The sequence below is a fragment of the Pelobates fuscus genome, chromosome 6 (genome assembly GCF_036172605.1).
Source record: "Pelobates fuscus isolate aPelFus1 chromosome 6, aPelFus1.pri, whole genome shotgun sequence".
NCBI classification, from domain to species: Eukaryota; Metazoa; Chordata; class Amphibia; order Anura; family Pelobatidae; genus Pelobates; species Pelobates fuscus.
In genome coordinates this window covers 51,716,069-51,860,247 of record NC_086322.1, presented here as the reverse complement: position 1 = coordinate 51,860,247, position 144,179 = coordinate 51,716,069, and the positions used below count along the sequence as shown (strand labels likewise).

At 42.6% G+C, this 144,179-nt stretch overlaps 1 protein-coding gene across 3 annotated transcripts; it reads right to left on the bottom strand.

Moving 5' to 3' along the window:
• Positions 1-35,455: 35,455 nt before the first annotated feature.
• FAM193A (family with sequence similarity 193 member A) lies at positions 35,456-142,947 on the bottom strand. 3 transcript variants are annotated; one of them, XM_063457685.1, is made up of 23 exons: positions 142,526-142,947; positions 109,364-109,429; positions 98,705-98,950; positions 79,579-79,748; positions 66,290-66,457; positions 65,744-65,972; positions 65,485-65,609; positions 62,880-63,027; positions 61,727-61,804; positions 58,652-58,764; positions 57,875-58,117; positions 56,107-56,260; positions 55,836-56,021; positions 54,543-54,794; positions 53,700-53,898; positions 51,706-51,978; positions 50,567-50,849; positions 49,492-49,678; positions 49,020-49,250; positions 48,341-48,490; positions 40,969-41,782; positions 38,748-38,829; positions 35,456-36,322 (listed from the first exon to the last, which is right to left on the bottom strand). In XM_063457685.1, the coding sequence occupies exons 1-23, from the start codon at positions 142,712-142,714 to the stop codon at positions 36,229-36,231; spliced, it is 4,680 nt and encodes a 1,559-aa protein (XP_063313755.1). In that variant the 5' UTR covers positions 142,715-142,947; the 3' UTR covers positions 35,456-36,228. The 3 variants fall into 3 exon arrangements, with proteins under 3 accessions (XP_063313755.1, XP_063313757.1, XP_063313756.1); XM_063457687.1 differs by lacking the exon at positions 48,341-48,490; XM_063457686.1 differs by lacking the exon at positions 61,727-61,804.
• Between the last annotated feature and the right edge of the window lie 1,232 nt (positions 142,948-144,179).

Below are 144,179 nucleotides of genomic sequence, written 5' to 3'. Positions count from 1 at the left end.
AATAAATGATCAATTATTCAAGAAAAGTCAGAAACTAAAAAAAAAGTATATATTCGGGTCTTTTTTTTTACCAATATTTTGCAGATTCTTATTGAAATGTTATTTCTTTAAAAGATAACCAAATATCTTTAAAATAGGTTATATTTTTCTAATTTTGCTTAAAGTGATACAGTCCCTTCAACAGATGTCAGAAATGTAACAGCTCCTGATTCCCTCTTTCCAAAAAAAGGCAAACACTATCGCAGTATTTACTGGGTGAAAAAAGTGGTGGAGATGAATAAGGGGTTAATTTACATTAATAGCTTTGTTGCTTATGAGTGAGCACCATAAGATGTGAAACGCGTAAGGCATGTTATTTTGGGTGGGTTTTTTTTTCAATCGTTTTTCATCATCTCCCTTTAGTCTATGACTATGTTTTGGTGATATATGGAATTTGAATGTCACTGTCTTAATTTTAACATGGTCTGAATAAAATAGACATTTTAATTATAGCTGCTGCATATTAGATATGTGGATCTGAACATTTAAACCATGTTGTTTTGTGACAAGATTCATTGCCGAGCTGAAGTTCCATCCTACGGCAAGGCTAACAGACTATGTCTATATTAATTATCCGTGTACTAACTTACACAATGTGCTGGTGTGTTTTCCATGACATGACAGATTAAAAGAAAAAGATTTGTAGTGAGATTTTATAAAATAAATGAATTGATTTCTACACGCCAGGGCTAAGTTTTCACTCACCAAAGGCTAGTGGACAGTGAATATTTTGAGCCCTAAGTGCTAAGATATATATTTGAGATATCTGGGACTCATTTGGCTCAGTGCAGTTTCAGTTTGTTTGATAATTATTTGATGGCAAAATCAGTTTGTCTGAAAAATAAAATTGTGTTGGTCGATTCAAGATTTGTCTACGTGGTGTTTCGGTGCAGACAAATTTCATTCAGGCAACCGTTTTGGAGAAATGCTTTGGAAAAACCACAGTGGTGTGAAAATAGGTGAATAAGTGTGCTGCAAAATTAATATAAATTTGATGTCTATATTTTGCAGAACGCTCATAGGCCCATTTTCATCCATCGTTCATTTTGTTACATGGTTTGTCAATAAAGCGTTTTGGAGTTGTTGAATTTTGCAGAACCGAATGGTTTGAAACCAATTGCTCAAGTCTACTAATTAATGAAGTGAATATTAGAGAAATGTTCCCATCCAAAGTGAACAAAAATTTAGCTAATTGGAAGCAACTGAATAATTTACTCTACCAAATTCATCACATAATGAATAAGCCTCTTTATTTCTATGTTTCCCTGTTGCAGGCAGAGCGATGGGTACAGGAAGTGATAGATGTAGGACAGTAGGAGGTACAGGTGTCAGTATGCGCATAAAGAGGAGAGGAGATGAGAGACTAGGTCATAGTGTTCCCTACTCAGCCTCAGGGAAATCACACATAGCATGTTGAGGTAAAGTGTGTGCTGTGTCATGGCAGAGCCAAATAACATCCCTCAGTAAGACTATCATGTGTACAGGCATACCCTAATTCAGGACAAAATTGACCTCCCTGTCCTCTGTGAAGGTCTCGATGGTCACTTCTACATCAGTTGAATTCAATCCCCTTATTATATTTGCAGAAGGAACAGAGTTTCCACTCTTCTTACTAAGAAGGTGGACTTTAAATTTGCAGAGAGACAAATGGTAAAGGGCCCTTTACCTTTATTTTTTTCCTATATAGCTTTTAAACCCCAATTGCTCAGGCCACAGTGGGCATTTAAAGGGCAGCTCCATTCTCCACAGAGCTAGGAGCGATTAAAATGTATCTTTATGGGGCGAAGCATGACAGCCATGTGAGGTCGAAGCACAGAGTTACAGCTCCTTGGGTTCTAAGATTCTCAGCTCTGTCTGCTCTTTGGGATGGGTTTCCAGTCGTATACAAGCCAATTTCTAAAAGGGGACATATTAGTGGTGACATAGAAATCGTGAAAGCTACGTTTATATGTTGATTAACCCTGCTTCTTGGAAGTCTACTGGCTGAACATATTATGAGGCCTGGCATGCACCCTTGAAGGGACAGGAGAATGATCTCTTGAACTGGGACTTTCTAAGCCTTGATTGCGTTATAACTGTGCGCTGCCCCCCTTTGTACCGGTTATCCCGGTCTCCAACAAAATAAAAAGATTTCTAGTGAGTTCTCATATCAATACCATCAAGGTAGTATTCCTATGTATTACCTGCCTCTGGGTGCTTACTATCATGATGGTTGGTGCTGGCGTGGAGATCACAAAAAAAAAAGCACATTCGTTTGTGCTTGCCCTCGAGTCCAAATTCTTCCAGCCCTCCTCTGCTGGAAGGACAGCACCAGGCTGCACGTCGAACACTCTACTTGGCAATAATCAGGAGAATTGAAGGGACATTATCAGGAGAATAATATATACGGATAGAACACACTATCATACATATTTAGACACTTTAGGATCAAACTTGTATGTGGTTTAGATAAGTAAGAGCGGGATAATGTGAATTACTTAACAAATGGGAAAGACTAGCGATGCTGAGGATACTTGTATTTTCAAGACTTGACCTGTACAGCACTGTGACACGAATGAGTTGCATTCTAGAGAAATATGTGGACATACAGGATACGCATGAAGAAGATAGTTTGACGAGAGAGAAAAACCTGAGGCAGACAGAGTGGGGCTGACAATACAGACGTGACACTGACAGATAGGGACAGCAGAGGGACATTTCCCGTCTGACACTGTGACAGCAGAAAATGCATGACACAGGCGGATAAACAGTGACAGCAGCAAGGTACATCAAACAGGAAAAGTCACAGGAAGCAAAGAGAGTGATAGCATGGGGCACATGAGACACAATGACACAGAAGGCCACTGCAAGCAATGCACAGGACACACATACTTACATGCAGACAATGTAATTCTGGGTGGGAGAATGCCGAGGGCTTCCCACACTTATCCTGTCTGATCCCTTCCCAATATCTCCCACTCCCAACATTTGTAATCTGTATCCATATTGCTACTTCCTCTATATGTGACATATCAGCTGTTAAGAGAAATATATACATAGAGTTCCATGGAATGTTGTTGTCCTTTGTAAATTCAATAACTTACTGTAATTATTCTTTAGTCTAACATGGTTTATCCTCTAACTACTACAACCTACTATGTCACCACTCAATGACTGTATCGAAATGTTATTTTCAATCATTTTATAATTTGTTATTCTATGTAAAGCACAAAGGGAGCTTGTTGTTTAAAAACCGTAAACAACCCGCACACAGGCCAAACGCCAACCCCCCCCCACACAAAACACACGCATACATACCACACCTAAAGATAGAAACCATACCCGATGAACCCACAACCTCCCAGAGAAACATTGACTAAATAAAGACCCCTAATCGGGCGCGCATAAACAATAAAACACAACACCCACACTCTCACCCAACACCCTACAACTCGTACAATGGCCATGAGCTATCGCCAACATAGCTTGAGGGCAGAAACTATCCTGAAAATACCCAGGACAATCCAATCCCCTCACCCCCTAAAAAGACGACTCCAAAGAGGAACCAAAAGTCAATTCTCCCATCCCCATCCCCACTCCCCCCAACACTCAACTGATACAAACCCAACACCCCAGACTACATCATGCATTGCCACTGGAACGCAATGACAACACACTCACCTAGGGGAGACTCCTACACCTTCGGAAAAGACGAATCGCATACCAAAGATCCCACGGGGACACTACCCACCACAACTCATTCAACTAGTATTTGAAACAAAATGATTGTTGTCTGCATACCCCCATTGTTAAAGCAACAGTTGAAAAAGTCAACTATCACAAGATTTATACCCCCTCCCTATCCTTCATTCTGTACCCCATGATTACCGTTGACAACATCTGAAAATAAAGAATTTGTAAAAAAAAAAAAAAAAAAGCGCCAGCAAATTGCGCAGCGCTGTACAACAGGTGGGACTAACAAGCCATTTGTTGCAACAAGACAAGTTTGACATACTGGAACGGGAGGTACTGAGGGTCCTGCTAAAGGATACAACATAAACAGATTAATAAATGAATTAGGTATAGGAGTGTACACAAATTTAAATATTTGAATTACATGCACATCTTTTTCAAACATTTTTTTCTAACATTTTTTAAGGTTGTGATATATTTATATCTAAAGATGTACTGTGATTGTTATTGTTTATCAATTTGCTAGCTATAAATAGAGTTGGGGTTCTTTTTACTAACTGGTTTTATTTTTTTAATTTTTTTTTTATATGGTATACACAATTTGACTATGTGTATGGGACTGCAAAAAGGTGCACGTGCTATATTTGTGCTGATCTATGAGATGACAGCAGAATGCCCACAATATCACAGGGGGATGTTAACGCATCCCGCTGCACTACGTAGCTCAGTGAGAGTAAGTTATGCAATAGTATTTAATTGTTTGAGGAAGTGAGGAACTGACACTTTCACAGAATAAACTGCTCTGCTTTAAATATTCGAACGAGGGCATGAAATACTAAAATAGAAGTGGAAAAAATATTCATATTTAGAAGTTGTGACAAATCATATAGTTATTTATAAAAAAATAAATAAAAAGGTCACATACCCTGCTTATGGGTATTTGCAAGTAATCCAATGGCTTTTTCTGGGAATGCACCTTAGTAAAAATGTTGCCAAAATGTATTTAACAAATGCCCACGTACATCTAGCCATAAACCAATATTAACTGCTGTCATGTGCAAGAGACTGGTACAAATACACAAACACACACACTTACACACATACAAACAATCTGTTACACGTATACACACACACATTGTCGCACATTTATTCCACCAGCCTCTAGTTATTATCCCTGTGATCTCTAATGTTTGGAGCGTTGCCATGGTTATCTGCAGCAATACTCTAAACACCAGATCTCAGGGGAGCCATGCTGGTCCTGGCCTGGGTGGGCGGCATTTTGCCATTTATTACTGTTAATTCCGAGTCTACTGTTCTGAACAGGCACAGAATAAGGGACTTGGGGCTAACAGTAATAAATGCCACATTTTTAAACCCTGAGCTTTTTGGGGCTCAATCCTGGGTTGGTCCCTGTGTACAGAAACATTTCTCCCCTAATGACGTCCCTGAGGCTGCTTTTGTATTCCCTTTGCAGAAAAATCAAAGACCTAGAGCAAAGGGGAAGGTAAATTAAGGAAGGTAGATTTTATACCTGGGTGTAAAACAAGATTCCCTTCTTCCCCTCCAAACCTCTGCCATTCCTTAAATTTAAATAGTGCCTTGGAGTGATTTATTTGGTTTTATTAGATAGCTAAACCAGAAATAGTTTGCCCATATCATGTCGACTGTGTCATGTGTGTGTGTATTTAAATAGAGAGAGAGAGATCCTACACACGTACACACACGTACACACACGTACACACACGTACACACACGTACACACACGTACACACACGTTTGTTCGCCAAACATTAAATTATAATGATTTGTAAAAATGAAGGCTAAATAGCCATGCTGTGACTATAACAAACGTGGAGAAGTCTTTGCATATCATAAGAAAAATCTCTCTACATTGATATTTCATGAGTAAATTTCTTAATGTTAATAAGACTTTTTTTGTTTGTTTTTTTAATCTGTCAACGTCGGGGCAGTTTGCTGTTTCAGAAAAGCATCTTTCTGACCTTAACAAAGAATGTCACTTGTAATGCAATGACTCAAAAGGGCTCTGCTACTCCTACTGCAATTATTGGATAAGGTGACTAGACTAATTTTGGCAGTCACCCTGGTGTAATTACTCAATGCAGCATTCCCCCTTTCACAGGTCAGTCTGTGTAGTAAACTAACCAACCACGTGGTGCAGCCTCCTCATCTTACAGACATTTCAACAAGTCAGGCTGGGGAAGCTTGACAAACCAACGAGCGGAACATATGAATACCAGACACATTTTTTTTAAAGGCCATTGCCTCATTCATTAAATGATCTACATATTTTACTGGCCTGATGATCTCTGATATTCTTCTAAAAGTTCAAGATGTGTAAATGTTCCAGTTATTCTGTTTACAAAGAAAATGTTTAAAAGCAGGAGTTTCCATATCAAAGACATTTGCACAAAATGTCTTAAATCTTTGAAAATGAGCTCATTGTTTTTCCTTCTCGGTAGTTTTGGGGGGGGGATTGTCTGGTGCGGAGGGATATGATTTCATGCATTGAATAGTCAGTCTGTTCTATAATAGCTATCATTCATATTAAATGTATACAGAAAAAAGAATACAATTTAATAATGAGGCACATTAGGAACTAAAAGTGTAATCAATATATATTCTTAAGGTTGTCCAAGATACACTGATTCCCTCATGTTGGAAAATGTGTGATCTTGGGGTGCCATTCATTCTAGACTTGGTACCTTATTTAAAAGATAGATCAGTGATTTTATAGTGTCTGTTGTTAACAGTTAAACAGGTCAGGAGCTTCCGTTAGCTCTTGTGAACTAAGTGCTGCAGGGCAGGGCCAGCTCATTGTCAGTGTCAGCTGATTTCTCCAAGCCAATTATTATTTTAAGGATTATAGTGCCATCAAATATTCAGAGCTTTACAATTATAGAAAGGGGGATATTTAGAGGTGAAGAAGTCCCTCTCAAGACGAGCTTGCAATCTAAGAGAGCTCTGCACAGTTGGGATTAGCTCAGACAGACAGCTTCCGACTCTCTGGCTAAGGTAGTGGAGAAGGTAATGGCACCCAGCAGCATTTACAATAGGGGAGAGCCAAGGCACTCCCTGCACTATAATTACTACAGTGTGGTATAGTGGTTATGGTGGTTGGAGTGTTCCTTTAAGAGAATGCATACATCAATAACCTCCTACCAATAGAGCATACATTATGGAGATACATATAAAAGCAATGCACACTGAACATGTTCACAAACAATGCCGATGATGTGTATATTTGTCATGCTATGTCTATGGAATTCAGACAGACCGTTGAGTAACAAATATATCATTGAACATTGATTCTTTTAATTTATTTATTGATGGCCAAACTGGCTTAACCTCGAACAGGATACATTTATAAAAGTACTGTAATTATTAAAACCTGGAGGCCGAACCAAGAAAAAGAACAAACTGGTTTGTAAGAAAGATGGTGGTCCTTCATAATTATTATTAGAATTATTGGTATTTATGTAGCGTCAACTAATTCCCCAGCACTTTACAAAATTATGAAAGGGGGGAAATTTACAATAAATGAGACAATTACACAGGAACAATAGGTAGATGAGTCGCATCTATGATAATGATGCATGGCTTAATTGTATCCATGAAAATACTTTGCTTTGCCAATTATGTAAGTTCAAGTTCAAGTGGACACAATAAGTCAAGCGTTCAAATAGGGCAACTAATGGAATAAAACCTCTTGCTAACCTTCTAGAATGATTTCCCATGACAGTTATTTTCAACCCTGTCCTAAGTGACCACCACTGGGCCAGCTTGTCAGTATACTAATGCTGCCACCGGAAAATACTTAATGGTTTGTCTTGAGGATTGGGTTGGGAACCACTGTCCCGGGTCAATGCAATGCACTCAGTAAGGAATAGCACATAGTTAAAGATGCCATTGGCAGACAATCAACATATAGAATTGGTAAGAGAAACAGTCTGCTTTGAATGTGAGTCATTGCAGGAACAGAGTATAGGGATACCCTTTTCTGAGTCAGTAAATTTTCTCTAATGCATTTTTTAATGGTTTATCAGCTGCACCCTGGAGTGCTCCAGAGTTTAACTTAATAATACGTTCACTGCTGCAAGCAATTTATAGCAGACTCCTAGGGTAAATTCAGACACAAGCATGTACCAATGTATACTCACTCCTGAGCTATTTGTCAAGGTGAAGCCTATGAGTCACATCCCCTGTATTAAGAATTTCACAGAATACTCACCACGGGGACCATGGGGACTACAGAACATTAACAATCACACAATTGAGCGGTCACCAACTAAACAATGCTTTTTACCTCATTTTAGGTCAATAAGTAAACATGGGCAGATAATATTTCATGTGTGCCTCTCACTGCACGTCAGATTGTTCGCCTGATGAATAGACCTATTGATTACGATTAAAAGTAAACAGAAACCTACATGACTGATTTTCTTGGCATCCGGGAGACAAAGTGGGGCTATGTACCAATGTGGGCTGGTGACATTTAAAGATGGTGTGGCAATTACAGGATTTGTCTATTTAACACCATAAACCAGTGGTTTCCAAATCTGTCCCTCAAGGCACGCTACCAGGCCAGGATTTAGGGATTACCCAGTTGTGTCAAGGTGTTTGTTTATTTTATTTCTTTTCTAAAAACACCTTACACACAATGGAGTAATCCCTAAATCCTGGACTGGTAGGCATGCCTTGAGGACAGATTTGGAAACCACTGACGTAAACCAACAGATACAAGTATTTGGGCAACAACAGCCACTTTAAAAAGAGGACGACTCTATCCCCTGTTGCAGTTGCCCAAGGACAGACAAAGACAACAGGACAATACAGGTCTGTGTTTTGGGGTTTTCATAATCTGACTGTCCCATGGAAAGCTTGTGTGGAGAGTCTACGAGCAAAAAAAATAAAAATAAAATAAAATAAATAAATAAATAAAAGGGGGTGCTTTTTTAGTTTTCGTTTTATATATCCCAAAATACTAACATCATTGATTGCTCAGCCTCACGGCAGCAGCATCAGCTGTGGAAATAACCACGACATTATTTAGGCCATACCGTGCCAATAATTTTTATGTATTTATTTTTAAATGCTGCTCCACCTGCAGGGCCGTCATCAGGGGGTGACAACCATAACGGTTGTCACGGGCCCGGCGGCCCTGGGGGGCCCGGCCGCCCGGGCCCCACCTGTAGCACGCGCTAATAGGGCCCATCGGGTGGCCCACTCACTTAGGGCCACTCGATGGGCCCTGTATCTTAAGGGGCCCGGTCAGCGCTGCGGCCGTGCAATAGCACGACCGGGCCCCTTTAAAAAAAATCTCAGCCGCAAAGTACTGCTGGGAGGAAGTGGCCGTCACTTCCTCCCAGGTCCCTCCCCTCAGCGCCGCGCGGGAGGGAAGAAAGACAACCGCCGCTGGAGCCACGCTGACTCCCATCAGCCACAGCCTTACACCTGCAAAAAAAGGTAAGAAAAATTAGCTGTATTTGTGTATGTTAGTATGTATCTATGTCAGAATGTATCTATGTCTGTGTGTATGTCAGAATGTCTATGTCAGAATGTCTGTGTGTATGTCAGAATGTCTGTATGTATGTCAGTATGTCTGTATGTATGTCAGAATGTCTGTGTGTATGTCAGTATGTCTGTGTGTATGTCAGACTGTCTGTGTGTATGTCAGTATGTCTGTGTGTATGTCAGAATGTCTGTGTATGTCAGAATGTCTGTGTATGTCAGAATGTCTGTGTGTATGTCAGAATGTCTGTGTGTATGTCAGAATGTCTGTGTATGTCAGAATGTCTGTGTATGTCAGTATGTCTGTGTGTATGTCAGTATGTCTGTGTGTATGTCAGTATGTCAGAATGTCTGTATGTATGTCAGAATGTCTGTGTGTATGTCAGAATGTCTGTGTATGTCTGTATGTATGTCAGTATGTCTGTATGTATGTCAGAATGTCTGTGTATGTCAGTATGTCTGTGTGTATGTCAGTATGTCTGTGTGTATGTATGCCAGTATGAATGAATGTATGTCTGTGTGTATGTATGTATGTATGTATGTAATGTCGGTGTATGCATGTGTGTCTGTATGTATGTTAGTATGTGTCTATCTGTCACTATGTATGCCTGTGTGTCTGTATATGTGTGTATGTCTCAGTATGTGTGTGTCAGTACGTATGCCTATATGTGTGTATTTCTGTTTCAGTATGTATCTTTGTGTGTGTGTGTCTGTGTCCTTTTGTATCAGTGTGTGTTTTTGTGTCTGTGTGTGTGTGTATTCCTGTGGGCGGGATTTGGAGGCGGACCCTGTGGGTGGGATTGAAGGCCCTATCCACCTGTCCCTATAGACCAGCCTCCACCGATCTGCACATATGTAGAAAATGGTTTCCAGAAGAAATAGGTACCTGTGCACCCCATGAGCCAAAACAGAAAAATACAGCTTATTTGCAGTTTCCAATTTTGTTAAACTGGACCCATGCTGCACCATTTTTAGAGGAGTGTTTATCCGTCTCTCCATCCTCTGTTCTGCATGACCACGTCTTGGTCGTATCTCTTTCTCCTATGCTGGTCACACTATGCACCATAAGAACCCACAGCACACGGTATTGGTTGCAGTGGTTATGTTCCCAGAAGTCTACAGGTTGCGTCCTTTTTGGCCACCTTGATCAGTAAGTATACACATTATCAACATTTAACAGCAATGATTGGCTAGGAGCGTGAATTTGAGAAATTACTTCCAACATAATGACTTTCTGAAGCTCCCAAACACTTTCACTTTGCAATAAAACTTCTAAGAGGACAGGAAGATAACAACCTGACCAATCTAAGCCCATGCTTGTATATTCCTTTGGTCATGAAATGTATGTAAATATTATTGGATATATACTGGATTTATAACTTCCATATTTACCGCTTCAGTGATGGTATAATAGGTTGCCTAGACTTATCAGCCACATTTAGAATTAATGCGATATTTTGATTGGCTGACTTGGGTTTACAGTCAATCAGAATACTGTCAGAATTCAAAACACAGTTAATAATCAGCAACTCCACAAATGCTAATACTCCAAATATTTGCCTCCTGTCTGGGGCAAAATACAAACATCCTGGGGCAGCATAACTGCAAATGCAAGTAAATAGTCGTTACAATTCACGGATCAGCCACAATATTAAAACCAGTGACAGGTGAAGTGAACAACATGGATTACCGTATATACTCGTGTATAAGTCGAGTGCAGTTTTTTGACCAACAATTGTGAAATATGCTGTGACTCGTGGATAAGTGGAGGGTAAAACTTGGGGCTATGAAATTCTGTGATTTTTATAATTTTGTCAGATTTTACCTAGGTAAAGATCCTGGAACAACCAAACATGTCAGTCCCTGTGTGTCTCTCTCCCCCCTCTGCCTCTTCCCCCTCATCTTTGTCTCCCCACTCAGTCGCTTTCTTCCCCCTTTCTCCCCCGTGTCTCTCTCTTCCCCTCTGTCTCTGTCTCCCCCCTCCCATTGTGTCTCTCTATTTCCACTCTCTTTCTCCCCCTCCATCTCTCCCCCCCATGTCTCTCTCTTGCCCCCTCTGGTTTTCTCCTCCCTTCCACTTGTGTTTATTTCTCCCCTTCACCCCCACAGAGGCTGACCTTTTCTGACAGTCTGTCCGATACCACAGGAAGACTGAGGGAGGGGGCAGAGCTGACTATCATGCTCCCTCGCGGTTCCCACAATTCCCAGCATAGCCACATCATAGAGTAATCTATGCTATCAAGTGGCTGTGTTGGGAATTGTGGGAACCGCAAGGGAGCATGATAGCCAGCTCTGTCCCCTCCCTCAGTCCTCCTGTGGTATCGGACAGCTGCATGGCTGTCAGTATTGGTGAGTGTGCCGCCAGACCGGGTAGGCGGCCACCCGGCCCGACGGCACCTCCATGCATTACATGAGATACGGCCGCCGGGTAACTATGGAACATGGCCGGCCCCCTCAGAGTATGCCACTGGACCGGCCACCCGCGATATTACTGAAGCTGGCCACAGGGCTCCCTCTCTATAGGAGGGAAGAATTAGAGTACTGCGCAGCCCCCTGGGAATTCAATTGAAACTTGCACTGACCTGTGTATAAGTCGACCAAGTGTTTTTACATGAAATGTACAAATAACATTTCTCAACTTATACACGAGTATATACGGTATATCGTTACAATGGCACCTGTCAAGGGGTGATATATTGGGCAGCAAGTGATTCATGTGTTGAAAGCAGCAAAAATGGGCAAGTGAAAAGATCTGAGTGACTTTGACAAGAGCCAAATAGTGGTGGCTTGACTAGACGGCTGGGTCAGAGCATCTCCAAAACGGCAAGTCTTTTGGGGTGTTCTCGGTATGCAGTGGTTAGTACCTACCAAAAGCGGTACAAGGAAGGACAACCAGTGAACATGTGTCAGAATCATGGGCGCCCAAGGTTCATTGAGAAATGTGGGGGTGAAGGCTAGCCTGTTTGGTCCTATCAGATAGCCTGGCCATGATAGAATGGCTTTAGAACACAGTGCGTCGCAGTTTGCTGCATATGAGGCTATGTAGCTGCAGAATGGTTAGAGTGCCAATGATGACACCAGTTCACCATCGAAAGCGCCTTCAATGGGGATGTAAGCATCAGAACTGGATCAAGGAGCCTGGTCTAATGAATCACATTTTCTTTTAGATCAGTTGGATGGCTGGATGCACATGCATCGTTTACAGCAGGATAAACTATGGGAAGAAGGCAGGCTGGTGGAGGTACTGTTATGCTCGGGCAAAATTTTGTTGAGAAACCACCTGACCTTGACATGTACCACCTACCTAGAGATTGTTGCAGCCCATACTCCCCTTTACTTTGAATTCCTGACAATTCTTACTTTAGTAAATGATCCTTCCTATACCACATTTCTTACCTCTGCCCCATTATGTTCACTACAGCTATCCATTCTTATCCCGAACCACTTCTGTCCATGTCTTACAGCACCCCAAGAGAGACGCATGACCCGAGGTTCTGATTAGGATTACCCAAAGCAATCTTTCAAGTGTTCTATAAATATGACATTTAAGGAACATATGACAATACTTCTAAAAAGAGAAAGAGAAAGTAATACTTTACTGCAAAACAGGGCAAAACAGGATACAGATAGATACGATAAAGTTTCATGCGATACTAGGGCAAGAGTTCCGCTGTGTTAAATAAATATTATTATAAATGTGAACACTAAATGTTCATATGATTTTTTTTGTTTTCGGGAGTTTTCCAGCTACTAAAAAAAGAACAGACGTCTGATTTCTTGAAAACAAAAAATATCACCAAAGACGTCATCTTCCATTGTCCACTTGTCATGGCCTTGTTTGGAAAACGAGTTGGGAAAATTATTATGCATTTAGATTGTTAAAGTGGATCGCTCTTCTTCTGACACTTAATATAAGGGTCAGTGCCACTTGTTCAGTTAATATTTATTCTACAAATATATTAGACATATTAAAGGAGACAGGTACAACCATAAAAATTCTGCAAAGTGCAGTGTATATGACTATATGTTGCATCCACTGGGCATAGATGGTGTACTCGCTCTATTACATGGGAAGGCGACCTTCGGCACTCCAGATGGTGTGGACTACATCTACCCTGATGCTCTATCAGCATTATGGCTGTAAGAAGATTATGGGAAGTGTAGTCCAGAACATCTGGAGTGCCAAAGGTTGAATACCAATGCTCTAGTATTATAAGGAGTTTTGGCAAGCCTAGTAAAGTCCATAACCCCATTGTTTGCATGGGCTCATGATACATTTGAATTGCATATCAGGTCCTAACAGATGGTGGGTTAGGATCCAGAGCCTTGCTTAGATTATTTGATAACTTCGATATTATAGATCTTTGGCTCAAAATTAAAAAAGATCTTTGACCAGTTGGACTGGCTTTATATAAAAAAGAACTCTCTAACATCTGAGAATATGTACTGATAGATACACTATATATTTGACCAAAGGCTAGAATAAATTAACTGAGCTTTCACATCATAATAACTGGAAGGGAAGGATGTCCCATAATGACTGCTGCCGTTTGCGTTGACCTAGGCACCATTACTGGAGACCAAATGGTCTTACAGACTACCAACATGGAGACAGCCCTACACAAAGCTACTACATATAAGGCTAGATGTTTTTGTTTTGGTTTGTTTGTTTAGAAGTGCTGCCAATCTCATTGACAATTATTTTTTCCCAATTTAAGTGTTAGTAAGCTAAAGTAAAGTTAGTTAATGTTAGTTAAACATGGAGATAGCAGAAAATGTTAATGCTGTGGTCTCTTCTCTTGCCGTTCCCCTTGTTCCTTTCACTTGGTGCTTATGTAGCGGAATGGGCTTCACCACAATACCTTCCTTTTGCTAAGGGCTGTCCACCCACCCTATTTGTTACTGTATTTCAGCTACTTGCCCTGTTGTTTACATGAGGAAACAAGTAACAATATAATATTAACTCTCGTTCGTCTGACAACTATCTTACACCATATTGTTCGACAAACGAACAAACTACCGACAACCAGGCCACCCTGGAGAGGAGCGTGGCATCAGTTGACCTCACTAACTGTGTTCACTCTGCTTTAATTGCCAACCGCACGAACTAACTGGGTGTTCCCGCCATAGGCCTGGATGGCCGTCGTTCAGCATACGAACACGTGGCGGCGGCCATCTTAACATACAAATTGCACCAGCAGTGTTTGGTCGCCGAGTGTCTGGAACCCAAATCGGACACGTGACGGCATGAACACAGCAGAGACTTCCATCCTCGCATAAGTTCGTGTGAACTCAAGGGAACAGAGCGGCGTTCGGTAAAAAGAACCATACGAACTGAGGAAATTAAACGAACGAAGACATGAAACATTCTGTTGTATATTTTCATGTATTTCAACCTCCCAAACGGAGACCGACATACACCCAAAACTCATGGAACTATTCTCGGCTTACACCTCGTGTGCGGTCGGTAAAACTAAGACATCCATAAAACTTTCGAACACCTGAACCGATCTGGGTGATTTTGCAGTATGTTGCTCCCCCAGATTTAGGGCTATCAGGGGATGTTAGAATTGTGCATATGAGGCTATGCTTCCAGAAAAGTATGGAAATTGTGATTTTTCTGTTTTGGGATAATTGAGTTGATACAGTAATTAACTAAATTATCCCCTGAGCAGAGGGAGGGATTGTATGCAGTGTATGGGAGTGTTTTGTGACTTAACTCTGTTTTTACTGGTTGATGTATATTTTTTATCAGTGCCCCACAAGGTCCACCTTTGGGGCAAAACCTGCATAAAAGGCCAGCCTGGCCATTAAAGGATCAGTTCTGCTCCTAATACGGAGTGTCGTCCCATTATTGGAAAGGGTGATGGGATATTCATGTAGCATCTTGTTTTTATGCCTGTTGTCTTGAAGTTTCCGGTTTGTTCCTGAGTAGCTGTTGGAGTAACCAGCGGAGAAGAAGCCCTGCTACCACTGCTCTCCGCTACAGATTATATGACAGTGGTAAGGATGCCTTCTGAAATATCCATGATTTACCATAAAACCAAATTCTTTCTTTCTCTGTTAAATATCTTGAGGGAAGGCATGAAATTGGTCCTTCCCACACATCTCATGGTTTGGTAGAGGTAACTGACAAAACAACTCTTCTTCCAAGAATACTCAATCTCTTCATAAACGATTCCCATCACATTGACCAAGTCTTACTTTGCATCCTTGAATATGAGGACAAGCCGATCCCATATATAGGGAATAAACCATATAGACAGATTCCTTTTAATGCCTTAAGTCTGGAGGTTAAATAACAAAAAAATAAAAAAGTAAATTAAATAAATGAGCTGTCCGGTGGCTGGGCTGCTTTGGGGACAGGCACATGGTGTTACAGTGGTGAATGTTGCTTTGTGACTGGGGTGCAGGGCTGGACTGCCTAACAGAGGAGGGAACTGGGAAGATAATTGGCAGATACCGCACTCTGTCTTGGTTGCCTGAATATCAGGGGTGGAGGGGGAGTTGGGGAGCCATGGAGGTGGATCCACTGCCAATGCGGTGACTGCTTGCAGGACCGGTCCAAGACATTTTGCTGCCAACCTCCCGCACCACACCCACATCCATTATGTTAGTTTAAGTAAAAATGTATAAACAGGAATGCAATCTTAAATGATACTGCAAGCGCTTCACTTCCTCTAATGCTGCGATATATATATATATATATATATATATATATATTTTTTATTTAAATAAAAAAAAAGGGGGGGGGGGTGTCGGTTGCGCCCCACCAGGCCCCTGCTGAGTGGGTGGCCCTAGGTGCATAGGCCACCCGATGGGTATCCTTAGCATGCGGGTCCCGATGCAGCCTCACTGGCGGAAGTTCCACCACTGGCTGTAGTGCTGTACACCGTCCCGGATCATGCCATGACTCACACTGTTAATAAAGACCTGTGCATTCCCAGAAAAAGTCCTCTACCAAGACCTACGCCCTCACTTTATGATTAATTGTAATATTGTAGCAAAGCTAACGATTTGCACACCCTTCCTCTGCCATAGCCCACCTGGGTTCGCTATCAGTGCCTTCCTTTTCTGTGAGACAGGCTGTGCTGCAGCTAATGCTAGGGGCAGGGCTTAGTCTGTGAAGCCTCCAATGATGCTGCGAGGGGTTGAAACTTCAGGAGTAGCTGCCCAATCGTGTGGTGGAGGGGTGGGCTTGCAAGAGACATCTGCACTGCATGGACCTACTACCAACACTGGTATACCCAGGAGATGGACTGAGCCGCTGAGGGGCCTCAAAATGCCACCCCTATCAAAGTTCCCATGCACCGGCCAGCTCTGCCAGCATGCATTGAGGGAGCACCCCGCCAGCCACACTATGCTTTGTCCCCCGTAATGGTGGCAGACAGGGCTGTAACATGATGTGTCACTGATCCCACCCGCACCTCCCATAGAGCTTATTGTGATAGGCGCCTTACGTGTGAATTGGTGCCTGACCTAATTAGATTCACAGTATGGAGGGAGTCGGCCAAGGAGAGTACAGAGAGGCAGATTGGCATTGGGAACCTCATGTTACCGTGGTACCTGCAGCCACAATAGAGGCTGGGGACTGACAATTAGCGGTCCTGGGGAGCTGTAATTGAGCAGTGAGACTACAGGGGCATGGCCTATACAACAAAACTGCGCCATTAAGTTCAATTTGTTTTGCTGATTGTAGTGTCGCTTTAAAGTGAAGACCCTGTTGGCACATCTATATCCATACCTCCCAACACTGAGATATATGTAATTGGGACTGGCGAGCAGGCCTTATAAGGTCATCACTGGCAACACGCACTATATGCATGTCTGCCCAGGAAGTGGGCATGCTGGCCACTGAAAAAGGAGTGCCAGCTTCTGACTGGTCCCCCACTTGAAGGAACATGCAGAGAGTGACCCTGAAGCACTCTGCATGGTCCTAGGCTCCACTGCACTAACAACGCTCTCACGCTGTGCTGCCTGAGGGCATTTCCTTGGTGGTTCCTGGATGTCGGCCATCAGGAAACTGAAATCTGGGCAGCAGGACAGGACCCTGAAAGCAGGCCTATTGGGAGTCCTGTACATCTACATGCAAGCTCCATATCCTCACCGTATTGTTCCTGATACATTCAGACTGAAGAGTGAATAGGGATACAAATCTTTCTAAAACAGGCCAAACCATTTCAGACAGACATTGCTCACAACTCCCTCTTGGTCACCGAATAAAAAAAATAAAAAAATATAAAATTTACTTTAAAATTATTTCTTTAACCCCTTAATGACCAAACTTCTGGAATAAAATGGAATCATGACATGTCACACATGTCATGTGTCCTTAAGGGGTTAAACAACCACATTTTCACACTCATTGTGAAATAATTAATATTGCAGCATACCTTGATACGACATTGTTCATCATTATCACATTGCGCAATCAACAAACATTTAGTAGTGGCGTAAAGGTTATTTGTACCGCTGTATCAGTGCTGTTACATCATTCACACTTTTAATGGTAATGTGGCAGATTCTAAGATCTCAGGGGGAATGGGCAGATTCTAAGATCTCAGGGGGAATGGGCAGATTCTAAGATCTCACGGGGAATGGGACGATTCTAAGATCCTTTACTGGTGAAACTTTGAACTCACACAATTGCACAAGGATGACAGTTCATTTTTAGTATACTCAGTATGAGGTAACTGTAATTCTTTGCTTGTTCACCTGAAACACTGAGAATCTGCCCATTCCCTCTGAGATCTTCGAATCTGCCCATTCCCTCTGAGATCTTCGAATCTGCCCATTCCCTCTGAGATCTTCGAATCTGCCCATTCCCTCTGAGATCTTCGAATCTGCCCATTCCCTCTGAGATCTTCGAATCTGCCCATTCCCTCTGAGATCTTCGAATCTGCCCATTCCCTCTGAGATCTTCGAATCTGCCCATTCCCTCTGAGATCTTCGAATCTGCCCATTCCCTCTGAGATCTTCGAATCTGCCCATTCCCTCTGAGATCTTCGAATCTGCCCATTCCCTCTGAGATCTTCGAATCTGCCCATTCCCTCTGAGATCTTCGAATCTGCCCATTCCCTCTGAGATCTTCGAATCTGCCCATTCCCTCTGAGATCTTCGAATCTGCCCATTCCCTCTGAGATCTTCGAATCTGCCCATTCCCTCTGAGATCTTCGAATCTGCCCATTCCCTCTGAGATCTTCGAATCTGCCCATTCCCTCTGAGATCTTCGAATCTGCCCATTCCCTCTGAGATCTTCGAATCTGCCCATTCCCTCTGAGATCTTCGAATCTGCCCATTCCCTCTGAGATCTTCGAATCTGCCCATTCCCTCTGAGATCTTCGAATCTGCCCATTCCCTCTGAGATCTTCGAATCTGCCCATTCCCTCTGAGATCTTCGAATCTGCCCATTCCCTCTGAGATCTTCGAATCTGCCCATTCCCTCTGAGATCTTCGAATCTGCCCATTCCCTCTGAGATCTTCGAATCTGCCCATTCCCTCTGAGATCTTCGAATCTGCCCATTCCCTCTGAGATCTTCGAATCTGCCCATTCCCTCTGAGATCTTCGAATCTGCCCATTCCCTCTGAGATCTTCGAATCTGCCCATTCCCTCTGAGATCTTCGAATCTGCCCATTCCCTCTGAGATCTTCGAATCTGCCCATTCCCTCTGAGATCTTCGAATCTGCCCATTCCCTCTGAGATCTTCGAATCTGCCCATTCCCTCTGAGATCTTCGAATCTGCCCATTCCCTCTGAGATCTTCGAATCTGCCCATTCCCTCTGAGATCTTCGAATCTGCCCATTCCCTCTGAGATCTTCGAATCTGCCCATTCCCTCTGAGATCTTCGAATCTGCCCATTCCCTCTGAGATCTTCGAATCTGCCCATTCCCTCTGAGATCTTCGAATCTGCCCATTCCCTCTGAGATCTTCGAATCTGCCCATTCCCTCTGAGATCTTCGAATCTGCCCATTCCCTCTGAGATCTTCGAATCTGCCCATTCCCTCTGAGATCTTCGAATCTGCCCATTCCCTCTGAGATCTTCGAATCTGCCCATTCCCTCTGAGATCTTAGAATCTGCCCATTCCCTCTGAGATCTTAGAATCTGCCCATTCCCTCTGAGATCTTAGAATCTGCCCATTCCCTCTGAGATCTTCGAATCTGCCCATTCCCTCTGAGATCTTCGAATCTGCCCATTCCCTCTGAGATCTTAGAATCTGCCCATTCCCTCTGAGATCTTAGAATCTGCCCATTCCCTCTGAGATCTTAGAATCTGCCCATTCCCTCTGAGATCTTAGAATCTGCCCATTCCCTCTGAGATCTTAGAATCTGCCCATTCTAAGGTCTCGGGGGGAATGGGCAGATTCTAAGGTCTCGGGGGGAATGGGCAGATTCTAAGGTCTCGGGGGGAATGGGCAGATTCTAAGGTCTCGGGGGGAATGGGCAGATTCTAAGATCTCAGAGGGAATGGGCAGATTCTAAGGTCTCGGGGGGAATGGGCAGATTCTAAGGTCTCGGGGGGAATGGGCAGATTCTAAGGTCTCGGGGGGAATGGGCAGATTCTAAGGTCTCGGGGGGAATGGGCAGATTCTAAGGTCTCGGGGGGAATGGGCAGATTCTAAGGTCTCGGGGGGAATGGGCAGATTCTAAGGTCTCGGGGGGAATGGGCAGATTCTAAGGTCTCGGGGGGAATGGGCAGATTCTAAGGTCTCAGCGGGAATGGGCAGATTCTAAGGTCTCAGCGGGAATGGGCAGATTCTAAGGTCTCAGGGGGAATGGGCAGATTCTAAGGTCTCAGCGGGAATGGGCAGATTCTAAGGTCTCAGGGGGAATGGGCAGATTCTAAGGTCTCAGGGGGAATGGGCAGATTCTAAGGTCTCAGGGGGAATGGGCAGATTCTAAGGTCTCAGGGGGAATGGGCAGATTCTAAGGTCTCAGGGGGAATGGGCAGCTTCTAAGGTCTCAGGGGGAATGGGCAGCTTCTAAGGTCTCAGGGGGAATGGGCAGCTTCTAAGGTCTCAGGGGGAATGGGCAGCTTCTAAGGTCTCAGGGGGAATGGGCAGCTTCTAAGGTCTCAGGGGGAATGGGCAGATTCTAAGGTCTCAGGGGGAATGGGCAGATTCTAAGGTCTCAGGGGGAATGGGCAGATTCTAAGGTCTCAGGGGGAATGGGCAGCTTCTAAGGTCTCAGGGGGAATGGGCAGCTTCTAAGGTCTCAGGGGGAATGGGCAGCTTCTAAGGTCTCAGGGGGAATGGGCAGATTCTAAGGTCTCAGGGGGAATGGGCAGATTCTAAGGTCTCAGGGGGAATGGGCAGATTCTAAGGTCTCAGGGGGAATGGGCAGATTCTAAGGTCTCAGGGGGAATGGGCAGATTCTAAGGTCTCAGGGGGAATGGGCAGATTCTAAGGTCTCAGGGGGAATGGGCAGATTCTAAGGTCTCAGGGGGAATGGGCAGATTCTAAGGTCTCAGGGGGAATGGGCAGATTCTAAGATCTCAGAGGGAATGGGCAGATTCTAAGATCTCAGGGGGAATGGGCAGATTCTAAGGTCTCAGGGGGAATGGGCAGATTCTAAGGTCTCAGGGGGAATGGGCAGATTCTAAGATCTCAGAGGGAATGGGCAGATTCTAAGATCTCAGGGGGAATGGGCAGATTCTAAGGTCTCAGGGGGAATGGGCAGATTCTAAGATCTCAGGGGGAATGGGCAGATTCTAAGATCTCAGGGGGAATGGGCAGATTCTAAGGTCTCAGGGGGAATGGGCAGATTCTAAGATCTCAGAGGGAATGGGCAGATTCTCAGTGTTTTAGGTGAACAAAGAATTACAGTTACCTCATACGGAGTATACTAAAAATGACCTGTCATCCTTGTGCAATTGTGTGAGTTCAAAGTTTCACCAGGTGACTACTCTAATGACAGGAAATCTAAACCACACACTCATTTATAATGAAATTAGCATTTACCACATATGCACACGGCAATATAATATCTCCTTACATATCTTTATGTGAGCAATTGGTCTCACAGTAAGCACATGATGTGAAAGCGGTTTAGAAGGATTTTCACCTGCAGTCTCACTTGGCAGTATAGCTAAAGCTTTATTTCTCTTTTTCTAAAAATATAATTAACAATCTACGCTTTCTTTCATATGCAATGCATTATGATTTACTTTTCATTTTGGCTCCATACTACCAACATGTATGTTTTCATCCACCTAACTCCTGTGGTGTTTGTTTATTTTTTTGAAACCATCTGCTTTTGACTGGGAATTAAAATTCCTTATGTACACAATCGGATGTGCACTAATGCAGGGCCTGACACATTTTTTTTTAATCTAGGAGCCAGGTAAAAAAGTTAGGAGCCATTTGTTTGTTATTTTAAACTAGCGAAGTTTAATTTACAACGAGAAATACACAATTCTTAGAGACCCTAAAGTCACCAGAACCACTGCAGTTTAATGTAGTTATTCTGGTGCGTATAGCCTGTGCCTGTTGCATTTTTAATGTAAACGCTGCATTTTCAGAGTGTTTACATTGCCGCCTAGTAACACCTCTAGTGACAGTCACTTAAACGGCCACTAGAGAGTTCTGTGTCAGTGCTGCACAGTGTGCAGCACCTTTGTTCAGCATCTCCATGGAGGCGCTGAATGTTACCCATAGAGAACATGCGCAATATCCTCCCAATGCTTTCCTATTGGAAAAGCATTGGCTTAGCTGAGATCATAAAGATAGTTGATCTCCACTATAGAGGCAGAACAAGCCACGGCAAAACCAGCATGGCGTGCGGAAAAAAGGTGTGTAAAAACACCTCTTTCGTAATCAGACGGGGGCAGGTACCTAAACAGGCACACACTTATAGAAACATAGAATGTGACGGCAGATAAGAACCATTCGGCCCATCTAGTCTGCCCAATTTTCTAAATGCTTTCATTAGTCCCTGGCCTTATCTTATAGTTAGGATAGCCTTGTGCCTATCCCACGCATGCTTAAACTCCTTTACTGTGTTAACCTCTACCACTTCAGCTGGAAGGTTATTCCATGCATCCACTACCCTCTCAGCAAACTAATACTTCCTGATAGTATTTTTAAACCTTTGTCCCTCTAATTTAAGACTATGTCCTCTTGTTGTGGTAGTTTTTCTTCTTTTAAATAGTCTCCTCCTTTTTGTGTTGATTCCCTTTATGTATTTAAATGTTTCTATCATATCCCCCCCCCCGTCTGTCTCGTCTTTCCTCCAAGCAATACATGTTAAGATCCTTTAACCTTTCCTGGTAAGTTTTATCCTGCAATCCATGAACCAGTTTAGTAGCCCTTCTCTGAACTCTCTCTAAGGTATCAATATCCTTCTGAAGATAGGGTCTCCAGTACTGCGTACAATACTCCTAGTGAGGTCTCACCAGTGTTCTGTTCAATGGCATGAGCACTTCCCTCTTTCTACTGCTAATACCTCTCCCTATACAACCAAGCATTCTGCTAGCATTTCCTGCTGCTCTATTACATTGTCTGCCTACCTTTAAGTCATCAGAAATAATCACGCCTAAATCCCTTTCCTCAGATGTTGAGGTTAGGACTCTATCAAATATTCTGTACTCTGCCCTTGGGTTTTTAAATCCAAGATGCATTATCTTGCACTTATCCACATTAAATGTCAGTTGCCACAACTCTGACCATTTTTCTAGTTTACCTAAATCATTAGCCATTTGGCTTATCCCTCCTGGAACATCAACCCTGTTACATATCTTAGTATCATCATCAAAAAGACATACCTTACCATCAAGACCTTCTGCAATATCACTAATAAAAATATTAAAGAGAATGGGTCCAAGTACAGATCCCTGAGGTACCCCACTGGTGACAAGCCCAAGCTTCGAATATACTCCATTGACTACAACCCTGTTTCCTGTCACTCAGCCACTGCCGTACCCATTCAACAATATTGGAATCCAAACTTAAATATTGCAGTTTATTGATAAGCCTTCTATGTGCAACAGTGTCAAAAGCCTTACTGAAATCTAGGTAAGCAATGTCTACTGCACCACCCTGATCTATAATTTTAGTTACCCAATCAAAAAAATCAATAAGATTAGTTTGGCATGATCTCCCTAAGTAAAACCATGTTGTCTCTGATCTTGAAATCCATGTGTTTTTAGATGTTCAACAATCCTATCCTTTAACATGGTTTCCATCACTTTCCCTACTACTGAAGCAAGGCTTACTGGCCTATAGTTGCCCGACTTCTCCCTATTACCTTTCTTGTGAATGGGCACAACATTCGCCAACTTCCAATCTTCTGGGACTTCCGTTAACAATGATTGGTTAAATAAATCTGTTAATGGTTTTGCTAGTACACCACTAAGCTCTTTTAATAGCTTTAGGTGTATTCCATCAGGTCCCATTGACTTGTCTTTACTTTTGACAGTTGAAATAGAACCTCTTCCTCTGTAAACTCACGTGTAATAAATGACTCATTTATCCTTTTTCTTAACTGAGGTCCCTTTCCTTAATTTTCATCTGTAAATACCGAACAAAAATATGCATTGAGGCAGTCAGCTAGACCTTTATCCTCTTCTACATACCTTCCTTCTTTTTTTTTTTTTTTTTAATTCTTTATTTTTGCAGTGCATATCAGGTAAACAGACGCATGTGAGGTACCCCAACGGCAATCCTCATGCGTTATTCAGACAGTATTTAACAATGGGGTATTTGAGTATACATGCACTTTTTTTATATATATATATATATATATTGGAACCAGTAATAGTGTTAGTTTGATAAGACACGTTGAGTTAGCAATACACAATTGTTCTTACAAGCTAGGTACATGCTATAACTACAGCTGGTCTTGTAAACTGCTTAGTAGCGACAATAGCTTACAGTTAATACGCATTTTGATGTCAGATGTCCTCGCTTTCTATATAGTTGTCCACCCCAGACCCGCTGTGTGTCGGCAGGATGAAAGTCCATGGCTGTGTATCTAGTTGCGTGGCAGAGCGATGGCAGGGTGGCTGAGCAATTGTTTCCCCGCAATGTACTAGTGATTCAGTCCCGTGTCTGCCTCAGGTGGTGAGATATCTCTGTCGCTGTCGGCTTCTGCACGGCCGTCGCCTGTCGGTGAGGGTCGTCTTACATAAGGTCGTCGCCTGGGCTCCGTCTCCCACCGTGATTTTATCTTCCGTGGTTGTGCTTACGTGTTACTTGTTTCTCCGCCACGGTTCCGCTGGTCCTCGGGTGTATCTTAGCAGAAACTTGCCCATCTCTCTGCCTCTCGTGTCATCCCCCAGACAGTGCGCGGCATATGTGTCCGCCTTCTTTCACGCTTGGGTGGCTCACCATGCGGTCTCCGCCATCTTAATTGCGGCCTCCGCTTTTCAGGGAAGCTCGGTCTCAGCCAGGTGTGCTGGTTTTCCTGCATGATGGCAGGCCCAGGGTAGGGGCCGGGATCACCCCCGCCGGCCCAGAGGGGGGGGGGGGAACAGGGCCGGACCCCCTTAGTCCCACGCTACACTCTCACCTCTGGCCGGGCAGGATAGCTGGGTAGCGGCCGTCTACCCCGCTCACCGCCCAAGTGGTCTCCATCTTGGGTGACAGAGGGTGCCCCTCCGAGGGACTAAAACTTTTCGGCAAGCCTCTCCTCTGAGCCAGGGTGGATGCTTGCACCTGGTCGCCGTTGTCGGTCGTTGTCAGGTAAGGATAAGGTCGGGTTTTTTGGTAAAACTGGAACATTTTGCAGGAGCTGCACCATAGTGCGACCGCTCAGCGTGGCGGCCCGGCCCGGCCCCCCTCCTTTTGTTTTTAATCTAACTAATCCTTGTTTTACTTTTCTTTTCTCATTTATGTATCTAAAAAAAGTTCTGTCCCCCTAGTTTTAATACATCCTAGCAAAACCTCTAAACTGCTCACTGAGAACATTTGTTCCCTTTTGAGAAAGATGCAAACCATCTTTTTTGTACGCATCCGCCTGTCATTCTGAGTGTTATGCACAGGCAGAACTTCAGAGAATGACAGTGTGGAAGCAACCTGCCATATATCATTGGCAAAAAACACTAAAAACTTCCTTAACCTCTGAAACCTTATTGCAAGCCAAGTCATTTGTCCCTAGATGGACAAGTACATCCAATTTGCCTTCCTGCTTTGCTCGCTTAACAATATAACAGATACGTCTGTCTCTGTGAGCAGTAGCTCCGGGAAGACACCTCACAAGACCACCATTGTCCATCTCCACACCTCTTATGATGGAATCCCCCAACAACTGCTTTCTATCAGGCCTCACCAAAGCCTCAGTGCCTCTCCACACCACCACTAGCCTCAGTGCCTCTCTCCACGCCACCACTAGCCTCTGTGCCTCTCTCCACAACACCACTAGCCTCAGTGCCTCTCTCCACAACACCACTAGCCTCAGTGCCTCTCTCCACAACACCACTAGCCTCAGTGCCTCTCTCCACAACACCACTAGCCTCAGTGCCTCTCTCCACAACACCACTAGCCTCAGTGCCTCTCTCCACAGTTCCTCCTTTCTTTTTTATTCTTTGTTTCTATGTTCGCATTACGCATTGGGCATATAAATGTGATATAAGTAAACTGCCAATGACCAAAATGGCGGCTACGGAAAAACGGAAGTGACGTTGCGGTAAGCGCGATACGTCACTTCCGCAATTACGAACATGTACAACACATGACGAACACACCTCTCCTTCCATTGGTAGATTCGGGAGGCGACAAGCACCAATGGGAAAGACGTTTGGGCTACTTAAACCGGCGGGATTTTTCGAGCAGGATACCGATTGAAAAAGCCTTTCTACAAGGCGAAACGCGTCTCGGACGAGGACTCACCATATTCTATGGGACTTTTTATTTTATATTTTATGTAAGTGTTTTACTATAATAAATTTTATATTGTCTACATGAGCCTACGTCCTGCATCTAATTTCCTGCTTAACAAAGAAGAGCAGTGCCCTCTTAAAGGCACAATATCCATCACACTGAGAGCCCAGTTTGTATTGGCTCTCTAAAAGGTGAGCAAGTACTTGTATTTGTTTTTCTGACATATTGGGTGAGGATAATACACTAGGACTTTGGTCCATTGTTCCCTTTCTCTCCCTTTCTCTGAGGACCACCATTCAGCCATTGAAGAAGCTTGGTATTTGCTTTAAAATACCTCAGCGTTTATGACCTGAGCCTATCTTTGCCTGGCTCTATACCATGTGAGTTTGTTATATATACAGCTCTTTGTAAAGAACATCCAGTCCAGATATACTGCACCATTGTTCCCATTTTATATTTTTCCCTTTAGATTTTCTCAATTGGCATATCCCTTTATTTAAGGGTGAGTTTAGTCCATTTAATTAGCGCTCCACTGGGTTCTGTTTGTTGTGACCCTTCTGTCTCACCTTCATTACCCCACTTTTTTGCATGCTATTGTGTTAAGGTTTGGAGGTACCTACACGTGTGTGAGCTGCTTAGCAGAACCAGGTTCTTCACTACATTATATTTGAAGCGCCTAAAAGCACGGTTTATTTGTTATTTCTTCTCTCCACAACACCACTAGCTTCAGTGCCTCTCTCCACAACACCATTACACTCTGAAAGTGCAGAAAATGAATTATGTAGAGCAACAGACTGTGCAATATGCCTTTTATCCACAACTCTAAGTCTACCAGATCCTACAGTAATCCATCTGCCATTCCTAGTATGTCTCTGCGGCAGTGGCTTTGCAGCAGTTCCAGCCTGAGTTTGTTTACCAGATAATTTACAAATCTCAGACTTCAAAAATACAATCTCCTGCCGCAAGATAGAGAACTGTCTACAGATTAGACAACAACCAAACCTCCAAAAAGTGGAACGTGAAACAAATGCATAGCAACTATTACATTGAATCAAGTCTGCCATTCAGATGAGGTGAATAATTTAAATCAAACGAATCTTAACTTTTTATTTATCCTCCTGAATACCTCAGATAACCTACAGGTTATCTCCAGAATATCTCCAACCACACACTTAGAAGCAACACTCTCCAGAATATCTCCAACCACACACTTAGAAGCAACACTTAGATGAAGCAACCCAGCTATATTAGCCAAGCTAATGACAACAACCCTTAAATAACTCCTAAAATCACCACCCACTAGGAATGTTTAACACCTGGGTAGGCCTCTGCTTATTTGCAAACAATAGCTCTGACAAAGACCCACACACACAAATCGACATTTTTCATTTTAATCCACCCAGCCTCTGTACCTTTGGGATAGCGGAGTAGATCTTTCCCTGGGGTCCAATGGGGCTGCTCCCTCTTCTTGTGCGAGAGGGAGCAGTAATCTTCCTGCAGCTCCTCTTTGCTCCCTCTAGTGATGTCATATTCCGGCTCCCGGTATAATTAACCAGTGCGCAAGGGAGCAGAGAGGAGCTGCTCCCTCGTGCGCTGCCCCAGCATGCCGCCTCCATTCTCCCTGAGCCCGGCCGCCTCCATGATCCCCAGGACGGCCGCCCAACTCCATTGTTACTAAATCTGGCCGCTGCAATTCCCAGGTGCCAGTGTAAAATTTCTAGTCGCCATGGCAACCTGGGATTTGTCGAGCCCTGCACTAATGAGTTGTATCAAATTATTTAACACTCAAGGACGCAAATTTTAATTTAGTTATTTTTCAGTGATATATAGATGATATATTAGTAAAAATAACATTTTATTCATTTGCATGCTTTCAAAGTACAAAATAAAAAAATCAAATCAGAATAAAAACAGAAAAGTCACTATATATTTCTTCCCAGGCTAGGTTTTCAAGGACAGTTCCCCTAATTCTAATCAATAGGACAGGGGAAAAAAAAAAAAAAAAGAATACATCTAGACAGAAGGGACTGTCTATATGTAAATCCCGAAGTCTTGCTGAGAAGGTGTCACTATCATGGAATCATAGCCAGAAGAAAAAACACCTATATAAAGTAAACTGACATCAAATCAAGTGGCAAGATGGTCCCTTGAACAAGTTCCATTCTGCGCCATTATATGCTCCAGATAAAAACCACTGGGAGGATTGTTTTCTTTGGGGCTATATCTACTAAATAGTAAACTATTCTTTGAGTGTTCCATTAACTATTATTTAAATAGTAATTACATCTTATATAAATTAATCATTTCTTCCAACCCACCACTAAGTGACGCCCATTCCAAGCAATACTGACCAATTCCAGCGGTAGGCATTCATTACAAAACAACTTCAAGGCAAACCTCTTCGGTGAGTTGGACTTTAACAATTCACCCTGCTGCTTTCAGATACAAATATTTTTAAGTAAACCTATAAATGAATATACCCAAAACATGGCACACATTCCAGCACTGTAGCTACCAACTCTTACAACTTTATGCAATACAAAAGCTGATAAAAACACATTAGCCCTGCATTCAAACGGCAGCATAGTCTACCCCATTGTACCAAACCAAACCAAAATTAACTGTGCATTATTTGAAATAGAAAAATGTTACTACTCTATGTTATGTATTAAAATTAAACTGTAATGAAACTAAATACTTGTAACAGAATGTCAGAAAAATCCTTAGATTCATTTAGTTGCTACAGGATTAAAATAGTTAATGAAATTTACTTTGGTTTTCCCCCGTCTGGCACAGACAGGTTGGGAGAACTTCTCCTGCTTCTGGGAAATCTGCATATTTAGTCTAAAACTTAGAAGGTGTAGCTCCAAAGGTATACGGTTACATTCCGGTTGCATTTAAGGATTTTCAAAAAAAAAAAAAAAATTTAGAAAAGCCTGTGATAGCTTGCGGAGAAACACTCACTCATTCTATGGATGTTTCTTTTTCTATGTAATAACGTTCTAAGAAAAGACACATTCACTAAAAAACAATGCAGAATTCACCAGTTAACATTTTATAACAATGTCTTAAACACACACACACAAAAAATCTGCTGAGCGCAAAGGACATTCCAAACACCTGGAGGGAAAATGTCAAAAAAGGTGTATTGAGCACAAAGGGCAAACCTAAAGATTTTCTACATATCATAGAAACTGAAATACTCGAACATTTGGGTTGCCACAATCAGTCATAATGAATCATAAAAATCTTCCAAATTCCAAACACTTATTTTGAGCATTAAAGGTGTAAAACCTTTTGAACCTTTATGTGCCCCTCCTATACAGCTCTCAGAAAGAGGTTACGGATGACCAAAATAAATCAGAGACCTGCTTTCCAATCATTAAAAAAAATGCAATCTATGGCTTTTCACTAGAGTAAGAAGCATACAGTTCAAGAAATAAAACACTGGTTGCACATGCAAGTGGCATCATGTGAATGGGACATCCTATACCTATTTATTGTATCCCTGAACGCTATGAAAGCAAGCGATTGGCTGAAAGACCTCAGCTACTAGTTCCTTATCTCAGCAAATGTCAGCAGCCACTGGGGACGAAAAGAAAGGAGCTTGGCCTGGGTCCTGGACAGACTTTGCAGTATGTGTGCTACAAGCTCTTCCAGGATTATTTACGAAAGTTGTAAAGAATGGTCAGGAAATCAAGGTGACTTTACACTAGTAGGCCACAACACAGAACATTTTCCAAATTGGCTTCCGCAATATTTTCAGTTTGGCTATTTTGGCATACATGGCTCCATTTATATAGTACAGAAACAAGGCATGCAGGAATTGACACGCCGCGTGCCATAACATTACAACTTATTATGACAGATGGGGTACTAGGCTAATAGGGTCAAGTCCCCTTGATTTTGTATCTCTTTAACGGTGAGGAAAAATTCTGGTACTGTTCAAACTTACAACAAACTAACACAAGGAAGGAGAGTTAATTTTGTGATGCTTAAAGGACCACCATAGCTCAATGAAGTGGTCTGGGTGCCAGGTCCCTCTAGTTTTAACCCTGCAGCTGAGTTTTAACCCCTTCACATCAGCGAGAGGGGGGCCCTATGACCCTATAGTGCCAGGAAAACGAGTTTGTTTTCCTGGCACTATAGTGGTCCTTTAATAGGTTAAGAGAGATTAGTCACATCGTCCTATACCCCTCTCCCTAAATGCAAACTTCATTATGACATCCCAAAAGCCTGCATTCTCTTGTAGTCAAATTGATAATTCTGGAATGCTCCCAAAGCCTCCTTTTACCACAACCACTCTAATAAGTTGTGCTGGTTATGATACTTGGAAAGTCCACTTAATGGTAAAAGTATGATAAAGGACATACGATTCATTCTTGTCGTAATCAAATTTTTGGTTGTTGTGTAAAAGATTTATCCTTACTATCCTTACTATAAACGTTATTACTCTTTTACAGTGGTCACATGACTTTTGTTGTTCATGCATGGTTTTAAAGTAGCCCTATGCTGCCACCTAATGTTCAGTGAAAAAACATTAAATAAATTAACATCACCTATCAATAGGAAAGATGAAGCAACTTTAAATACAGGATTTATATATATATATATATATATATATATATATATATATATATATATATATATATATATATATATATATATATATATATATTTTAATGCTTAAAAATGCAATAAAACAGTCAACTACTCTAGATCAGAATGTTATTTAGGGTTACAAAACCCGTCTAGCTGCAATGACACTTTGTAACCTATTAAAGGAGTTTGACAATAGCCGATGAGCTGATTTTTTTTTGGAATGTATAGATAACTTCATGACATATCAATAGCCATTGGCTTTGATGTTATACATAATATTTTTAGATAAACATTTAATATGAGTTCATATTTTGAGAAAATATATTTTATATATGAAATTTGATATTTTAATATTTAGATTTTTTTTTTTTTTAAAGCATATCACAAAAATATTAAACTTCGGTCCATATAAATAATTCACAATAAATGCAATTAATTTTAGTTACAATAAAATTAATTCTATTTACCCGTGAGAAATGCCTTTTACTGGTTGAGGAAAGGAGAGCGATATAAGAAGGGTTCATGTACTTAACATAGCCTCAATACATTCAATAACTATTAGATCATTAATGGTGGGGGGGTAAAGCAAATACGAGTGATAGGAAATTTAAGATGTGCGGTCACTTGTTTTTCATAAAGATAGGGAATATTTAAGAAAAAGTAAAATAAAAAAACCTTAGTGTTAGTTTCTTTGATGTTAAGATATGAATGGGGTTCACTTTGTCTCTTGGAAGGCCAGATTTAAGGCAATGGGTGGAGTTGCAAGACAACATACAGGCAGATATATAATCTTGGGGTTATTTGTAAAGACTGGTGTATCATTCAAGCTTTTTTTTTTATTTTTTATTTTTTTTAAGTCTGTTGGAGAAACGTTTGACCAAAATTCAATTTTTCTGAGCTCTGATTCTTATTCAATTTTCCAACCATGCCATGGTGATTATATAACAAATCAAATAGCACATGTGTGGCTACACTATATTGGACTTATTGGTGGTAGCCATCCATAAGTGGATACGCTACTGCAATGATGAAAAGACAGAGATTAAAGTAATCTATGAAAAGGAAAGGTGAGATTTCAGCCCATCTATAACTTCCCTGGGGGAGTTACTTTTGTTATCTAAAGCGTTTAATTCATTTACAATATCGTAGAATACATTGTTTTGGTTCACTAATATAATAGAAAACATTGTTTTAAGGCAGGGGTAGGCAACCTACGGCACTCAAGGTGTCTTTGCACAGCACTCAAGGCTGCTAGAGCCAAACAGGCTCTTGCTATCAGGAGTCCAGTAAAATTTCAGATATCTGCTAATACGAAGAGGTGGTTAAGGACAATCCTCAATTTATGCATTGCAGCACATAGAGGAAGTGATCTCAGATCACTTCCTCCTGGCACTTGTGAATAGGAATCCACACCGTAGTAGAGCAACATGAAGCTGCTGTTGCAGCTCCTGTCCTTGACCTGTACCTGGCCAGCCTGGTCCCCACTGGAACCCAGGGAAGCCACCCACAGTGCTAGATATACACATAAATGCAGAATAACCCTGCCCTCATACAAATAATAACAGCCCACACACAAACATACACGCAATCCCCACAAACGCAACACCACTAACAATCCACATACATGCACACAACCACACACGCAACCTCACGTGCAACACCCCAAACATAAACACACTACCAAAGACACAATGTGACATATCCATCCACACACAATTCCACAAGCAGCCCTCATACACAGCCCACATTCATATGTATCATACACAATACCATAAACTACTAATGAACATATACAATATAATAGCTCATATACGCACAAATACAACAATACAAAGGAATTACAGTAAAAATAACAAGCAGAATACGGCAACATGCACACCTCAATTTAAAAAAAATAGGGGTCAGCACGCTACGGGACATCACAATCCTATATCGGCACAGTGCTGCTAAAAGGTTGCCTACCCCTGTTTTAAGGTATAAGTCAGCCACTTTTGTTTCAAGTTATCACAAGTAATTTGATCCTTCGATCCATTGTATAACTTCCTATAAGTATGTTCGAGTTGTCTTACATTCTGTTACATTGTACCGTCATCCAACAAGTGAAGTTATCTGCTGTATGTAACCCTGTGTAACAGCCGGCTGCGCTACAGAAATAAACCCATCTTCACAGAAAAAGCAAGCCATGTCAATTATTTCTATAAACGTCACCTGAAATACTATTCCCATGACAATGAAGCTGTGTTGGCACCTTGAAAACATGTTATACTAATAAAATACCAAGTCTGAAAACATGCAGAATGCATGTGTAATGTATGTTGGCTGACTATAAATGTGTACACTTAATGTGTGCAGTTATAGTGAATCTACATAAGTGGGAGCAGAGCCAATTTGTAATGTGGGCAAGATAACTTTTTGTTCTGCATGTGAACGCAGGTCAATGTGTGGTCAATAATAATATGGTAAATCTGATGATCAAAAATGCATGTTGGGGCTTTTGTGTTAGTGTGATTCATAAGTTAGATTATAGCCGTTTGTTTGGGTTCTCTAAGTTACCCTACATTTGATCCTTTATGTAAGGACTTTTCCATCCTAGTTTGCTCCTAGGGGGTTCATACCCTATTTTAGGGATTTTCAATTTATATTGTCTCCCGTGTAGCCACTGTTCTGGCACGTTTTTATTAATATTTTTCTCCGTTTCTTCCAACCTTTTTGCTCTCATGTTTCAAATGGTGTATTAAAAACCTGAGAGTGACTTTCGGTAGGGAACTTCTATTTCGCCCCTATTCATTCATTATCTTTATTAAAGGGACAATAGATTCACCAGAACAACTACAGCTTAATGTAGTTGTTCTGGTGAGTATAATAGTTCCCTCAGGCATTTTCATGTCAACACTGCCTTTTCATAGAAAAAGCAGTGTTTACATTGCCCCTAGGGACACCTCCAATTGGCCACTCAGATGGCCACTGGAAGGGCTTCCTGGCTCAGGGCTGCACAGTAAATAGCCCTGCTGTTCAGAGTCCCCACGCTCTGCATGGAGACACTGAATTTTCCTCAGAGATTCATTGATTCAATCTCTATGAGGAGGTCCTGATTGGTCAAAACTTAATTTTAGCCAATCCAAATGGATAAGCTAAAAATCGGCCATTTCAATTAGGTCACAAAGGAGGCGTTTTGAACTTTTATAGGGGGGCAAGCCACGTTAAAGGACCACTCTAGGCACCCAGACGACTTCAGCTTAATGAAGTGGTCTGGGTGCCAGGTACCTCTAGGATTAACCCTTTTTTTTATAAACATAGCAGTTTCAGAGAAACTGCTATGTTTATAATGAGGGTTAATCCAGCCTCCAAATCCTCTAGTGGCTGTCTCACTGACAGCCGCTAGAGGCGCTTGCGTGCTTCTCACTGTGAAAATCACAGTGAGAGCACGCAAGCGTCCATAGGAAAGCATTGTAAATGCTTTCCTATGCGACCGGCTGAATGCGAGCGCGGCTCCTGCCGCGCATGCGCATTCAGCCGATGACGTCGCGATCAAGATGGAGAGGAGGAGGAAAGCTCCCCGCCCGGCGCTGGAAAAAGAGGTAAGTTTAACCCCTTCCCCTCTCCAGAGCCCGGCGGGAGGGGGTCCCTGAGGGTGGGGGCACCCTCAGGGTACTCTAGTGCCAGGAAAACGAGTATGTTTTCCTGGCACTAGAGTGGTCCTTTAATGGTGGGTTAAACACTATAGGGTCAGTAATACATGTGTGTGTTCCTGACCCTATAGCAATCCTGTAACAATATTCTGAGAACCTGGTTATTTGGTATTTAGAGAGCTTGCATTCACATTTTTTTTATTTTTGTGTTATATACTTTTAGTCCCCTGCAACATAGGATTTTAACATATATCAGTGGTTCCCAATCCAGTCCTCAAATACCCCCTAACAATTCACTATTTAGGAATTACCCAGATGTGTCTAAATTGTTTTAAAAAAAACAAAAAACAAAAAAAACTATAGACAACAGGGTAATCCCTAAATCCTGTACTGGTAGGGGTTACTTGAGGGCTGGGTTGGGAACCCCTGACATACTTATTTGGCGCCATCTACAGTCTTCCATCAGGTAATACAACAGCCTATATATTCTTTTTAGACCTTTCTCTAGGCAGGATTTGGATTTAATTGTGGTGATTAAAATCTGTGGGAAATTTGAAATGAACAATTTTCTCGATAGGGGTGTGTGGGTGTACACACACACACACACACACACACACATATATATATATATAAATTGAGCTACAGATTGTAGTATAAAAATGCAACGGTAAAGGACAGTGTGTTTGTATTGAGCACTTAGTCAGAATGAATATTCTAAGTCTAAGAAAAATCAAAACAATAACCAAAATTGTAATTCAGGATCCTCTCTTCCCCAACAGTGGGTCACAGAACTGCTTCTAAAGTGCAACATAAATAGAAGCCTTGCTGTACATACAACCCTAAATGGATTACAGTAAATATTCTTAAACTGTAGCCTTAGTTGTGCTGAGATTACCAAGGTTCCCATGCCTTACAATAAAGCACAGTGGTTAGAAAGTATCTACAGTACGTCTAGTACCTGGGCAAACCTTTGTAGGACAGGTTTGATTCCCAGCAGAGCCAATCCACCTTTTCATGCCTCAGGGTTTGAGGAATAACACCGAAACCCCAGAACATGCCAAAAAAACACCTGTTTAAATAGTTTTATGCATTAAAACAGCGCTCTATAAATTAAGAAAATACCACTGTAAAATAATTCAAAGACAAAAAAAACAGTCCTTCTGCCATACTAATGTATTCCATCTTTCAAAAAGAAAGACATGATTTTAATATTACTTAACAATATGTTAAAAAAGTAGCCACTTGGGCATCAGTGTTAATACAATTATACACTCTATAACAGATTGATAGTGTGAGTATTTTTTTCCTTTTTCAATTTTTTTTTCCTTTTACTTTCTCATTCTGCAAGTATTCTTACACAAGCTGGCTACAAGTCTGGAGAGAAAAAAAAAAATCAAAAACACAAATAAGCGTATCTTGTACACTTCTTTTAAACAGTAGATTGTGAGAACTTGGGAAATGTTTGTCTACTATGAGTTTTGTTTTTACTTTTCCGTGAGGTTTAAAGAGTCTGGAACAGATGAGCACATTGATGTCTGTTGCTTTGCCAGTAGTCAATATAATAAAATATAGCATACTGCAGAAGTGACGGGGGCCACTGTCAATGATGCAAACAGCTTTTTTGTTGCCTCCACCAAACCCAAGGAACCAGTCTTAAGTCTGAGGCCAAGGCAATAAGGAGAGAGCGTATTGCTACAACCAAAGTCTTCACACACAGACTACAAGCACACAAGCTAACAAATTCAGGTAGAAAGTGGCATTTCGTTTTTCAGATCAGCGAGAATTATCAGGCCGGAAAGGGGGGGGGGTTTCAGTGCAGATCCACACAGCACTGGGAAGAAGGCAAGGCAGCACTGGCTCAAGGCCGAATAAGCGCTCAGACAGCAGGGCATAAATCAGTGGGATTGGTTCCGGCAGGGATTCCCCATTAACAAGGTGAAAGTCAGTGTGCGGCATAGGTCGTTTTCTTCAAGCTGAAGTTAGACCAGTTGATTGAAAGCCTTTGCCGTGTTTGTCTGGCAGAGTCTAAGCAGAACCTGGAGAAATAATTAGAACAATTTATTAGATAAAGATATAAAGTAGACAGAAAAGCAGCATTATAGACTTTATGGAACCAGCTTGCACATGCGTAAAAAAAACATTTTAACAAAAAAAGCAAGACCTGCGCTCGCATTAGGACTTCACCCATCGGGGTTTCAGGTGACGCTGGGTGTCCTAGCGATCAGGAAGTCCCTTTAGTGGCTGTCTGGCAGACAGCCACAAGAGGTTGAGTTAACCCTCCAAGGTTATTACTGCAGTTTATCAAACACTGCAATAATTACAATTGCATGGTTAACAGGCCTAGGACACTGTACCCAGGTTAAAGGGACAATATAGGCACCCAGAACACTTTAATGAGTTGAAGTGTTCTGGGTGCCTATAGTGTCTCTTTAATCATTATCAACTCCTGTCCTTTTCACCTGGCAGGGCTGTCATCCTAGAGAAAGCATGCAGAAACAGAGAAATGAAACAATCTTTATTTCTCCTCTTCATTTGCAGTATTTACCCTGAACAGGTCATAAAAAATGTAACTCAAGTTAGAGGTGATTTTCAAAGTTTTATACAACAGTGTAAATATCAGAGAAGTTGCAGTACATATGTGTATTCTTCAGTGGAACAGACACACACAGGGCCGTCTTTAATATTGATTGGACCCTGGGCAGGTATTTGCTTGGGGCCCCTTGACCTAGCCCTTCCTAGCATGCAATCACGCCATCAACGCACACACAAATATTTAAAAAAAAACAAAAAACACACACTTAGTGTGTGCATTTTGTCTCAGTAAAAAATGAGAGGGCTAACACACATACAGATGCAAACACTGACATACATAGAGATGCACACATACACGGGTACAGACATACATAGAGATGCACACATACACGGGTACAGACATACATACATAGAGAGATGCACAGATAAACACAGATACACACAGATACACACACAGATAAACACAGATACACACACAGACACATATACAGATACACAGATACACACTGACACACATGCAAATACACAGAATGACACAGTGACCCACGCAGACAGTGACAGACACATACAGATACAAAGACACGCAGACAGTGACAGACACATACAGATACAAAGACACGCAGACAGTGACAGACACATACAGATACAAAGACACGCAGACAGTGACAGACACATACAGATACAAAGACACGCAGACAGTGACAGACACATACAGATACAAAGACACGCAGACAGTGACAGACATACAGATACAAAGAAACGCAGACAGTGACAGACATACAGATACAAAGACACGCAGACAGTGACAGACATACAGATACAAAGACACGCAGACACACACACACACACACACGCAGGCAGGCAGACACACACACACGCAGGCAGACACACACACACGCAGGCAGACACACACACACGCAGGCAGACACACACACACACGCAGGCAGACACACACACACGCAGGCAGACACACACGCAGGCAGGCAGACACACAGACACACACGCAGGCAGGCAGACACACACGCAGGCAGGCAGACACACACGCAGGCAGGCAGACACACACGCAGGCAGGCAGACACACACGCAGGCAGGCAGACACACACGCAGGCAGGCAGACACACACGCAGGCAGGCAGACACACACGCAGGCAGGCAGACACACACGCAGGCAGGCAGACACACACACACGCAGGCAGGCAGACACACACACACGCAGGCAGGCAGACACACACACACGCAGGCAGGCAGACACACACACACGCAGGCAGGCAGACACACACACACGCAGGCAGGCAGACACACACACACGCAGGCAGGCAGACACACACACACGCAGGCAGGCAGACACACACACACGCAGGCAGGCAGACACACACGCAGGCAGACACACACGCAGGCAGGCAGACACACAGACACACACGCAGGCAGGCAGACACACACGCAGGCAGGCAGACACACACGCAGGCAGGCAGACACACACACACGCAGGCAGGCAGACACACACGCAGGCAGGCAGACACACACGCAGGCAGGCAGACACACACGCAGGCAGGCAGACACACACGCAGGCAGGCAGACACACACGCAGGCAGGCACATTTCTTTTTGTGTTTCCTACCTTTGGAGTGCAGGAGGCTGGCTCAGGCTGATGGGAGTCAGAGCTCCCACTGACTCCCTCCTTTTCTTCTCCTCCCACGCAGCGCTCAGTGAATGCTGGGAGGAAGTGACCATCTGTCACTTCCTCCCAGCATTCTGACATCATCACAGGGGCCCGGTCGTGCTCTCAAAGCAGTTGGGCCCCTGAATATCCATTGCGTGGCCCTTAGGGGGCCCAAACCTAAGACGGACTGACGGCCCAGGGCAGCTGCCCCTTTTGCCCCGTGTTAAAGACGGCCCTGATATCAGTGCAAATTGACAGTTTAAAATTTTACCTTTTAAAGTGTTCCACCTCTCTCTCGGTCTCATCCATTTCCACGCTGTCCAGATCAATATCTTTAGGAAGAAATACATCATCTGTAAAATGAAATGATCAGTTAGGACCACAGTTTACTTTTCCAAAACTACAAAATAAAAATGATTTTAAAGTAGAATCTTCACACTGGTTTGTAACACTAAAACAGGAAAAAAACAACAAATCTCCCCCCCTCCCACCCCCAATGTGTAACAATAAAACCCATCCATTTGTTCATTTTACAAGCACAATGCATAGACAAAATGTACCGTATATACTCGAGTATAAGCCGACCCGAATATAAGCCGAGGCCCCTAATTTTACCCCAAAAAACTGGGAAAACTTATTGACTCGAGTATAAGACTAGGGTGGGAAATGCAGCAGCTACTGGTAAATTTCTAAATAAAATTAGATCCTAAAAAAATTATATTAATTGAATATTTATTTACAGTGTGTGTATATAATTAATGCAGTGTGTGTATGAGTGCAGTGTGTGTGTGTATGAGTGCAGTGTGTGTGTGTATGAGTGCAGTGTGTGTGTGTATGAGTGCAGTGTGTGTGTATGAGTGCAGTGTGTGTGTATATGAGTGCAGTGTGTGTGTATATGAGTGCAGTGTGTGTGTATATGAGTGCAGTGTGTGTGTATATGAGTGCAGTGTGTGTGTATATGAGTGCAGTGTGTGTATGAGTGCAGTGTGTGTATGAGTGCAGTGTGTGTATGAGTGCAGTGCGTGTATGAGTGCAGTGCGTGTGTGTATATATTAATTGAATATTTATTTCCAGTGTGTGTATATAATGAATGCAGTGTGTGTGTATGAGTGCAGTGTGTGTGAGTGTGTGTGTGTGAGTGCAGTGTGTGTGTGTGAGTGCAGTGTGTGTGTGTGTGTGTGAGTGCAGTGTGTGTGTGAGTGCAGTGTGTGTATATGAATGGTGTGTGAGTGCAGTGTGTGTGAGTGCAGTGTGTGTATATGAATGAAGTGTGAGTGTGTGTGATGCAGTGTGTGTGAGTGCAGTGTGTGTTTGTGTATGTGTTGGTGGGGGTGGGCATTTCATATATTATTAATTATTATTGTTTTAATTTTTTTATATTATTTTTTTATATTATTATTTATTATTTTATTATTTTTTTTGTAATTTTTTTTATATTATTATTTTTTTAATTTTTTTATATTATTATTTTTTTATATTATTATTTAATTATTATTATTATTATTATTTTTTATTATATTTAAAAAAAAAAATCGTCCCCCTCCCTGCTTGATACATGGCAGGGAGGGGGGCTCCTTCCCTGGTGGTCCAGTGTCATTGGTAGTTCAGTGGGGGGAAGAGGGGGGCTGGCAGAGCTGTACTTACCTTTCCTGCAGCTCCTGTCAGCTCTCTCCTCCTCCGCGCGGTCTGTGCAGCTCCCTCTGTCAGCTCCCAGTGTAAGTCTCGCGAGAGCCGCGGCTCTCGTGAGATTTACACTGGGAGCTGACCGAGGTGCTGAACGGACGGCGCGGAAGAGGAGAGAGCTGACAGGAGCTGCAGGAAAGGTAAGTACAGCTCTGCCAGCACCCCTCTCCCCCCAGTCTGTATTATGGCAATGCAAATTGCCATAATACAGACTCTGACTCGAGTATAAGCCGAGTTCCGGTTTTTCAGCACAAAAAATGTGCTGAAAAACTCGGCTAATACTCGAGTATATACGGTAAATGTCAAACGCTAGGTACAGATTATCCTTACATAGATACAAATTTCAGCTACAAGGCAGCGATATAGGAAAGTACGATTTTTATATAGAAATAGTAGACATAAGTGAGAAAGGCATTTGTCACAAAATAGTTAACCGACTGTACTAAGAGTAAACGGAGTAGTCAGACATACGTGTATATACTACTAATGCTTCAGCTACACTAACAATGCACCCCAACTAGTTTGGTAAAAATTAGTCTGCAAGAAAAGCAAAATACTTTGAGTCCCATAGGAAAGATGCCTCGCTTACCCTAGTGCTAGTTTAATAAAGCAAAGGGTGCATTTAATGGCTAAGCGGCTTTCTCTGGCAAAAAACAAAAAACAAAAAAACAAACAAATGTTATGTAAACCCTGACAATCTAAAATTAAGACTCATTGTGACCAATCCTATAAGCACACAGATGCTGGTACATCTTGCTTATGTATGTTATGAGCTGCAAGGTTATGGGAAAATAGTTGAGAAATCTTACCAATTGAGTTATTGACTTTTTCGCCTTTCTTCTTTTTGTTTTTCTTGTTTTTCCCCTTTGGTTGGGGTGACTCTGCACTGGTCAGCTTGTTGTTGGGTGGCTGCTCACTGACTGCCTGGGGTTCGTTTGCTGCAGGAGGTTTGTCCTCCTTGACATGGTTAAGTGTCTTCTTATTGTTACCATTCATTTTCTTATCGTCCTTCTGTTCAACAACAGGTGCCACTTCCACCGCTTTGACTTTGGCTTCGTTTTGGTTCCTTGTTTTTGGTTGGACTTCGTTGAGCTTGGGAGCCTCAGCTTTTTTCACTTGTTCAAGGATTGGTTTGGGGATTTGCGGCTTGGGCTGCTTCTGCTTGACACCATTTTCCTTGTGATGGACTAAGTCTAAAAGCAGAGAGAGTTCTTGCTGCTTCATCTTCATCTCTTTTTCAAGCTTTAGGTCTCTCATGATTTCAGAGTATGGTGGCTTGTTGATGGCCTCTAGTAACGGCTCTATTTTATGACACTGTCTCCCAAGAAACTGGGCAGGTAACGTATCCTTTATCTCCGATGGGTCTAAAGTTCCATTAGGTATCACCTCGGAGGAGTTATGTGCAGATTCCTTATTGGAAATAGAATTGCAAGTCAATCGTTCAATCTTATGTGAGTCTCTGCTGGATCTCTCCCTTCTCTTTTTCTTGTGAGCCTGGCACTCCTGGTGACGCAGTATCTCTTGCTTTAGTCTCTCCTCTTCTTCCCTTTGCCTCTGCTCTTCCAGCATTTGGAGCTCTTCCCTCTCTCTGGCTTCCGCTTCCTGTCGGGCCTTTTCCTCTAGCTGCACAAGACAAATACAGTTTTGTAACTCGACATGAAAGACATGACATTATGTATCTACGCAAAAAAATTCACTTTTTTAAACCCAATTTGAAATTATGTTGACACACTGTATAAATGTGCTGAGTGTATGGTGAGTGCTTACACATTTAAAATTAGATAAATGAAACTGAAAATATGACTTCGTAGAAACCAGAGCAAAACAAAAACACTAAAAAGTTACACATTGAGACCAAAAAAGTTGACAGATTTAGTTTCATCCATCCTGCTAAGGAAATGATGCTGTAGAAAGAACAAAACGTCCTTCCTGTACCTGTTTTCTGGGATTCCAGTGTTGGAATGTGTACATAGAGGGGTCAAAAATTCGGAAATGTGTACAAACATTTGCCAAGTGCCAAGTGATGACAGAAAAGCTATTAAAGAAAACCGCAATTTAAACACATCGTTTGATATGGAAATAACTTGACATGTAATTTGCATCTACCACAGATTAGTATTCCCTTAAAACTTTCCTTTTTTAGCAAGTCAAATGTTTTATTGACTAAATGAGTTTTTGCTAACAGTTTAGGAAGTTCTTAATTTAAGAGCTCCAATTATAATGGTTGGCGGTATTTTAGAGTTTGGCAACTCAGGGCAATTGTCAATGTATTGTGCACAGAAAATCAGTTAGTAGACCAATCACACCGGATCTGATCTACTGATACTGACTGGATTTAAAACTTGAATGCATGCCGTCAGAAAAGTCTGAGTAGTATGCAAATACAGCACAAATGCTACTTTGAACTCTAAAGGGCTGGTCACTGTAATGGAATTTGCCAAAGTGTCAAACCACCTGGCTAGTGAAAGGGAATCATTTATAACAATCTTTAAAATGTAACAAAGGAAAAGTAAATGCAGCCAGACAGCGAGAGATCCAAGTCCACACTGATGCAATAAATCCATTTGGATATTTTTCTAGAGTTGCAGCTTCATTTTTCTCCTTGGCAACAAAGAAAGGGCATACTCTATTCGAAGTGTGAGACAGGAAGTGGAAATATTGTGTTTAATAATATAACAGTTTAGGACAAAATGCTTATGTGGACTACAGTATAAAAATGGTTGTCCTTGGTTTTGTTTCATGGGAACACTTCTAGAAAATTAAAGAGATGCTAAACAATCTCACTTGAATAAAATGTTTACTCGACTGTTGTATTTGAAACAAATTGCATAAAAAGCAGGAAACACCTATAAACATGTTTCCAGTCAAACTATATAGTTTCCTTTTGTACAGAAAGATAGTAGTCTACAAAGCTCAAAAAGGAAGAGAGGTTCTATCTAGGAACCAGTATGTAAGGAGTAACATAAGAATGTAGAGCTAAATAAGGGAGAGGATACGGCAAGGTGTTCCAACAACAAAAATTAAAACAGGTGAAAAGAGGAAGAATTTAGTATTGGCATATGTGTGATGTTTAACATAGTATATTCTATTATACCTTGCTTCGTCTTTTCTTTTCACCTGTTTTAATTTTTGTTGTTGGAACACTTTGCCGTATCCTCTCCCTTATTTAGCTCTACATTCTTATGTTACGCCTTACATACTGGTCCCTAAATGGAACCTCTCTTCCTTTTTGTTATATCTAACTATGGTTAGGCCCTTTCAGTTTGGAGTACACCTCTCAGGGACCTTATCCACTTATACTTGTCCTAGTCTACAAAGCTCACCTGCGCCTCTCTCAATGTTGCAGTATATTTCTCACTGTGCTTTCTAAACTGATATGATCTGCAGGGGCGGACTGACCGGTCGGGCACTTCGGACATGGTCCGAGGGCCCGGCCGGGAGGGGGGCCCGCCATCAGGGGGCCCGGCCGCCCCTTTAAATGCTGCAGCCGCCTGAGCGCTCTCCTAAGGGCGCTCAGGCGGCTGCAGCTTCTCACCTCCCCTCCCCTCCCCTGTAGCGTAGCCGAGCGGCTTTCCGGTCCGCGGTGCCCGGCCGGAGTGATAGGAAGGTGCACACTGTGCACCTCCCTGTCAGTCCGGCCGGGTACAGGAAACAGAAACTCCTGTTCCGCGCGGAACAGAAGTTTCTGTTTCCTGTACCCGGCCGGACTGACAGGAAGGTGCACAGTGTGCACTTTCCTATCACTCCGGCCGGGCACCGCGGACCGGAAAGCCGCTCGGCTACGCTACAGGGGAGGGGGGGTTAAAAGAGAGAGGGAGGGGGGGGGTTAAGAGAGGGAGGGGGGGGGTTAAAAGAGAGGGAGGGGGGGGTTAAAAGAGAGAGGGAGGGGGGGGGTTAAAAGAGAGAGGGAGGGGGGGGGTTAAAAGAGAGAGGGGGGGGTTAAAAGAGAGAGGGAGGGGGTTGGGTAAAAGAGAGAGGGGGGGTTAAAAGAGAGAGGGGGGTTAAAAGAGAGAGGGGGTTAAAAGAGAGAGGGGGGTTAAAAGAGAGAGGGGGTTAAAAGAGAGAGGGGGGGTTAAAAGAGAGAGGGGGGGTTAAAAGAGAGAGGGGGGTTAAAAGAGAGAGGGGGGTTAAAAGAGAGAGGGGGGGTTAAAAGAGAGAGGGGGGGTTAAAAGAGAGAGGGGGGTTAAAAGAGAGAGGGGGGTTAAAAGAGAGAGGGAGGGGGGGGTTAAAAGAGAGAGGGAGGGGGGTTAAAAGAGAGAGGAAGGGGGGGTTAAAAGAGAGAGGGAGGGGGGTTAAAAGAGAGGGGGGTTAAAAGAGAGAGGGAGGGGGGTTAAAAGAGAGGGGGTTAAAAGAGAGAGGGAGGGTTAAAAGAGAGGGGGGGTTAAAAGAGAGAGGGGGGTAAAAGAGAGGGGGGGTAAAAGAGAGAGGGGGGGTAAAAGAGAGAGGGGGGGTTAAAAGAGAGAGGGAGGGGGGTAAAAGAGAGAGGGGGGGGTTAAAAGAGAGAGGGGGGGTTAAAAGAGAGAGGGGGGGTAAAAGAGAGAGGGGGGGTTAAAAGAGAGAGGGAGGGGGGGTTAAAAGAGAGAGGGAGGGGGGGTTAAAAGAGAGAGGGAGGGGGGGTTAAAAGAGAGAGAGGGGGCGTTAGAGAGAGGGGGGGGTTAAAAGAGAGAGGGGGGGTTAAAAGAGAGAGGGAGGGGGGGTTAAAAGAGAGAGGGAGGGGGGGTTAAAAGAGAGAGGGAGGGGGGGTTAAAAGAGAGAGGGAGGGGGTTAAAAGAGAGGGAGGGGGGTTAAAAGAGAGAGGGAGGGTGGATTAAAAGAGGGAGGGGGGGTTAAAAGAGAGAGGGAGGGGGGGTTAAAAGAGAGAGGGAGGGGGGTTAAAAGAGAGGGAGGGGTAAAAGAGAGAGAGGGGGCGTTAAAAGAGAGAGAGGGGGCGTTAAAAGAGAGAGGGAGGGGGGGTTAAAAGAGAGAGGGAGGGGGGGTTAAAAGAGAGAGGGGGGGTTAAAAGAGAGAGGGGGGTTAAAAGAGAGAGGGGGGGTTAAAAGAGAGAGGGGGTTAAAAGAGAGAGGGAGGGTTAAAAGAGAGGGGGGTAAAAAGAGAGAGGGAGGGGGGGGTAAAAAGAGAGAGGGAGGGGGGTAAGAAGAGAGGGATAGGGGGTAAGGAGAGGGAGGAGGTAAGAGGAGGGAGGGGGGTATGAAGAGAGGGAGGGAGGGTAAAAAGAGGGGGAGGGGGGTAAGAAGAGAGGGAGGGGGTAAGAAGAGAGAGGGAGGGGGTAAGAGGAGGGGGGTAAGAAGAGAGAGGGAGGGGGTAAGAGGAGGGAGGGGGGGTAAGAAGAGAGGGAGGGGGGGTAAAAAGAGGGGGAGGGGGTTAAGAAGAGAGGGGGGAGTAAGAAGGGAGGGGGGAGTAAGAAGGGGTAAGAAGAGGGGGAGGGGGGAGTAAGAGGAGGGCAATTGCCCCCTTCCCTGTCATACACTGCCCACCCATACACACACAGCCCCCCATACTAACATTGCCACACACATACACAGCCCCCTCGTACACACATTGCCCCACACACCCTACACATTCACACACTACACCCCCTCACACACACTGATCCTTTCACACACACTGAACCTTTCACACACACTGAACCTTTCACACACACTGAACCTTTCACACACACACTGCACCCCTTACACATTGCACCACTGCTCCTATACCCTACTACAGCCTCATATCCCAGCAGACCCCAGGTAAGTTGTCAAACTGTTCTTAAACGGTTTGACTACTTACTCTAGGAGGGGGGCCCGGCCCTCCTGGCACCATAACGACTACACAGAGCAGTAGTGGTTATTGTGCATGGATTATTTCTTTAAATAATCTACGAGTGCCCCAGTAGCCAGCCCACAGGCCGGCCAGCCAGCCAGCCAGCCCACAGGCTGGCCAGTAGCCAGCCAGCCAGGCCACCAGTTAGGCTTAAAGCCAGCAAGCCACAGCCTGCCAGCCAGCAAGCCACAGCCAGCAAGCCACAGCCTGCCAGCAAGCCCACAGCCTGCCAGCAAGCCCACAGCCTGCCAGCCGCAGCCAGTAAGCCCGCAGCCAGTAAGCCCACAGCCTTCCAGCAAGCCCACAGACTGCCAGCCAGCAACAGTAATTAAGGTAACAGGAGCCAACTTGGCCTAGGTATCAGCGAGCTATGTTGTGTTGCTATATTGTGAATAGGAACCAGAGTGTTGGAGAGACCCCCCTCCAGGCCCCATTAGACTCCATTGTAGTCTCTAATGGGACCTGGAGGAAATTCTTTCTAACACACTCTCTAAAGGACACTGAGATAGCCTCTGCTAGAATTCTCCCCCCCCCCCCCCTCCATGGCCCATTAGCCCTCAATTGAAGTCTCTACTGGGGCCGGGAGGCGACTGTTTCCAGCAGGGACACTGAGATGGCCTCTATTAGAAAGACCCCCTTCCAAGCCTATTAGACTCCATTGTAGTCTCTAATAGGGCCTGGAGGGTATTCTTTCTAACACACTCTCTAAAGGACACTGAGATAGCCTCTGCTAGAAAGACCCCCCTCCATGGCCCATTAGCCCTCAATTGTAGTCTCTACTGGGGCCTTGAAGGGATTATTGCACTTTTGTTCCTTGTGTCTAAAGATTGTGTAGGGTGTGGCTGGAGGCGGTGCATGGAGGCGGGACATGGGTGGCGCTTGCTGCGGAGTATGGGTGGGGCCTGTAAGGGGGCCCTTGATTTATTTTGCCCGGGGGCCCTGAGGGTTCTCAGTCCGCCCCTGATGATCTGTAATAACTGGGCTTGGCCAAAAATTCTAAACCCATCACTACCTCAAAGCCTACAGCATAGCATTCCCAAGTTAGGCATTTTATCTTTAGTTCTTAAATACGCTGAAAGGTTTGCACAATGTCTAGGGCAGTGGTTCCAAAACTAGTCCCATGTTTTGTCAGTATCTCCAGTGGAACAAAAAAAGGGGAAAAATAAATCCTGGATTGTTGCTGGGCCATGAGGACTGGTCTGGGAACCACTGAAATAGAGCAACAAAGCCACAATGCACACAACTTTCAGAATTACCCATTAAAGTGAGAACTGTCAGGAATACAAAGTAAAAAAACATGGTTTAGGTCTCTAAAGTTGAACTGGAAAACATCAGAACCTCATCACAGACTTCCCACCCTTAAATGGCACATGTAACCCTTCACCTATGTCCATGTGAAGGAGTCTGCTTGGCTACCTGTCAAAGGAGAAGGAAGGCGTGCATGTAAGGTGACCGCGCAGCTGCTGTATAGAAATTGTAACAACCGGAATGCAGACTCAGATTTGAAAAGTTTAAGATTCTACATATAAAAAGACATATTTGTGTTTTTGCCATGTAGCCCAGCAGCAGTGAGCTTTGCACAATAGAAAGGAGTTTACCTTAATTTTGTATGCATTAAAAAAGATAAATCATTAAAAAATGAAAGGAAAAACATTTTGCAAAGTTCCTGCTGCTTCAGCAAATACAGTGTAATCAATACCAGGAGGCTGACCCCTCAATACCAGAAAGAAGTTCCAACTATAAGGAGCCTCCCATTCCGGAATTTTTTCCCTTCTATCATATAAACCCTAGTCCAGGCATAGGCAACCTTCGGCACTGCAGATGTTTTGGACTACACCTCCCATGATGCTTTACCAGCATTATGTGTGTGGTAGAGCATTATGGGGGATGTAGTCCACAACATCTGGAGTGCCGAAGGTTGCCTATCCCTGCGCCTAGTCTATCAGACAAACAGGAAACACTACAAAGATACCAAAGAGCAAAACGAAAGAGGGTAAACATACACCACCTGGTTTCCAATCCTTGAAGAATGAAAATGAGAAATATATGACTGTTGCAAAACAAACTGGTATTTATACAAACCTAGTGGTGAACTAGTGTTGCCTCATAATCTTAATCCTGAGGTCAAAATGACTATAAAAAAATAAATAAAAAAAATAGCCTAGACTAAAGAGCAGAAACCCTATAAAATTACCCCATGACCTCAAAGGCAAACATACCCCATAAAAAGGATAACATACTGAAGTACATGATACTCCTAAAACATTTGGACAGATGATGCTGCACTTGTGTGTTGTGTGTGTGAGTGTTACAGTATGGTCTGTTTGGTACCTTAAACCTAAAGATGTTTTCCCAGACACTGCTGGCCCAGATGCTAACCTGATGCTTTCCCGGTCGTTCTCCGTCCGGCTCAGCTTCTGCTTTGTCAGTCCGTTCCTCAGCCGTGCTGGTGCAGGTTTCCTGCATGCTCCCCTCTGAGCCGAGCACATGGCTAACATTTATATTGATTGCTGGGCTCGCCCCATAATCCTATGGGGTAGCACATGGGTAATTATAATTGTATAATGGATAAAAAAAAATCTTCATATATATATCGTTAAGATAGAAAAGTTATGCAGAAATAAATAGTAATGGGGTCATTCTATAATTCATACTGTAGAAAACAAATGACCTCACATGGAAGAACTGATTTTTGGACTCAATGAGCCAATCTTGTTCTTCTTCCATGCTGCTCAGGATCCAGCAGCACAGGCACAAAAGGTCTGGCTGACTTACTAATGTAAATACCTAATGATCTATTTAGGTACGTTTAACATGTCTCTATGGGATCATTGGTTAAAGACAGATGGATCAATTTTATATGTTTAATGGCCATAATTGTTAAAGAAAAACAACTATACAGACATGAGGGGTGAAATTTCTATGTATACTAGAAAGGAGTTTGGTTATGTATGCTCTTGTTCCATTTTCTGTGAAACAAAACTTGTATTTGTATCTATGTATATGTGTCTATAGTTTGCCATAGTAGCCTCTCTAATTGAATATTTAGTGTCCTTACCTTTCTTTGTTTGTGCCTTGCCCGTTTTGCTGCTCTGGAGCTGCTCACTGGCTTGGTCTCCGAACTGTTGATGAACTGCACGAGGTCTTCTACTTTCCGATGGTCAACAACACCGTCCCTTTCAGAAAGCTGGTCGGATTTTTTCGGCTGCTCTTCTTTTCTTTTTGTTAACCTTAGGCGCAGTTTTTCTCTCATCTCTGTGTAATTTCTACTAGTTGGCGCAGATGGAGGCTGTAAAAAAAAAAAAAAAAAAAACATAGCAAAAAAAGAGAAAATTTTTAAGTAATGTCTTCAGTGGGATCCATTTAATGCAGATGTTACCCTTATTTGTAAGCAACCTAATAGCTAGAGATACAGCCTCAACAAAACAAAAGAGAAACGGACATCAATTGTGGACTGTTAAAGGTTATCCTATAGCATATTTAAGTGCACTAGGATGTACATTATACTAAATATAATACCATACCCTTACCCCTCCGTGTCCGAAGAACTCGCAGTAACAACAATCGCAATATTTCCCCTCCTTTTGGTTGGTTGAGGTGGATGTACTAGAGCTGTGCTCTGAGCAGCTGTCTTCATCCTGACTTTCCTCCCCATCGTACTGCTGGTGTTCATAAGCGCCATTGTTCTCACATCGATGTCCCTCACAGTCTGGATCACTGAAACATTTAGGCACAATTTAAACATCCGTGTAAACTCATGATGCATCTTCCAAAGTGTGTGTGTGTGTGTGTGTGTGTGTGTATATACACACACACACACACACACACAGTAATCTGTTTATTATACTAATTAACAAACCTGCATAATTTCTGCAAAGAATGCAAAGCACTTGTACCCAAGTTCCATAATGTTTATCCACTTACAAGTGGAAATAGGTAAACAATTACATATCCCACCAGACAGAAAGTTGATGGGATTAGTATTGTTCACCATTAGCATTTGAAAAGATAACTTGACAGAAAAGCTTCAGTTTCATTATTATGTGTTTAAAACTATAGCTAAACTTATTAAACAAACCCTCCCAGGACAAGTGATGCTCGGCATTCAGCATTTGGAGGAGAAGAGCAAAACGTTGCTTTACATCAAGAAAGAGATGTCATGGAGTGCATCATAAACCGCACTTTATGGGAACTAAAGGGCTTTGAGAGAGATGTGAATACTGTGGAATTATCAGTGCTGCTGAACTTCTATTTTGATCACATTTGAGATGCATTCAGTTTTCGAATTTGTGCGTCTCCTACATTTAAGCAAAATTAGAAAGCCTTGAATACATTATAAGGCCTGCAAACACTCAATGGGGCATTGCGATATGAGCACCCTGCACGTTAAAGCCCAGTAATATGCATACACACATAAAAATGGCGCACTTGCAGTATGAATAAGTAACAAATTCAGTGTTTAAGCAAACTTATTTCACACACTTATTTAGCACTGGGCAGGTTTATAGGAGAGGGAAAAAAACAACATCACTATCACAGGCTGTTTCTACAAGTAATTTGCAACAAGTCATCCGCTGGATTATTCAATATGCTTAGTTCACTTACCTGCAGACGCTAGGAGGAGCACTTAGCGAGCTGTCTGTCGTAGACGAAGGAGGTGCAGCTGTAGATGGACAAAAACCTAAGTGTGGATCGACGAACCCTGGGGCGGTGGCAGCTGTTTTGGGGAATGGCTGAGCAGCAATATTTGGGAGGTGGGGAGTGGCAGCTGAAGAGTGTGAACCAGGAGACAGCGAGGGAGGAGTGGTTAAGCTTGTAGGACTGTTTCTTGGTGCAATCGGCGTAGTATTATGTCGGTGGTCCTCTTTGATATTGTGAAATACTTCACCTTAAAGAGAAGATAAAGTATAATGTTCAAAACTACCCACTAAGGAAATAACAGTCAGACAAGGCAAATTATATGCACAGTCCTGAAACTTCTAGTGAAAAGTCAGACTCTGTGCGCATGGATTCATTACGCTAAAGAAACTTGCTACAAATGTGAAAGAAAGGAGTATAATTCTGCTTGCTTTACACAATCCATGACCTTCACATTTTTTACGTGAATATATTAATATAGACATAGACAACTAAAATTGGTGCAACTCCCACCTGTTAAAAAAATAAAATCCATTAGCAAGGTGAGAGACCCAAATAATGAGAATCAAAACGTCTACAGGAAATATCTTCCTAACCACCCTATGAAAATATATATTGTAATTAGAATTCTAGGGATGTCTTCATAAAACAGACTGAATACTACATTGGTAAGTGCAGAATGAATATGCATCTAATAAAATGAAACTCACATGTCACTGCCCAAGCTGGCTTTTCATGAAGATTAAACAGAGCTATACAAAAAGATTGGGGATTGTTCCGATTCACAAGCTCCCAAAATGTACATTATGCAATCTCACGATCTAGTTTACTTGTGTTATGGAAGCAATGCAGATGATCACAGAGCCGAGAACTACCAGCAAACTTCAGACACATTAGGGGACAATTTCACTAGCTCAATGTATGGATTCATTTTTACTAACCCACAGAGGATGATTCTATTTTAGAGGTCTATTTTAAGGACTAGTGGTTACATATGTGCAGCAAATGTCTAGATATATGTTAAAGACCCTTACAGACCAGTAACAAAATCACCAGCTGCCCCTGCACCAAAAAAAAAAAATCAATAAAAAAAAAAAAACACTTGCCTATAGAAGAAGGCCTCTTCGATGACACTTTAAACTGGTTGCTGCTAGACTGGACTGTGGTAGCAGTGCATGAAACGGAGGAAGTAGCAGATGAGGTTGCCATAACAACCTTATTTGCTTCTATAAAGGCATCCTGGAAATTGTAAAGACATTTCTTTTTGGCAGTGTTTTTTTTCTCCTTTACGTCTGGTGCCGGTGTTGGGTCATTGCTAGGTGCTGTGGAAAGTGCTTCAGGTCTGATTTCAGGGAGCGCTGGCCCTAAAATATCACCCCCTAAAGTGTGATAAACAGCAACATTCAATGAGTTGTCCACAGTAAACACAGAGACATAAACTTCATTTACACCCATGGTTAGTTTGCTGCATATGGTACGCCAAGCAAGAATTAGAGTGAGTTTAAAACTTACTCTGTGTACCATGGGTTATATGAGGTAAGCAAAGACCCACAGGGACCAATCACAAAGGGCCATCATTAGCATAAGGTGTTTACATATAATTTCAATACATAGTGCATGGTAATTTCGCTGAGTGATATGCCGTATTCAATACAAAGTAATATACAAATGCTAATTCAATAACATGAGAACCTGTACTCTACCCAATGAATGCAAATTACCATATCCTTAACACTGTAGCAAACAATGCTTGGATGTTAACTTATAGTTGAGCAAGCATACAAATCAGGACAAATAAAAATAAATGGGGGGGGGAATAGGTTGAATTAAAATCAGAATTTTATTTAAATATATTAAGGATAGTTTTCTATTTAAGATACGTGATAGTCCAAATGTTATTCAGCATGAAATGGGGATTAGTTCTGTACCTTTTTTTTTTTTTTTACCTTGTTACTGTAGGGATAACATGCACATATAAAAAACAAAATAAACTAAGTTCAGAAAAAGACCTTAATTCCATTGTTATTCTTCATAACTGTGTGCAAAAAAAATACCAGGTTACTCCAAACACCATGGCAACTTCACTGATTTAAAGTGGTCATGGTGCACAGAGTCTGTCCTTGCAGCTTTTCAATCTAAAACTTCTGGAGATATTTTATATTGCTGTCGAAAGGTGCCACTCAACCTCCAGCAGCGTCATTCTGCCATCATCCAGCTCGGATCAGTGATGTCTCAAGTTGTCTATTGTGGCAGATCAACAAATATGTCATAAGCCAGTTTAAACTAAGTTTTAGTCTGGTTAATATCAATATTGTGCATAATCTTTAATAATTTAATAATTCAGTGGCTGAGCGCATTCAGCTAACACTCTCAGCCAATAAATGATTGTCGGGATTGGCATCTGGGGCATCTCCCAGAGTCCGAGAAGGCTTGGCGTCCTGGTGAGAACCAAGGTAATATGGCAAACAATTGCTATTTAAAAGACATTTTGTTTAACCAATTAACTTAAATTGTGATCATTGACGTTTAAGCACATACATGATTATGTATACAAAATAATTTTAAATAAAATAATTCAAGCTGTTCTCCCAATATGGATGATAAAACTATAATATTGGTGATAGCTCATCTTCAAATAATTTCAATCAATATCTATGTATTTGTAATGGTATATAACAAAATCAGTTCTGAGACGAGAGTTAAACTAATCTGAAAAGTTATTTTAAATATGAACTCTTCATCTGGTTGCAAATATCTAAATTATAACAAGCAAGAAAGAGAAAAAACATTTAAACCGACTAGTGATTTCAATAATGATTTAAAACAAATCCACATCTCTTGAGATGTGTATATTCATTTTGTAATTACAATAAACAATAGTGATTTACAGAGAAGTACTTAAAGCCACTTTTGTTGAAACATTAGATCAAAAACAGAATGCTCCTACAATCAGTCAAAAAATGAATGGCAATTTGGGTTCATGCAACTGTATCGTATGTTATAATAAAGATTTTTAAAAAAGGTCACCCCAAACAAAAAAACAAGCTCTTATTAACACACTGATTTTTGGTTTGAGTAGTCCTTGCCATGCTTCCCTTACCAGCAAGCGGGTCTGGTAAAAAAGTAGCTGGATTCCAGTTCTTGTCATTCATCATTTCTGAACCCCAGAGACTTATAAACTTCGACCGGTTCCATTCTGGAGAATTCCCAAAGCAACTTGGATACATGTGGTCTTGCAAAGAAGCATTAAATACTTGATGCTTGTTTGTGTGGTTTTGAACAGTTGTTGGTGGCAAGGCCTAAAAAAGTATAAAATTGGAGTTCAAGAAAAAACAAAATGGTTAGGTTTTCGAATGGGGGAAAATAAATCTATATTAAAAAAAAAAAAAAAAAAAGTGTGTGTGTATATAACACGCACACATTATAATATCATAATATTAGTATGCCAAAGCCCAATTTAAACAACAAAGATCGAGGCAATGCATGGCTAGTTTAATTTAAAGACAATGTAAACGACTCCAAGCTTAAAAAAGCATTGTAAATTGTTGGTAGTGAAACAAAAGACCTTTAAATTATCATAATGAATCTGTGGAAACTGACAATTATGTGACTTTATACAAAGATCTCCTCCAAATCTCTCTTAAAATAATCTTAACAGGATTAGAAAGTTAACATAGGAATCGCTTTGCAAATTTAATTCAAGCAGAAAGGGAAGCTGGTAGAACTTAAATGTCACTCTGAAAGGTCACACCATAAGCACTACAGTTCATTATTGTGACTTCGGTAGAGAATCTTTCGTAGACATCTTAAACTATGTCTCTACAAAGTCTAACTAGAAACAAGTCTTTCACTAAAGCAGTCACCTACAAGCCTGAGCACATTGACGTAAAAACAGCCCACGTGATTCTAATGAACTTGCTTGCTTAGTTTGCAACGGTCTTACCTTATTGTGTGCAAAGGGAGACGTTGCATAAAGCGTAGGGTGAATGAGTGGTCGAGGCAAGTGGGGGATTGTATGTAAGGGTAAATGTCCATGAATATGAGGATAGAGGTGAAGTGCTGGGTGGGCTGGCTTCTCAGGGTTTATAAAGTGATGTCCAGCAGGTAGACGTCCTCCTACAAGGGCTGATGGGGATAGACCAGAGGCTTCTTGCTTACACACATGACACTCACATGAACTGGGAACGGAATCCCCCTGCAATGTATTAAAAAGATCTTTTTCAAAAGATGTTTTAAGGATTGCTTAATGTTTTTTTTCAGTGACGTTCAGCACAACTTTTTGAGTGCAAGTCAAGTTTTCTATATTACATAGCATTATGGGCTTTTTTCCCCCCTACACTGGTAAGTCGGGTCAACACCCCTCCAAATAATTATGTTTGTTACTTGAATAGGTTATGATGTAAGAAACATGTTGCCCTGGTTTTCTCTCATTATTATACTTAAAGGGACACTATAGTCACCAGAACAACTACAGCTTAATGTTCTGGTGAGTGAAATCATTGTCCTCAGGCATTTTCAAGCAAACACTGCCTTTTCAGATAAAATCCACTGTTCACATTGCCCCTAGGGACACCTCCAGGTGGCCACAGGAGGTGCTTCCTAGGGCAGTGCTGCACAGCCATTCAGCCACTCTGCATGGGGACGCTGAATTCTCCTCATAGAGATGCATCTCTATAAAGAAGTGTTGATTGGCCAAAACGGCGTTTGGCCATGCCCCCATCTCACCTCCTTGCTGATTTTAGCCAATTCAATGCTTTCCCTATAGGGGAAATAAAAATATGGGAAAGAATTAGATTGGCTAAAAATCAGAAATTCTGATATCAAGGAGGTGGATCGGGGCAGGGCATGCGCAGGCAGACCCATGCGGCCCTGGAAAAGGGGTGAGTTTTATTAATTTTTAAGGGGGCTGAGGTTAGGACAAGCCATCTAAATGGTGGGTTTAACACTATAGGGTCAGGAATACGTGTTTGTGTTCCTGACCCGATCGTGTTCCTTTAAGATGCCGCTAAATGACCATCCCCCACACTGCATGACATTACAAGGTGCTTTGTACCCAAGCCATACCATATCTTCAATATAAACATGGATTCCACACATTTGTTAGCAAAGGCAAGAAGCAAATTATATAGTAAATTCCTCGCAAAATGTACTTATTAAATACTACTATTGCCCAATATGAAAGTAAATATTAGGGGATGTCTGATGGGAAAATGAAGTGTGTGCTGAAACATTTTACCTGAGGACTAAGGTAAGATGGAGGCGGACTGTCCATTTTCCCAACCTCTTTTCGAGGTGACCTCTTTCCTAAGTGCATATCTTCTTTTGGGAGATTGTGCTGCTCGCCTCCACTTTCCCCATCAGCTTCTTCATCATCATCATCGGCCTCTGAGGAGCTACTGCTGGTGCTACTCACTGGAGGAGACTGAAAAGTGAGAACCAGGAATATATTATTGCAGACATGGGGACTAGTATGGGGAACGGAGGAACAATATGGAAAAAGACAGTACCTCATCTTTCAAAGCCATGTTCTCCCCACCACCGTTGAGTTCACTGTGAATTCCATTCATGTTGGCTACAACTTCTGCATCATCATAATTATTTAACGGGTAAATATCAGCAAATTTTGCTGATAAAGGGGCAACATCCTCGTCATCACTACCACTGGCAAAAAAAAAAAAGTAAACATATGGTTACAAAATCATTTTGCAAGATGGATTTGAGAAAGGAAGACAAAAGCAGGTGTACAATGTCAAACGAAACTTCCAAAACAAATTACATTTTATTTCCTTCAAAGGGTCAGTCTAAGCACCATAAGCACTTTGCATTACTGAAATGTGCATGGCACTAGGATCACCCTGAGCCCACTCATTTCGGAGAGAGTGGCTTATTGCAGCAGTGATTTGTAATTTAAATGGACGCTATAAAAACAGCCCAGATACTTTGCATCGTTATTTATTGAAGTGAGAACTCAAAGTTAATTCAAGTGCAGACCTAAAAGCATAGCTGTGAATTTTTCTCATTTTGCTATTTTTACCTTAGATTTGAAATTCACTTTCAATTCTCATTTTCTGGCTCTAAAGTAGTTGTGAACTACATCTCCCCTGCCGCCTTGCCAGCATTATGGGAAACAAAGTCCATAACATCTGGAGTGCCAAATTTGCCTACCCCCATTTTAGGCAATAACCATGTTAGTTCTGATTTGCCAGCGTCCGTATTGTCCCTAATGCGTTTGCGCTCACAACTGAGCTTTCCCAACACTAAATCACAGCCTAGCACAATAAATAGCAACATAGGCTATGAAAAAAACTCAGCCACATATATCTGTTTAAAGAACTAATCAAATTAACCTGATTATTGGAACAGCACTTTGAGGACAAATTACCAACCACATGACCGCATGATGGGATTAGTGTCCAGAGACCAGAATCAAACTCTTTGACAAGGAGAGTTTCCTCCAGGTGTGAGTGGTATATGCCCGCAAACCCGCTAAGCAGCGGGAAAGGGAAACTTGGACAAGTTCAGGGATATTTACTAAAGTGAGAATTGGCGGGAATTCAAGCTAAATTTCTTATTTAAGGCACAAATACCTGAACTGGAAAAATTCACGAAGCCGCCCATTATTCCAGTTGGTCTATTATATAAATACTAGTAATAATAATAACAAATGTTTGAATTCTCTTTGGACCGAGTTTGAATCACAGACAATTCTCACTAGTGGATAACCCTACAAGTTTAGTAATCCAGATCTCTAAACTGCTACAGGTGGCGGTGTGTGCACCTAAGTCTAAGTGAGGCGACATGCAGAAATAAGATAGCTGCCACATGCATCATTTAGGCAACTGTATGCACGAAAGAGCCCTTCATTTACTTTTTTGATGCATATAGTTTAAACTATACATTTGCTAGAACATGTTGCATTTCACATTGCTTGTGGATAACTGTTGCGTTGCGAACGTTATTTAACCACAAACATTCCCTAAGGGATTACCAATGGTCCACGTTTGACCGAGAACACTGCAAGAAATGCATGGGGGAATCCACCATTCCTGGCTGCATGTCGGGGGGGGTGTTGCGACAGTGGGACCATTTTTAAGTCCCACTGACCAACTGGTAATATAAGAGAAAAGGAGAGGGGGAAAAAGAATGCATTGAGAAGCATTATTTAAGATGCTAGATATCAACATCAAGATAGTAGATATATGTAGTAGTTTTGCTTCAGTACATTATACATAGATCAATGTTTATTCAAATGATCACTCAATACAAGGTACTCACAACGTGGGTGCAGAGCCATTGTCTGCAAGGATAAGTCTGGGGTGCTGCTGGATTGTGATGGGTGAACTGGAAGCGGACCCTGAACTGGCCGAAGAGATACTAGGAGGGTGTATCTCTGACAGATAATCTGGAGTGGATTCAACTTGTAGTGGTAACGGATTTAAGTGGATATCATCTGTGATTGGTGTGTCCATAATACCACAAGTAAGGATGTGAGAGAGGCTGCAGTCATCGCAAGTACATCTACAATGAAAAATGTGCAAGGTCACCAAAATAGCTCAAGAATTCGTGTATGGAGTCTTTTGCTTTGCATTTTTTTTTTCTTCTAAACATACAGAGAAACACCATAGTGGGTTTCTTACCCCCTTTTGGTGGATTAGGCAGAGAACACCAAAAAATACATTTAAAATAGTCAACCCCTCACTAGCCTATGGGTACCATTAGAAAATCTGCAAGCTTGTGTTCGTAAGACTTTGAAAGCATGCATGTTCACCTCTCAATTACCCATCTCAGAGTAACGCTCATCACAAGAGCAAAATATCATTCATGCAAAAGGAGAAATCACAGATGTCAAGCACAGCAAGGAAGATACTGCAAGAGTTTTGAATACATTGTTTCCAGTTAAGATACTGGCATACGGAGAATTAATTTAATGTTTTATATTTATACAATAACAGGGATGTCAGCACCTTGTTTGTATCTTCAAACCATTACAAAAAATATATAGCTAGTTAGCAATAAAGCATCTTTTTAAAACGTTTTATATGACAAGCTCACCTTCTTCTATAGTTACAGTTTGGACAGTCTGACATACACATACGGGTTGATAACATATGCCTCATTTTGTCAGTAAAGTTGTTTTCCCCAGTCAATGTTTTCTTATTATTTAACTACAAGAAAACAAAATGAAAATGCAAGATTACCATTCAATCACGAAAAAAAACATTAAAAATGAACAGATGCAGAATCCGGTGAATTGCACCATAACAAATCACTTCAATGGGGATTTTAACTCTAAGCTTAGAAAAAGCAGTGTAACTTGTTGGTAGATCGTAAATCCAGGGCTTGCAGTGAAACAAAAGACATTTTAAATTATTACAATGAATCTGTAGAAACTGACCATTCTCACCTGTGTTCCAACAAAGATCCCCAAATCTGCATTGTTTCAGGATCCTCTTAACAGGATTAGAAAATTAACATTGTAATCACTTTGCAAAATTTAGCAAATTTAATTCCATCAGAAGGGGAAGCTAGTAGAACGTGAAGGGATCACGAAGCACCATAAACACCACAGCCTATTGTTTTGTCTATGAGTCACACAGTCTTTGACAGACATACCGCTGTTTATGTCTGAGTGGTTTGACAAAAATGCAAGTCTCTCACAGGAAATAAAACCCTGCGCCCCTATGAATGCCCACCTTAGGCCAGTTACTCTATCCAGCAATAAACCTTGGACAGGCAAATGCAGAAGCCACATACGAATAAACTAGTTCACAGCAAAGGCACTAAATAATCCTGACTTATCAAATTGTACAAAAATAGCTTAAAACAAATAATGAGTCTGGTACCTGATAAGCTACCAACAGAATAATATTTCAGAGAAACATGTAAATATGAAACTGCATTCAAAAGAAAATGGTACATTTACACAGATTAAACAAAACAAATGTAACAGCCCACTCAATTTATAAAATATATATTATAGGCCTCAAATATAAGTAAAAACTGTCATCAATTACCATATTTTTCAGAATGAGTGAGTGAGAGAGGGAGATAGATATTTTTATAAATATATGTATTAATTTAGACACAATCTCTCTCATCAGCCCAGTGCAACCTTCTGTTGGAGTAGGTTTGGGGGAGACTCTACTCTGGGTGCAGGCAGGGTATCCCCCCCACCCCATTCAGGCAGTACCCAGTTAAGTTGTTAAACTACTCACAAACTGAAATCACTGCAGAGGTATCCTCATTTTTATGTCATTTAGAATGACCATGATGGACAAAGACATTTTGTCAAGTATGGACACTGCAGAGAGTTTCCCCTCAATACTCCAACTCTCCCCCTCCCCCTCCAACTCTCCCCCTCCCCCCCCCCTCCCCCCCCTCTTATTAAAGAACCAAAAGTTAAAGTTAATACATTTGTTACTGTATTACTTAGTGGGGAAGATAATGCCTATAACAGTGACTGTGTGACTGACACATTCTTAAATACTGCTACCAATTTAGAGGGGGGGGGGGGGGGGGGGGAATAATGTAAAAGGCCATTTTATTGTACCATGATGGAGGGGTGCCCATTTCTGTATGTCACTCACATTGACTGTAAGTTACAGATAAACATTGGTATGTACAGAGAAGATCACAACAAAATCAATGATATTTTTAATGTTTGTTCTTTCAGTATGCATTACTATGTCAGCAAATAGGTAGGGGGTGAACAAAACACAAAAACAAAAGCTAAATTGGTTTGGAATGGTCTAACACTTCATTCATATTAAATAAACTATATATGTAGGAAAAATAGCAGACCCATTTGGTGTTAAGGTAGACTGGTCAACATAGAAACCAAAAATTACATTAAGCAGCCAAGTATTGGTACTTATTTGATATGTTAAATTTAAACAAATTAAAAAAAATATACAGAAAAAAAAGCCAAACCTGTGGTTGAGACTTATCGTGATGCTTGAACAAAACTTATCTAGATGCCAAAGAAAGAATATATCAGGCCTCAAAATTTCAAGTCCTACGCTATAAAGTTACTCTCCACTGCAAGCCCGGTTGGTGAGTTCCTACCCGCCCGTGGTGAATTTTAACTAGCCAATGGCTAGTGAGCAGGTGGAAATTTTGTGCCCTGAACATATTACAGTATTATCATGCAATAGTATAAACATTCCCACATTTAAAGGTTTACTCCAAGCACCACATAGACCTTTAACCCCTTAAGGACCAAACTTCTGGAATAAAAGGGAATCATGACATGTCACACACGTCATGTGTCCTTAAGGGGTTAAAAGCATATGTTGATTACCCAGCTTATCTGCTTGGAACTCATTTTCCAGAATGCATCTGGACATATCCAGAGTGGCCATGAAAATCAGGAGAGAACTCAAAAGCAAAGGTTGAGGCAAGTGTTATAGACATATAGTTTAATTACCTATGGCATGACAGGTTAGATGAAAATAATTTTAATTACTAGTTTAATAAAATTAAAGAAAAAATGTTCAGCTGGGGAAAAAAGCTGAACTGAAACAGGCATCCTTTATTCTGAATTGGGTTTATGTGTATATATGCTATGTCTGTATAGATAGGACTACATAGTGTCTAGGTAGGCACGTCCTTTTTTGCTTGTTGTGATTAATGTGAAACTTGATGCACAAAAACTACAAGGTCGCTTAGGAACCAAAGTAGCTGCAGGATCAGAGTCCCTGTCCCATACTCCGAAAAGCATCACATTAGCTGTGCATTTTACACTTAAAGATTGGATCATGTTCTAAGGAAACAGACACAGACCCTGAAGAAACGCAGTGCTTAGAAAGATTGTAGACAGGAAGTTAGCCGTTGAAAACCGCATTAAATAAGTTCATTCACAGCAAACATGATCAGAATCAAGTGACCAGTCCAGGCATAATTTGATAGGCAGATGTCCTGCCTGTAATTATCACCACTAGCACAGTGGTTGTGGTTAGTGACAGAAGCAAATAGAAGCATGCCGCAGCCCAGACGCCAGCAAACCAAGCAGTCAATACAAATAGCCGTCTCCCTGTCAATTATACAACAGAACTGATTTCAGAGTGAATTTTACTTGATGAAAGCCAAATCTAAGAGCGCTGCAAATTAAACAGGTTACGGCCTTACTTGTTCTTCAATAAACCGCCTTTGCTTAAAGAACTCCCAATCTTCTTTTAGCATTCTTTGTTTGGTTTTCAATGCCATCTAAAATGAAGTGTAAACCAAAATAAACATGCTTTTTCCTTTCTTCCTTATTTTCAACATCCCCCTTTACCATTCAAGGTAACGTTTTCCACCATTACTGTAACTTTAAACAGAAGAGAGGTAATATTTTCACCTAGAAGGGAATTATTCGCCTGTAACCCAAGGTGCAAACATGCCACAGTGTAAAGGGCTTGTTGAATGGCCAATCTGGTTTTGGTTTTCCACCTCTTCTTAACAGAAAATTTGTTGCATGTGCACATCTTAATTGTACGTTAATTATAAACATTTAATGATCTACTAAATAGGTTACACAATATAAATGAATAATATTCAACTGTCTGTATACCTATTTGGAAATTGCCAGCTCTTGGTTATAATTTAAGCATGTGCAATGCAAGCCCCTTGCCGTATCCCGGTGCTTACACAGCGTATGAATGAAGGGTCTCTCATTCAACCAAACTGCAGCACACGTATAACTTTAGTTTGTTACAAAGACTACCAGCAAATCCCATAAACTCCACTTGATAAAAAGATCAACATAACTTATAGGAAACAAGCTGAACTGAAACAGGCATCTGTGTTTCTGTATATACATGCTACGAATATATAGATATGTCTGGCTCGTGTCTAGGTGGACATTTTTTTTAATGCATATTGTGTCTCTCTTCCCCATGTTGAACTGGCAAACCACTAATCATATCAAAAGGACCTACCCTACAAATGTACCTGACAAAGTACCTAGGGCAAGATAAGCTGTGCATCAACCAAAGAGGTTTAGTGAGGAAGTAGTCTCAGCAATGCAATATAAATAATGTTTAAAAACAAACCAAAAAAAAAAGGGAGGGGGGGAGGAGAGGAAGGGGGAGAGATATATCAAATTAACAAAAATAACCGGAAAGGCTATATACAACGCATTAAAATGATAAACAAAAATATTTAATCATGTTACAAAAAAATATGGCCATGGTGGAAAACCACAAACCTGCTTTGAGGGCACATTTTTGGCATTCTGCTCATTATAGAGGACAGTATTGATCAGTCATTGTTACCACAAAGTGTTTTTTTTGTCACTTACCTGCTCATCTACATAATTATCAATTCTCTTCTGACATTCCAACCATTCTTCAGAAATTTGGCCCATTTCCTGTTCAAGTTGATGATACCTTTGAAGCAAGGTACTATACATATCTTCACTATAGGAGTCATGGGATGCCGTTCCAAGCCTACAAGGCAATTGAAACACTTTAGTCACTTATTTTTCAAACAATCTGCTGACATAAATACTGATTAAAATATTAGTATACGTTCCACTAACAGAAATGTAGTTTTGTTGTGAATTCCATAGTGTGTGTGTGTATATATATATATATATATATATATATCTTGCTTGGTTCAAATGGCGATTAAAACCCTTATCATCTGTAAAGATCTTGCGTTGTTTTGTGAAGATATTTATAACCTGCTTGAAAAGGCTAATCTCTCCCTGCAGTGACATTTGCTGCGGCCTTACATTCTTCAGGAGATCATTTTCCAACAAACTTCCGTCTACAGAACTCAGCATGAAAGCAAGAGAAAATCTCTACATTGTAACAAACCACACAGGTATGTTATAAAGTATTCCATGAAAACCTATCTCTAACTATCAAGCTGAACAGATAATGTAATGGAGGGGAAAAAAAAAACACCAAAAACACACAACTGTACAAACTTAAAGAGGTACTTGATCTAAACAGCTATCCATCCAATCACTACCACTTCACTTCCTCTGACGGTCCTAGTCTTCAATCAGGAAGTCTCAGAACATGCACCAGTAATAGGCTAACCCTCCTAGCATATCAGTATCTCCCCACTTGGAAAAGTGAATCATATAGATAAGGAGTTAAAGAAATGGATAAGCGTTAAAGTGTAACTAGTCAGAAAAATAACGCTAAACAGAACAAAGGATATAATCTTATCTTGACTCACTCACTCACTCTTAATATGCAGGTGGGAAGCACCAGATCTTCCAACATAAATATAAAAAAATATTTATATTTTGTTTATTCACAATTAGAAACAGTCACAAAAGCAGCATTTGTAGACACAGAGAAAGTAGACTGAAAGTCCGCGTGTTAATACTATAAAGGGGCAAACTATTCTATTAGCAGTTACTATTATTCTTCATAGATTGTTAGCTCGTTTGAGCAGGGCTTTCTTCACCTCTTGTCTGTTACATGCTGTATGTTAATTACTTGTCAAATAATCCCATTTTATAAATGTAAAATGCTGCGGAGTATGCTGGTGCTATATAAATACTAATAATATTAAACGGACACTATAGTCACCAGAACTACCAGACTTAAATGGTAAAAAAGGCAGCCAAGGAACACCCCTTCAGACAGCCAATAGATGTGCTTCCATGGGTTAGTGCTGCACAGTGTGCAGCAAGGAAGAGGAGTCAGCACCGGCAGACCCGCGCATCGCTGGAAATAAGGGAAGATTTTTCTATAATTAAGGGGGGCTAGATAGTATATTTTACACAATAGGGTGAGGAATACACGTTTGTGTTCATGACCCCATAGTGTTCCTTTAAAGTGCACTGTGCACTGATCTCTGCTTGGCTTGAAAGGATGTACCAAACTGATTACTTGCACCATCTCGTGATTGTTCATATAGCTGCTCTGCATTCATGAATGCCAAGAAACAGGAAGGTAAAGAATAAGGTGGCTGTATGCTTGCAACTCTGACAGTATATATTTTTACAGAGCACCAACATACATTGCAATGCTGTACTATGGACATATAAAACAAACACGATAAAGCCACAATAAAGAGAAACAAAAAGTGAGAAATACTCATGCTCAACTAAGTTTAATATCTAACTGACATCAAGCGAATATGATACCAATTACTCTCATAAAAGTAAAAAAAAGCACAATACCCATCATTAACAGTCTTAGGTGGAAACAGACTTAAATGAACACATCACTGTACAAATAACAAAGAAAAAAAAAATCCCTATTTAGTAGATATAACCAATTTGAAAACATGCATTTATGCATTATTTTACATTGTGGATATAGCTAAAAACAGCTTTTAAAAACCGATTTCTTGCCTGCAGCCTTTACAAGTCCTCCCTTTCTAACCTCGCCAAGACTTTGTCGCTGTCCAATCACAGACTTCCCAATGCGGCTCAATGAGAAGACTTTGCAAGGTAGGTGCACTGGGAAATTTCTGCCTCTTGAGTTAATTGGAAGTAACAGGACCAGTTGTCTCATTTAACAAGATTTAATTAGAAATGTGCCACTTTCTAGTGAAATCTGCAATTTTATTTTAAATTAGAGGACACATTCTTCACATGCACTTCACGTTTTTGGAATGTTCCTTTAAGTAAGAAAAATCAAATGCAGGGAATTAGAAGACGACGCAAAAGACAGAAACCTGTATTGCAGTTCATGGATAAACTGCGTAATTTAGGAATAAAAGATTTTTGGGAAATACTTGGCATCAAAGGAATCGTAGCCCACACATTTTCTGGCTGGCAGTCACTTAGATTTAGATGATTTAATTACGATATCCATGAGAGATTGAAGAAAACCAAAAGCTCAGCCAAAACGCAGAAAGTGTTACAATTCTCAAAACTCGAAAAAGGGGTTCTTCCCATTAAAATACAATGCAGACCGGCCTCCCCCTTGCCTTACCTTAACTGTGAAACCAGGGCTGGCAAACTGTTCTGTAGCAGCGGTTCAGAAAATACCAGATTCTCAAACAGGTGCTTGTTGTGCAATTCCCAAGTGACCTGGAATTTCTTTAAATGTTCATTTTCCTACAATTTACAAATAAACAAAAAAAAAAGTCAATAAACCACTGCAAGTAAGATATCACTGCCCCGCCAAAAAAAAAAAAGTAATAAATAGAATGCAATAAAACGCAAATTAAGAAGGAAATACATATTCCTACCAGGGTGATGAGAAAAGTGCCAATTGTGCATGCTGCTTGGCATAGAGCACTGTATTCTTCAAGCAGCAAGGAGATGAACTGATGGGCTTGCGGAGGACCCTGTATACTGGAGGTCACCTTAAAACCCAGGGATAAATGCTTGAGCAGGCGAACTTTCATTTCCAGTACATACTCCCGCGCCTGCTGCTCCAAGCGTTGATATAGCTGGTAAGGATCTCTTTCACACAACCTACACGGGCATAAAATATATATATCTCCCACTCTATAAATGTTTACATAAATACACATTCAAAAAATTACACACACAAACGCGAACAAGCAGGGAGAGATATGGGAGGGGGGAGATATAAACCTGGATAATTGTAAGAAGAGTAAGAAAGGAAAACATAATGAAATGGTAAAACATTCAGCAAGTTGGTCACAGTGGCGTGGTTAATACTGGAGTCAAAATGCACTCACTCAAGCACACTCTGATATTAGTTGCATCAGCAAATAAAAGCTACAAAAGAAAGAAAACCACATAAAAATAACTTTGGCAAAGTGTACCTATCAACTAAATCTTTCATTCCATCCTTTTCTGGCACTAGAGATTGGTCCTGGTCATCTGCCAAAGGGGTACCCGCTTGACGGTATATGCAGCGAATCATGTACCGAACATCCGACCAATAGTTTTGGAGCTGCTGGGATTCCCGTTCAGTCTCTGCTGAAATCTCCCTGTGGATAACAAGGGAAAGAAAACAAAACAAATCAAATATGTAACTGTTGAAAATCTGTTATTGGAAACTCTACAAAATGCGTGATCAGGACTATGCAAATGTCTACAGAGGTACGGATATTTAGCTGCATTTCTATGACGAAATGCTGATTGGCACAGCTCAGCATTTTGCACAATAGCCTTCCAATGCTTTCCTACATGAAAGCACTGGATTGGCTGAGATCCTGACTGATGATCTCAGCCACAAAGGTGGAGCCAGGCGGGGTGAAACCGGTGCGGTGTGAGTAAACCATAATCCTGCATTCCAGGACTATAGCGCAAGGAATATTTTTGTGTTCCTGACACGCTAGTGTTCCCTTAAGCAAGATTCATCACATTTTACTGCATGTCTGGCAGACGTGCAATCTCTCATGTGAGATAAAAACACACACCAGTAATACGCTAATATGAATTATATCATTAAAGGAACACAGTAGGCACCCAGACCACTTCAGCTAATTGAAATAGTCTAGGTGCTGTGACCCTTTTGCACTTCGTGCAGCAATCTAAAACATTGCCGTTCCAGAGAACTGTAATGTTTACATTGCAGCTCTAAGTCTGCCCCCAGTGACTGTCTTTTGGTCCGTTATCCGACGCTAGATGTCTTTACAGAGCTCCAGCAGCAGTTTTTCCCCATAGGAAAGCATTAAATAATGCTTTCCTATGGGGAGGTCTAAAGCGCGTGCGCGACCATTGCCGCCCATGAGCATTAGAACTCCCCACTGGCTGACGTCGGCAGGGGAGGAGCGTGGGCGGAGCCAGACCCAGCACCAAGGGACATTGGCACTGGATTCATATATAGTGCCAGGAAAATGGCTGTGTTTTCCAGGCACTATAGGATCCCTTTAAACTTTAATTGCAGAAACTGAACCATATTTTTCTTCATAAGAAGAATAATATTTAATGCATAATATCTACCATACAATAAGTTTATTAAGAGCATGTAAGAATTCAAAAACAGCCAGAACAAAGCGAAAGTAAAAAAATAAAAAAGAAGAAGAGGGACTTCCTGGTTTGAAAGGACCTTTGGTCCGTTATCTGACGCTGGATGTCATTATATGACATCCGGTTAACAAGCATATGTTCTACTCCTTTAAATTATATATTTTTTGGGTAACATGGAACTGATGATGGCTTGTATTGTTTGCCATTTGCTTCGGTACATAAGGAAAGGCATTTGTAAAACAATATGTATTACTGATTTACAAGAGGTATTTATGAGAGTGTTGCTCTATTAAACTTTAAGGCATTTAAACATTTTCTGGCGACCACAATTTTGTTATTTAACATGTATTTTTGTTTTGTTTTTGTATTATAGTGTATGATGTGACCATTGTTTTGTATATATTTTTTATTTGATAAAACTCCAAAAATATATATTCGGGGGGGGGGAAATGTCATCAAGGACACAGACATTTAACAAAACAGGAAATGTACTGGAATAGAAACATTCTGAGCACCCACATCTGAATATTTTAAGGCTTTTCAAGGTGCCTAACACCGTGTTACAGAGTGGAATATACACTTGTCAAAAAAAGATAGGAAAATTAGAGGTCTGGTAAGGTATACAGTGGATATCTTACAGGGAGTCTATTAGGGATCGACCGATATTGTTTTTTTTTGGTTTTTTTTAAAAGCCGATACAGATACCGATAATTTGTGAACTTTCAGGCCGATAACTGATAACTTGCCGATATTCTGTACATTTACCATTTTGAAAAAATAAACTATTTCTAAAGGTAAATGCACAAAATATACATGCCACATGTAGTGGATGCAGTGTGTTTAGACAGGGGAGCTGTGTGTGTAGTGTGTGGGTGTACAGAATGCGCTGTGTGTGTGTGTGTAGTGTGTGGGTGTACAGAATGCGCTGTGTGTGTGTGTGTGTAGTGCGTGGGTGTACAGAATGCGCTGTGTGTGTGTGTGTAGTGCGTGGGTGTACAGAATGCGCTGTGTGTGTGTGTGTGTGTGTAGTGCGTGGGTGTACAGAATGCGCTGTGTGTGTGTGTAGTGCGTGGGTGTACAGAATGCGCTGTGTGTGTAGTGTGTGGGTGTAGAGAATGCGCTGTGTGTGGGTGTAGAGAATGCGCTGTGTGTGTGTGTAGTGTGTGGGTGTAGAGAATGCGCTGTGTGTGTAGTGTGTGGGTGTAGAGAATGCGCTGTGTGTGTGTAGTGTGTGGGTGTAGAGAATGCGCTGTGTGTGTGTAGTGTGTGGGTGTAGAGAATGCGCTGTGTGTGTGTGTAGTGTGTGGGTGTACAGAATGCGCTGTGTGTGTGTAGTGTGTGGGTGTACAGAATGCGCTGTGTGTGTGTAGTGTGTGGGTGTACAGAATGCGCTGTGTGTGTGTAGTGTGTGGGTGTAGAGAATGCGCTGTGTGTGTAGTGTGTGGGTGTAGAGAATGCGCTGTGTGTGTGTAGTGTGTGGGTGTAGAGAATGCGCTGTGTGTGTGTAGTGTGTGGGTGTACAGAATGCGCTGTGTGTGTGTAGTGTGTGGGTGTACAGAATGCGCTGTGTGTGTAGTGTGTGGGTGTACAGAATGCGCTGTGTGTGTAGTGTGTGGGTGTACAGAATGCGCAGTGTGTGTGTGTGTGTGTAGTGCGTGGGTGTACAGAATGCGCTGTGTGTGTAGTGTGTGGGTGTAGAGAATGCGCTGTGTGTGGGTGTAGTGTGTGGGTGTAGAGAATGCGCTGTGTGTGTGTGTAGTGTGTGGGTGTAGAGAATGCGCTGTGTGTGTAGTGTGTGGGTGTAGAGAATGCGCTGTGTGTGTGTAGTGTGTGGGTGTAGAGAATTCGCTCTGTGTGTGTAGTGTGTGGGTGTACAGAATGCGCTGTGTGTGTGTGTGTAGTGTGTGGGTGTACAGAATGCGCTGTGTGTGTGTGTGTAGTGTGTGGGTGTACAGAATGCGCTGTGTGTGTGTGTAGTGTGTGGGTGTACAGAATGCGCTGTGTGTGTGTGTGTAGTGTGTGGGTGTACAGAATGCGCTGTGTGTAGTGTGTGGGTGTACAGAATGCGCTGTGTGTGTGTAGTGTGTGTGTGTGTGTGTGTGTGTAGTGTGTGGGTGTACAGAATGCGGTGTGTGTGTGTGTGTGTAGTGTGTGGGTGTACAGAATGCGCTGTGTGTAGTGTGTGGGTGTACAGAATGTGGTGTGTGTGTAGTGTGTGGGTGTACAGAATGTGGTGTGTGTGTAGTGTGTGGGTGTACAGAATGCGCTGTGTGTGTGTGTAGGTGTACAGAATGCGCTGTGTGTGTGTGTGTGTGTAGTGCGTGGGTGTACAGAATGCGCTGTGTGTGTGTACAGAATGCGCTGTGTGTGTGTGTGTGTGTAGTGCGTGGGTGTACAGAATGCGCTGTGTGTGTAGTGCGTGGGTGTACAGAATGCGCTGTGTGTGTAGTGCGTGGGTGTAGAGAATGCGCTGTGTGTGTAGTGTGTGGGTGTAGAGAATGCGCTGTGTGTGTAGTGTGTGGGTGTAGAGAATGCGCTGTGTGTGTAGTGTGTGGGTGTAGAGAATGCGCTGTGTGTGGGTGTGTGTAGTGTGTGGGTGTAGAGAATGCGCTGTGTGTGTAGTGTGTGGGTGTAGAGAATGCGCTGTGTGGGTGTGTGTAGTGTGTGGGTGTAGAGAATGCGCTGTGTGTGGGTGTGTGTAGTGTGTGGGTGTAGAGAATGCGCTGTGTGTGTGTGTAGTGTGTGGGTGTACAGAATGCGCTGTGTGTGTGTGTAGTGTGTGGGTGTACAGAATGCGCTGTGTGTGTAGTGTGTGGGTGTACAGAATGCGCTGTGTGTGTGTGTGTGTAGTGCGTGGGTGTACAGAATGCGCTGTGTGTGTGTGTAGTGCGTGGGTGTACAGAATGCGCTGTGTGTGTGTGTAGTGCGTGGGTGTACAGAATGCGCTGTGTGTGTGTGTGTGTGTGTGTAGTGCGTGGGTGTACAGAATGCGCTGTGTGTGTGTGTGTGTGTGTGTGTGTAGTGCGTGGGTGTACAGAATGCGCTGTGTGTGTGTGTGTAGTGCGTGGGTGTACAGAATGCGCTGTGTGTGTAGTGCGTGGGTGTACAGAATGCGCTGTGTGTGTGTAGTGCGTGGGTGTACAGAATGCGCTGTGTGTGTGTAGTGCGTGGGTGTAGAGAATGCGCTGTGTGTGGGTGTAGAGAATGCGCTGTGTGTGGGTGTAGAGAATGCGCTGTGTGTGGGTGTAGTGCGTGGGTGTAGAGAATGCGCTGTGTGTGGGTGTAGTGCGTGGGTGTAGAGAATGCGCTGTGTGTGGGTGTAGTGCGTGGGTGTAGAGAATGCGCTGTGTGTGGGTGTAGTGCGTGGGTGTAGAGAATGCGCTGTGTGTGGGTGTAGTGCGTGGGTGTAGAGAATGCGCTGTGTGTGGGTGTAGAGAATGCGCTGTGTGTGGGTGTAGAGAATGCGCTGTGTGTGGGTGTAGAGAATGCGCTGTGTGTGGGTGTAGTGCGTGGGTGTAGAGAATGCGCTGTGTGTGGGTGTAGAGAATGCGCTGTGTGTGGGTGTAGAGAATGCGCTGTGTGTGGGTGTAGAGAATGCGCTGTGTGTGGGTGTAGTGCATGGGTGTAGAGAATGCGCTGTGTGTGGGTGTAGTGCGTGGGTGTAGAGAATGCGCTGTGTGTGGGTGTAGTGCGTGGGTGTAGAGAATGCGCTGTGTGTGGGTGTAGTGCGTGGGTGTAGAGAATGCGCTGTGTGTGGGTGTAGTGCGTGGGTGTAGAGAATGCGCTGTGTGTGGGTGTAGTGCGTGGGTGTAGAGAATGCGCTGTGTGTGTAGTGTGTGGGTGTACAGAATGCGCTGTGTATGTAGTGTGTGGGTGTACAGAATGCGCTGTGTGTGTGTAGTGTGGGTGTACAGAATGCGCTGTGTGTGTGTAGTGTGTGGGTGTACAGAATGCGCTGTGTGTGTAGTGTGTGGGTGTACAGAATGCGCTGTGTGTGTAGTGCGTGGGTGTACAGAATGCGCTGTGTGTGTGTGTAGTGCGTGGGTGTACAGAATGCGCTGTGTGTGTGTGTGTGTGTGTGTGTAGTGCGTGGGTGTACAGAATGCTCTGTGTGTGTAGTGCGTGGGTGTACAGAATGCGCTGTGTGTGTGTAGTGCGTGGGTGTACAGAATGCGCTGTGTGTGTGTGTAGTGCGTGGGTGTACAGAATGCGCTGTGTGTGTGTGTAGTGCGTGGGTGTACAGAATGCGCTGTGTGTGTGTGTAGTGCGTGGGTGTACAGAATGCGCTGTGTGTGTGTGTAGTGCGTGGGTGTACAGAATGCGCTGTGTGTGTGTGTAGTGCGTGGGTGTACAGAATGCGCTGTGTGTGTGTAGTGCGTGGGTGTACAGAATGCGCTGTGTGTGTGTAGTGCGTGGGTGTACAGAATGCGCTGTGTGTGTAGTGCGTGGGTGTACAGAATGCGCTGTGTGTGGGTGTAGTGCGTGGGTGTAGAGAATGCGCTGTGTGTGGGTGTAGTGTGTAGTGTGTGGGTGTAGAGAATGCGCTGTGTGTGGGTGTAGTGTGTAGTGCGTGGGTGTACAGAATGCGCTGTGTGTGTGTAGTGCGTGGGTGTACAGAATGCGCTGTGTGTGTGTAGTGCGTGGGTGTACAGAATGCGCTGTGTGTGTGTAGTGCGTGGGTGTACAGAATGCGCTGTGTGTGTGTGTAGTGCGTGGGTGTACAGAATGCGCTGTGTGTGTAGTGCGTGGGTGTACAGAATGCGCTGTGTGTGTGTAGTGCGTGGGTGTACAGAATGCGCTGTGTGTGTAGTGCGTGGGTGTACAGAATGCGCTGTGTGTGTAGTGCGTGGGTGTACAGAATGCGCTGTGTGTGTGTGTAGTGCGTGGGTGTACAGAATGCGCTGTGTGTGTGTGTAGTGCGTGGGTGTACAGAATGCGCTGTGTGTGTGTGTAGTGCGTGGGTGTACAGAATGCGCTGTGTGTGTGTGTGTAGTGCGTGGGTGTACAGAATGCGCTGTGTGTGTGTAGTGCGTGGGTGTAGAGAATGCGCTGTGTGTGTGTAGTGCGTGGGTGTAGAGAATGCGCTGTGTGTGGGTGTAGAGAATGCGCTGTGTGTGGGTGTAGAGAATGCGCTGTGTGTGGGTGTAGTGCGTGGGTGTAGAGAATGCGCTGTGTGTGGGTGTAGAGAATGCGCTGTGTGTGGGTGTAGAGAATGCGCTGTGTGTGGGTGTAGAGAATGCGCTGTGTGTGGGTGTAGTGCATGGGTGTAGTGCGTGGGTGTAGAGAATGCGCTGTGTGTGGGTGTAGTGCGTGGGTGTAGAGAATGCGCTGTGTGTGGGTGTAGAGAATGCGCTGTGTGTGGGTGTAGTGCGTGGGTGTAGAGAATGCGCTGTGTGTGTAGTGTGTGGGTGTACAGAATGCGCTGTGTATGTAGTGTGTGGGTGTACAGAATGCGCTGTGTGTGTGTAGTGTGGGTGTACAGAATGCGCTGTGTGTGTGTAGTGTGTGGGTGTACAGAATGCGCTGTGTGTGTAGTGTGTGGGTGTACAGAATGCGCTGTGTGTGTAGTGCGTGGGTGTACAGAATGCGCTGTGTGTGTGTGTGTGTAGTGTGTGGGTGTACAGAATGCGCTGTGTGTGTGTGTGTAGTGCGTGGGTGTACAGAATGCGCTGTGTGTGTGTGTGTGTGTAGTGCGTGGGTGTACAGAATGCTCTGTGTGTGTAGTGCGTGGGTGTACAGAATGCGCTGTGTGTGTGTAGTGCGTGGGTGTACAGAATGCGCTGTGTGTGTGTGTAGTGCGTGGGTGTACAGAATGCGCTGTGTGTGTGTGTAGTGCGTGGGTGTACAGAATGCGCTGTGTGTGTGTAGTGCGTGGGTGTACAGAATGCGCTGTGTGTGTGTAGTGCGTGGGTGTACAGAATGCGCTGTGTGTGTAGTGCGTGGGTGTACAGAATGCGCTGTGTGTGTGTAGTGCGCGGGTGTACAGAATGCGCTGTGTGTGTAGTGCGTGGGTGTAGAGAATGCGCTGTGTGTGGGTGTAGTGCGTGGGTGTAGAGAATGCGCTGTGTGTGGGTGTAGTGTGTAGTGCGTGGGTGTACAGAATGCGCTGTGTGTGTGTAGTGTGTAGTGCGTGGGTGTACAGAATGCGCTGTGTGTGTGTAGTGCGTGGGTGTACAGAATGCGCTGTGTGTGTGTGTAGTGCGTGGGTGTACAGAATGCGCTGTGTGTGTGTAGTGCGTGGGTGTACAGAATGCGCTGTGTGTGTGTGTAGTGCGTGGGTGTACAGAATGCGCTGTGTGTGTAGTGCGTGGGTGTACAGAATGCGCTGTGTGTGTAGTGCGTGGGTGTACAGAATGCGCTGTGTGTGTGTAGTGCGTGGGTGTACAGAATGCGCTGTGTGTGTGTAGTGCGTGGGTGTACAGAATGCGCTGTGTGTGTAGTGCGTGGGTGTACAGAATGCGCTGTGTGTGTGTAGTGCGTGGGTGTACAGAATGCGCTGTGTGTGTGTGTAGTGCGTGGGTGTACAGAATGCGCTGTGTGTGTGTAGTGCGTGGGTGTACAGAATGCGCTGTGTGTGTGTGTAGTGCGTGGGTGTACAGAATGCGCTGTGTGTGTGTGTAGTGCGTGGGTGTACAGAATGCGCTGTGTGTGTGTAGTGCGTGGGTGTACAGAATGCGCTGTGTGTGTGTAGTGCGTGGGTGTACAGAATGTGCTGTGTGTGTGTAGTGCGTGGGTGTAGAGAATGCGCTGTGTGTGTGTAGTGCGTGGGTGTCCAGAATGCTCTGTGTGTGTAGTGCGTGGGTGTACAGAATGCTCTGTGTGTGTAGTGCGTGGGTGTACAGAATGCGCTGTGTGTGTAGTGCGTGGGTGTACAGAATGCGCTGTGTGTGTAGTGCGTGGGTGTAGAGAATGCGCTGTGTGTGTAGTGCGTGGGTGTAGAGAATGCGCTGTGTGTGGGTGTAGTGCGTGGGTGTAGAGAATGCGCTGTGTGTGGGTGTAGTGCGTGGGTGTAGAGAATGCGCTGTGTGTAGTGCGTGGGTGTAGAGAATGCGCTGTGTGTAGTGCGTGGGTGTACAGAATGCGCTGTGTGTGTAGTGTGTGGGTGTACAGAATGCGCTGTGTGTAGTGTTTGGGTGTACAGAATGCGCTGTGTGTGTAGTGTGTGGGTGTACAGAATGCGCTGTGTGTGTAGTGTTTGGGTGTACAGAATGCGCTGTGTGTGTAGTGTGTGGGTGTACAGAATGCGCTGTGTGTGTGTGGGTGTACAGAATGCGCTGTGTGTGTAGGTGTACAGAATGCGCTGTGTGTGTAGGTGTACAGAATGCGCTGTGTGTGTAGGTGTACAGAATGCGCTGTGTGTGTAGGTGTACAGAATGCGCTGTGTGTGTAGGTGTACAGAATGCGCTGTGTGTGTAGTGTGTGGGTGTACAGAATGCGCTGTGTGTAGTGTGTGGGTGTACAGAATGCGCTGTGTGTGTAGTGTGTGGGTGTACAGAATGCAGAGCTTGTGTAGTGTGTGGGTGTACAGAATGCAGAGCGTGTGTAGTGTGTGGGTGTACAGAATGCAGAGCGTGTGTAGTGTGTGGGTGTACAGAATGCAGAGCGTGTGTAGTGTGTGGGTGTACAGAATGCAGAGCGTGTGTAGTGTGTGGGTGTACAGAATGCAGAGCGTGTGTAGTGTGTGGGTGTACAGAATGCAGAGCGTGTGTAGTGTGTGGGTGTACAGAATGCAGAGCGTGTGTAGTGTGTGGGTGTACAGAATGCAGAGCGTGTGTAGTGTGTGGGTGTACAGAATGCAGAGCGTGTGTAGTGTGTGGGTGTACAGAATGCAGAGCGTGTGTAGTGTGTGGGTGTACAGAATGCGCTGTGTGTAGTGTGTGGGTGTACAGAATGCGCTGTGTGTGTAGTGTGTGGGTGTACAGAATGCGCTGTGTGTGTAGTGTGTGGGTGTACAGAATGCAGAGCGTGTGTAGTGTGTGGGTGTACAGAATGCAGAGCGTGTGTAGTGTGTGGGTGTATAGAATGCAGAGCGTGTGTAGTGTGTGGGTGTATAGAATGCAGAGCGTGTGTAGTGTGTGGGTGTATAGAATGCAGAGCGTGTGTAGTGTGTGGGTGTATAGAATGCAGAGCGTGTGTAGTGTGTGGGTGTATAGAATGCAGAGCGTGTGTAGTGTGTGGGTGTATAGAATGCAGAGCGTGTGTAGTGTGTGGGTGTATAGAATGCAGAGCGTGTGTAGTGTGTGGGTGTATAGAATGCAGAGCGTGTGTGTATAGTGTGTATAGAATGCAGAGCGTGTGTGTATAGTGTGTATAGAATGCAGAGCGTGTGTGTATAGTGTGTATAGAATGCAGAGCGTGTGTGTATAGTGTGTATAGAATGCAGTGTGTGTATAGTGTGTAGTGTGTATAGTGGGTATATAATGCAGTGTGTGTATAGTGGGTATATAATGCAGTGTGTGTATAGTGGGTATATAATGCAGTGTGTGTATAGTGGGTATATAATGCAGTGTGTGTATAGTGGGTATATAATGCAGTGTGTGTATAGTGGGTATATAATGCAGTGTGTGTATAGTGGGTATATAATGCAGAGTGTGTGTATAGTGGGTATATAATGCAGAGTGTGTGTAGTTTGTGCATATAATGAATGCAGTGTTTGTATAGTGTGTGCATATAATGAATGCAGTGTGTGTTTGTATAGTATGTGTATATAATGAATGCAGTGTGTGTGTGTATATAATGAATGCAGTGTGTGTTTGTATAGTGTGTGTTTGTGAAGGGATGTAATTTGTGTAAAATGGGCAGGAGGGGAGGCAATTTTTATTTTATTTGTATTTTTAATATTTATAGGTTTTTTTTATCTACAGTGTGTTTTTTTTATTTTAATATTTATGTTTTTATTTTTTGTCCCCCCCTCCCTGTTTGTTACCTGGCCAGGGAATGGGGCTGTGTCATTCCCGGGTGGTCCAGTGGTGTGTACTGAGCAGTGGGGTGGCCGGCAGCAATCTGTTACCTTCCCAGCAGCTCCCCAGTCTAACTCTCGCGGTCTGCTTGCCGCGCGGAGCATTGCCATGGTAACCCGTAGCAACACTCTGCGGCCGTGGGACTCGCAAGATTTGACAGGTGAGCTGCTGGAAAGGTAAGTAACAGCTTGCTGCCGGCCCCTCCAGGACCGCCGGTCTTGTAATGAGCCCGGCGGTCCTGGTATGTATTATCAGCAATATCGGTATCTATATTAGCCGATACTGATATTGCCGAAATTACCAAATATCGGCCGATAATATAGGTAAAACCGATAATCGGTCGATCCCTAGAGTCTATTATAGTGCTGCTAGAGGTCAGAGGAACTAACAATGCACATCCTCTGGCACTGAAAGGGTACAACACTATGGGAATAAAGGAGCAATTAATATGATTAAACCTCTTTATGTCAGAGGTAGACCATTAATCCCCTCACCACCACTAATGCGGAGAGTCGAAAAGGAACACTTCAAAGTGAACATACCACCCACTTTAACCCCCTCAGAGGATTCATTAAACAAACACCCTCTAGATCTATCTTAGCAGCATAGCCCTAAGGCATGCTACAATAGCAGTGGCTTCAACAATGAACAGGCTGTGATGTCTTAGCCAATCCCAGTCCTTTCAAAGGAGTAGGTCATATCCGCCATAGAGAAGTAGGTAAGCATTTATTTATAAAATATTTTACCAGGATGGATACATTGATATTTCTCTCATTTTCAAGTATGTCCTGGGTCCACAAAATATTTGATTGTTACAAGAGGATTAAATATAAAAAAATTAAAAAAAACACAATATACAAGCATGTGAGAAATCAAAGATGCAGCCCTGCCCACATATTATTTATAATGCGCCAACACATGCCATAGCGCTGAAAAGAGTTATAGAAACAGTTCATGCAAGATCCTGGTAAAATTAGTGATCAGTCCTGTATGAACGGATGAATGAGAATGCAGGCGTGTCGCTAAATGCACAATTATTTCTTCATTGATCCAACAAACCTCTACTATTTCCATACAAATACAGTTGTATGCCCACCTACAACTCCCATATAGGTTTTCCAAAATAATCTGTAGAAGATACTCCATTCAATAGGCAATAGTAGTATGCGCTGCGGTTGTTACAGTGCTTACATTGCCACTTTACTCCTAATAACACAGGTCTCTTGTTCTATAATAAATAGGCATTGGTTATATGTTAATAATACATGTTATGCCAGTTTGATAACATGAGAAGTGTGTTCTGGATAACAACCCTGCGAGGGCACTGTCAAACCTTCATTACAGACCCAGGATAAAACTCTGCCCATTACTGCACAACATTGGATATTTTATTTTTAAGTTCTGAAATTGAAAAAATGTCAAAGCTTTATTTAAATTAACAATAAATAATTATATCACATTATCATGACGTGTGTGTGTGTGTGTGTGCAATCACTTTGATTGTGTATCAATGTTGGTTTTTGGAAAATGCATAACATGTCACTGTGCACACAAACAAGAGGTGCGGAAGGCTTGCTCAAAATGAGTTTACAACCTAGAACAGGTCTTGACAAATACAGGGTGACAGAGAAAGGGAACAGCAACCAAGAATTTGCCTATGTGCAGATCAAGGTAAATATCAAGACTTCCCCTTGATTGGCACAAATAGGTTGCAAAGTGGTGGGCATTCAAGGGCAGCAAAGACATCTTTATAGAACACATTATCACACACCATCGTGACAGTGTTGGGAGGAAGTGATGTGCTGTCACATTATGCTTTATTCAAGATGCTCAAGGGAATCAAGGATAGCTGGGAAAACGGTCTCAGCTGAGTGTCTGCAGAGACAGCTTGGCCCCTCCATAGACATTAAAACTAGAGAAAGCTGCATCTCCAGACCGCTCTTTCCCAATTCACTGCCAGAGGAGGTGAGCAGAAGGATGCGGAGACAGAATAAAAACTGCTTTTTTTCCCTCTTTTGTAATGAACACACACAGATTGTTTACGCAAGCACAGACCTACACAGGTCTGTTAGAACATGTACTAATACTTTTGGTCTCCTGCCTTAGGCAAATTCTGTTGGAGCAGAAAAACAAACTATAAATATATTAAAACGCATAACAGTTACAGCATTAATCACATACAGGAATGACCTAACTACAAATGAAAGCCCAAGGAAAAAAAAAAAAATCCACCATGTGACAGAGGAGATTCAGTTAAAAGCAACCTTTAAAATACATTAATTTACATACCAAAGAAGTGATACTAAAAAAAACTTGCGTTATTTAAATATACATAGGAATGTTGCAGTGTGCAGGCAACTGTGTGTTGTATTCTGTACTTGGGCTGATTAATACTATGGCCATTGCTGGAGAGGGAGTTTGTGTGCAGGACATCATTTTGTGTATCTACTTTTGTATTATAAAGCCATGTGACAGAGCTTCCAACCACCCCATGTGTGACATTAAAGGAACACAAACCTGTATTCCTGACCATATAGTGTTAAACCCACCATTTAGGTGGCTTGCCCCCCCTCAAAAGGAATAAAAACACCTTATTTTCAGCACTGCGCATGTCCGCCGGTACTGGCCCCGCCCATGACCCACCTCCTTGATGACATCACAATTGCCTATTTCTAGCCATGGGGAAAGCATTGGATTGGCTAGAATCGGCAAGGAGGCAAGGAATCAATGCATCTCTATGAGGAAAATTCTGCGTCCCCATGCAGAGCGTGGAGACAATGAATGGCAGTGCTGCCTACAGTGCAGCACTACCCCAGGAAGCATCTCCAGTGGCCATCTGATGAGTGGCCACTTGGAGGTGTCCCTAAGGGCAATGTAAACACCGCCTTTTATCTGAAAAAGCAGTGTTTGCATGAAAATGCCTGAAGGGAACTACTATACTCACCAGAACAACTACATTAAGCTGTAGTTGTTCCGGTGACTAGAGTGTCCCTTTAAGTAGGGGTTCATAAGAACACCCCCCTCTGTCTCAGATTTTGTCTTTTAGCGGAGAGCAGCAAGGACAATTGCTTGACTCGGCAGGTGACAATTTAATGGTCATTGGACTAGAAAATCTCCATTTATGTAAATATGCATTGGAATTTGGGACAGGGTTAAATACCACAGAAATGTCTTACCTGCGCTCATTACATGCCTCACAACTGCATGCTACATCAGGAGGGCCGGAATTACTGAGTGCCACTGTAGACGGAACGCTCTGTGCGCCAACAAGCATTCTTCCTCCACCAACTGATTCCTGCTTAGATCCACTGTTTCCAGGTGGCATGTGCAAAAGGAAATCTTGACTCTAAAAACAAAAACATTAAATTAGTTGAGGATCTTACACAAAGAACAAGATAAAGAACACCAGTAAATAGATAAATAACAGTGGTCACTCGAGAGCAATTCAGGATTAAAAAATATAAAATAGCTCATACCACACTTTGCCCTAAAAGTTGCTAGGAGTTCTCATAGTCCCCGTTTAATGAATAATTACCCAACAATAAACCTTTAAAAGAGGACAATCATTAAATACAGTAAAAATATGAAACTAATTATGTGCTTAAATTTTGTATTGCTGTTCCTTAATTCAATAATCTGTTCAGAAAATCAGTAAAAAGCTACACATTTGAATGCATTGCAAACGTAATCAGCTTTAACTGTAAAATATTAGAAAACTACTTTTTTTAAATGTTTGTTTTAAAAAAAAACTCAAATTTGACGTTTAGTGACTAAAATAAAAATTCACAATACAGATAATGCTTTACTTGAACAAAAATATAACACGAGTCGCTTGGTTTGACAGATTCAGCAATACATATGCAGTGTCAGTAATGCTTAAAGTGTTACTCCCAACACCATGACTATCTCAGTATTTTGACGTGGTCATGGTGCCTAGAGTCTGTATATGCAACTTTTCGGAATGAATATCTGAATACACAGAGTTTAACCCCCTTTCCTGCTGGAGGTGTAACTCCAACTCCAGTTGTGTCATAAGGAACTAGAATTCCGTGCTGGCTATTGTCACTTGCATATCATGCAGTTATCATGCAGTGTGTCTCATTCATTGGCTGAGAATGGTCAGCTGATGCTCTCAACAGAAGACGGAAGCGCGCCAGGAGAGCAATAAGGTGGCAGTTTGCCAAGCACTGCTCCCTCGTAGCCTGACAGGGACCCAATTAAATGGGTAAACTGGGCTAGGCTACTACTAGCATAATACTAAGGTTTTCCCAGAGTTGCAAACCAAATTCTTTCATGATGGTCAACAAGACTACTCCCTGAATTTTACTTCATCTGTTCGAGAAAATAACGAATACAAAAAAAAATTAAAAAATAACCTGCAAACGCAAAGGAAGGAAAACTAAAGGATGTGGCCAGTAAGATAAGAATTTTTGAGAACTTAATGTAAAATACATGCTATGTCTCTACTAGACTGTTTACAATGACGTTATACACCTGGATACAGTTACAGATTTTCACTGCATTCGCCACCAAATTTCATGGCACATAGTGCACAAGCTACATGTGGCTCCATTCTGTGGTCTTCAGGTTAGACGTGCTCTGAGTTGTGACAAGCGATAAAACAAGAAGCTAAATATTTGCACAGAATTTTTTTTTAAAAGCAAAAAAAAAATATATATATATATATATATATATATATTTTTTTTTTTTTAATAAGGCAAAATAAAAAAATCAACATGTTGAATAACATCTGCCTCTCGTGTGCATATGGTAAAGATTTTCAGCAATGAAAAGCAGCTAACCCAGACGTTAGAGTGCATGCATTTGAGACACTAATAGCTAACAGGAATTTTCCTTCTATAATATGAATGAATACTTCAAACACCAGAATACAACTCACGGCAGTGTTTATGGTGCCATGCGTGCCCAGTTAGCCCTCACCTTTTTTTTCTTTAAATAAACTCTTCTTAATTGGCAGGGCACTGCTCCCCACCTCCACTACCAACGTCAGAGAACTGGACGTTTATAAGCAGGTTCCATTGGCTCTCCTGATAAGCCAGACAAAGCAACCCAATAACCGTAATGGGAGTTGCTACTTAGGAACTTCTGGTCCTCTGGGGGTTAGTAATGGAGGCAGGGAGCAGCACCCTGCAGACTGCAAGTAAGACTATCAAACTGTTCACAAATGTAGTGGTTTTGGTGTTTGAAGCATTCACTTAAGGATATTCTACAACAATAAGGAATTACCCTGCATTGACTACAGACGCATGTCGTGATTATGGTGCTTGGAGCATTACTTTATGGTTATTCTATCAAAATAAGGAATTAGCCTCCACTGGACAGGGAAGCATAGTTCAAAACTACACAGTAATCACAATTACAATACACATTTAACACAATAGTGCAAACAGGGCATGTAAACACAAATAAAATACAGTTGAGAACACATTTAGTCTGTGGCAAGGAGACTAATCACTGTGAAATCATGACCGCCACTCTAAATAATTCAGCAGCCTTTGCCACCTTAATCAAAATAACATGTCTTAAGTTTACATGTACACACACTGCTTGTGTTGAGATGTATTTGCATGTATATTGTGGTACATTTGTATAATAAATGTGATTGTTCCATTGTGTAGATGTGCACCTCAGTGCAGAGTATTTATGTTCTTTGCTGTGGTAGAAGTCTAAACCCGTGGTTCCCAAATACTATTTGGACCAAGGCATACCTCAAGGGCAGAAACCCCCATCCATATATTCTACTTTCTGTAATATGCAGCTTACAAGATATATACATACCTCTGGCCAAACTAACTTATTCATTAATTTAAAAAAAAAAAAAAAAAAAAAAAAACACAGTTAGGGGTCCATTTAAACTATTAGAGCACTGAAGTCACATGTGAGGCACACTAGAAACCATTCATCTTAATTTTTTTGAGTGGTTTACACCAAGCTACACATTTAAAATGTGATATGATCACCTTTAAAAGAATAAACTGAAAATAACCCTGTACATTAACAAAGCCACTCACAGTGAAGATATCCCCTTCTTCAGGATCCTCTCTCCTCTATGCCGACTATAGTGTTTTAAAGGAACACCAGTCACCTAAATTACTTTAGCTAAATAAAGCAGTTTTAGTGTATGGATCATTCCCCTGCAATTTCACTGCTCAATTCACTGCCATTTAGGAGTTAAATCACTTTGTTTCTGTTTATGCAGCCCTAGCCACACCTCCCCTGGCTATGACTGACAGAGCCTGCATGAATAAAAAAAAACTGGTTTCACTTTCAAACAGATGTAATTTACCTTAAATAATTGTATCTCAATCTCTAAATTGAACTTTAATCACATACAGGAGGCTCTTGCAGGGTCTAGCAAGCTATTAACATAGCAGGGGATAAGAAAATCTTAATTAAACAGAACTTGCAACAAAGAAAGCCTACATAGGGCTCTCTTTACAGGAAGTGTTTATTGAAGGCTGTGCAAGTCACATGCAGGGAGGTGTGACTAGTGTTCATAAACAAAGGGATTTAACTCCAAAATGGCAGAGGATTGAGCAGTGAGGCTGCAGGGGCATGTTCTATACACCAAAACTGCTTCATTAAGCTAAAGTTGTTCAGGTGACTATAGTGTCCCTTTAAAATGCATGGCCAGTGACACTTATCATGCACACAACACACATGGTAGAAACTTCGGATCATCAGGTCACCTAATAGTTCCCAATTATATAAGGCTTCACAAAATCACAATTTAAAATTAAAACAGGTCTACTGCAGTTTAAAAAAAAAAAAAAAAAAAAAAAAAAACTTGTTGCATTTCCCATGTATCCACCTATTTCAAAACAGTTAATGGATGGGATATCATCAATTTTGATGCTTCCCTAACAATTGCAAAAGCCGAATTATTAAGCCTTTAATTGTACAGAAGCTATGTAATTACTCTTGAATTTCATTGATAAATATTTACAATCTCATAAAACATTTCAGAATACTTTTAAAAGATAGCCCAGCTTGTTAAATGCAGACTCTAGTGCCTTTAAAAACCATGGGAGGGTGCCAATACTGATTTGTCACTGATAGTGTCACCCCAAGATCTTTGGTCTACACAGCCAATTCCAAAACTGTGGTCTGATATAAAAGCATTGGCTGCTCGGAGCAAGTTTTGACAAATGTATTCAAATTAGAACAATATTGTGCACATGAATTAATCTGGTGCCAGTCAAGGACACCTTTATTTACAGTTCCATACTAAAGAGTGTTTAAAGAATAAAATATAGAATTTAAATACAAAAAGCAGCATATAGTTGGCTCTAAGATTCTATGATTATCTACATGTTTTACATTCCAGAATGCACATGTTATGCCTAACCTGCCACCCAGATTACACTAAAGCTTGATTCTAAATTTCTGAGATTCACCCAAGTAACCTCTGTATTAATCCGAGATGACGCATGTTTAACTGGCTGCATATGTAAAGTATATGCTTGTGCCAACTTTTTTCGCCCTGTGTCCTTTTTAGACAGGACACAGGGCGAAGAACGCCCCTTTCTAAGACCAAGACCAAAGAGACAACAATATCGGAGAGGTCGATTCTAGAGAGAGACCAAATAGTAAACCTATCTAAATACACCCTTACCCCTACAGAATTCAATTTACTGAAGAAAGGTTTATCCTTTGTTCCAGTCCCTAGACTTGACAAATTCACATGGGTGAAGGATATTCACTTATTTGCCCGAAAATTATCACTTCATAAAACACATATTCAAAATGAGGAAAAGAAGGCGAAAGCACTGGGCCTTAACCTTAAGGATTACCAGCTTACTTTACTTCTAGCGGGACTCTTAGAAGAAAGTGATCCCCTTGAAAGATCACTATGTCCCCTTACAGACCTCTGTCGCAAAAGCGAATATTGTCCACGAATAGGAGACTCTAAATACATAGAGACTTTCCTAGAAATGGTCTGTAATGAAATTGAGGCCTTGTCTCCCATGAAACTTACGTCCAAACCCAACTCTAACCTCTCTGGTGTTGAATTAAAAGCTCTAAAAAAATCTCCAAGCAAAAGAGGAAATAACTATCAAACCCTCGGATAAAGGTGGAAATATAATTTTAGACACCTCTCATTATGTCACAATCACCAAAAATATTCTCTCAGATAGTACAACATACAAAGTATTAAAGACAGACCCAACAAAAGCATTCTTGTATAAATTGAAACTAATTCTACAAAGGGGCTTTGATGATAATTTAATATCTAAAAAAGAATATGATTTTATGCTCAACAATAACCCACGTATACCTACATTCTATAGTCTGCCCAAAATTCATAAAAAGTATCAACTTTTTTTTTTTTTTTTCAATGTTTCGTTTTTATTGAAATTTTGTTGCATTCAGATGTATAGGGGTACAGAATGAAGAAAGGGGGGGGGGACATGAATATGCAAGTTCGTATTATCTCATTGCACAGTACATATTAGACATTGATCTGAGTTAAACAAAGGAGACGACAGGTGTTGATTCATTCAGGTGGTACATGCAAAATACATACAGAATGCATACATATTACACATCGTCTATTAAGGACCATTCTCCAAGTTGTTTTCCTTCTGTAATCTATGTGCCTATTATTGCATAGAGTGCTGACTAATGTCCGCCTTGTGGACTGTGTGTGTTCGCCAGATTATATGCATATTCATAGGGTGGGGTGTAGGAGGGGAAATGGTGTTAGAGAAAGTAAACAGGGGGGTAACTTAGTAACCAGTGTTTATACATTACGGTACGAGAGTCTTGTACTAGTTCCATGCAGTGTACAATTTGTGGTACTTGTCTGAGCTATGCGGTATACCTTAAATGCGTAAATTCGTAAGTTCCCAGGTGCTAGCCGGTGGGGTGTTGGCTTTGAAGTCATGAAGTGTGTTAAATGTTAGTGGTGTGAGTTTTCACTATTTCAATATTTCCTTGCGTGCCGTGTGCCAATTTTCCCAGTGTGTGGAGTAGGATTCGACACGACCCTGCAGTTTGTATGCCATGCGTTCGTACATAGCGATATTGTCTAGTCTACCCCATACCTCTAGCGGTGTTGGGGCGCTTCTTTTCTTCCAGTGACATGCTATGCTGGTTTTTGCTGCGGTTAAAATATGCAGAAGGACATGTTTAGTTTTGTCAGTTAACAATTCTGGAGACAGGTGGAGGAGGAAGCATTCTGGTGTGAATGGGAGTCTGCGAGGTGTAATCAGTTTGATGGCTTTCCCTATTTGTTTCCAAAAGTCGGTCACTGCAGGGCATGTCCAAAAAATGTGTAACATATCTCCCCTGGGGGCATCACATCTCCAACAGTTAGGTGGTGTGGACTTATACATGAGAGTCAGCCTGACTGGTACCATATACCACCTCATAAGTATTTTACAGTAAGCCTCCCAGTGCGCTAGGCTGTTAAACGTTTTTCTAGTTGTCTGAATGGCTTGTAGCCATAGTGGCATCGGGATGTTTACTTCGAGCTCGCGTTCCCACAAGCGCATATAGGTGTGCTTATGGAGCGGATCTCTATCGTTGAGAGCTGTATAGCACATGGATAATGATTTTGATTGCGTGGGTCGTTTTATGCAATGTCGGCCGAAGTGTGTTAGTTGTGTTTCCTCCCAGTAATGTGCGTTTAAATTTTGTAAGATGTGTTTTATCCTGATGTATTTGAAAATGTCCCTGGGGGGAAGGTTGAACTCCAGTTGGAGCACTGGAAACGGTTTTAGGCCTGCTTCTGTGTACAGTTGGGCTATCGAGTGTATGCCACTCGTAGTCCATGTTGTCATAGTGATATTTTCAGCTAAGTCTGAAATTGTTTGTATAGGTGCGAAGTATAGGAGATTAGTCGCACCTGTGATTGTGCCTGCCCATTTCTTCCAGCTTTTTAGTAGATGGTTTGTGCTCTGTAAGGGGTTGTTCGCGGGCGTCTTCCCGAGTACACCTGCCCGCAGTGCGGCTTGCACGGTGAGTGGCTTAATGCAGGCGTTTTCTAGGGAAGCCCAAATGGGAGTGTGTTGGCGTGTGAGTATTTCCAGGCCTTGTGCCAGGATTGCGGCTCTGTAGTACATCCTGATGTTGGGGATGCCCAGCCCCCCTTTATTCGGGGAAAGCCAGGTTAGGCGCCTAGCTAGTCTTGGTGGCTTTTTTTTCCAAATGTAGGCATTGAAGATACTTTGGAATTTGTGTAGTAGTTTGTCATTAAGTGGTATGGGAATAGTGCGGAATAGATATAGGATATGTGGCAGTGCCATCATTTTGATGGTGTTCACCCTACCCAACCATGAGATTTCCAGATCTTGCCAGCCATCTAGTAGCGATTGTAGTTTATGGGCCACCTTGGTGTGATTCTCTTTAGGAAGATGTTGGGCTGATTTGGTCAGATTAATACCTAAGTATTTTATGGATACCTTCCTCCAGTCAAATGGATGTGAGTCCATGAGGGACTGCACGGTGCGCTGGGAGAGGTTTATGGGCAGGGCTTGTGTCTTTTTGAGGTTATTCCTATAGTATGAAACTCTTCCATACTCTTGGAGAAGAGTCATTAAGTTTGGGATGGATCGTTCTGGTTCGGAAACGTATACTAACACGTCATCTGCGAATAAGGCTAGTTTTTGGGTCCCTGCTGGAGTGTCTAAGCCTGTTATCAGGGGGTCATGTTTGATGCGTTGTATAAGTGGTTCTAGACATAAGATGAAAAGTAGTGGGGACAACGGGCATCCTTGGCGTGTGCCGTTGCTTATGTGGAATGTGTTTGACAGGAAGCCGGAGTTGAAGATCTTGGCTGATGGCATTTGGTACAATGCCTTGATACCTCTCAGGGATTGGCTAGTGAAGCCCATTTTGGATAGGGTGGCCTCCATGTATAGCCAGTTCAGACGGTCGAACGCTTTTTCAGCGTCGAGCGCCAGAACTGCTCCTGATTTCTTATATTTGTTAGCCCAGTTGATCATATTGATGAAGTGTCTAGTATTATCACCCGCTTGTCTACATGGGACAAATCCCGCTTGTTCGGCCGAGACTAGGTTGGGGAGGTTACGTTTCAATCTTGTTGCCCAAAGTTTCGCATACAGTTTAATGTCTGCGTTCAGTAAGGAGATAGGTCGAAGGTTTTCGCTTTGAGTGGGCGGCTTGCCTGGTTTGGGCAGGGTAACAATGTGTGCCTCCAGCATCTCCGCCGGGAGAGTGCCTGTTCTTTTAATGGTGTTGAATAGGTCTGTGAGGTGTGGTGTCAATGTCTGTGCTAATTTGTGGTAATAATAATTAGAGAGCCCGTCGGGGCCAGGTGCCTTATGTTTGGGCAGGGACTTAATAGTGTTGAGCACCTCTTCTTCCGTGAATGGTTCGTCCAATTGCCTACAGGCTATTGGGGAGAGTTGCGGTAGCGATGTTTTGTTTAGAAAGGCCTCTATGGTCTCAAGTGTGGGTTGGGGTGTTGATGGGTCTTTTTCCAAGTTGTAAAGCGTGTCATAGTAATGTGCCAGTTCGTTTACGATATCTAAGGGGTTATATAATCTGCCTCTTGTGGGGGAGTCAATGTAAGGGATTTTGGTTTGTAATTGTTTGTGTTTGAGTTTTCTGGCCAGCATTTTCCCTGCTTTGTTCCCTTGTGTGTAAAAGTTGAGTTTGAGAGCCCTCATCCATCTTTCGGTGGATAAGAGGTCTAGTTCGTGTAGTTCCCTTTGTATTTCGGAGATTTGTTTTGTTATGGCTTTTGTTGGATTAGCTTTGTTTTTTATCTCAAGGGGTGTCAGTTCTAGTCGCAGGAGGGCACGTTTGTCTTTAGTTATCTTTTTAAGTTTGGACCCTTCCCTTATGAGTACTCCTCGTAAAACTGCCTTGTGAGCAACCCAAATGGTTGGGGCTGGGATGTCATCTGATGAGTTGATATGGAAGTATTCCGTTGCTTCTTTGACTACTGTGTCAAGTATGTGTGGGTTATCTAGTAAGCTCTCGTTGAGTCTCCACTTTCCCCTGCCTCTCGCCGAGTGTAAAGATCTAAAAGTGATTGACAGCGGGGCGTGGTCTGACCACGTCCTCAGTCCTATGTGTATGTCCTCTATATTATTTAGGGTCACCTTGTCTACCAGACAATAGTCTATCCTTGAGTACGTTCTGTGTACCTGTGAAAAGAACGTATAATCTCTTTTGGTAGGGTATATAGAGCGCCATGTGTCATAAAGCTCATTGTGGGAAATTGTTTTGCTTAAGTCAGCGCTTATCGCTCTCGATTGAGCGGTGGGGGTTTTTTGGCCTTCTCGCTGTATATCAAGATCAGGGTTCAGGGTACAATTAAGGTCGCCACATATTATCGTATGGCCTTGTTTGATTTTAGCGAGGTGCAGCAAAGACTTACGAATAAACTTATTCTGGGCTTCATTTGGGGCGTATAGTGTTGCTATAGTCATCATCATGCCATTTAGGTTACCCACCAGAACCAGCAGTCGCCCTTCTTTGTCAGTGTATCTGTTTGTTTCTTGAAAGACCCAATCTTTATGGAAAAGAATAGCGACCCCTTTGGATTTGGTAGGTGAGAGCGCATGGAACACCTGGGGGTAATGAGGGGAGTGAATGCGTGGGGTTTTGCGGACACAGAGATGTGTCTCCTGGAGGCATATAACTGCCGCTTTAGATTTCTGCATTTCTTGCACCAGGAGGCGCCTCTTATGCGGGCTATTCAGGCCTTTGACATTTAGCGAATAGATTTTAAACGTAGGCAGCGTCATGATTGTGTGTGGGAATGCAGAGCTTTAGCGCCTGGGACCAGTAGGGCCTGGCGGCCAACCTGGGGGGTGTTGCGTGCGGTCAAGGGTAGGCAAACGCGCATACATTGCATATTTAGGCCAGTTACACACATTATGAGTGGTGGAATACTGATACATTGCATAGCATCTAGGAACATTTTTATACATGTTACCAAATATCGTACAAACACATTTAAACCTTGGGATGGGGTGTAGGGGGGAGAACAAGGGGATACCTGTGGCCAGCACAGGGATGTAGGTCGCCTCAGGTGAGAGTTTGGCATCTCTCGAGTGTGGGCGGTGGGGGGTGTGGACAGACGGCTCCACCGAAGCCGAGCCTATTAAATTTTTACCTTGAGGAGCCAGATGGAATGAGATAGGTACACACTAGAATATGGCGTTGGGGGCCCAAATCTAATGCATACTAAAACATAACTGTCGGTAGCCCAAATTAGGCGATACATGTCCCAATGGTATCGGATCTGGGGTGTACACCATACCGGCTCCCCAAACATGTACCGACCACGCCTGTTAGGTAGGCTAAGGGTTTTACTTGTGGCGCTGAGAGACATTACTTCACTATGGGGATCCACCTCATGGGCCAGTTGAGGGATCAGCAATTATTACTGTGCGTGGTTTCCCATAGGCAAAAGTCACCCTGTTGGTTTATGTAAATCGTATGCTGGATTGCATTATTTTCGTTTACAGGGTGCTGGGTAAGCAAGTTGCTAAACTACTGTATTATAAACATAACTCAAAACAGCTACGGTCAGTTGCAATTAAAAACCGAACAATAAACAAAACCGTTATGTCAACTGATGTGGCTTAACCGGAAACCCTGAGTACATGCATATAAGTTATTTAGTAAATCAAAAGCATATTGCAGATAGTGATACTTAAGTGAGTGGGCCGGCAAGGCCTAGGCCCTGGTTGGTTCTGCTTCAGAGTTCTTAAGGTGCTGCTGCTTTCGAAGTCGATCCCGCCATCATCCAGTCAGCTGTCAGCTTCCTTGGTTGCGTGTGCGTGGGAGAGTTGTGGCCCATGTTATGGTGTAGGCCCCAGTCTTTAAGTTTCGCCATTCCGGCCTCCGGGTCTAATATTACTTCAGTTTTGCCTTTGTGCCAAATTAGCAGTTTAGTAGGGTAACCCCATCTGTACGGGATCTGTCGATTGCGTAGGGTTTTCGTAATATTAATAAACTCACGTCGTCTTGCCATGGTAGCTGCTGAGAGATCGGCAAAAATGCTGAGTCCTTGGTACGGTTCAGGTAACGTTTCCAGTTTCCTCGTCGCAGACAAGACTGCTTCTTTTGAGCTGTAGTAGTGGAAGCGTGCTATAACATCTCTCGGCGTGTCTGCCGTTAGCCTGGCCGGTCTCGGCAACCTGTGCGCTCTGTCCAGCGTCCAGGCCTCAGCCCCGAGCTGTGGTACTATTGCTGAGCATAGGGTTTGTAGAAATTTTGGGAGGGCCTCATTCGGGATTGTGTCAGCTATGCCCCTGAAGCGTAGATTATTTCTACGGGCCCTGTCCTCCATATCGGCCATTTTAAGCTTTAGAGTTACTTGATCTTCCTCCAAGCGGTGTATGTGGTCCACCAACTCGTTGTGGGCTGTGCACATATCATCCGTTTTGGTTTCCAGGCGGTCAGTGCAGTCTCCTAGCTCTTGAATATCATTGCGCAGTTCTTTGGTAATCTGCTTGAAATCGGTCCTAAGAGACTCTTTTAAGTCCTGCAGCATTAAACGAAGGCTGTGGTTAGTTACCAGGGAGTCCTCGTGGGGGGTCTGATCTGCATCTTCGATGGTTAGTGCAGCGGCATCTGCAAAGTCAGAGGCTTCTGGAGTTCCGCCGTCGCCATCTTGTTTTTGCCGCGGGCGGTCTTTTTTGGCGTTCCGGACCGGGTCCGTCAATTTCAGCTGTCTGGATGGTGCCATGCTGTATTAGGATGTTGGGGCGACCGGATGGGTGAGTTTTGCGGTATGACTGGCTCGTTTTAGACGGCTTTTAGGCTCGGTGGCTGCGGAGCTCCGTTACAGTGCGACTACTCCATGCGGTCGCAGGACACGCCCCAAAAGTATAAACTTTTAACGGGCAGACCCATAGTGTCAGGAAATAATAACCTGACACAGAATGTTAGTATATATCTGGATCATATCCTTCGACCCCTAGTAGCAAAGCTTCCCTCCCATCTAAGGGATACTAAACAAGCGTTGGCACACTTTAATACTTTGAATATACCTATGGACTCTATGTTGTGTAGCCTAGATGTGGAGGCACTGTACAGTTCGATTCCCCATCATATAGGACTTAAACACGTACAATATTTCCTATTACAGAGGGGCCCACATCTACACCATCATAGCGAATTTGTCATTGAATTACTACACTTTGTGTTACTGTGGTGGAATCTCGGTAAAAATAAATTTAGTAGGCCGAGATTACCACGTGGCATGTGTACGTGCATATGCTGACGTATCGATCAGTTGGTTGCACGAGGCAAGATACGATCAGTAGTGTACGGAGCATGTGCAAGAATACAGGATATAGTATTCCCCCTCCTCCATTGTGCTGGACAAGCCATGCGGTCAAACAGGAAGTTAATTCTTATTTGGGTTGATTGGTTAAGAGAATGTGCGGGTGGAGCTTAATATGGGAGGAGTTATATGCCTATATAAGGAGCCTGCACTATTGTCCGGGGCTCAGACTTTGCTGTATTTTGGTGACGCTAGTCCCTCTGAGTCCCGATCGGTGATCCAATAAAGAATCTCTTCCTTCCTGAAGAAACCTGTGTCCATCTCTCTGTGCTTCGCTTCCGTCAGTTTCTCCGGTATCATTACCTCACTATTTTTTTCTATTCAATGACACATACTATCACCAGGTGCAGGGTACGGCTATGGGGACGTCTTGTGCGCCCTCATATGCCAACCTGCACCTGGGATGGTGGGAGGAGAAAATAGTCTTCACAGCTAGCTCCAACCGTTTCATTCGATATATCCTCTCTTGGAAGAGGTATATCGATGATATTATGATTATCTGGAGAGGGACGACAGAAGACTTCACCTCATTTGTACAGTCACTAAACGACAACAGCCTGAACCTAAAATTTACATCTGAGATAGGCACACCCAATCTTCATTTCTTGGACCTTACTCTAATTCCCAGCAAGAAGGGTGACATCAAGACGGACCTCTTTAGAAAAAGCACGGCCACAAATAGCCTGCTTAATTGGGAAAGCCACCACCCAACTACTTTGAAAAAAGGCATACCAACAGGACAGTATCTACGCCTAAGGCGCAATTGTTCCGATGTCCAAGACTTTAAATTAAGAGCTAGAGAACTACGTGCAATGTTCAGAGCTAAGGGCTACCCACATAAATGTTTAAAACGGGATTACCACAGAGCCCTTTTGACAGATCGAGAGGATCTTATTAAAGATGAACTGTCACCTCCAAGTAAAGATACCTCTGACTCCAAACATCTGAGAGCCATTGGTACATATGATGCAGGATGGGAGCAAGTTAAATCCATCCTTAACAGATATTGGCCCCTACTCAAACAAGACAAAGACCTCAAAGAAGTTCTCCCCTCCAATGTGGCTCTTGTAGCACGAAGGGGTAGGAACATAAAGGACACCCTTGTACATAGCCATTTTAAACAGTCCAAGAAGACTGCTACCCACTGGCCATCTAATAAACTTCTGGGGACCTACAAATGTGGACGATGTAAGGCCTGTAATTTTATTTGTAAGGACTCTAAGAATTTCCACAACAGTGCCCAGTCCGACACCTTTCATCCGAATTCATTTTTCAATTGCAATTCGAAGGGCCTCGTCTATCTGATAAAATGCAAATGTGATAAACTCTATGTGGGCAAGACGTTCAGGCCCTTCAAAAGACGAATTTTGGAACATATCAATTCCATAAAAACCAGTAGGCATGTTGAAACTACAGTATCTAGACATGTCAAGAATTGCCATCAAGGTGATCATACGGTATTACAATTCCTGGGTATAGAACTGGTTAAACTTGACCAAAGGAAAGGGAACCTGGATAAAATCCTCAGGAGGCGAGAGTGTTTTTGGATTTACCGCCTGAACACTCTATCCCCAAGTGGATTGAATGAAGGTTTTTCCTATTCCCCCTTTATTAGTGATCTCTAATTAAAATACCATCTACACAATCCATGGGATCTACATAATATATAACAATTTCTGATGTTTACACTATATTAATTTATTTTCTATTGTTATCACGTTTATCTATTCACACTTATATTTGACAATACCTCCTACAAATCCAATAAGATTCTTAAAGTTATTATTCTTTCTGTAGCCAAGAACTCCTCAAACCTAAGTAATTACTATCAATATTCCTTGATTATGTACATAATCTAAAAATCTTCCCTGTTCCTCGATCGTAATATGGATGATCATAAATTGTTATAGCACCTACACAGAGTAATATTTGGACTGAGATAATGATAAAAATGAAATGCATATATATGTCCTTTCTAGCAGGGTTACTTTAAAACAAGTGAGAATTAACAATACCTCTGGATATGTATATCTAAGTATGTAAAACTTTCATATCCTCAAGGATTAAATTGATGAATATCTCATTACTCTTTATTTCTGACTTGGCACACTTATAGGTAGATGAGTGGATCTCTATATGTAGAAGTTCAATTCTAGTCTTAGATCCACCGATATAATGTATGCCTATGTACTCAGTTCACTTAATCCTATATACTTTGCTCTGTGTCTATATGCTAATACCTACCTGGACTATTTGGACTCGATTAAGATTTTAATAATTTTCTGGCATTTTGTTTGCCAGAATTAACTAGGCGGCAATCGCCGTGTTTCTCGGCATTTCTGCCCGCCCCCTTTACGCCCACCGTCCACTAGAACGCAAGGAATAAGGGAGAAGCTTCCTCTGCCCTCCCACGTCCGTTAGACTCCACCCATTTACTCCACGTGGGTCCGGACGCACATCCAGATTCCCCGCCCACCTCCATAGAGGCTCCTGACACACTGACGTTGTCTCCGCCTATCTTGCGTCCCCTAGACACACCGGCGGACGTTTACCGGGCGATTTGGGGATTGTGCTGATTGGACATTAAGGATTTATAAACCAGCTTATGGATGGAGGTATTTTCAGCCCCTGACGAAGGTGCATTCGAAGCACCGAAACGCGCGTCGGGTTTTAGCTCTTTTTTATTATTTTTCACTATGGTAGCACTAGGTGTTTGATTTGATGTTTTCGTAATTTTCCAGCCCTGAACTACTACCTTTGAAGGGAGATGGCCATAGACAGCTCCCATTTCGCTCTCTCTCCTGCCTTATTCCGACTAGGGACAGCACAGAACACCCTCGAAGGTGTTTGTTAAGAGCTACAGGGATATAACTTCTATCTACTATTTCTTCCATCTATGCTCTTTATCCTCCAAGTTGTCTATACATATTAGGGACAGCACAGAACACCCTCGAAGGTGTTTGCTAAGAGCCACAGGGATACAATTTCTATCTACTATTTCCTCCATCTATGCTCTTTATCCTCCAAGTTGTTTATACATATCAGGGCCAGCATAGAACACCCTTTGAAGGTGTTCCAGTTAGGAGTTTATAGGGCGATTTTTTGTAAGCTGTTTTACTAAGAGTCTAAAGGGTGGAGATTTCTGTATACACACTCTCTCCCCTCTATCTACTATTTCTCCTATCTATGCTGCTTATCTTATAAGCTCTCTATGCCATATTAGGGACAGCATAGAACACCCATTGAAGGTGTTCCATTTAGGAGATATAGGGTGACTTTTTAAGCAGCTTTATTAGGAGCTTAAAGGGTGGAGATTCATGTACATACATTCTCTCCCATTGTTTTTCCTTTAAGCATTCTACTTTATATATTTTTATATTCAGTCTTGGGGACTTTAATACTGAAAGAAATCCCTAAAGCTGCAGTCTATCCCTTCATAGGTACGTTGATACATTGTATGTGTTCTTTCCAAGCTGATAGTGTCTTTTTTAGTGCCATTAATAAAGTTTATTCATTTGGTATAAAGGCACCTGCTGGTATTTGCATTATATATCAATTGGACAATTTTTCTATGTCCCTATATGTTCAGTGCTGATGGTCTAGTTATTATATATATTTTCCTATGCATTGTATTCAAAACCAGAACTGAGTCTCTCCCTTTTGGATTGAGCCTCTATTATTCTCTAGCTTTATAAATACTTTATTTCGGGTACAAGCCCTTTCTCGGTGGATCTGGAACCACCATCCTGACCGTAGTGTGTTCCACATTTTCACATGTATGTGAACTGTGGACGCACTTTCATCTCTACTTACCTACAAGTGTAAAACTGACTGATGGCAAATTATGTACTTTACCGTTCGTATGGGTCAATTTATTTTCTTCTTACAAAAGTACAAAACTGTAATGAATACACTGTGCACCGAAAATCATACCATAGGCAACCATAAGATCTTGCATACCATAGACCAATATCAAACCTATACAAACCCCAGAATGTCACTAAAGTACAAAGCATCAACATCACATTTCCTGCACATCTAGTACAATGTTAAATGCCCTGCACTATTGCAATGCTACGAACAGGGAACAACCAACTTATGTTTAAAACAGCTCCGTAACGCCAAACTAAACTTTCTCCTATGGTTTCCTCTTCCCCTTTCAGAATCTGTTCTTTTCTTCCAATCTGATCTAGTTCTAGGGACTACTTTGTCTTATTTTTTTTTCCTAGGCTTGACCTTCTTTGACCAAAGGAGGAGCTTAAAGGATCCCAATAGTGTCAGGAAAACGAGTTTGTATATCATCCTTGGGACCCCCTACCGCTGGGCTGAAGGGGTTAAAACCCCTTCAGTTACTTACCTTAATCCAGAGCCGGGCTCCCTCGGCGCTGGTGACCTCTCCTCCCCCGTCGATGGCAGCTCACGAGCTTTCCTATGGACGTTCTGCACGCTGGATGCGATTTTCAGGAAGACAGCCACTAGATGCTGAATTATCCCTGCAATGTAAACATCATAGTTTCTCTGAAACAGCTATGTTTACATCTGAAGGGGTAAAACCTGGGGGACCTGGCACCCAGACCACTTCATTGAGCTGAAGTGGTCTGGGTGACTATAGTGTCCCTTTAAGTCCCTACTTTGTCGTATGTTTTAAAGGGACACTATAGTCACCACAACAACTACAGATTAATGTTGTTCTGGTGAGTATAATCGCTCCCTTTAGGCATTTTCGTGTAAAAACTGCCTTTTCAGAGAAAAGGCAGTGTTTACATTGCCCCTAGGGACACCTCCAAGTGACCACTCCTTAGATGGCCACTGGAGGGGCTTCCTGGCTCAGGGCTGCACAGTAGGCAGCAGTGCCGTTCAGCATCTCCACACACTGCATGGGGACGCTGAATTTTCCTCCGAGTTGCATTGATTGAATTCATCTCTAAGAGGAGGTGCTGATCAGCCAAAAAGGTGTTTGTCCCCGCCCCCTTGCATATTTGATCCAATCCAAAGCTTTCCCCATGGGAAAGGATTGGCTAGGCTAAAAATCGGCAATTCTGATGTCACCAAGGGGGCACGGCCAGCACCGGCAGACCCTCGGGGCACTGGAAATAAGGTGAGCTTTAATTCCTTTTAAGGGGACTAAGGGGGGCAAGGGGGGCAAGCCACCTAAATAGTGTTTTTTGCACTATACGGTCAGGAATACATGTTTGAGTTCCTGACCCTATAGTGATTCTTTAAAGAAAATTAGGACAGGAAGAAAAGAACAGATTCTGAGAGAGGAAGAGAAGAGGAAACAATACAAGAGAGGTATGTTCGGCGTGACAGTGCTGCTTTAATTGCACAACCAATGTTAGATGTTACCTCTATACTAATGGTATTTGCAACTACTAAAAGACCAATGTTAAACGCAAAACACATCAAGGAGTCAAATGTGATTGTATAACTGTCCCAATTACACCAGAACAATGTACCTACTATACATGGAACATAACCAATGTTTAACAATAAATACTATCAAAGTTTCACCCTTAAATGTTATGTAAAATCTTCCATCAGTCCAATCCTCTTTGGCTAATGTCACTCCCCATTGCGATAGAGGGAGCGATTTCAAGGCGGACAAACTGAGGGTAGGATAGTGTTGGCTCAATAAACAAATTGTAAGCATGAAACATTGAAGGGACATAAGCTTAATGAAGCAGTTCTGGTGTGTAGATCATGTCTGATGTTTTAATGCTCAATTATATGCCATTTAGGAGTTAAATCACTTTTGTTTCTGCAGCCCTAGCCACACCTTCCCTGGCCGTGACTGGCACAGCCTGCAAGAAAAATTGGTTTCATGTTGAAAGAGATATTGCTTTAAAAGTTATATCTACTGCTCTGTAAATTGAACTTTAATTACATAAAGGAGGCTCCTGCGAGCTATTAACAGAGCAGGATATAAGAAATTTGAATTTAAAAAAAGCATTTGCAATAAAAGAAGTGTAAACAGTACATTGACCTTTACAGGAAGTGTTAAGGGAGGCTGCAAATGTCACATGTATGGACTTGTGTCTACGGCTGCATAAATAAAGCTATTTAATTCTGAAATTGAGCAGTGAGACTGCAGGAGCATGATCTATACACCAAAACTGTTTGGTTTTTTTAAGCTAAAGTTGTTTGGGTGACTATAGTGTCTCTTTAACTGTAAACAACCGCAGGTTATCTGTATTAAAATAATTATACTAAATTAACAGAGTTCTTTACTAAAGTGAGTCTTCAAAGTGAATATCAAATTTAAGACCACAGTAGCAAACCAAAAGCATAGCTGGCTTAGAGACTTTTTGTTCAGCTATGATCCTTAAAGGAACACTACAGCGTTTGAATTCCTAACACTATAGTGTCCTGTAGCAGTTTGTGTGAGTCTCCCCCAGAGTGCATGGTATAGGTATTTTATTTACCTTTTTGCCCTTGCGATGCAGATTACATTATTCAATCCAATGCTTCCCCAAAATGAAGCATTGGGGGACTAGTGCACATGTGCTGCAAATCAAATGCTGCTTTAAGAGTTTGACCGGGTTCTCATGCAGAAGCGCCTCTAGCAGCTGTCCAGAAAGCAGCCACTATAGGTGTGTTAATCCTGCAACGTTAACATTGCACTTTCTACAAAATGCAATGTTTCCAGTTGCAAGGTTAAAATTACAGCATCACTGCACCCAAACCACTTCATCGAGATGAAGTGGTCTGGGTGCCTTTAGTAGTGCTTTAAAATTAAAAAACCCACTTTGAATTTGCTTTGAATTGTCAATTTAGCAAATAAACACTAATAAGTACAATTAATAAATACTCAATTACATTTAATATACACCTGAACAATGCAGCAACGTTACATTTATCTTTGTTCGTTTCCATATTCCAAGTAATCGTACAAATGGCAAATTTTACATGAAATGTACAGTTCTAATTAAGAATGGGGAGGGACTCTGAGGACCAAATTGTTATCTATTCCAACACCAAAGTACTGAATTGAACACCTTAAGACTTACCACTACAGATTGGTCTTGTGTGGTGTGTATTTCCTCGTTCTCAACTGTCCGTCGGCAGTCGGAGCACACCCACAGAGGAAGGTGCATCTTGGCATTGGCTTTTGGAGATGAGGAAAGTGCTACTTTGCTTGAGTTTTTAGTGCCACACTCTGAAAGTGTGATGTCCTTACGTTCGCTTCTACAAAGAAGGCAGTGTTCTCCTGTTGTGTAAGGAGCTCTCTGACCCAGGCCAAAAGTAAAAGGAGCCTGTTGCAAATATGAAATTAAGTACTTTTGAGAAAAAGTCATTTTACAATATCTTTAAAAATGAAAATATTTTACAGAGTTACAAGAAGCAAATACCTGGACGTGCATGAAACAAATTGCAGGTTCATACCATATCGATTCTGATATGTCAGATACACTGCATGGGGGACAATGAGTTTTACAATAGAAACATATATTTAATCTTAATTCATCTTTAATGTTTTATTCATTTAGATTTATATTTTCGGACTTGTTAAACACTAGGCCTACTGTTTCAATTGCACAATGATTGGACGTCTTGATAAAGCATTAATGGATGGGAAGCCTACTCTATAACAAAAGCTACATTGTAGATGTTATGGTTTCATCACCTGCAGAATTAGAAAACTCCTATAATTTGTCAATTTTTATATTATACTTAGTTTTTTTTTTTATATAAAGCGCAAGCAGAAGACATAAGCATACTAAAAAGGCAACAAGAGGTACAGCAAGGCCAGACAGCAGGTACATGTTAAACATTTTATCAAAATTAAAATTAAAAAAACAGTTAAATTGTTTAAATGAAGACATTTCTGCAAAATGCACATGAGCATACTATGAAGCCAGGAGGTAACATGCAAAAAGTGCATTAAAGGGGGCATTCTAAGCACCACAATCAACATGGCCAAGAGCTACCGAGCGCCCTCAGGTAAAGAGTCAGTTTTTGGACTGTTTAACCACTACCTGGGTTTCTTCTGCACCCACTGCCCTTCCAGTCTTGTGATTTTGCTAAAACTGAACTTCTCATTCTGCATTAGCAATGTCAATTTAGGCCCTATTAGGACGATGTCCAAAATATCACAGAAAACCAGACAGTGTTTGGAAACCGACAGTCTCTGTGCTTCACCAAGGAATACTAAAGAGACTGGTTTGAAATACTGTCCAACCCAAGGCACATAAAGCAGAAGGACCATGTACGGATTTTCTCTTTTTATTTCGTTAAATATGCTCAATTTTTTCCTTTCAAAACTTGATTTAAATATAAAATTTGTTTTGGGGTGATAGTTGTCCTTTAGGAAGAAATACATATATCTATCTACCTATATCCCTAAATACAGATTGCATTCTGGAAGAAACCAACTTGAGTTGTATGGACTATAGGAATGTTCGTTGGTGTTCCACATGGAAATGACCAGTCTAAAAGTTTTAACTGGTTAGGATGAATGAAGCAAAAATGTCTATATAGGCAGATATGCAGTATAAAACCAGCAGTAAGTTCAAAATGCAAGTTAATCCAAGAAAGTCTTAGCTGTCCTGGTGTCAAAACTCCAGCCAGTGTATACAAACCTGTATAGAATACACTCTGGAGGACTCAAATTTTCCCATATAGAAGCTGCTATATTGTGCAGTTATAACTTGTACATGCCAACATTGCAGTCCACCAATGGTCTTGATAAAAGTTCCCTTAGACTGAAACATTGGCGGGTACACAATAAAGCAGCTTATATACGAAGATATGTAGTCCTCTGAGTGCAATCTAGGTACGTGTATATGGATATATATATTCTCCACAACAGGCAAGCACTCTAGAGTGTCAATTATAAAATAATATAATTGACACTTCAGCTAGTAGCCAGCAGTTTAGGTAAAAAAAATGTAAACGATGGAATGCCCTACTGGGGCTTTTCAATTAAAAAAAACGTTTATTTCATGTCATAGTCGACATTTTCAGTTTAAAAATATTAACTTTTACAAGGACAAACAAAAAAAACTCTCCCATACATACATGCGACAGTACTCAACCCCCAACAGTCCTGGTGAGCACCATTCAGGCGCGTGTCAAACTAAAGGAACAAGCTGCATGTGAGTGAGACCTCGTTGACAGACCACCTGCATGCGGTTACTCGAGATGTCCTGGCAAACGGAAAGCTCGGAGTAGCACAATTGTCATTGTAGATAAATGATTCATCTGAATATTTTCTGCAACTACTTGTTTTTCTTTATTAGTTGCAAGTAAATTCATATCAAGAATGCTGGGAAACTAGGTGGCATGCAGTTTTACATTCTAGTTTTCAAAACAAAAGTTTGTTAAACCGTTCTCCTGTACCATTTATGTCCAGAAAATTTGGGCTTTAAACGAACACAAACATGTATTTCCTGACTCTTTAGTGGTAAAATGACTATGTCCCCAGCCCCCTCTATTTACATTAAAAAGATTTTATTCACATTTTCCCACGTCACTCCATCTTGCCGCGACTAGCCCAGACTTGTTCCACCTCTACGGCTGAGAGCATCAAATTTGAAGATTTCAGCCAATCCAATGCTTTTCCATAGGACAGCATTGGGCATGCGTGACAGAACTTCACGCTGCGCTATTCAACATCTCCTCAAAGAGATGCATTGAATCAATGCATCTCCATGGGGAACGTTCAGAGTCTCCATGCAGAGTGTGGAGACACTGAATTTCAGTCACCGCAATAGAAAGGTCCTCTAGTGGCCATCTGAGTGACTGTCTAGTAACACCTTTAGTGGCAATGTAAACACTGCCTTTATTCGGTTTACATTAAAAAGCCTGATGTAGTTCTGGTGAATATAGTGTCCCTTTAAATATAAAATTGGGATTAAATTTAATCCATACATTGTGTTAAAATCAAGCAAAGGTCTAAATTTTAATTTTTAATTTATCTACCTTTATGCCTTTCAGAAGAAGAAAAGAAAGAAAAAAAACTCTGTTCTCTGCTTCCCTTCACTCAGCTACTCCCCAGAAAGCATTACTCACACTTGTAGGGAAAGTAAAGGACGTGCTGACGCAGATGTGCAGGCTTGTAACATCGGTGAGAATTGCCCTGCTTCTAAAATGTCCCCAAGAAGGGCCAAGCGTTACAAAGATAGCAGCAGACACCATGTACAGAGAGACTTTATATTAATTGGAGTAAAGAAGTAAATGTAACACTAGCAATATCCTGGGATGTGGAAATTGTATTGCCCAGCGCACGAGACATGCAGTTCTGCGAGCTGGGCAGAGTTTCTTTTCGGTGTATAGCCCTGCCACGGTAAGAGGTACGCCTGCTGGAGAGAGAAAGGGATTGGGACAAGTGTAGTGTGAGGTCTGTACTGTTGGTGCACACTTCAGTAACAGCTCACTCGCAGTTGCAGGGCATTCTACCAAGTCACAGCCATTTGGACTCCCAGCATGCACTCTGACTCAGTGAGGGGTCTGTGGTCAAATAACATGGAATGTGCTGAAAGTATTGGTTACGGAGAGGGCACTATACTCCAAATTTTGCAAACTAAATCTGATTGGCAATATTGAAGCAAAAATAGCCACTTTTAACTATAGATACATATTTTTCTAGATTAGCCATTTTGGCCTTAGGTCTTAGTGAATAACCATGTAAATGTACACAACTACGCAGTTTCCCCAAACTTTCCAATTTGACATGTATCAAGACAAGTAAATTGGGCTACCACTTTTCCCTTGGACAACAAAAAATTTTTTTTATTGGTATTTTTATAGAGCCAGCTTATTGCGCAGCGCTTTACAATAAAATATTGTCATTTCCACATCCCTGAATATTAGAGCAAAGATATTATATGTACTACTGCTGTACATTTTTAGCAAAACAAACAAACACTCATTGTCAAGTCCTGTGCCGGAAACATAAATCTGAGGAAAAAAGGAAACAGAGGAGGAGGTGAGTGGAAAAGTAAAGATTAGTAGGTACAATAATCCTGACCTATTGTGGTAAAACAACCACAATATCATTGGTTCCTTTTTTTGGGACCAATGCATACGTCAGTTGGAGAAAAATATCAAGGGTGCACTTACTTTTTGTTTACTTGCATAAGTGGTTTATAAACATCCTATATACCTACTGACTTTGTAGCGATGTATGCAACATGTAAAGCACATAATTCTATCTAAATGTGACTAATTTTTTTATTAACTTCCAGATGCATGTAAAATGTCATTGTCAACACTTATCAAATATTTACTGAAGCCACTAAGTTTGGGGGGCAGGATTAAAGCAAGTTACCGGTGATGATCAAAATTTAAACTTTTTCATGCAGACTGTATCAGTCACAGCCATGGGAGGTGTCACTAGGGCTGCATAAACACAAACAAAGTGATTTAACTCCTAAATGGCAGAGAATCGATCAATAATTCAGAGGCATGATCTATACACAAAAACTGCTTTCTTGAGCTAAAGTTGTTTTGGTGACTATATAGTGTCCCTTTAGGTCTGACATCTCTATGCTGCTATTAAAATTAAAAAAAATATTAAAAAGATGCAAAGACTACTATGGGTTGATACAGACTCTGGGAATTTGAAGATTGCTGGTAGGAGAAAGAAAATCTTAGATAGCACAATCATTACGGCATTTATTCTGCCAAATCAAAGGTTAAAGGGACACTCCAGGCAGCCCTTTTTAGTCACCTTGTTTCAGCGCCGGGAGCCTCGTGAAGGTGCGCCCTCCTATTTCGTCAATAGGGTGTGAGCAGGGAGCATTCAGAAGAGTCATTGCTCCCTTGTGCGCATGCGCGGCTTCGCTGCACATACTTCATAGGGCGGCATGAATGCCGCCCTATGAAGACCTGAGCGCACTACCGCGCATGCACGCGGTGTGCGCAGCCGCAAGCTGAGCTGACTGACAGCTCAGTTCGCGGTCTTTGCCCGCCCCCTCTCCTCTGCTGACAGGCGGGGAGAGAAGGCGCGCACACAGTGCCTTCTCTCTCCTGCACACGTCAGACGTATTTTAATACGTCTGACGTGTACATGGCCTTTTTAGGGCCATACCTGATGGGAAGTCCCTCTGGTGGCCGTCTGAGTGACGGCCACAGGAGGTATTCCTATCAATGTAAACACTGTATTTTCTCTGAAAATACAGTGTTTACATTAGATTGCCTGCAGGGAGCTATAGATCTCACCTGAACAACTACATTAAGCAGGTGACTATATAGTGTCCCTTTAATATAATACAAAAAAGTAACTATCACTTGAATGGGCTTGAGTACAGGTCATAAAAGTAGCGTTTAATTTAAACAAAGTTCTCCTTCCCTAGATAGTAACTCATTTGAGTAGGGCCTTCACCTCTTCTGTCAACATATTTGTGTTTGTCAGTTACATATTGTATAACTCAGCGGTTCCCAAAGTGTGGGTCGCGACCCACTGGTGGGTCGCAGGGCGATCCCCAGTGGGTCGCGCTGACCCACACATCCAGTGCCGCCGGGGAGTCAGGCAAGCAGACTGACACCAGGAGGGAGCCCGGCGGCCTGCCCTGTATGCCGCCGGGCTCCCTCCAGTCAGTCTGCCCAGCAGCTCCGGTCTGCAGCTCCGCCGGGTGCAGAGCTGCAGACAGTGTGATAGATGTCTCGCGAGCTCCCAGAGCGTTACCATGGCAACACTCTGGGAGCTCGCGAGACTTTTATTACACTGTCTGCAGCTCTGCACCCGGCGGAGCTCAGACCGAAGAGTTACCCCACCGGACCACCAGGGAGACACTGGACCACCAGGGAGACACTGGACCACCAGGGATGTTTAAAGAAGGTAGGGCACAGAGCCCAAACAATGCCCCCCCACCCCAATGTAACCCCTTCTCTGCCTGCCCCCCACCTCCAATGTAACCCCTTCTCTGCCTGCCCCCCCACCCCCAATGTAACCCCTTCTCTGCCTGCCCCCCCACCCCCAATGTAACTCTTCTCTGCCTGTCCCCCCACCCCCAATGTAACCCCTTCTCTGCCTGTCCCCCCACCCCCAATGTAACCCCTTCTCTGCCTGTCCCCCCCACCCCCAATGTAACCCCTTCTCTGCCTGTCCCCCCCACCCCCAATGTAACCCCTTCTCTGCCTGTCCCCCCCACCCCCAATGTAACCCCTTCTCTGCCTGTCCCCTCCACCCCCAATGTAACCCCTTCTCTGCCTGTCCCCCCACTCCAATGTAACCCCTTCTCTGCCTGCCCCCCCATCCCCAATGTAACCCCTTCTCTGCCTGCCCTCCCACCCCAATGTAACCCCTTCTCTGCCTGTCCCCCCCACCCCCAATGTAACCCCTTCTCTGCCTGTCCCCCCCACCCCCAATGTAACCCCTTCTCTGCCTGTCCCCCCACTCCAATGTAACCCCTTCTCTGCCTGGCCCCCCCACCCCCAATGTAACCCCTTCTCTGCCTGTCCCCCCACCCCAATGTAACCCCTTCTCTGCCTGCCCTCCCACCCCAATGTAACCCCTTCTCTGCCTGGCCCCCCACCCCCAATGTAACCCCTTCTCTGCCTGCCCCCCCAAGCCAATGTAACCCCTTCTCTGCCTGTCCCCCCACCCCAATGTAACCCCTTCTCTGCCTGTCCCCCCACCCCAATGTAACCCCTTCTCTGCCTGCCCCCCCACACCCAATGTAACCCCTTCTCTGCCTGCCCCACCCCCCCCCACCCCAATGTAACCCCTTCTCTGCCTGGCCCCCCACCCCCAATGTAACCCCTTCTCTGCCTGGCCCCCCACCCCCAATGTAACCCCTTCTCTGCCTGGCCCCCCACCCCCAATGTAACCCCTTCTCTGCCCCCCCCCCCCCCCCACCCCAATGTAACCCCTTCTCTGCCTGCCCCCCTCCCCCCTACTGTAACCCCTTCTCTGCCTGCCCTCCTCCCCCCACTGTAACCCCTTCTCTGCCATCCCCCCACTGTAACCCCTTCTCTGCCTATCCCTCACTGTAACCCCTTCTCTGCCTATCCCTCACTGTAACCCCTTCTCTGCCTACCCTCCCCACTGTAACCCCTTCTCTGCCTACCCTCCCCACTGTAACCCCTTCTCTCCCTGCCCCCTCCCCCCACTGTAACCCCTTCTCTGCCTCCCCTTCTCTGCAACCTCTTCCCTGCCTAACCCCCTTACTGTAACCCCTTCTCTCCCTGCCACCCTCCCCCCCACTGTAACCCCTTCTCTGCCTACCCCCCTCTGTAACCCCTTCTCTCCCTGCCCCTCTCCCCACACTGTAACCTTTTCTCCCCTTTCCCCCCGCACACTGTAACCCTTTCTCCCCCTGCCTGCCTACTGTAACCCTTTCTCCCCCTGCCTGCCTACTGTAACCCTTTCTCCCCCTGCCTGCCTACTGTAACCCTTTCTCCCCCTGCCTGCCTACTGTAACCCTTTCTCCCCCTGCCTGCCTACTGTAACCCTTTCTCCCCCTGCCTGCCTACTGTAACCCTTTCTCCCCCTGCCTGCCCACTGTAACCCTTTCTCCCCCTGCCTGCCCACTGTAACCCTTTCTCCCCCTGCCTGCCCACTGTAACCCTTTCTCCCCCTGCCTGCCCACTGTAACCCTTTCTCCCCCTGCCTGCCCACTGTAACCCTTTCTCCCCCTGCCTGCCCACTGTAACCCTTTCTCCCCCTGCCTGCCCACTGTAACCCTTTCTCCCCCTGCCTGCCCACTGTAACCCTTTCTCCCCCTGCCTGCCCACTGTAACCCTTTCTCCCCCTGCCCACCCACTGTAACCCTTTCTCCCCCTGCCCCCACACTGTAACCCTTTCTCACACTGCCCCCACACTGTTACCAGTACACACACTCCCTCCCACACTGTCACCCTCACCTCCTGTCTCTGCGTGTCCTTTTGTGTCAGTGTGTGTCTGTGTGTATCTGTGTACATGAGTAGCTGTGTATCTGTGTGTGTGAAACTAAGTGTCATTGTGTGTATCGCTGTGTCAATGTGTGTATTTGTGTGTCTGTGTGTGTGTATACACTGCACACATACTCCATACAAAAAAACAAACTTACATTGAAACTCACATTGTGTATATGTATATTTTCTAAACACAATTTACACACTGCATCCACCACACACACACACACACACACACACACACACACACACACACACACTGCAATCAAACGCAAACATTACATACAAACACACCCCTGCATTAAAACACTAAAATTATCTACAAACACCCCTTCATTCAAACACCAAGACTACACACAAAAAGCACACCTGCATTTAAAGTCCTACACTACATATACAAACACATGCATTCAGACGCAAACATTACAAACAAGTACACCACTACATTCCAATAGCAACAGTACATACACATACACCCATACATGCACACATATACTTAATACAAAAACATGCTTACATTCAAACACTGCTCACAAATATAACCCTTCAATGATGTGCAAATGGTAGATCTCCATCTGGCATATTATTGTGAAGTTCTCCGACAGATGGAGATCTACCTTTTGGCCACACTTTCACTAGATGGGGGCCCAGAAAACATACTTGCACCAGGGTCCTCTCTACATTAGTTCCACCACTAGGATAATCATCGTGAGGTGCCTGGATGAAAGAGTTTATGCATCTAAAGCTGATTGCCATGGTGTGCCAATTTTATGCATCTGACTGTTGGCCAATTGTATGCTTCTGAAGCTGATTGCCATGATGTGCCAAGTTTTTGCATCTAAAAGTGATTGCCATGATATGCCAAGTTTATGCATCTAAAGCTGATTGCCATGGTGTGCCAAGTTTATGTGTTTAAAGCTGCCATGATGTTCCAATTGTATGCCTCTAAAACTGATTGCCATGATGTTCCAATTGTATGCATCTAAAGCGGATTGCATTGGTGTGCCAATTGTATGCATCTAAAGCGGATTGCTATAGTTTGCCAATTGTATGCCTCTAAAGCAGTTTGTCATGGTGTGCCAATTGTATGCCTCTGAAGCTGATTGCCATGGTGTTCACTTTTTAAAATGTGCATTAAAAGCAAGTGGGTCTCGAAAAATTACTGTTTTGAAAAGTGGGTCTCGGCCCATAAAAGTTTGGGAAGCCCTGGTATAACTGTATAGTGCAGAAGAAAATTTTAGTGTTGCATACATAATGGTGTTTCCTAGATAAGAACATGTGGAGAACAATTATGGGGAGGCAGATTTTTAATAATAAAAAAAATTAGATCTGCATAAAGAGTGGGAAACAAAGAATGTGATACCATTTGTAAAGTTTGACCAGCAGATGAAGAAAGACATCTCTCTGCACTATTTGCTGACAAAATCCCGCACAGAGTTCTGATTGGTTGCTTTGGAAACCAACCAATCAGAACGCTCTAACAGGCTCACCTCTCAGAAGACTTGTCTGGGAATATTCTCAGATTTTAGTAAATAAACCCACTAGTCTGAACAAATGAATACCCTAAAAACACTTAAATTAAAGTATGACAGTTCCTCTTTCAGAGGACTAACTACAATATGCAGAAACTTTGTTCAAGAATCTGTTCAAGGTCAAAGGTAGGCTGCTGCTTAGACAGGGTGCCTTCTGCAATACAAAGATTTTAAGCTTGTTAATATGGGAAAATCAAGAAGGATTTAGCACAAGGCAGATGCATTGCCTATTCATAATCAAATAATTGTGTTGCCATTTTGGCAAACTCTTTCTAACCATTGAAAATAAGGCTTACAAAATTAGCATGCTACATAAACGCAACATGAATCACAGGTTTTTTAAATGGACTTGGCACAGAACACATTGCAAATTGTGATCATACAATTCAAAGGCTATGCTTTGTGACTGTGCCCTGCATGTGACACTAATCCCTCAATTCACTTACCATTAAGCACTATTTAGGCTTACTATTTTCAAGCAAAATTTATTTTATCACTTTATGTACGTCCAATGACAAATCAGATGTGTGCAGATACTTACTGATTAGATATTTGTGTTTTGGAGTGTAGTTTGGCCCTTCGGCCATTGATTTTATTCTAGAATTTAGTTATATTTTACAAATGCTATTAACCATTGGAAATTATTTTCTTACAGGGAATACTACCAGTTGAAGCAGATTTTGTTTCAGCGTACTCTGGAAAAAAATTATTAAAATGCAATTAAAGAGAATTCTTCCATTGTCTCCAAAGAGCCCAAGCTGTACAGCAACAACTCCGTATTTATTGATTGGTTTCTTTTAGCTTGTGCAATTCTTCATAAATCTATGGAGCCATTTAATGTTGCACATGCATGTACCTCTACTAAAGACTCCACCACAAAAAAAAAAAAAAAGTTATGAGGGCTGAATTTTTTGCAAAATCACAGCAACTGCTATAAATGAGATGAAGGTAGCAAGGAACTGATTGCAACAAACTCAATGCAGTACATATAGACAGCACAGCTAGTACTCTGCAGTACTGGGGAGGAGAGGGGGGCAGTGAAGAGGGGGGGTAGGGGGGGTTGCCATCCTGCAGTAATTAGGTTGGGTTCTTGTGATCAGTGTTTCCTCCAAGACTTCCCTCTCCCCTGTGATCGGTATGCCTCTGGCATTTAAATCATTAACATCCCACAAAGCATTTTAAAAAGTATCAGTGGCTGTGTAATAGCTCCTTGATCTGGCAGAAATGTGTAGAAACCAAAGACAAAGTGGCATTAACTTTGAGCAAAAGAAAACATTCTTCAGTTTGGCTTCTTACCTGGGGAATGCCAGTAAACTCTGAACCAAGTGGCCCATCTGAGAAAGGTGTACCGTTTAAAGCGATCTACAGAAGAGAGGAGGGGAAAAAAAAAAAAGGTGAAACATAATATGAAGACAAGTGAAAATCACACCATTAAGTAAAACACTGAAAATCACAAGTGTAAATTTTTTTCCCATCCCACTTCAATGCTGTACAAAAAGGGCTCATATTGCAATGGAGAATGACAAAGAATATAATGTGGTTCCGGGTGACATTCCCTGCACTTCACATGTGCACAAGGCATGCATGAGAACGTATGGCACTGCACACGCCTCCTAAACGGATTTCATCAGATCTGTGTTTGGTTATGTGACATGACAGGGAAATGAGTTCACCAGCACACAGCTCAGCAGGGTAAACATGCAGAGTTGCCATGGCAGTCTCGCTCAGCACAATTACTAGAGTTAGACAAATATCAGGTGAAGCAAGGAGGTGGAAAGGTCAGCTAAAAAAAATTTTAAAAAATAAAAAGCTATAATTATCACAGCCATTGGTTCTCTGTTATGCAATTCTGAAAGTATGTTATAGAAAGTTTTCATGAGCTACCGTATAAGGTTATTTTTTCCCTCACATTCCTTCATGTTTACCATATCATAAGCACCCAATAAACTTGCCTGTATACTAAAATGTAAGATAATACACAATACTTTGCTTAAACTAATAACGCTGCTACTATAACCACCTTAACTAATTGAAGTGGTTATGGTGCTTGCAAGCCGTGGGTGCGTAGTCCCACTCCTAAATAGTTTACTGACCATTTAGCAAAGACGCTTGGCCTTTGCCAGCCAAGCGTCCAAGATATGGCCTAGCTATACACCTTGTCCCAGCACCCAGACTCTACAATGATAGCCCACAGTGCTCATTTAACCCCTTAAGGACTGGACTTTTTTTGCGATGTTGTACATTTGCGACCAGGCATCTTTTTGACACTTTTGTGGTGTTTGTGTTTAGCTGTAATTTTCCGCTCTCTCATTTACTGTTCCCATACAAATTATATATTGTTTTTTTCAGGACAAAAGGGGCTTTCTTTACATACCATTATTTATATAATCTCATCTAATTTAATTTAAAAAAAATGAAAAAATATGATGAAAAATTGAAAAAAATACACGTTTTTTGAATTTTATGTGAAAAATCTTTTACTCATCTACAAAAGCGAATGAAAAAAACTGCTAAATAGATTCAAAATGTTGTCCTGAGTTCAAAAATACCCAGTGTTTACATGCTTTTTGCTTTTTTTTTGCATGTTATAGGGCTATAAGTACAAGTAGGATATTGCGGTTTCAAAACATACATTTTTAAAATGTATCAATAGTGACATTGTAACACTGTTATCTGTCATAAATTGCTAAATAACACCCCACATGTACATATTTTTTTAAAAGTAGACAACCCAGGGTATTCAATATGGGGTATGTCCAGACTTTTTTAGTAGCCACTTAGTCGCAAACACTGGCCAAAGTTAGCGTTCATATTTGTTTGTGTGTAAAAAACTAAATTGAACGCTAATTTTGGCCAGTGTTTGTGACTAAGTGGTTACTAAAAACGACTGGACTTACCCCATTTGCAATACCTTGGGTTGTCTTCTTTTGCAAATGGTATGCCATCATGGGGGTAATTCTCATTCCTGGGCTACCATACGCTCTCAAAGGCAACGTAACCAACCTGGCCATTTTCAATGTAAAAATATTTGACCTATATATTTGACCCTGTAACTTTCAAAAAGGCTATAAAACCTGTACATGGGGGGTCCTGTTCTACTCAGGAGACTTTGCTGAACACAAATATTAGTGTTTCAAAACTGGAAAATGTATCACAACAATTATATCATCAGTAAAAGTGCTGTTTGTGTGTGAAAAATGCAAAAAAAGTCACTTTCACTGACAATATCATCGCTGTGATATGTTTTACTGTTTTGAATCACTAATATTTGTGTTCAGCGAAGTCTCCCGAGTAAAACAGTACCCCCCATGTACATGTTTTAGGGTGTCGTAGAACGTTACAGGGTAAAATACAGTGATAGCAAATTAAATTCTCTGGTCTTTCGGCCTGGGTTGGCAGGCAGGTCCCTTAAATTGCAATCAATAAAATAACTTAATTATGTAAAAATATTACCTAAATACGCACGTAGAATTTAAATATATATGCATATTTATATATTTGAAGTCTACGTGTATATTTATATAATTATTTATGTAATTTTGTATATCGACATATGAATAGTTCGCATTCTTTTTATTTATTTAAATATACATAGATATATATACAATTTCATTCTAAGTGTATTTTGATATAAATATATATATATTAATATCAAAATACAGTTAGAATAAAATTTCGTATAGATATATAATTTTTTTTCAATTTTTTATTATTATTTTTAATTTTTTTAATTTAATTTAAATTATTTATTATTCGTATTTTATAATAATATATATATACAATATATATAGTTATTATATATATTATATATATACGTGTGCAAATTAATTATAAGTGTATTTTTATATTAATATATGTACATATTAATATAAAAATACACTTAGCATGACATTATATATATGATATATAGACATATATTATATAGGTATAATATATGTCTATATATCATATATATATACACATATATAATAATATTTTTTTTTTATTACCTTTCACTTTAATTTTTTTTATGATTTTACACTGGCAGGGAGACTGCCTGTCAGCACAGACAGTCCCCCTGCAGGCAGAGACTAGGACACCTATTGTGACCATGTGGTCGCCCTGTTGGGCGATCACATGGCCCCAGGGGTCCTAAACCGCCATGGGGAGACTGTCTGGGCTGCAGGCAGTCTCCCCACACCGGGAGCACCGCCGATCGCCGCCGGGGGAACGACGGCGATCGGGTAAGTACATTTTAAATTTAGGACGGTTCAGGACCGTCGTCGGTCGGCAACGCAAAAATGCCGATGACGGTCCTGAACCGTCCTGCGTCCTCAAGGGGTTAATATGCAGGTTTTGCTCAGGTGTTGTCAAACTTGCTGGAGAAACCTGCCGAATGCCGTTTCCATTACCAAGGTACTTGCATGCACAGGAACACCAGAAGAGCTTGTAATGGAGGCAGTGCACGTACTCCCTAGTACTACTTACACAAAGATACATTGACTGAACATTTTATACAAAATAACACGTTACTAAATTGTAACATTAACATTCAGGAGCAAAATTGATAGTACATTTAGAAAGTGGGGTTATATGGGTTATGGTGGGAAGATTAGTGTGCTCATGTACTGTTTGTAGTAGATACAATCAATACTTATATACAAAAAAAAAACTCATGTTTTGAAACAATATTCTAAAAATAGAGATTGTACAAAGTGAGCTTTGAAAAACTGTAGATTAATGGCTTTTCAACCAATAGCCTAGCACCACAGCAAAAACAATGAGCTGCAGCAAATATGACAGTTTGCATTTAAAGTTTTAGCCATTCGTAGCAATTTATATCACAATTCAGTTCAGTCCAAGAATTGCATTCAATGCCTCTAAAGCATCGCAGGAACAGTGCAGCAACAGGCATGCATGCATCCTGCATCCAAATGATTCTATATGAGAATAATCTGTAGAGGAAATCAGTACCGATGATCTGGTGAGCAGAGCAGAGTTGCAGGAAGGAAACCTTTTGCAGCTGAATTACAGGTAAATCACCCTTTTATTTACTGGAAGTAAAATGAGAACCAGGAGAGAAAACCAACATTCCAGCATTATAAATAAATGTATTTACTTAGAACATTGGAATGTTCCTCATCAATTTATTTCCTAGTGATAGAGATATTTGCAATATATATACATTTATATATTGATACCTATTTACACACTTTTTTCTTCTCAAATAAACACCAAGAACACTCGAAATAAAGGTGAAGATTAACCATTTCATGTGTGCTTCTTATATAAATGGAGTCAAATAAAACCGATTGTTAATTAATACAGAGAATTCCTGCATGTGTGTGAAGCCGGAGGTATGCTCCAGGCTCCATATACAATTTTTGGCTTACTGTCTCTACTGGAGCTGTTGATATAAGCAGAATTATTGAGCACCAGTAAGCAAAAGATGTTTTGTATTTTGCTTGTTGAAAGGGATACACTTTAACAACGTATACACATTGCATGGTTCTGGTGCTGAGAGGCCTTTCTCCTAATCCCCGAGTTCAGCAGCTTCTAACCATAGAGATTTGAAATAATTGCTGCATCGAAGACCGGCTTTTCTTCGGATACATTAGAGAATTAAGTTATACTTCCACCTCTACCCATACAAAACGTTGTATGGTGTGTGCACACACAAATTCCCTGCTTTACTTCTGAAGCTCTGGGCGAGAGTTCAAGCTGTAGCTTTACTTCCACAGTACAATGCTCCGGCTAATACAGTGTACAGCCCAATTCACCAAACTGGTCAAAGCTGTGGAACAGTTCGCAGCTGTAGCACGCCAGCTATTACCTTATTTTATTCTACTTGTCATGTGTGCTACATTATACCACAATTAAAAGAACCACTTTAGGCACTATAACATCAACAGGACGTTCTGGCGTGAGGATGTCCCGGTCGTCTGATTAACTGAAGAGTTTGAAACCGTTAATGAAAGATTAAACTCCAAAGTTACCCATTAGCTCTGCCCTTTTACTTTCGTTACAGTCCAAGCTTCAAATCAGGATAAGAGTATCAGCAGCCGCCTATTCACAAAACGGGAGTGAAAAGGGCAGATTGAAGACTTTGGGGTTAAAAACATCTGTAACCAGTTTTGGCTCGGAAGGTAAGCTGGCAGGCCCTCCTCAAAACATTACAACTGTATTCCGACGAAATTACGGTGCCTGGAGCGTCCTTCTAAAAATCACTGGGGAGGGGGGCACAAAACACAAGACAGCCCCCCCAGTTACAGTTTGGGGTTTTTGTGGTCAAATAGCTCAAAAATCTTTTGCCAAAAACCAGACTGACTGCACTTGTGGAAATTGTCACATTAATAATAGTCATATCGTTACCATCATCACAACATTAAATATAGTCTATAACTTGTGTTCACCTTTTTTTTCGTGAAATGCTTTGTTTTCTTTTTAAAATGCGTATCAAAGGAACAGTATAGGGTCAGAAATACAAAAGTGTATTCCGGACCCTATAGCAGGCTTCCCCAAACTACGGCCCTCCAGATGTTGCTGCACTACAACTCCCATGATTCCATGAACGAAATAGGCAGAGAATCATGGGAGCTGTAGTCCAGCAGCATCAGAAGGGCCGAAGTTTGTTAAACACTATTTAGGTCCTTCGCTTCCCCATGCCCCTTGAATCATTACATCTCTATAGGCAAACTTCATAGTCTCCATGCAGAGCCTGGAGACACTGAATATCAGTGTCGCACTGACCCAGTAAGCACCTAGCAGCCATCTGAGTGACTGCCACTGGAGGTGTACCTAGGCAGCAATAAAAACACTGCCATTTCTCTGAAAACACAGTGTTTACATGAAAAGGCCTCCTGGGACAGGCTTTAGACACCAGAACCACCATACTAAGCTGTAGTATTTCTGGTGACTAGAGTGTTCCTTTAAAGATTAAGCAAATTACATTACAATCTAGTTAAGTTCAAACAGCATGAAATAAAACATAAGGCACCCGTTTGTGTCACTATACCCCACTCCCTCTAGCATGTAAGCTCATTGAGCAGGGCCCTCAACCCCCTCTGTTCCTGTACGTCCAGTGGTCTGATCTCAATTATGTGTCTGTTAGTCCACCCATTGTACAGCGCTACGGAATTTGTTGGCGCTATATAAATAATAAAATAATAATAATAATAATAATAAGGCTTGTGCATGAAATAAAACATAAGGCTTGTGATTGATCACAATAGGTTTACTACCATTAGCAATGATTTAGCCAAATAATTTGTGTCCATCCAAATCAGTAGCTAATCCAATAATAGAGTCTGCTTGGTAGATCTTTTAAACATCAGCATGGGCTTTTGCACGCATATCCACCCAAACAGTGAACATACAGACTTGTGTTGTATAAGAGCAAAGAGGAAACACCGGGCAAAGGGAGACTTTCTGTAATGCATTGTATACATAATGCACGGAAAAATGCAAAAATCAAAGAATGAGAATAAGAAAAAAATCAAATATTTATGTTTTGTTTATTGAATCTAAAGCACAACCAATGGCTTTCTACATTCCATCTTTGAATAGGTGATATGCCAGTAAACATTTTGGTACACAACCTGTGCACAGATTGTGCTGTAGTGGATATGATGCCAGGAGGGCCTGGCACAGCTCCCCACACCCCCCCCCCCCTTCCCCCCCCAATGAAAGTAGTAAGTTTGGCTTTTTATCAGCAATGCCCTCAACACCCTCTGTCCCAGTGCATCCAGCACCTCTGGTTGCAAATACATGCCTGTTAGGCCACATATTGCACATCGCTATGGAATTTGGCGCCATATAAAATATGTTTGGTCTGCCTCTCTCTTCTTAGCAGCAAGGAGAGCTTATGTAGTGGTTATGGTGTTTTTAGTGTTATTTAGTGATCTTTAGTAGAATTAATTTCAGGACAAAAGTTGAATTAAACCACTTAGGCAGTCAGTTTACGGACAGTTTCATTCACAGTACTGTGCGGGGAGGTTGATATTTGCATCTTGTGCACAAGCGTGGTGGGCAGACAATATAGCTTCCTCGTATGTCATCTCTTATTAAGGGGGAATGCTTAGAGGCGCAGCAGTTTTTGCAGGAACAGATCTCCATATGCAATAACCTTTATAAGAATCACTAGAAGCCACAAGACGCGCTTCCTGGAGTTTAACTCCATGAAACTACGCTGGACGTTCAAGTTGTATTGATGCTCGAAGTGTCCCTTTAAACGTAAACAATTAAATAAATTTACTAGGGTGATTGATCATGAATTGTCACTTACAGGGAAGTGGCATTTCTGTTTCAATGAGTGGACCTAATGCGAAGACCTCACTTTTCCCCTTTTCTGTAAACAGGCATATATAGACTCATGGGCATAGAAAAAGTTAATCTGCATGAAATGCCCTATATGTGCCTTTTCTAAAAAACAATTACGTTGAACATATTATAATTAAAATGGCTCTGTCACTTGAGATTTTTCTTTACACAAGTCCATTTGTAACAATATTCCCGACAAAATTTTTTTTTATATAACTAAGCAGGAGAAAATTCAGGTTTAATTACCAATACTACAAAAATGTTCAGCGTCCTTTGAAATTGCATTTCTATTATTAAACCTACACTGTTCGTTAATTATTAATAAAAAGGCAGCATGCAGTTGAACACGTTATGACAGCCTCCAACCACAGTCTGCTATTACCAAAATTCAAGAGTTCCTTGATGAAGTCCCATTGTTTTTAAATGGTTTAACATTTTGTGATGCACCTAAGCAATCCTGCAGCTCAGGCTGATTCCACAATAACGGTCTGAGAGCCTCACCCTTCAAACATGCAACTGTAACCCCGATTCTGAAAACGCCCAGCCTTGACCCCAACTCCCCATCCAACTACTGCCCCATCTCGCTACTGACATTTGCCTCCAAGATCCTCGAAAGAGTTGTGTACACCAGACTGACTCACTGACTTTCTCGAAACCAAGGCTCTGCTTGACCCTCTTCAGTCTGGATTCCGCACTGGTCATTCTGTCGAAACGGCTGTGACCAAAGTATCCAACGATTTAATCCGCTAAATCTCGCGTCCATTACTCTATCCTAATTCTCCTTCTCCTTGAACACTTTGACACTTTTGATCATCAACAACTTCTTCGCATTCTCTGTAATTTTGGTCTACGGTATACTGCTCTCTCCTGGTTCTCCTCCTACCACTCCCAGCATTCTTTCAGTGTTTCTTTCTCCGACTCTGCCTCTTCCCGCAACCACTCTGTCAGCGTCCCCCAAGGTTCTGTCCTTGGTCCCCTACTGTTCTCTATCTATACTGCCTCCCTTGGTAAACTCAGCTCCTTTGGCTTCCGTTATCATTTCTATGCAGAAAACACGCAAATCTACCTGTCCTCTCCTGATCTCTCTCCGCCCATCGTGACTCATGTCTCTGACTGCCTCTTTGATTTCCAACTGGATGGCCGCTCACTTCTTTAAACTCAACCTGTCCAAAACAGAACTACTGGTCTTTCCTCCCTCAAGTTTTACTACTCCTGGTTCTGTCTCCCTCTAAGTCAACGGAGCTACCATCACATCTACCTTGAAGGCTCGCTGCCTGGGTGTTTTTTGACTGCAACCTCTCCTTCACTCCTCATGTTTAATTGCCAAATCCTGTCGCTTCCATCTCAAAAACATAGCGCACATTCGCCCCTACTTAACCCCGGATGCAGCTACAGTGCTGGTCCATGCTCTTGTTCTCTCTCGCCTTGACTACTGCAATACTCTTCTCAGTGGTCTTATGTGTCCCCAGATTGCACCGCTGCAATCTACAATTAATGCGGTGGCAAGGCTCATTTTCTGGTCCGCTCGCACCTCCCACGCCTACCCCTCCCTGCATTGACTTCCAGTTAGATATAGGGCTCAATTTAAAACTCTGGTGCTTGCTTACAAGTCCCTACATAATGCTGCTCCAACCTACCTATCCTTCCTAATTCAGAAGTATGTCCCGTCGAGGCCCCTACACTCTGCCAAAGACCTACGTAAATCCTCTGTCCGTATGCCCACCTCTACTGCTCGCCTCCAAGATTTCTCCAGAGCTGCACCTCTTCTGTGGAACTCCCTTCCCTTCTCCGTAAGACTTTCACCCAGTCTCCACTCATTCAAAAATTCATTGAAAACTCACTTCAAAAAAGCATATCAATTAAACTGTTAGCAGGTTTTTATCCCCCATGACTCCTCTCCTGAAACTGTCAAAAAGTACCTAGTAAGCCCTCAATGAATCCTTTTCCAACAACCTACTTCATACCCATGCTTATGCCCTTTGTGTCACTATACCCACTCCCTCTAGCATGTAAGCTCATTGAGCAGTGCTCTCCACCGCTCTGTTCCTGTACGTCCAATTGTCTGGTGACAATTACATGTCTGTTAGTCCACCCATTGTACAGCGCTACGGAATGTGATGGCGCTATATAAATAATAAAATAATAATAATAAGCTAACATCTATGTCTGGTATGCAAGCTGGTATGGCTAAAGCAGTGTGATGCCACAAAATGTAAACGTATGCATGAAATACACAAATAATTATAGCCAATATATTGGCAGAGGCTAGTCATAAAGTAGTGGAAAACAAGAAAGTGTAAAATTGCTTAAAAGAACACTTTAGCATTAGGAATACAAACATGCATTCCAATCGCCCTAGTTTTAATCAACCTATTTTAGTGTGTGGTTGGAAAGGTGGAAAAAGTGGAAAGATGAGATTTACTTACCACTCAGCTCTTACTGCGCCGCCTATATAGCTGACATCAATGTTGACGATCTTTGTCAAACTAATGTTTCCTTAAAGTAAAACATTGGGAGGCTACTGCGCATGTGCAGCAAAATGCTACGCTGTGTCAATCCAATGTTCTCTACACATAGCCAAGTTTAAATCTGCTATAGGGGGGCGGAACTATTTTCCATAAATATATCATTTTGTAAAAGGGATACAAGGCATGTAACTGCTTTATGTCATTAAGGGGTTATAGTGTCTAGAACCCCAAGCGCCATCCTTCCATTTAGCATTAAACCGTTTATTTTTCTATGTTTTTTTTTTTTTGCAGTGCAATGAGAAAAATAATGAGGCTGAGACATGTCATCACAAACATACATTGTGCAGCAACAGAAATATACTGTACAGATAAAGACTGCACAATACTAAGATTTTTTTTTTTTTTTTTAATGCTGCTCTTCCAACTAATGAATAACAGCTTTTTAATTTAGTAGCCGTTTTTACTCTAGTTGCAAAATAAGATGAGTGTATGCTAAACTATAAGAAAACCAGTATCTAGTGTGACCACCATTTGCCTTACGCAGTGCAACACATCTACTTCGCATAGAGTTGATCAGGTTGTTGATTGTGGCCTGTGGAATGTTGGTCCACTCCTCTTCAATTGCTGTGTAAAGTTGCTAGATATTGGCAGGACCTGGAACACGCTGTCGTATACGCCGATCCAGAGCATCCCAAACAAGCTCAATGGGTGACATGTCCGGTGAATATGCTGGCCATGCATGAACTGGGATGTTTTCAGCTTACAGGAATTGTGTACAGATTCTTTGCAACATGGGGCCGTGCATTATTATACTGCAACATGAGGTGATGGTCGTGGATGAATGGCACAGCAATGGGCCTCAGGATCTCGTCACGGTATCTCTGTGCATTCAAAATGCCATCAATAAAATGCACCTGTGTTCGTTGTCCATAACATACGCCTGCCCATACCATAAGCCCACCGCCCCCATGGACTACTCGATCCACAATGTTGACATCAGCAAACCGCTCACCCACACGACGCCATACACACTGTCTGCTATATGCCCTGTACAGTGGATTAATCAGTGAAGTGAACACCTCTCCCAAGTGCCAGACGCCATCGAATGTGAGCATTTGCCCACTCAAGTCAGTCACGACGAAGAACGGCAGTCAAGTCAAGACACAGATGAGCTTCCCCAAGACTGTTTCTGACGTTTGTGCAGAAATTTTGGTTATGCAAGCAGATTGTTGCAGCAGCTGTCCGGGTGGCTGGTCTCAGACGATCTTGGAGGTGAATATGCTGGGGATGTGGAGGTCCTGGGCTGGTGTGGTTACACGTGGTCTGCGGTTGTGAGGCCGGTTGGATGTACTGCCAAATTCTCGGAAACGCTTTTCGGGCAGCAGCTCTGGTGGACATTCCTGCAGTCAGCATGGCAACCGCATGCTCCCTCAAAACGTGCAACATCTGTGGCATTGTGCTGTGTGATAAAACTGCACATTTTAGAGTGGCCTTTTATTTTGACCGTCCTAAGGAACACCTGTGCAATAATCATGCTGTCTAATCAGCATCTTGTTATGCCACACTTGTGAGGTGGATGGATTATCTAAGCAAAGGAGAAGTGCTCACTAACACAGATTTAGACAGATTTGTGAACAATATTTGAGAGAAATAGGCCTTTTGTGTACAAAGAAAAAAGTCAGATCTTTGAGTTCAGCTCATGAAAAATGGGGGCAAAAACAAAAGTGCTGTGTTTATAATTTTGTTCAGTGTAATTTCCCGTGCCAACACTGCAGCCGCCTGAACCGCAATCTCCTCCAATCCAATTCTTCTCATAGAAAAGCATTGGATTAGAGATACGTATGCGTGTATGAGCAGCATTTGATTACATGACGGAATTTGCAGGAAGACAGCCATTAAACATTCCTGCTTCTACAAAACTGCAATGTTTTACATGGAAGGGATAATTAAAATGACTGGACATTCACTTGGAATTCTAAGGTTGCATCAAAGAAGAGAATTAGTAAGAATTAAGTCTTGATTTAGATAAAAGGTTATAAAGATAAACTAATTCAATTAAAATGCAGTTCAAATTTCAAAATTCGGAGGAATTTAAACCTGACAAAACAAACAGAAACATTCTTAATCAACTATACCAACAAGATGGAGTCCACAGACAAAATAAACAGACCCTTTTCCCTGCAGTTCTCAGAGACAGAAATGCAAATTTCTCTTTTATTTGAGAATTGCATCCTCAGTATATTACTTGTATTCCCCCCCAATCTTTCATGTGTGTTTTTGGTTGAAAGGGGTCTTTCCATGTGTAAAACAAAATGTGTAACCTCTGCCTCAACTGTATCTTCTGAGGGGATTGTGCTATAGGTAGTTGGTGACCCTCATTTAGTGATTAATTGGGGGATGGGGGTGTTAAGAACCTCAGTGGTTATGGTACTGAGTTCTTCTATTCCTTTCCCAATAGCTAATCATAGGTGATTATAGTTGCAGTTAGGTTGTAGAAGAATAGTGTAGATGAATGCAGCTTCCAAGACCAATCTTGCCAGCAAATAAAAGGTTACCCAATCATGAGCCTAGACTTCATGAAGGGTACAACAGGAATAATGATTTATTGATGCCACAGGGGCTTTTATGGAAATCCTCATGCAAGTGGACCCCCCCCCACAATAAACAAAAGGAACAACCAATCAGAATACAGATTTACAGTAAATCCCTCCCTTCCACTGCCTGGGAGATAGTGAGATAAGTTAAGGAATAACCCAATAATCTCCAGGTAAAGGGCAAACAATTTCCCCAAAAATTGGCACACCCCTTTATACACAAGGTATTCCCACAAATGACATCCCCTGATAGCCCCGATCTGGGAGACCAACATGTTCAAATTTCACCCAGATCGGTTCAGGGGTTCTCAAAAAGTGTGGAAGTCTTAGTTCACCGACCGCACACGAGGCTCCTGCCCAAAACAGTTCCACGAATTCAGTGTGTGCGGTCAGTCAATAAGCACGAATGGAGCCTCCTGGCTCAGAGGAGTGATTGTTCCCCGTGTTCGTATGAATCAAACTACGGAACGGCGCTCTCCTAGCTGTTCGGCACAAAAGGAAGCAGGCGTTCATATGTTTCAGCGGTGTTCGGTAAGTCGAGTGTCCGATTTTAGTTCCAGACACTCGACGACAAAGTCCCGCTGCCTCCTTTAGTGCAAACAAGATGATCGTTGCATGGCATTCGACTATACGAACGGCGCCCGCCCAGAGAGCGCTTAATAGACTGTTCCCTTTGAAGATAATGAGCCAGAGGGTGGTCGGTGTTCGGTAGTTTAATCTACGGAACCAATAAATCCAAAATACAGCAGAAAGTCACGAATTAAAGAAAATAAGTATTTTCTTCACAGGGGGAATGGTTTAACAGTGCATAGAGAGACAACGAAAGAGCAGTTCAAGCACTATAGACAGTTCAATGAGAAGACTTCTCACTAGAGCGCATGTCGGACTTCTGCAGAAGCGGATCCAGTCGCCATTTATTGGCTGAAAACACCAGCTGACATCTCTTGCCAATGTGACATTCTGTGCATGGAAACATGCAGATAATTTACATTAGCAATTCTGGAACTCTAGTCCTGATGATACTGTCCCTTTATTTGGACAATGTAAAACATTGACCTTTCTGAAAAATAGCTCTAGTGGCCGTCAGACTCACGCAGATCATCGAATCTTCCTGACACTATAGTGCTCTGAGGGTGCCCCCACCCTCAGGGTCCCGCGGCGCTTGAGGTGTTAAAACCCAGTTACTTACCTTAATCCAGCGCCGGGTGACCTCTACTCCCCCGCTGACGTCAGCTCCCTCGTCCGACGTCAGTGGAGTGGAATGCGCAGCAAGTGCCGCGCGTGCATTCAAAGTGTCCATAGGAAAGCATTTTTTTAATGCTTTCTTATGGACGCTCTGCGCGATGGACGCATAATATGGAGGCTGTCATTAACCCCAAATGTAAACATAGCATTTACTCTGAAATCCTGAGGGACCTGGCACCCAGACCACTTAATTGACTATAGTGTCCCTTTAAACAAATATAAAGCTGTGGGGCATGCAGTGATTTAGACACATCAAGGGATACGAATGTAAAAAAATAATTAAAAAAAATTGCAAATTATCACGTAAATAAAAGTAGTAAACTCAGAAAAGGAAGTAAAAGCCATGTAATACAAGGTGACTGATTTGCGAAAGCTATTCGGATTGGATCGAATAGGTAGACTAGTGTAAGAGAAGATTATGGTCTATACTTAGTGACTGGAAAAAATACATTGTTACTGCACTAGTGTAAACAAAAATTACTGTAAGAGGGGTACAAAATAAGACCAGGAGCTTATTAGTGGACCTCACAACACCACTATAACAAGGCAAAAGAAACTCACACGTATACACAGTATAAGGTAAAATAAGCTCCACAATATGGTAAACAGAAAAATAGCACCTTACAATCAAAGTAAATCTGGTAACAGATCTGGAGGAACAAGAACAATATAGTGTTACAGCTAAGTAAGGGGGGTGAGGGGGAAGTGAGAGCACTCACAGGACGTAGAAAAATGCAGGCTTGTCTCGCCTCAGCGTGTACTTCAGTATATGGTTGTAGATCATGAAAAAAAGAGCCAATAGCGTGATTACGTAAAAAAACAACAACAACACTTTGTATAATAAAAATGCACTTACAAAAGGGCAAATAATTCAAGCATATCTCCACCTGAAGTGGATCTGGATTAACCCCTTAAGGACACATGACATGTGTGACATGTCATGATTCCCTTTTATTCCAGAAGTTTGGTCCTTAAGGGGTTAAACAGGTAGGAGTGAGCAGGAACGAAACGCCAAAGAACAAGTATGATAAAATAAATGTATAATAAGACGTCCCAAACGCATTTCATCCGAATAAGGACTTCCTCAGGGATATGGGACATCATTGTGGCTTTTCCATTTATACATGGCTTCTGATTTCAGCTGGCGGTCGGATGAATGAATATATAACCAAAGATCATGTATAATCCTCCAAAAGTACAGGATTAATATATAAAAAAAAAATAGAAAACAATAATCATGAATACTGTAGATGTAAAAATATCAAGAATAAACAGAAGATGAAACAGATAACAGGAACAAATGTGAATGTTATAGTTATGGATGGATAGTTGCTAGGCATCCTACTAGTAGAATGTGTAATAAAGCACAAAGGATAGAATATAAATGAAGCACAACAATGGCAAAAACATGAAAAATAAATAAAAAATATATATTATTGAGCCTGCTCAAAAGGGGATCAAGCATCCCACAAGAGAGAAACTGGGCCAAAGGCGCTGTTCCTATGTTTGCCATACTGTTCAAAATGATGTACTTGAGTGGTAAGTTTATCTATTAGATAGGTTTAATAGGTTCTAAGTAGGATCAGGTCCTCTGAGGGCATAGCATCCCTGAACAGCCCAGGACTAAAGCTTTCCTAGCAGCTAGGGTAAATTTTTATTAAAAATAGTTTTGATATGGGGAGTGGGGAAATTGGTTTAGATAATAAAAAGGACCTAAGTTAAAGTGTGATTGGTCTGTCTGGAGCCTTTTGCAAGGAGGTTCCTGACCTCTTCCCAGAAGTGGGTATTCTTAGGGCAAGCTCCCCACATGTGGAGACATGTCCCCTTTTTGCCACATCCTTCCCAGAATGTGGAAAACTTTGATTGGGGTGGTACAATCTAATTGCTAAAGGTGCTAGTAGTAGTCAGGAAGCTGTAGTGGTTATGGTGCTTGGAGTTTTCCTTTAAGCCAGGGGGGACCAAAAGCAGGCCCCAGATTAAGGGAAAGCTTTAAAGAAATAGTAGTCCTACATCAGACATTTAGGCCACAAATTTAAGCTGTACATGAGCCATGACAGCGCATTGAATACGTTTTCCAAATCAAAATTTTTGGTGGCATTTCATATTACCTTGAACTCAGCATTCATTCTGTACTTTAGCTCAGGCATCCGTCATGCTTTTGGATCAGGTTTTTTTTTTTTTTTTTCTGAGTGCTATGCAAAGGCTAACGTGGAAAACTGTGGTATCTACCCAACTGACAGGTTAAGAGGATACTGAGCTGATTAGAGTAAGAAAAGCAGTTCACCTGCAGCCTCAGGAATGCCAAATATTTCATTCACAGCCCTGGATTGTGGGAAAGTACAGCCCACAATGATTGAGAGGGGAAAAGGCATGTTAATCTGTAAACACCTTTATGTACATACCATGCAGTGTGATTTGCCTTACAGCAGAAACCAAAGCAAATCATTTTCACAAACATATTACTGTTGCTGTAATCACACAGTTTTCCTCCCTCTCTTCTCCAGTGGAAAGGTTTATTGCACAGGTGGCCAAACAGAAGATGTTCAGCCACCCACTACAGAACTTCAACTCCTATAATGCTTTGCCAGTCTTAGAGCAGCTGCACTGATCAGCTCAATATCCTAGAGATTCTCCCCCCACCACCAATGATTGTGTGATCGGCAGGGACAGCAGGTAAGGTAAATCTCACAGCCATGCTGCAATCACACAGTACAGAGAGCTCACACAGTTAAGCAATGTTTGACATGGTTCAAAAATTATTTTTTTTATTATATACACATATATTTCAATATAAATCAGATTTTTACATTTTTTTTTAAATAAAAGGCTTTATGACGTAAAATCTATCTAAAAGATAGTTTATGTAAAAGACAGATAATATTTGTATCTTGTAATACCTTTTTTATTGGACTAAAAGAATTTTGTAATGACAAGCTTTCAGGAGAATCTACCCTTTCTTAAGCTTGTACAAAATTCAGTTAGTCCAATACATCCAGCAACATTACACAGATGCTTCTCTTTCGCCCAACACAATGCTGCTCTCATTTGGGTCGAAAAGTATGTGTGTGGCCAGCACCGCAATCCTCCAAAGAATGAAGATTAGCTGTGGGAACGGTTGACTTTTCTCACAGTGAATGTGCCTGTCCAGGAGATAGTCACTAGAGGAATTTAAACCTGCAACATAAGCATTGCTGTACCTACTAAACATTGCAGTGCAGGGTTAAAACTAAAAGACTACTACACCAAAGTCACTTCATTGGGTTGAAGTGTTCTGAGTGCCTTTGGTGGTCATTTATACTCAAGTCTTACACGCACAATCACACCACAACCTTTGTCTTGTGACATAATTAAGTAATCAGATCTAATCCCCAAATACAAAGTCAAAAGCACAAGTTCATTCAATGCCACACTTTCACTGAATCCTCACTAAGACAGACAACATGTACCCAAGAAATAGCACTCCTCATCAATGGCACAAAGTACACAAATGTCCTGTGGGAAACCTCAGAGATTGCAATTCATCTTTTCAAGTTACCAAAATATTTACCAAAGTAAAGGATCAGGGACAGATGCAAATGTCAGCAAAACAGGGACAGCTGAACTAAACCGTGTTTTATATGGTTACTTTCATATAAAAAAAAAAAAAAATGGAAATTTTGTTTATTATTTTGTCCATTCTAAAATGCCAGGGAAACAGTTTGAACTGGTCTGCCGAGGAGTAAAGGCATCATAACACCCAATAAGCAAAAAGGCTAAACTGACAGAAGCTACTGTAAGGAAAAAAAAATTCTAATATTTTATGTAAATATTATGAACACCAAGACTTGACAAACACTGGGAAGCCCGGTCACCATGGCAACAAGAAATGGTGTCTCAATGCAGATATTGGTCTGCATAATACCTTGCAGTACAGTAGCAGCCCCTGGACGTGAACCACACTCATTCAGACTAGCTGCTGTTCATACAATTAAACGGTGTACCCTAGTAGGGCATTCACAAACACCAGAATGTGTGCCCAACACTATCTACAGTCTAGCAATGGGAAATATGTGAAAATGTTGCTTTTTGATGTCCAAACAGCTCAGGGTATCAGGAGAGATACAGAATCTCTGTAACACTTTTCACAGGCATACCTTCCTTCATTTACAAGAACAGTTCTTCAAAATTTTCCAAATGAAAGACAAGTTACTTGTTGCCCCTCTTTCAGTCAACCATCATTCAAATCTTAAATCATGAGGACCAAAGTCTGCTAAGATTACTCAGCAAATTTCTGGATTATGCCTTGAGCAGTAAAGAAATATCAGTGCCCATGGATTTGCAGTAGAAGAGTGACTTTCAGAGTGGAGAATATTCTTTTGTGATGAAATCATCTTTATTTATTTTGAAACGGACAGTTTAAAAAGTGCCTGACATGGCTAGAAGATAGTGAGTGTAGTGAATTAGGTATGCATTAGGGAGAGTGGATTTTCCTCCAGACCCCTTGTATCTCCCTGGGAATGGCTGTTATCAGACAGCAGTAGTCAAACAACAGCAGGCAATGTCTTGCACTCAGCTGGGACAAATTCCACAGTGTCTTGTGTTACGTTTAGTTTTTTCCCCTCTGACCTCTGTACCCAGAAACGGCAGATGTCAAAATCCAGAATCAATTTATGTTTTTTTTTGTTTGGTTTTGTTTTTTAACAGGGAGTTAGTTACCCAATTGAATTGCCTGACAGAATGGCAGCAGAAGCTTTGACACACTGTGTGTAATGCACCATGCCATGGGAAGCCTGTTAAGAAATCTAGGGATAGCATGCTGGGTGTTGACAGCAGATGCAAAAGTTGCATTGAAGAAAATATGATACAGTTGGACAGTCCAGTAAGCAAGGGGCCTATATAGAAAAAAAGGGGAAAAGTATCTAAAATTAACCATTTTAAAGTGACATTATGGGCACCCAAGCAGCATAATCTTATCAAAGTATCTCTCTCTCTCTCTCTCTCTTTGCCCTTCAATGTAAAATATTGCAGTATTAATGAGAAAAAAACAAAAAAACAAAAAAAAAACAGACCACTTTTTGTGACTTCCAACAGTTTCACATCCAGTGAAATGCCCATAGCAATGCTTGCCTATGGGGAAGCCTAATGTGAGTGCACCACTCGCCATGCATGCACATTAGGTTCCTCACTGTGATGACGTCAAAGGAGACGAAGCCTCTGCAGCTAAGGGGAAAAAATAAAATATAAGAATGAGCATCCTGTAAATGGACGTTTCATTGGTTCAGAGCTGGTGAGGGGGAGGGACTGGAGGGTAGACAGGGGAAACGCAATTAGAAAAAAAAAAATGTGTTGTGTGTAAGAATGTGAGTGGAGAATGTGCTTCCCCTTGCAGGCTGTGCCTGCGAGGATAAATGCCAAGCACATCTAGGTGAAGCAAAAACATTGCACATACAAACTCCTACCATCATGACCACTTCAGCAAGAGAATAGCTGAAGGTATTTTGTCCAGGGTTTAAAAATACCTAATAGATTTTCATATATATTTTGCTTTAGGTTGCATATTACAAGGGGCTGTTTGAATTCTAGAACTTTTTGGGATAGCCAAATACAAAATATCTGTCTTAAAAGCAAACTGCAAGCATTGGAACGGCTTCAACTCTTGGAGTCCATTGTGCAGCCCTTCCATACATATTTTGATCATCTGAATTGTTTTAGTCAACTAAATATCATAAGATTTTAGTCTATTAAATCTACACTAGATTTTGTTGACTAAAATCTAATGGGTTTAGTTAAAGTGTAATGCATTATGTAAGCATTTCTCTAGGATTTCTAAGCTCATTATTTACTCCTGGAGGAGTCAACATCTATTAGTCTGGTATTTATGCTATTAAAAGGACACTGTAGGCACCCAGACCACTTCTGCTAATTGAAGTAGTCTGGGTGCTGTGACCCTTTTGCACTTAGTGCTGCAATGTAAAACATTGCAGTTCCAGAGAACTGCAATGTTTACATTGCAGCTCTAAGTCTGCCCTCTGTGGCTGTCTAACAGACAGCCACGAGAGGGCTTCCGGAATCCGAATAGACTTTTGGTCCGTTATCAGATGCTAGACGTCCTCACGGACCTCCAGCATCAGATTTTTCCCATAGGAAAGCATTAAATAATGCTTTCCTATGGGGTGGTCTAATGTGCGTGTGCCCATTGCCGCACATGCGCATTAGGTCTCCCTCGCCGGCTGACATTGACGGGGAGGAGCATGGGCGGAGCCTGACCCATCGGTGCTGCATTCAGGTAAGTCACTGAAGGGGTTTTAACCTTCAGCTCCGCAGGAGGGTGGCACTCCAGGAGCCTATAGTGCCAGGAAAACGGGTTTGTTTTCTTGGCACTATAGGATCCCATTAAGGTTTGAACATGCAATACAGATTTAATTATTGTGATAGAACATGTCTATTTTACATCTTAAAAAATAAATAAATAAATAAATAAAAAGAAATGAAATACTAATTTTGACTGTCTTGTAATTTCCCTGATATTCCAACCCAGTCAAGAAATATACAGTGACAGTGTAAGAAATACTTTGTCTCTATTTTTCATCCACCTTACTTTCTTAGACACTTAGCAGAGCTACAAAGTCAATTCCAACAGCCGCCACCAGTGACAGCTACAAGCAATTGTACCGCGATCTTGTGAGATCCTCCAAAGACCTCAATTCTGTACTATTGCGCATGCGCAAGAATTCAAAGACGCCAGCTCCTCATTCGTAAAGAGGACTCACAGGAGTAAGATGGCCGTGCCAGGTCCAGGTAAATAAATATCACCTTTGCCTGTCCTCTCAGGCCACCTGACCCACAGCAGCAATGTAACCATCAGGAGTCGTTGCAAATTTCAGTAATTAGTTATACATGCAAGTTGCCTGGGACATTCGTTCCTTCCAAACATTTCCGTCTAGATTTCATTTTTTTGATGAAAAAAAATTCATTAATTTTCGTTAAAGTATCTGTCATAATCACTTTGTTTTTATTTATATTATAATTTTCGGCACTGAAAACATGGTTTTGATAAAAACGATGACAACATTTTTTTGCCAACTAAATTAACACTGCACCCATTGTTGGTATTAATTGGTATGGCTAAGGAAATGCAAGATTTCTGGCTTAGCTATACCACTAGTGGAGGCCAAGCTGTGGGTTGCCAACAACAATCAATGTGCAACTGTTCAGAAACAGGCACTATAACCATTTCAAAGAGATTTAAATAATTACACAGACTGCTATATTTAAATATGCCATTAACTGTAAATCACTCTGACATGCTGTGCCTGGCTGAGAATCATGGCAGTTACAGTCCATGGTACGCTAAACCTAAGAACCCACATATCTTTACCTGCTGTAGCAGTTATGGTGCAAGGAGTGCCCTCCCAGAGTAATGTGTCAAACCACATTAGAATAATTTGACAACATACCTGGGTCCCGCTGAGTTCCCAGTAACAAAACATTTAATCTTTTGTAATTAAAATGCCCACACAAGTCTTATAGTTCAGAATATTACATCTTCTACACCTTTTTCCAATCTCCACATTCGATTTAAAACACAATAGGAGCATTTACTATGCATGAAATTAGAAGCCAATCAGGATAACCAAGTCACATGCAATGGTAAACTATGATATTGTTTTAAGAAAAACTTCACACTATTTTGTTCCATATTGATAAATGCAAGTTTGTTTTTAAAATGACAGATTTACTTAAGGCTTATTATCTGCAGCAAATATTGCCTCTTGCACATTGTTTATTACTACGGACACCAATTGCAGCAAATTAAAAATCAGCCATCATTTTTCTTTTGTATATGAACAATAAATGTTGAACACTGGAACAATATAGACATATACGGTAGCACCAAAGCTTTGCTAACAGTACTTATAAGTAACAGATTTGTGAGGCAAAGTACGAATATCAATCATTTAAAGCGGCACTGTCATGCCGAACTTACCTTTCCTCAATCTCTTCCTCTTCTACCCCTCTCTCAGGATCTGTTCTTCTTTTCTTCCTGTCTCCTTTAGTTTTCTTTAAAACCATAAGACAAAGTAGGGACTCTTTGTCTTATGGGATTCCTCCGCTTGACCAGCTCTGACCAGCGGAGGAGCAAAGTGTGCTTCATTTCCGCTGGTCAGAGCAATTTTCCCATGATCCCTAGCTTTCCTCCCTGTTCCCACAATGCTTCCTGTCAGTATTGCCGAACGTCCTGTCACTAAGACAGAACGCCGGCAAAACTGCCGAATTGCATCCTAACAGAATTCTCCATTGGTGTTAGGATGCAATTCGGTACTTTGTTTGTATCGGAATTTCATTCTAATGAATGAAACTCCGATCCTATTCATTGCCGCGGCTGCATCTTGCAGCCGCTTAGTAGATAACTCCCTAATTCCCACGGTATCAGGGAGCTATCTACTAAAAGGCTGAAAGACCTGAATTGGTCTTTCAGCCAACTTTACTAATACTAAGTAAAGATTACTTAGTATTAGTAAATAATATGCCCCTACTCGCTATACCGCGAGTAGGGGCATGTCTAGTAAGCAGTGAGCAGCCTGTGGCTGCTCACTGTAAAAAACAAAAAACAAAAAAAACAATAAACACCCCCCCTCCCCTGCGCGGGGTTAAAGATTGGGGGGGGGGACCTACTGCCCCCCCCCCCGGCCCCCACCCCTGCGCGGTGGGTGGGGGCCCTAATAAAACAATAAGGGGGGGGGACCTACTGTCCTCCCCCCCGGCCCCCACCCCTGAGCGGTGGGTGGGGGCCCTAATAAAACAATAAGGGGGGGGGACCTATTGTCCTCCCCCCCGGCCCCCACCCCTGAGCGGTGGGTGGGGGCCCTAATAAAACAATAAGGGGGGGGGACCTACTGTCCTCCCCCCCGGGCCCCCACCCCTGCGCGGTGGGTGGGGCCCTAATAAAACAATAAGGGGGGGGACCTACTGTCCTCCCCCCCGGCCCCCACCCCTGAGCGGTGGGTGGGGGCCCTAATAAAACAATAAGGGGGGGGACCTACTGTCCTCCCCCCCGGCCCCCACCCCTGCGCGGTGGGTGGGGGCCCTAATAAAACAATAAGGGGGGGGGGACCTACTGTCCTCCCCCCCGGCCCCCACCCCTGCGCGGTGGGTGGGGGCCCTAATAAAAACAATAAGGGGGGGGGGACCTACTGTCCTCCCCCCCCGGCCCCCACCCCTGAGCGGTGGGTGGGGGCCCTAATAAAACAATAAGGGGGGGGGACCTATTGTCCTCCCCCCCTGGCCCCCACCCCTGCGCGGTGGGTGGGGGCCCTAATATAAACAATAAGGGGGGGGGACCTACTGTCCTCCCCCCCGGCCCCCACCCCTGAGCGGTGGGTGGGGGCCCTAATAAAACAATAAGGGGGGGGGGGACCTACTGTCCTCCCCCCCTAGCCCCCACCCCTGCGCGGTGGGTGGGGGCCCTAAATGAACCCCCCCCCATCAAGGTGACTAGGGGTCCCAAGCCCCTAGTCACCCCCCACCCAAAACATTCTATCCCCTACCTACCCCCCTCACCCTAAAAATAGTGAGGGGGGAATAAAATAACTAACCTGTAAAAAAAAAAAATTAAACTTGCCATTTGACGTCTTCTCTTTTCTAAATTCTTCTTACTTCAGCCCCCCAAAAGGCCAAATAAAAATCCATAAACCCGTCGCACTTTAAAAAAAAAAAAAAAAAAACCGAGCGCAAACAAAAATTAATCCATCTTCACCCATGGAGGGCACGCCGCGTACTGAGCTCCGCAGGGCGGGTCAAGGCTTATAAAGCCTTGCCCCGCCCTGCAATTAGGCTTAGAACACAATGATTGGTTGGTTTAAGCCAATCAGAGTGCTCTGTGTCATTTTACACAGCGTGGGAAAATTCAAAATAACTTTCCCACGCTGTGTAAAATGACAGATCACTGTGATTGGATGGTTTTCAAGCCATCCAATCACAGTGCTCTGTGTCATTTTACAAGCGTGGGAAAATTCCAAAAAACTTTCCCACGCTTGTAAAATGACACAGAGCACTGTGATTGGATGGATTTCAAACCATCCAATCACAGTGCTCTGTGTCATTTTACACAGCGTGGGAAAGTTCAATTTTCCCACGCTGTGTAAAATGACACAGAGCACTGTGATTGGATGGCTTGAAATCCATCCAATCACACTGCTCTGTGTCATTTTACAAGCGTGGGAAAGTTCTTTGGAATTTTCCCACGCTTGTAAAATGACACAGAGCACTGTGATTGGATGGCTTGAAAACCATCCAATCACAGTGATCTGTCATTTTACACAGCGTGGGAAAGTTCTTTTGAATTTTCCCACGCTGTGTAAAATGACACAGAGCACTCTGATTGGTTTAAACCAACCAATCATTGTGTTCTAAGCCTAATTGCAGGGCGGGGCAAGGCTTTATAAGCCTTGACCCGCCCTGCGGAGCTCAGTACGCGGCGTGCCCTCCATGGGTGAAGATGGATTAATTTTTGTTTGCGCTCGGTTTTTTTTTTTTTTTTTTTTTTAAAGTGCGACGGGTTTATGGATTTTTATTTGGCCTTTTGGGGGGCTGAAGTAAGAAGAATTTAGAAAAAAGAAGACGTCAAATGGTAAGTTTAATTTTTTTTTTTTTTACAGGTTAGTTATTTTATTCCCCCCTCACTATTTTTAGGGTGAGGGGGGTAGGTAGGGGATAGAATGTTTTGGGTGGGGGGTGACTAGGGGCTTGGGACCCCTAGTCACCTTGATGGGGGGGGGGGTCATTTAGGGCCCCCACCCACCGCGCAAGGGTGGGGGCCAGGGGGGGAGGACAGTAGGTCCCCCCCCCTTATTGTTTTATTAGGGCCCCCACCCACCGCGCAGGGGTGGGGGCCAGGGGGGGAGGACAGTAGGTCCCCCCCCCTTATTGTTTTATTAGGGCCCCCACCCACCGCTCAGGGGTGGGGGCCGGGGGGGAGGACAGTAGGTCCCCCCCCCTTATTGTTTTATTAGGGCCCCCACCCACCGCGCAGGGGTGGGGGCCAGGGGGGGAGGACAATAGGTCCCCCCCCCTTATTGTTTTATTAGGGCCCCCACCCACCGCGCAGGGGTGGGGGCCAGGGGGGGAGGACAATAGGTCCCCCCCCTTATTGTTTTATTAGGGCCCCCACCCACCGCGCAGGGGTGGGGGCCAGGGGGGGGAGGACAATAGGTCCCCCCCTTATTGTTTTTATTAGGGCCCCCACCCACCGCTCAGGGGTGGGGGCCGGGGGGGAGGACAGAAGGTCCCCCCCCTTATTGTTTTATTAGGGCCCCCACCCACCGCGCAGGGGTGGGGGCCGGGGGGGAGGACAGAAGGTCCCCCCCCCCTTATTGTTAGGGCCCCCACCCACCGCGCAGGGGTGGGGGCCGGGGGGGGACAGTAGGTCCCCCCCTTATTACCATTTTTTTTTTTTTTTTACAGTGAGCAGCCACAGGCTGCTCACTGTTTAGTGGACATGCCCCTACTCGCGGTATAGCGAGTAGGGGCATTGGGGAGATTTTAATCTCCCTTGTCCTATTATGGGGGTCATATTGACCCCCATAGAGTGAGGGGGGACATGGGGGGCTTAGGAAGTGGCGAGGAGCACTGCTCCCTGCCGCTTCTATAGTTACATATTACAAGGAGGGAGCTGCACGCCGGTAGCTCCCTCCTTGTAATAAACTGAACGAACAAACTAACACTGATACACAGTGTTAGTTTGTTCGTCTGATTTTTTTCTATTCATTCATTCGTCTGTCTGATGAATGAATGAATAGATGAAATTCCCGTTCGCATGTCCAGGTGTTTCACTGGGCATGTGCGGGAATCTCACAGTCTGTGTAGTGTGGGTAAATGACGTGTCCCACAGGGACTTCACCTACCCACACAAAGATGGCGGCGCCCTGAATAAAGATCGGGGCAGAAGATAAAGAATTAAAAAGAGGTAATGTGGGGGGCTTAGGGGCATTTGGGGGTGACTAGGGGGTCGATTGGATGTAGTGGAGGCGGGAGGGGGGTTAAAAAAAAAACGGGATTCGGCATGACAGTGCCGCTTTAAGGACTGAGTCAAATGTACACGTTGTGAACAAAACATAAACAAAACCTGGCATTTGCGCTATATGTCTGTCCAACCATAATTCACCTCTTTCATATTAAATGCACCCCCCCCCCCCCCTTATTATATATGATTTTATTCAGGGGAAACAGGGCTTTCATTTAATATCAAATATTAGCTATGAAACATAATTTAATATGAAAAAAGTGGAGAAAATAAGAAATTGTTATTTATTTTTTTAGTTCTACGTGACATTTTAACTGTCATGTCATAATACTGTTTGCTTTTACTGCAATAAAATACACATTTGTATTCAGCAAAGTCTCACATGTAAAACAGTACCCCCCATGTACAGGTTTTATGGTGTTTTGGGAAGTTACAGGGTCAAATATAGCACGTTACATTTTAAATTGAAATTGGCCAGATTGGTTACGTTGCCTTTGAGACTGTATAGTAGCCCAGGAATTAAATTTACACCCATAATGGCATACCATTTGCAATAGTAGACAACACAAGGTAGTGCAAATGGGGTATGTCCAGTCTTTTTTAGTAGCCATTTGGTCACAAACACTGGCCAAAGTTTGCGTTAGTATTTGATTGTGTGTGAAAAATGCAAAAAACCACCAATTTTGGCCAGTGTTTGTGACTAAGTGGCTACTAAAAAAAAAAAGACTGGACATAACCCAAGGTATTGCAAATGGGGTGTCTACTATTGCAAATGGTATGCCATCATAGGGGTAATTTTCATTCTTGGGCTACCATAGGGTCTCAAAGGCAACGTAACCAATCTGGCGAATTTTAATGTGAAAAAAAAATGAAACAAGCCTTATATTTGACGCTGTAACTTTTGAAAACACCATAAAACATGTACATGAGGGGTACTGTTGTACTCGGGAGACTACTCTGAACACAAATATTTGTGTTTCAAAACAGTAAAAAGTATCACAACAATAATATCGTCCGTGTAAGTGCTGTTTGTGCGTGAAAAATGCAAAAAACGTCCCTTTTACTGGCAATATCATCGTTGTAATACATTTTACTGTTTTGAAAACTAAGATTTGTGTTCAGCGAAGTCTCCCGAGTAAAACATGTACAGGTTTTATGGTGTCATGGAAAGTTATAGGGTTAAGTATATTATTTATTTATTTTTTTACACTTATTTTAACAGGAGAACGGATGTGCCGCGGCGGGCTCCCTGGGAGACCCCCCCAACCGCGATCGCCGGCGTGGGATCGCTGGCGACCGGGTAAGTGTAAAAAAAAAAAAAAAATGGAGGGCGTACTATTACGCCCTGCGGCGTTTAGAGTCGCTTAGAATAGGGCGTAATAGTACGCCCTCCGGTTTTAAGGGGTAAAGGACCACTATAGTGCGAGGAAAACGAACTGTTTTCCTGGCACTATAGTGCCCTGAGGGTGCCCCCACCCTCAGGGTACCACTCCCACTGGGCTGAAAGGGGAGGAAGGGGGTTAAACACTCACCTTTCTCCAGCGCCAGGCTCCCTCGGCGCTGGGGACTCTCCTCCTCGTTTGACCGTCATCGGCTGAATGTGCATGCGCAGCAAGAGCCACGCGCGCAGCCAGTCCATAGGAAAGCATTCACAATGCTTTCCTATGTACACTGACGTCTTCTCACTGTGAAAATCACAGTGAGAGGCGCCTCTAGCGGCTGTCAATGAGACAGCCACTAGAGGCTGAATTAACCCTAAAGTAACCATAGTTTCTCTGAAAACGCTATTTTCACAGAAGGCAGGGTTAATCCTAGTTGGACCTGGCACCCAGACCACTTCATTGAGCTGAAGTGGTCTGGGTGCCTATAGTGGTCCTTTAAGGGAAAAAAGTTAAATCTTCCCTCTTATCTGAGACCAAATTGAATTTCTAATTCTACAGGGTCAACTAAATTCCAATGCAAAATGAACAATTCTGCACATTGTATCAATTAGATTGAGGCAAGGAACTGGGTTCATAAGGATTAGTAACCAAAGACACCTTTCTATACCAGGCATAGGCAACCTTCGGCACTCCAGATGTTTTGGACTACACCTCCCATGATGCTTTGCCAACATTATGGGTGATGTAGTCCACACGATCTGGAGTGCCGAAGGTTGCCTATCCCTGTTCTATACGAATACACAAGACATTGCCATTTATTTGATCTGTAAAAGAGAGAAAAGTAAACACTGTTTATTAGTTGGTGGGGACAGCGCCCCACAGAAGTATTATGAGGTTCATTTTACCATGGCAAATGTTTAGTGATGAAAAATTAAATGATAATTTGTTCATGTTGGCCTAATTCTAGAGATTTGACAGCAATCGAGAAGCTGAGTAATCAAAACATTTCTTATAAACATTCTCTATTTACATGCATATTACATAACAAGCCAGAGTGATTTGGACCAAAAAAATAACAACGCTTTTACATTTAAAGAGACACTAAAACTCCAAAACATTTTAAGGTATTCTATAGTGTTAGGAATACAAAGTTGTATTTCTTACACTATAGAGCCCTCTGATTCCCCCTGTGGTGTTTAAAGTTTGCACTGTCGGTTCTCTGCCTCCTACGATGTGGCAGGGGCTAATGCGCGGAATACTCATTAGTCCCTCCCCATAGGAAAGCATTGATTCCATGCTTTCCTATGGGGAATTTAGAGGCGTTGGATGTCCTCAAGCACGTGAGGACGTCCAGCATCAGTTAGGCAACCAAAGGTCAGTCAGCCAGCATGAAGTGCCTCTAGTGGCTGCCTGAGTAGCAGTCTTAGTCCTGCAATATAATTATTGCAGTTTCTCAAAAACTTCAATGATTTACATTGCAGGAGGACTAAGTGGGACTGGGACACTGCACCCAGACCACTTCAATTGGATGAAGTGGTCTGGGTGACTATGGTGTCCATTGAATGAAGCAATTTTGGTGTATAGATCATGCTCCTGTCGTCTCACAGCTGAATTCTGTAATTTAAGAGTTAAATCATGCGTTTATGCAGCCATTAAAACATCCCTGCATGTGACTTTCACAGCCTTCCTAAACAATTCCTGTAAAGTGAGATCTAATCTTTACACTTCCTTTATAGCAAGCTGTTCTTTCAGAGGCATGATCTATAAACAAAATCTGCTTCATTAAAGGGACACTCCAGGCACCCAGACCATTGGAGTGGTCTGGGTGCCAACTCCCACCTCCCTTAAAGGAGCACTCTAGGCACCCAGACCACTTCAGCTTAACCCCTTAAGGACACATGACATGTGTGACATGTCATGATTCCCTTTTATTCCAGAAGTTTGGTCCTTAAGGGGTTAATGAGGTGGTTTGGGTGCCATGTACCTCTAGGAGTAACCCTTTTTTTTTTTTTTAATAAACATAGCAGTTTCAGAGAAACTGCTATGTTTATACTGAGGGTTAATCCAGCCTCCAGAGCATCTAGTGGCTGTCTCATTGACAGCCGCTAGAGGCGTTTGCGTGCTTCTCACTGTTAAAATCACAGTGAGAAGACGCTAGCGTCCATAGGAAAGCATTGTAAATGCTTTCCTATGCGACCGGCTGAATGCGCGCGAGGCTCCTGCGCATTCAGCCGATGACGTCGCGAGGAAGGAGGAGGAAAGCTCCCCGCCCAGCGCTGGAGAAAGGTAAGTGTTTAACACCTTCCTCTCTCCAGAGCCCGGCGGGAGGGGGTCCCTGAGGGTGGGGGCACCCTCAGGGCACTATAGTGGTCCTTTAACCCTGCAAGTGCAATAATTGCAGTTTTTATAAACTACAATAATTACCTTGCATGGTTAAGTCCTCCTCTAGTGGCTGTCTATCAGACAGCCACTAAAGAGACTTCATGTTCTTAGAACACGAAAAGTGTGTTATAAGACGCTGGACATCCTCACGCTATATGAGGACCTCCAGTGTAGCCGAAATCCCCATAGGAAAGCATTGAATAATGCGCATTAGGTCTCCCCCGCAGGCTGACGGAGGAGAGTAGGCAGAGCCTGACCCACTGCTGAGGGACATCAGCGCTGGACTCCGGTAAGTCACTGAAGGGGTTTTCACCCCTTCAGCAACTTGGGATGGGAGGGAGAGGGACCCTGTAGGGTCCTGCAGTGCCAGGAGAAAATGTTTTCCTGGCACTGGAGAGTCCCTTTAAGCAAAAGTTGTATATTGCCACTTTAAAATACCCCACAAACAAATCAACATATTTAGGGCTTTTTACTATGGCTATAAGGAATTGCATAATTTTAGGGCCACTCGGGACAAAATGTTTAAAGGGACACTATAGTCACCAAAACAACTTTAGCTTAATGAAGCAGTTTTGGTGTTCAGATTATGCCAGAGCAATCTCACTGCTCTATTCTCGGTCATTTAGGTGTTAAATGACTTTGTTTATGCAGCCCTAGCCACATCTTCCTACCTGTGACTTCTCCAGCTTTCCTAAAAACTTCCTGTAAAGAGGCATCTAATGTTTACACTTCCTTTATTGCAAATTCTCTTTAATTTAGAATTTCTTAACTCCTGCACTGCTAATCGCATTATAGGCCCTGTATAAGCCTCCTGTATGTAACTAAAGTTCAAATTACAGGGCAGGAGATAAAAACATTTAAAGTAAGTTACATCTGATTGAAAATGAAACCCTTTTGATTTCATGCAGACTGTGTCAGTTACAGTCATGGGAGGTGTGGCTAGGGCTGTATAAACAGAAACAAAAGTGATTTAACGCCTAAATGACAGTGAAACTGTAGGGGCATGGTCCATACACTAAAACAGCTTAACTAAGCCAACGTTGTTTTGGTGACTATAGTGCCCCTTTAAGCAAATCTCTCATATCATAAGGGTAAAGGGTAAACCATCTGTCATGAATGAGTTAATAGTCTTCTACATTAAAAAAAATGGTCTCTAACGGGTAAACAGAAGATGACCCCCTAAAAGATCATGTATAGCATATTATGAATGGAAAAAGCACATCAATAATCAATGGAGCACAGTTGGAAAAGTGTATAGTGTTAAGGTACACAAATCCACATGAACTAATGGAATACTGCGGTGATCAGTTTTTTGTTTTAGCTGTTTGACACATTCGTACAACCTGGAATTAAGAAAGATCTATATGCAGGAAACAAAAATCCAAAACAAAACTAGTTTAATAAACAGTGTCAAAACAGTATATCATTTGACACACTTTGTGTGTTCTTTATGGTTAAAAAAAATATAAAATAAAAACCCCAACATATATAAAACAAAATACTCACTTAACTGTTATGAATGTAGGACAAACTAGAAGTATCGGAATTGTGGCCTTCATATTCCCTATTGTAGGGAATAATGTACCAAGTGAATATCTGAAATATAATGCTCTGATAAAGTAAACAATCATATTACAGAGCCCAAAGTATAAAATCAAATGCACACAATGACGAATGGTGTAGATTAAACACTATAAAATTGAATATAAAGCTTTAAATAAAAAAAAAAAACACCTTGGAATTACTCTTTCCTTTTACAGTGATAACACTACAGAACAAATACTTGAATAAAAATCAACATAGACCAGTGGCCATGAAGTATCACCACAAGCAATCAAGACATGATCACCACAATAGAACAAATTAATGTCTCTGTGTTTCTGTCTGAACATAAGACAAAAAAGTATTGACGTTCCAGGCACTCAAGTTCAATCCAGCGGGCAGATTTATTGGAGTAAATTCAAAACAACGTTGCAGCCCACAACAGAGCCCTTGTCAAGCTTGTGGGCCGAAACGTTGTTTTGAATTTGCTCCAATAAATCTGCCTGCTGGATTGAACTTGAGTGCCTGGGACATCAATACTTTTTTGCAAATCACATTGTGAGGATTGTCCAACCTCATGCCCAGTGCACCCTGGGATCCAGGAGAGTGCGGTATACATATTGGTAAATATATGTGAACACAAGACATGCCATATTGGAAATGGAAAAAAAAAAAAAAAGTATCAGACCACAACACAACATATGGAACATTGCTGAATGGGTGATACCATACACAGCAGACTTGTATCTTAAAGGACCACTATAGTGCCAGGAAAACATACTTGCTTTCCTGGCACTATAGTGCCCTGAGGGTGCCCCCACCCTCAGTGTCCCCCCTCCCGCTGGGCTGGATGGAGAGGAAGGGGTTAAACTTACGTCTTTCTCCGGCGCCGGGCGGGGAGCTCTTCTCCTCCTCCTCGGCTGAATGCGCGGCAAGAGCCGCGAGCACATTCAGCCAGTCTCATAGGAAAGCATTTACAATGCTTTCCTATTGACGCTGGCGTCTTCTCACTGTGATTTTCACAGTGAGAAGCACGCAAGCGCCTCTAGCGGCTGTTAATGAGACAGCCACTAGAGGCTGGATTAACCCTAATATAAACATAGCAGTTTCTCTGAAACTGCTATGTTTATAGAAAAAAGGGTTAATCCTCGAGGGACCAGGAACCCAGACCACTTCATTAAGCTGAAGTGGTCTGGGTGCCTATAGTGGTCCTTTAAGTACCCTGCCCTCTCAACCTACATTGACCCATATCTTAAACTGATAAGCATTTTTTTCCTTTATAGTGGTCTATAACAAAGATATGCTTCCTCCAAATAATACAACAGAAATTCAAGTAGCTATCCGCAGAAATGTATTCCAAACGTTCCAAAAACTGCACTTATTTAATTTAAATGTTACAATAACAAATATGTAGCAAGTGAAACTACCACAAGGTATAAAAAGGTATGACACTGTTCATATTGGACACTGCAGCTCTTGAGGTCCATTTTTTTCATCCCAAAGATAAAGAGCCAATCATTTAGCAGAGCATCATTAGAAATGTGGTCGACATGAATCAAAAGCTTACAGAGTGAATGGGTTTGCTTTGCAGTGCTATACAAAGACAGAAAAAAAACATAGTAACTGAATAATAATGTAAATCAGGGGTGGCCACAGCTGTTGCAAAACTGCAAGCCTTTGCTGCTTTTCAACACTAAAAGCTAGCAGATCATTAATGGTTTTCCAGTAGTAGGACAGGCTGGGGGGCCACCTTCACACCACCCCTGACCTGTAACATAACATAAAGGTAAACAATGAACACATGGTCACACCTTTGTTATTAGGACAGTGATATATGTTGCAATGGTTAATAACCAATGACTAAATTATGTCTCTGAGCTATAGGTAGATGGGATAACCATGGCAATGTTATGAGGCCATGACAATAAACGTTAGACATACAATAACACAAAGACAATAAATGTAATTAAATATACAACATGGACTGGGAACTCCGCTACCAGGGTGCCCTACTGCCAACCCTGTATCACATAGCTGCAGTTACCCCTTGGCAGTGCTGAATACCCTCTCACTGCCCCCAAAATACACGGTTTTCATGGAGCCTGTGCCCTGGGGCAGTTATTAGGGGGTATGCACAAATTAACACTCTGTAACAAATAGCTGCAGTTACCCCATGGCAGTGCTGAATACCCTATAATTACCCCATGGCAGTGCTGAATACCCTATAATTACCCCATGGCAATACCCTATAACTGCCTCAATATGCAGTGTGCTATACATCCTGTGCTCTGGGGCAGTTATTGGGGGTATTTACACACACCATGGCCTAAATGGAGTGTGATATTTAACCCCCCTTCTGGTGATGGGCAGGGTATGGCAGAGGCCCTCCATCCAGCAGTAGTTGAGTGCTGATGGTTAGTGTGCAGTGGTGATGGTGGCCCCCAGTGTGCAGTGGTGATGGTGGCCCCCAGTGTGCAGTGGTGATGGTGGCCCCCAGTGTGCAGTGGTGATGGTGGCCCCCAGTGTGCAGTGGTGATGGTTCTTACCTCTGCCCCCGGGGGTGATGGGCTTGCTATGCAGGGTGGGCTGGAGATCAGGCCTGCCCCGGGGCTGCCCCCGCCCGCTGCGCTATGCTGTGCCCGCAGGCTTGCGGCCTTCACCTCCCCGGAGCCGCTGCCTCCGCCCCGCTTGTTCTTCCTCCGCTTCGCCCCTCTCTTGGCATCGGCCGGGCTCATCTCTGAGCGAGCACCACCTGCCGCCTGCCGAGCTACCGGGAGCACAACACACCGCGCCGGGCCGGGGGGGAGAGCACACACAGCCCGGCTCAGCGGACAGCGACGGGAGAGGACAGGCCGGCCCGCTGGGTCACCGCTAACACGGGGGATATTGGCAGAGCGCGCGGCGGAGACAGCGAAACACCGACCGGAGCGGAGCCGAACTACACTCCAATATGGCGGACTACAAGGAGGAAAGCTATTCCCGTCTTACGCACGGACGTCACGACGCAGCCCTGCGACGTGAACGTGCTGCTGTGGTCCGCCATATTTTGTGAAAGGGCACGGCGGGAATTGGAGTCCGCCAGGGAGAAAAGCCGCAGTTTGGGAGCGGCTGAACTACGAGTCACAGAATGCAATGCGCCGTGAAACCCAGCGGGGGGATGCTAACGGTCTTTAAAGGTGGAGTGGGAAGTAGGCCGAAGGGAGCGCTGGGAGTTGTAGTTTGAAGGATGGTTGGGATGTGTCACAGGTTGAGAGAAGTGACAGTTAGTGCTAACATAATGGGGTCTAATTACCTGAAAATCCAATGTTCTAAAATATTGACATAAAGAGGAAAAAATTATAATAAAATCTCCAACTGTATTGTATTAACAGCATTTATATTTTACCCTGAATTTTGCAAATTGGTTTCCAATGCATTTCAGTGAAGAGATATCTGAAAAGATGAGAATTGTTCATTTTTAGAATGAGATTTTTTATTTTATTATTTATTTTTGGGGGGTGAATTTTCACTTTTAGGCCAAAATTTGGGGCACAGAAATGTTGCAAATCAGCTATATTTACAGTTATCGTGTTCTGAGATTTGAAATATGTTTTAAAGTCACACGTTAGCGAATAATGATGCTAGTGATTAAACCCTGACATAACGGGAAACATAACACATTCATTGTTATATCTATGTTTTTATTCAAATATTATTTCTTGAAACATTTTTATTGTCTGTACATGCAAATGTAAGTCATAGTCTCAAATAAATAAATTGTTTTCACTTTTTCACAGTAAGGTTAGGCTGGATTGTAGTGTAATTTTCTGTAAAATGTGCTTTGTGGGCGGGATGTTTGGAATGTACAGATTATCAAGAACGTGTAGACAGAACTAATGGAATGGTCAAGATAGAATGCTGGGAAGGGCACAATGAAAGAGATCACATTGTGATAAGTGGTCACGGTGCTTGGAATCTGTACAGAGTACAGAGATATAGAACTTTAGTTACTGCACCGGGCTGCTAATGTTAGTTCTGTGCATACAAACAATGCATCCTGGTGACATAGAATCAATTCCGGCCCAGGCCCAATGCATGACTCCCTAATTACTCCCTCTGCGCAGCCTCCACAACATCCCTCCCGCTGCAATGAGGGGGAATGAGGCCAATGAAGGATGACCAAGCTTCAGGAAGAACTTATCTTTGGCTCTTGATTTAAGG

What these genes read in the sequence shown, in the direction of transcription:
- FAM193A (XM_063457685.1), bottom strand. Translation starts at nt 142,714, where the DNA reads ATGAGCCCGGCCGATGCCAAGAGAGGGGCGAAGCGGAGGAAGAACAAG. An exon ending in GCCCTGGTTTCACAGTTAAG is followed by an intron (nt 63,028 to 65,484) that starts GTAAGGCAAGGG and finishes ATTGCCTTGTAG; the next exon opens with GCTTGGAACGGCATCCCATG. An exon ending in AGTTCTTCGGACACGGAGGG is followed by an intron (nt 49,251 to 49,491) that starts GTAAGGGTATGG and finishes TTTTTTTTACAG; the next exon opens with CCTCCATCTGCGCCAACTAG.